The 111,809-nt window shown below is 34.9% G+C and overlaps 3 protein-coding genes across 4 annotated transcripts in view; 2 read left to right on the forward strand and 1 right to left on the reverse strand.

Moving 5' to 3' along the window:
• Positions 1-9,203, forward strand: part of LOC100366282 (cholinesterase-like) — a 9,498-nt gene extending 295 nt beyond the window's left edge. The window contains exons 1-3 of the mRNA XM_078006954.2: positions 1-1,219; positions 6,435-6,613; positions 8,831-9,203. The exon at positions 1-1,219 is cut by the window's left edge and continues 295 nt beyond it. Of these exons, the coding sequence (XP_077863080.1) occupies positions 1-1,219; positions 6,435-6,613; positions 8,831-8,952 (1,520 nt within the window). The 3' untranslated portion in view covers positions 8,953-9,203. The remainder of the gene's footprint in view (positions 1,220-6,434; positions 6,614-8,830) is intronic.
• Positions 9,204-27,714: 18,511 nt separating this feature from the next.
• Positions 27,715-104,805, forward strand: LOC100378942 (mechanosensory protein 2-like). Of its 2 annotated transcripts, none has more exons than XM_006811288.3 (6): positions 27,715-27,889; positions 96,779-96,882; positions 97,600-97,755; positions 98,695-98,954; positions 99,691-99,769; positions 100,557-104,805. In XM_006811288.3, exons 1-6 carry the CDS (start codon positions 27,796-27,798, stop codon positions 100,758-100,760), a joined length of 897 nt encoding a protein of 298 aa, XP_006811351.1. In that variant the 5' UTR covers positions 27,715-27,795; the 3' UTR covers positions 100,761-104,805. The 2 variants fall into 2 exon arrangements, with proteins under 2 accessions (XP_006811351.1, XP_085348334.1); XM_085492208.1 differs by lacking the exon at positions 27,715-27,889 and adding an exon at positions 64,473-64,559.
• Positions 102,345-110,368, reverse strand: LOC100378795 (uncharacterized). The gene is made up of 4 exons (XM_006811287.3): positions 109,300-110,368; positions 108,662-108,867; positions 107,501-107,645; positions 102,345-106,163 (listed from the first exon to the last, which is right to left on the reverse strand). The coding sequence occupies exons 1-4, from the start codon at positions 110,234-110,236 to the stop codon at positions 105,907-105,909; spliced, it is 1,545 nt and encodes a 514-aa protein (XP_006811350.1). The 5' UTR covers positions 110,237-110,368; the 3' UTR covers positions 102,345-105,906.
• Positions 110,369-111,809: the final 1,441 nt, after the last annotated feature.

Raw genomic sequence — 111,809 nt, forward strand, 5'->3', positions numbered from 1 at the left:
GTAATTTCAGCGGGCATGTGTGGTGGGGCTCGTCTGAACAACGCCACAACGAGGACTGTCTGTTTTTAAATATTTGGGCTCCCCATCCCCGGCCCAAAAAAACACCAGTTATTGTATTTATTCATGGAGGTAGTTTTGTGTCGGGTAGTGGCTCCGCTGAAGGACTCCGAGGCCATATCTTGGCAACCGTAGAGTATGTTATCGTGGTCACGATCAACTATCGCCTTGGTGTACTTGGGTTTGCCACTCTGGACATCGATGAGGCGCCGGGGAACATCGGTCTTTATGACCAAACAATGGCCCTGAAGTGGATCAACCAAAACATCGCAGGATTCGGCGGCGATCCCGATTTAGTGACTATAGCCGGACACAGTGCTGGGGCATCCAGCGTTTCCTACCATCTCCTGTCACCAATGTCGGAACACCTTTTCAAGTTCGCAATTTTGCAAAGTGGCACAGCACTGTCGCCGTGGGCTTTATCGCCGAAAGATGATTTGCTGAGCCAAACTATCGGGTTAGCAAAACGAACATCTTGCCCGAGTGCCAAACCGGGAAACCGAACATCGGCTCTGGAGACCATCACTTGTCTAAGAGGCGACATTAATCTGACTCCGCTCATTAGACACTGGGAAAAGAACGCTCATAGCTCGCCGATGGTAGATGGCTTATTTCTCCCCGACACGCCCCACAATTTGCTATCCAGTGGTCGTTTTAAAAACACCTCGATTTTATTAGGATTCAATCAAGACGAAAGCGTCTTAAACTTAATGAGATTCGATGAGTTTTCTCACGACCCCATAACGATTGCGGAACACACTCCAAGTCTTTCTCACGATACGTTCAGGGATCGGATTCAAAGTCTATTTTCCGACTTCGATGACAGACAGGTTGAGACAATCGCATTTCAATACCGCAATTGGTACAGACCTTACGATCCTTACGAGTTTCGAAATTCTTTGGCTAATATGTGGAGTGATTACAGCATTTGCTGTCCCACCCTAGATTTCGTTGCATACTTCACGGCTTCCAAGCAGGACGCGTATGTCTACTATTTTAATCATCGGAACTCACTCAATGCGTGGCCCACGTGGGTCGGCGTGCCTCACGGCGACGAGCTAGCGTTCGTCCTGGGGTTGGCACTAGAAGACGAGATTACCAGCGAAGAAAAAGATCTCAGTCGAAGAATTATGAGATATTGGGGAAACTTTGCTCGCACTGGGTAAGTTATCAAAAATGTGTAATTTTTATACATTACTTCAATTATTTTTCAATATATTTGTGAAAACGTAATGTTATTTAACGTATCGTGATGTAACGTAACAATGATCACGTCTAAGGACACATTATATAACATTTCCGGGGATATGTGAGAAATAGAACATATTTTAAAAATGGGTTAAAACACAGTTATTACAGATATTAGCCCAGAATTGCAAGAAATCTGTTTAGTCACAGAAAACTGTTATATGCTTTAATCAAGATAGATTCCAGGTTTAAGAGGCAGTCGAAAACGTGTCATTAAGCACTAATGTTTGCTTTGGGATTACACACGACCCAGGGTAATGTGTGTGTGTGTGTGTTTGCTAAATGTACTGCGTAAACTCTTGTGAAAAAGATGACATTGGTACACTATAATACTGATCCCTGTGTGTTTTCGTAGTTGTTTACAACAAAATAAACAAAATAACGAACTTGAAAGTAATCTGGACGGAGAATAATTTATATAGCATAACACTTTAGGCTATAATTGGAATACAATACGATATACGTCATCGATTCACTACAGTTGAAATTCTTACTAACACGTGATTTATTGGGAAGGGTGTTTGCCCGTAAATGAAAATGGAAACAAGGTAATCGAATTGATACAGGTATATTATCAACACATTAATATCAAGGGTCATAGCCAGTAACTAAAAAGTGTGACGTCATTGAGAAAGCTAATGAATTGTGATTGATCAGTGAATGTGGTATGTTGATGTAAATTGGTACGGGAAATGTATTTCGGATAACCTCTTACTCACTCCCTTAACACGGGTAGCGATCCCGCATAGACATACACCAGTAACTGTCTGGTTTGCTCAATAATGATTTTTTTTTAATCTTTTGAAAAATACAGGTTTTTTTCTTATTATCAAACCAAGTATACCGATAAAATAATTCTACTGCGACAACACGAACGCGTGCAAAGTTCTCTAGGTAACAATGAAAAGTACGTACTACTATAATGGGTGGGAACAGTGGACATAAATCACGTGACATCGACATCGTTAAAATCGCAAACACGTGTACTGTAAAATTAAAGAGTGGTAGAAATTAATTCCATTGAATAATATTTTAAGAGCTGAGCAGTTTGTATGACCTTCTACCGCCATAAAGTGTTGCATTTCCTTCCCCGTAGAAATGTTCCCTGCCAAAGGCCGGAGCGGTGTATGAATGGTACATACGTTAAAATGTGTCGTTAAATCGTTGTTTGACGTCCGTTTTCATTTTGTTTACGACTCTAAGGGTATCGTATTTACCGATCTGTGCTAGGATGAATGTTGATATCATCAGCGTTACGTGGGTGGTACCGCATTGACGTTCAATCGGCGAGGCCCGTTGCTTTGAGACAGTCTTAGGGTAATTCCCACGCCATGCTGCACGTAAATTTTAGGATCGGTTCACGCTTTGAATCAAGGTGAAAATGCTATTATTTTCAAAATGTTAATTTTCACGAAATATATGGAATGACGACCACGAAGGCAACGAACAAAATAAGTGATTCTATCTTCGTGGTGATCCCCTCACTAAAACGTTGGAGAAAACATTTGTGTGCCCTGCGTACGCTCGAACAACGCCAACGCACTGTGACGTCATTTGCACATTTTAGGCAATCAACATGCGTGAATCTGATAAAAAAATGTCGCTCACTGATCAACACCTTCCCATGATCCACTGCGACACTGTTGCCCCTAAGTTGTTTTATTTACATGAACACGTACATGTATATATGATAATAGAAACAGCGAACAACCCCCCCCCCCCGTTGTTTTATTTTGGACAACGAACAACCGGTTCTTGCCAACTAGTCAACGTAAGCAAGCGCTACTACCTAAACGCCAGTAATTAGAACTATACTATTCATAAAGTAATCATTCTAATCGGTTCGGAAAAGTTAATATCCGGTCAATCCGACAAGTCTCTCCTAAGTTATTTGATATTACTTGAATTCATGTCAGATTAGGAGATGTTATTTGTTTAGGTTCATGTCGTATTTCAAGATGTCCTCATTCTGGGCACTCATTGGTCAGAGAAAATATGACACTAGTTGAGATGCAAAACCAAGTCTCGTGGCTCTCTCACACTCAACGAGATTATGGCGGCCATTGTAGTTGAGATTCAGTCAGAAAATGTGATATAGTAAACTTAGGAAATTCTTAATGTAAAAACTGGAGATTGACCCCGTGCAGCCGGGCGTACGCCGTGTGTTTGATATAAGACCGGATGATACAGACGGATACTGATAGGAAGCAATAAATTGGAGGCAATAAATCTGAATGTGTTCCTTATATTACGCACTCTGTCAAATAGATTTAGAATTGAAATTGTAGATCTTTAGATAGCGTCATATTGCTTGTTTTCATAGACATGACATTTTGCATTAGAAGCGATAATATTTCATGAATGCGATCTTGATTTATCCTTAAAGGGCAACACTCGTAGCACTCCTGAAAAGAAACTCTTTTTGGAGGTAAATGCATAAAATTATACGAAATATAAGTAATAAGCAAACAAAATTAATTGTTTTTTCTTTAATAGAGCCATGCGAGGGGTTTATTGCATGACATTTGTTACAACGAAAGCCTATAATAATATATGTAGGTGTAGGTGCGTGGCGGTCGACACTACGCGAATAATCATCGTATAATATACACGACCCCCTCTAGTGTGCATATTGACACGTCCCTGGCTATTAACAATTGCATGATTCATGATAGGAAGTGTTAGATTAGATTTAACACCTCGTTCGCCGAACCCATTTATGTTAACGAAATTCTTGGCATTTTATTAGCAAATGAATAACGACTAGAGGTTACCATAATACAAATCTACAAGGCAATCAAATACTTCGACCGACCTGTACGTTTACATTATACGTTTCTGACGATGTCAATACCGGACGTCTTTAGCGCGAATAAGGTTGAATCGTAGTTTGTTCTTCATCATCGACTGTGTTTTTTTGTATTCAGTTCCCGTTGCATGCAGTCAAATATAGGTACCGCATTAATTGTCTAGTTAGCGTATTTCACTGAACTCACTAATTACTTCCTCTTGTAATTATGTTTCTATGATTTTCGAGAAATAAAACTAATAAGCGTCAGGAATGTCTGCGAAATTTGATTAGATTTGAAAGCAAAGCCATGCATATTAATTAGTCTAATTTGCATATTAGTGATAGCTGATATTACACGACGCGACTGAATTCAAATTAGACGTGGTGATATCCAAGGAACATATTACAAGGTAAAGTTTCTTTTGAATTACCTGATATATTTTAGTGTTTTTATTAACTTTGTTATGATTCAGATTGATAGTGCCACGTGTTGAATAGTACATTGTCTGAATACCTGATATATTTTTATCTTGGCCGTGTGTCGTGGTGTCTATTTATCTTTCTCGCACTGACTTCTCAGTGTTTTGTAAAGAGCTCGTCAGCTTGTAGTGTTTGGTGGGAATTCGATGGATATGACGTCATTACTACTTTACTGATATCCTGCTAGGGTGTTATCTTGCACAGAAGCCATTCTCTGAGCTGCAACTTCTTGTTAATTTAATTTAATTTGACCAGTGATGTCGTCATCTTCACGAGTAGTGCTTGAATTTGAGGCTCACTTAAGTATGAATACACGTTACCTACAGGGGACGTGTCAATGAGTTAGGATAATAAGTATACTTATGTATAATAAGTATGGGTCCTGTTTTTTTTTTTTTTTTTGTTTTTTTAAGTGCGGTGGTCGTCGCGCCGTGTCCTGTTTGATATGGGACTCATAGCAACGTATACAACGCGTGTAAAATACATTGTTTGTTTACATGAAATTCGAACACGCGCTGCGCAACGACCACCGCCCTTTGATATAAGTATAGTTTAAAAACGCTTTCCCGTTTTTGGTATCTTAACTTACTTTCTGGCTACTTACACGTTTGTGCGTGATTGGATACCCAACACTATCACCTAACTAATCAGACTAATCAGTGTTTTCTCTTCAGTTTCTGCCTTGTATATATGCTTAAACTGATTTGAATTTTCCCAGATATATCCAGATATATCATATGTTATACATGTTATATGTATATAACGTAAATTGACGGAATAGATATTGAGTTATCGTATTTCATACAATATTGCATAACAATCGTTAGTTTGTATGTTGTTCATGGAACTATTTGATGCCCGGCGCTTTTATACATGGAACATCCAATTTGTTATTGTTTACTGCCAAACGAATCCATGTAGTACGGTTAGTCAGCTACCCGGGTTAATGTAAAATTGAAACTCTTATATGCGTAGCAGTATCCCGTAGCTATGACAGCTGCATGTCATTATATTAAACATGACACAGTACTGTTGCATGTGAAATACGGCCTACAATGAAGAAATATAAAACAAAATACTTCAATTAGCCAGTGTGATGTGGCTTTCCAGGGACCTTTGGATCAATATAATATTGTATGTTCAATTGATGTATCTATATGCATAAAGTGGAGGAAAGAACTTACACACTACTGTAGGTTTTAGCGTCTGAGTACATCATCTATTACATCAATTATTTCATCCTCGTTCACAGCTAGTCGTGTTATAATCAATCACTAAATTGGGTAAATGCTTGGTTCAAAGAATAGCGGACTGGTGACCTAAGCGATCTTACTTTGCATGGGGTTATTACTTTTATATAGGGAATACTCTACAGTGTAATTATCGTAGCTTCACGATTTGTGTGTCGCTGTTGATTGAAAAATAAAATTGTTTGCTGATACAATGGGCTCAATCTCGGCCGAAGGGTCTCGACATGTCTTGCTTGCATATTTAATGATATAATATGGGGTGCGATATCCAAGGGTAAGGATGATCAATATTGAGGAAAAAAATTGCACAAAGAAAACGTTTCGAAAAAATCATCTGACGGAAATGACGGGAAAAAATCTTCATACATTTAATATAGGAAAGCTCAAAACAAATGTGGCAAGAATATTCAAAACAACATTTTGCACAGTTTTTCTACCACATCCACCCCTCCCACCCCAAAGTTTCTAATGGTCAACACCTTACAGATTATTCCAAATGGAATATCATTGTGGAATTATTAAAGCTTTAACTTCTTGGGTAAATTTTCATCTTTCAGCTTAGATCATGTATGATAATAATAACAATGTGGCTTATATTTTTGCTACAGTAATCCAAATGTTCCAGATGTCGGCGGTGTGGAATGGCCAAAGTATTCCACAGAAGACCATCTTGTTTTTACTTTGAATCTGAGTGTTTTGCAAGAAACTCCCCACATAGCTACGGATCCAAGAATACCTAAGTGTGCTTTCTGGAAATATCTCGTACCTCGGCTTTCTGTTGAGAAAGGTGAGATATGTCCTATTTGATTCTTATTGTATTTTTGGGTCGGGGTATGAACACAAGTGCTCTGCCATCATTTTCTGTGGGGATGTGATGTAGAATGATTCCAAGGACACTGCAGGATATTTGCTGTATGTTAACAATTGGAACAGATTAATAATTTTAAAGTTTATTTGAAAATTTGGTTTTCCAAGAAAGCCTATTATACATAATACAAGTAATACAAATAAATTATTATAAAATATGCACGATTGCAGTGCAGCCAGCGTTTCAAGTGGAGCAGGATGATTGAGGGATGTGGTGAAACTTATTCAAACTCTCTCTCTATGAATTGTCTTTTAAAACAAGCCAGTCATCAAAGAAATACGCCTTATGCATTCCAATTTACTTTAGCAGACAATCTGAAACGTTGGGATATGCTAATGAGATGCAAATGAACAATATAATCAAAATGTAGAGCGCCCTCTTTAAACAGTAGTTTCCGTTGGCAGATTTCAGTGTAAAGTGTGCCCTCGCCGTTTCTCAACAATTACGCTACATTATTTTATCGTGAATGGTGGAATGTAGACACCTCATTGAGTTGTAGTGTGCACTAATAGTCTACATAGCACTTGAAATATTCTGTTGGTTAGCGATAATCTTTCGTCCCAGAACTTATATTAAATGATAACTGACGTCAGCGTTTTTGCATTGCCCGTCTGCCTACAAATACTGTATGATATTTTATTTTAGCTGGGATTAATTATCGCTGAAAAGGCTTCTAGTGTATTTTGTTTGTTTTCAATGATTGAATGTACTTTTAATTTCACTAAATCAGTATTTTACAGTAGTTTGAGTTTGTATGGCCTTTGTACTGGGGAGGGTTTCCAATCATAATTTTGTCCAAATTCTCTGAAGGAAAGTGCAGACTATAAACAGGACTATTTTATGAATTTGTGATGAAAAGAGAAAACTGACGGTGAAAAGGTTCAGGGCAACATTTGTCAATGTTGGATACTCATTCCTATTTTGATAGAACCACCAATTGCACAAAACATTTCACTTTTCAACTGACATGAAGATATCAACTTATATCAAGATAAAAAATCCAAGAGAAAAATGGGTTTGGTTATATATACTAATAACAATCTCTACGACAAGGGGACTGTGCTGTGACACTATAACTGTCACTAAATCTGTTTCAGTCTGTCTGCTAAATGTACATCTTCATTGGCGGATTTAGAGGGGCCGAGAGGGCCGCGGCCCCCCTTATTTTTAACAACCAACAGGGCTCGCGAAGTTGGCCTTCGTCCATCTTATCGCCCCCCCCCCAATCCAGAATCCTAGATCCGCCCCTGCATCTTAGCTGTGTGACAAATCTCTGCATCTAAAAACTAAAGCAAGGTGCATTTCCGTTAAGTTCATAATTCAAATTGGCATGAGCATATTGACTATCATTAATTCATCCAATCAAATAGCCAGGTTTACGGGGTGGAGGTGTGGCAGCAATATTAGAGTCAGTGGCACTGACGGAGGTGAATTCTGGAGTCATACTGTATACAATCTGCATAGAAAGGTTCTAGCACAGGGAGCCCAGGATCTATAATCAACTGTACGCACTCCCTATGAGCGGGGGGGGGGGTATCGGCTGGTATCTAGTGTTAGAAATAGACAAGGGATTAATGCTCCAGCGAGCTCATATTTTTCAAACTGGAAAAAACAGACGAACAGAGTGAAAAATAAAATCTATAAAAAATACCAGTTTGAAGAATATTAGTTGCTCTTTCAAATTTCGCCAAACCCTTTACCTATATTTTACTTATATCTGCAGAATAAATAAGAAAACTACACAAATTGACTCCATTTATGAATAATTAACGGTTGGCCCGAACGCACGGCACAGTTGGAGGCGTGGCCTGTTCAAAATTTGTCAACAACTAATCATAAGACTGGTTACGAACCACACTGAGGTTACGATTCGGTTAGCTTCGCTCAACTGGTTCGTAACCAGTCTTGTGATTTGCTGATAGTGACTGTGGTGTAGCATATCAAATCGAGGGTTCTGGTTCTGTATAGTATACCACGTGGAAGAGTTCTGGCGTGTACTGGCAGTCCGTATACCACTTTGAAGAGCTTTGATGTTACAGTGATATTCTGTATAACCACTTTGAAGGGTTTTGGTGGGAAGGGTAGTCTTCATAATGGTAACAAATTAAACACTGTCGCACCATTTTTGTTTTTCAGGTACAACAGAGCGTCAGCCTGAGATAACCTGTTTAGCATCGAGTACAGCTATTATGCACTCTGTTCATATATTTGTCATATTATTTGATTTGTCAGTGTGTTTGTTCGTGATCACTAGATAGGTATATTGCATCCTGGGAATTATACGGTTTACGTATATTGTCTAGGTGCGAGCATTTCCATTTGTTGTGAACATATATATCATTTGTCAATTCGCCATGTGAAAAAGGCCAAAAAAGGACAAGTGCGCATGGTGTGTTTTTTTTTAAAAGTAATAACTTATCGGCTACCATAGTGTGATATGAAAGTTTATTTGTCATATTATGGTGTGATGTATCTTTGTTATTTACAGTAAATAAATAAATAAAATGAATGTATCTTGTATCGAACTTTGTTGTGCTGTGTTGTGTTTGTTGTGTAATGTAATGTAATGTGTTGTAGTATGGTTAGGTTTAATAGTTATATCAATGTACATGTACCTTATATCTTATACCGCACAAAGAGGACGCACAATACCATATCTTTCTAAGAGAATGAATATTGTAGTGAATATACTATTTGTAGCTTTCAGTGTCACGTGATGTGTCAAGTACGTCATCAAATCCGCCATGTTGTTCATCCTGGCTCATAACTGCTATCTCTTCAGTACTCGCTAAATATTCATGTGTCTTTCAGTATGTCTTGTACAAAGTTCTATGAAACAATTGACCTAGCCACGTAATCATCACGTGCTAATGTCCAACCCAGTTATATTGTGGTGCACACCGGTAAGCCACCTTTAAACCAGCCAACGTGATGGTTACATCATTAAACGAGTCTACGTATTGTATGTACACGTCATATAACGGAATACCATGCTCACAATAATAAATCTTTAAATGTTCTATTACAAAATATTCGACTTTTTATATACTATATATGACGTCTTTGTTATTTCTATTCAGAAGTCTAGTCTAGTTCTTTGACATTGCAGCTACTCTAAAACTGCTCGATGATAGAAATGGTGTTCGGTATGGATAGGTTTAAAGGGTCGCGGTTGTTATACTGCGTCACGTACATAATACAAGGCGTAACATACTATGCTTATATATACATATTTACAAAAAAATTGAAAGCACTATGTGATAAATGCAGCACTTTAAGTATTAATTCCGAGGAAGATGCCTGTCTGTAGATAACAAGAACGTTTTGAAAATAATATTTATTGTTGTAAGTATCATTTCTTTTACAATTGGTTCAAATGGCAAAGATGTTTTCCTATGTTGTATACGATGAATAAAATGTATATTGAAACCGACAGAGTCTATTTTTATTGTCCAAGGTCAATATTTCACGTATAATAATCATTTGAGTTCCATTGAAACTGTCATTCGCAAAGTTTTGGCTCATTTTGTAAAACATTTAAAACACCTCACCTAAGACATTTAATGTGGGGCGATTCGATCATATAATAGTACAAGAGAACTGGTGATGGTTGTAGAACCATAACTGCCTCAGCTCAAATGTATTGTAATTTTGTAATGTGTAATTTACAATATATCTGCATTAACCTTCACTGTGAAGGACAATATGGGAGTTGAATTAAATGACTGGTAGAAGCAAGTCTGGTCAAATTTTGCGAAATAGTAGTTAGAATTTCCAGATACGCAATCGACACATTGTGGGATATCAAAATATGGATGATAAACAGCAAGTGATATTTCCAGAGATGTAGTTGGAATTGAAGCAAAGGAGTGGCCTATTAATCCATGAAACATACTCACACATATTCGTACATATCATCCTGTCTTATTGTGTGTGGGCAAAGCTGTCATGCATACAATCGGAAAAATATGTTATTACTGTAAATAATTATGAACAATAAAAACTGAAATTTAGAAAAACTATGAAATACTAATAAGGAAAATATGCGATTTGCTGTACAGTTCCCAGAAAATTATTACAAGTCCCAGAAGTACATACGAGTCGTCAAAACGTACAGTTTGGTGACAGTTGGGAATGATACCAAGATTTAAAGCGCGGTGGTCGTCGCGCAGCGCGTGTTCGAATTTCATGTAAATAAACAATGTATTTTAAACGCGTTGTATACGTCGCTATAAGTCCCATGTCGAACAGGACGCGGCACCACGACTGCCGCCCTTTAACAATTCCATGAGAATATCGCAACGTTCTTTTAATACATGAAACAGATGTGCATTGGTCGAATTTTGTATAGTTTCAATAGGCATACAAGCACCTGTATATATTTTGACAATAAACCCCTCATTCACATTCTGCAAATACAAACAAGACATTAAACCTTCTTGATAGTAACAAGTAAGTGTTGTATAAACCCGAATGAAAAGTCTGGAGTCACGGCGAATACTTCTAGCGAGTCACCCCTCTAAAAACGTCATTACTGTGCCAATGACATTGAACTTTGCTCTTCCATAAAGCAGCAGTTTCTATCTTCAAATAATCAAAATAACCTTGATACCCTGGCAAGCATGTCCATTGTTTCACAACGACTGTCCCACGGGATTTTCGTCTTCTCAATTTCTCAAGATAAACGTCCCAAGGTTGTTTTGTTTACTAGAAGGACATGTCTTTTGGCAGAATTTCTTGTATTAATTTCCATTGCACAAACAAGTAGCAAATATTGTTACTGAAGCACAGAATTTGCATGATTTTTTCTCCCCGGCCATTCACACAAACTGCAAACGAAGTCTTTCACCTTTCCAGTTGTTGACACTTTGCAACCGCCTTGATGGATGTATTTTGACCCCGGATTCTGACCTTGCATTCCCGCTAAATTTACTGCCCTTTCATACCAGTTCAATTTCCTTTAATTATTACATCCAAATTTCATGATATTTAATATTTAAAACCAACCTTTATTTCACAGTCGCTTTAGTTTTCACTTTTCTAAAATTATTTTACAGATCCAAAGACTTTTCACTCCCATCATGAAATCTCCCATAGTACTTCCGCAGACACAGTGGCGATCGCCAACATATCTACAAATAACCTCGCTCTCAGGAGCTGAGGAATAAAACGTGTAGCCCTCTATCGATGAAACGCAGTTGGGTTGGCAGCGCATGTGTAGATTTAGGGGAGGCGCGCCACTCCCCCCCCCTTCAGCCCGCAAAAAAATGACAGATCAATTGACAAACCCAGCCCACCTCCAAAGAAACCCCCCCTACAGAATTTCTGAATCCGCAGTGCAGTGTGCCGTAGTTAGGTGAAATATCTTTTCCATCGGTTTGGTAGTAATAGAAGGAAATTGATGTCTTCAATGTTACGGTAACAGTGATTGATGAGATGGGTGGGGCAATCAGATAGGGAATAGCGGGAAGCAGTAGTCGATCTAGTCAGCAACTGAAAGCTGTCACATGTCTGGCTCATTCATCATTATTTAATGAATGAAGTGTAATGGAATGCATTCAATGGAATTGGAGTATAGTGAGGGCAGCAATGCGATGCATATGGGTGAAAGCAATATTGTTATCTTACAGTAATATTTTGACGCTTGAGGGCGCTACTTATGGAGCAAGTATAAACATCGATTCACTCGACAGTATGGCTAAACCACCACGATATTTGCTAATGTTATGGCTAAACCACGCCATGTTATTTGCTAATGTTGGCGTATTAAACGTCCCCACTGTTCGTGTTTAGCGATTAAAGCCATTATCAAGTTCGAGTGTTTATCAAAATCAGTCACAACGTCACAAAGTTGGTAACTGGATTGTTACCATAAAAATGCATTACTAGTATCTGTCAGAATAATGTTAAAATCTCCAAGGAGAATATAATGTTTTTTTTATCTAGTTTAATTTTAAAGAGAACATTAAGTATTGAATTTGTAAATTCGGTAATATTTGTAGCCGGTTTTCTATAAACAACACCGATAATATTCTTTTTACCAATAATAATTTACCAGTGTTTCAGAATGCATGACATCGAAATCTAAACGTTGGGAATTGACTGTGGAATGCATGTATGCACCCACACCACCACAACTGCCATTGTCTCTACATTTTAACTCAAGAGAATAATTTGGTAATTGGACTAGTTCTGGATTATTCAATTGCCAAATCTTAGATAGGGTAATAAATTGAAAGTTAGTGTTGAGACAGTATTGGAATAATAACTTTAATTGACCGTAATTGTTATTAATTAAGCGAATATTAATGTGCGATATGGAGAGACATTTATTATAGTTAGTGTCAAATTTGGTATTAAACTCGGAGGGTGAAATACTATCAATATCAAGTATGTCAAGTTTTTGTTCAAGTTCAAAGTTCATTAGTGACAAGTTATATATATATACATTGTCATGGGACTAAAATTACACACTAAATAATTATATTTATGTCGTCTTCGCTTCGTATGATAACTGACCTTGCATCTTGATCTTTCTTAATATAGATTCTATCATTGTAAGTCCATAAGAACCGATAATTAGTTTTCTTTCTCGCTATGTTGGTCAATGTCAACAGGTGACGTGACGATTTGCACAAGTTTTCGTTTACGTGTATATGGTTTTGCTGGTTATATCCAATGCTGCGTGTTGTAATATTTTTTTTATTTTTTTCTGTTTTCTGTTTTCCCACTTTGCGAAAGGTCGATCTTACAATGATTGGGCGTGGATGGCTATGACAATCCATTTTACGGTCACGGTGTTGTTTGACTCCGGTGCGGTGTGTGATATCAATGTCCACATCAGTGATAGTATGGTGGAGTTTCTGCAAAACGGACAGGGAAACTCCTGGTCTGATGTTTCCGGTATCCCGCTGATCTCGACGTTTACTCGCCGGTGGTACTGGTCAAGCTCACTGACTTCAGATTATAGCTCATTTAACTTGTTACGCAACAACACATTATCACCATTAAGTGTGGCATTTGACTCCTGTAAATTCGTCATGTCGCCTTTGATGTCATCAAAATAAGTGCTCAGAAATGTCACTGTTCGCTGTAATTCTTTTTGTTCAGCCTTTTTATTGCTGCAACATCGTTTCCGATCATCGTGAGTTTGGCGAATATCGTTTGTAACGTTGGTAAATCAATGGAATCTGATGTCTCCTTTGTTTGTGATGCGACCACCGAGCCATCCGATCTTGGTATGATCATGGAACTATAAACCCGCAAACCGCTTACAAATCAATCAATTTTAAAATAATTACAGTTAACTAATGAAAATGATGGAATTCAGATTGAACATGGTAAATCCGTGACATTCAATGACATAAAATACAGGTAATACTCTGTTGCTCGAAATTGGCGATGATTACAGTACGAATATAGGACAACTCAGGGTATAATTATGTCATACGTGTCCCAACCGACCTTTCGTTTGTTTTTTTCCCAGATCGAAAATCAAACAAACCATAGGTAAACACCATGGCAGACATAAAAGTACAATAAAAAACAATGGCGCCGAGACAAAAATACTGATAAATAAGCAACATTCAACGGGAAAAAAAACACATTGCCACTTCTGGCGATCGAAGGGGAACACAGAATTAGTCGGGATATCTCGACAACAAACAGCATACCAAACCCCATGTTTCGCAAAATGTCGCAACATTATTTTTTCGAGGGTTGAAAAAAACAAGAAGTAATCAAAACACAACATTGAAAATGATGAAAACTCACCGAAAAATACGCTAACTCCGACCCGTTGCACGACTTCTGGCACACTGAAGGTCACCCTTGCAGACCGACTTGTTTGCGCATGCGTAGTGAGCGAAATATTTTACTGCGCAGATATGAATTTTTTTTTTCAAGTTTTTCGTTTCCAGCAAAGCGGTTGATATCGGCGTATCGGCGGCAACTAACATGGAGTATGACTAATGTTGTGGAAACAAAAGCGAAAGCACCGTAAGATAAACTAAGACAAAGGTTTTTTTAATCCTCTTAGTTTCGTTGTTCTTCCTGGGGTTTATAGTTCCATGGTATGATTTAAGGTAGAGATGCAGTTTATTTGTGAATTTCAATCAAAAATAGTTTTTTCGTTTTTTATATAGATTTTTATATAAACAACATTCTGTGAAAATTTGACCAATGAATTTTTATTGGAACACCGTTAAAATTGCTGTTTATTTTCTGGTTAAAAATAAAAAAAACACTCACACGTGGCAATGTTTATGTCCAATTGCCTAATTTGCATGAGTAACCAAATAACAGGACCTTTGATTGACAATATGCAAATCGAGATTGTACGGGTCATAGTTCATTCAATTCACGCGCATGTGCAATTATTCTCAAATCAGTTTTCGCTCGCTAGCCAACCAAACATTATATTTCCTCAGCGTTTTTTCCTAATTTTTATCATTACATTATGCGTGGTGTGAAAAGAAAGAGAGGTAGAAAGAAAATTCAGATGATTTCTATGTCGGAAGAGGCAAAAGCTACACTGAAGGCATCAGCCCACCGAACGAAAAACAAAATTGATATGAGCGTCCAAACATGACTTTCCCTGAAGGCATGAATCCGAGTTTTTGATTGACTGAGAGATTTTATTTTTAAATAATTGTTCTCAAAAAATAAACTGAGCATGTGAAGAATAATATAACTGCTCATTGTCGAAACGAAGCTTACCCATTCACGCTAGTCACAATAAACATCATACTCTTGAATAGGCGTCAATGACTACGGTAAAACTTAGACTCTATTTTAGGCATCAGGAATGATTGAAATATCCGAAAATGACGCCAAAATACACCTTAAAAGTCCCATTTTATTTTTTTTCTAAATCCCATCCCGAATTTACGGCAGAATCTGGTCCCTCAAATAAGGGACACGTGAGCTTTGATTCTTACCGGATATATTGCACTGGGTCGGGGAGATACAAACTTTTGTGTATCTTTTGTCCAATGGATACTAGTACCTCTACTACGATCATTCGCAAGTTTTGTTAGGTGGTGCGAGATAGCTTTGTTTGTAACCGGACGAACTCCGTTTAATTCAATGAAGCAAACAACTGACAATGCTAAAATAAATTGCAGAGGTACGCTAAAATTAATTGAAAACAACCAAATAATTTCAATGAAAAATAAATCACAGAGAGAGGTAACTTGATACATTACGGTAACAACTCTTTTGACGCGCTGACCGCTTCTGCGCGTCTGATGTTTTGTTTTCCTTGTCATAATACTTACTGATTGATGATTTTGTTTTGATTTTTGAGTTTTTTAGCCTGCAACTCGACCACGACCTTTGCTTTTTCCGTGAAAATGGGGAAGTTTACGTCAATTTGACGGACATTCCATTTTTTTAAACTAACGAAGCACACTGTTTAGCACTCCTATTTTTTTCATTTGCCGATTTCTATTCAGAAAAATTCGACCGCTCGAAAATGCACCTTAATTTTGCACTATTAAAACATGTCAGATTTCCAACACTAATTATTTAAAACCGGTCGAAATTTTAAAACTTTTACGTTAGGAGCTGGAGCTCTCTTCTTGCAGGCGACCGTCGCCGGTAGTACAACAGCATGTTTTGTACGTACATCCGTGCGCTGATTGTCTGCGTATGTCTTAGAAAATCCCTGAATAAGGCGTTGCTAAAATCGGAAAAATAAAAAAATGCCTCCTTAAAAAACGAACATAATTCAAATATTTCTTTTAACAAATATGTTGCAGTGGGAAAAATGGAATTGGAAACGATGAACAAAACTTCTGTGCCTCGCGTTTCGATTCTAGGATTACGCGATTATTCATTATTGTGCGTTCGCTTCCTGGAGTTGGTACTAAATACTACATAAAAATCATCAAGGATAAATAATTTAATATCCCACTTTGTACTCTTCACGGTAAACCATAGGCTCTGAAATACTCGTAGATTGTTTATTGAAAATACATCGAAGAGAAGCCATGATGTTTTGATCGTGATAAAAGGTCACCTTCCTTCATTGTCTAATTACTCAATTAAAAAGCAAGCCAAATAAACTGCATCTCTAACTTAACGTATTCAGTAATGCCACATTCATCGTACTTCATTGCTGGTGTTCGTAGACCTGATTGTACTTATTACAGATGATGATAATATTCGGTACAGGGAGGTCGAGAGAGGCGGTGTGCACCTTGTCCATTCTACTCAATCACGGATAAACAACTCTAAACAGGTAATGTATACTACCGTATTACCCCGGGCACGCGCCCCTCCCTGGGCAAGCGCCCACCCCCCTGTTTTTACAAAAGTTACATGTTGGGGACATCCTCCGCTAAACGCCCAGGGTGATTTTTAGCCAAGAATGGGGTCAACAATAAAGTTTTATTTGTCAAAAACGAACGCGTTTGATTCATTTAAATAGTGTGTTTGTTACGGTAGTTCTCTTTTTGGAGTGTGTGGTGGCCCTGAAAAGGGCCGTTTTGTTTGTGTTTTTACGTAAAAACTCATTGGAACTTAACGACGTAAGATGAACCACGCAGCATGTTGGCGCACACGTTCCGCTTTCTCTTCATTCGCGATGAATCCAATATTGCAATAATCCATACTTTGGTGAGTGGTTTGAAGCACTTAGCTTTGGTTTCAAAACGTAGCACTTCGCTGACTGAATCCATAACGAAAGAGCATCGCCAGGCGATGGACGCGGGGCTTTTTGGCAACGACCGCAAACGTATCCGTGTCCAGCCATTGCTTGGCCACGTAGAGGTCAAAATACGCGTTCTATTTTTACGCGTTAAGTTTGGCTCTTCCGTTTCACCCCCTCCGGAATGTTCTACTTTCGCAGCCTAATCGCAGGTTTTTGGGATTATTGATAGAGAATAATTTCTTTATTACAAAAATGCTGAAAACCCGTGAGTTTTTGCCTTAGTTATTTGTTTATTGGCGAAAAACTGTGAACTCGGCAAATTTGGTTGCACAACTTCCCTTTATCATCTACACCCAGCGACACCAATGCCAGCTGACTGTGAACGGGAGCTAGCACTTTTGAGCCATCACGTCGTATACTTGCTACTTTCTTTCCATCATTCATCACAGCTATGGCATTACGGTCATGTGGATTATTTTTCTGTCGTTGAAGAAAAAACATTTTGCCGACCTCAAGTCCATTATGATAACCATAATGAGGCATGCCGACGGTGGGAACTTGTTGCAATTATAATTTTGTTGTGTGTGTGGGTACGTGAATAAATCATGTTAATGAGGTCGACCAGAGTTTATTTTCAGTCTGTTTTTATGTATCGCCATTTGGATATGTTTATGTATTCACAATAGTTTGTAAACATTTCACATCAGTAATAAAAGGTTTATTTGTTTCATAACACTGTCTGCTATTCTTCAGTAATTACGATGCGATGTATCAATACGTGCGTGAACAAAATTATGCTAATGAGGTCATCGCCATCTTGGATTGCAAGTGGTAGTTTTTCCCGGCCGTTTCGACTTGCACTGATCACGGTTACTAAGAAAGTAACCGTGCAGTGATTACAATACCTACCATACTTTGTAGCCAATTTCAGTGAGTAATACAACTTCATTCGCTGACATAAAACAAGTTTTATTCTTGAAATTCGACCCTGTGTTTTAGTGTTCCCACAGTTCTCACGAGTGCTCACGTTTATTGAAACCTCGCATAAATCAAGAAATAAGTACGTGTACAAAGTGTACGAAAGCATTCCTTTATTTGACCTTATCATACGATCACAAAAACAACTTTTAAAATTTTTTTTGGGGTGGTCCTCGGGTAAGCGCCCACCCCCAATTTTTCCCGATTTTGTATGTTCAGGCCCCTGGGCGCGTGCCCGGGGTAATACGGTATATTATCGATTGGTGATGTGAGGAAATGGTTTATTTGTATTGTCATTTAGCTTTGCACGTTTGAGTTACCCAAGTACTGGTTTATGAGAGTAACCATATCAATTCAGTGTCAATAAAATTACAATATCCAATAATAACAACTTTAAAGGAACCAAATGTATCAGAAATAATTAAAATACCATTACAAAGACAAAGGACCGACGCAAGAATAGCTATGAACCCAGAGCTATGTAAGGATCTGGTATCATACCATTGTTTCGTTTTAGGTAAAGAACGCCCTCTCCCGCCGTTAACTCAAGTGACATTTAACGGGAAGTTTCAGAAGTACCTGGGCAGCAAGCTAGCATGCTTCACTAACTTGCCAACTTTTTTGGTTTTAACTAGTAAAGCATCTTCGCCAGCCAGGGAACATTTATTCGGCCGAAGCCTCCACATTAACCCTTGGCAGATTTCACCACGATTTACTGTATGTCGCACGCCCTCAAACAATTATAAGATTCACTTCGTCTCATTTGCATCATCGAATCAGAACTCACGAAAGAAACTACACATTACTTGGTAAAATTAAAATGGCAGAATTAAATAAACATGTTGCTAGTTGAACGAGCTTACTGATCATCAAAAGAAAGCGCTTAGTGCTGTATCTGAGGAAAATGACGTCTTGGCACAGGGAGCTCAGGAACTATAATCAACTATCAACTGTAGTACGCAGTCTCTATGAGCGGGGGGGGAGGTATCGGCTGGTATCGAGTGTAAGAAATAGACAAGGGATGAAGGCTCCAGCCAGCTCACATTTTTTAAACTCGAAAAAACAGACGAAAAAAATATAAAATAAAATCTAAAAAAATTACCAGGTTGAAGAATATTAGTTGCTCCTTCGAATTTCGCCAAAGCCTTACCTACATTTTACCGATATCTGCAGAATAAATCAAGAAAACTACACAAATTGACTCCATTTAGGAATTCCTAACGGTTAGTCCGAACGCATGACACCGTTGGAGGCGTGGCCTGTTCAGCATTTGTCAACAACCAATCACAAGACTGGCACAGAGATCAGAGTGGTTTCATCCATATGTCAGGTCCATATGTTTTATTTTCAGCCAGTAGTTAATCATACGTTTGATGCTTGAGATGATAAGTGGATATCTTCCCAGTTCAAGTAAACATGCCAAGTTTGTGGCTTTACAGTTTACTTGTAGTAGGTACTTACACATTTTGTGATGTAATTTTTCCATAGGCAAGGATTGTTTAAACAAGTCTGTTGAGTGCATATTACTCAACAGACTACTACGTACTACAGTTGATTATAGTTCCTGGGCTCCCTGTGGTCTTGGTTGCAAACACAGTCCCTCGATTGTGTTGCAACGAAGACCGAATCGGGCAAGTCTGTTGGGGGGACAATTTGATACTGAATAAGTATCTGGGACTCGTCGTTAAACTTGGTCCCCACGCTAGGTTCGAAATATTTAACTTGGGGTTTCACCTGGAATACTGCCGCAATGGACAGTTCGCGGGTTGACAGAATCATGATCACAGCGATAACACTGAACTCGAACCACTTTATTATCGCAGAATTCTTGAAGGAACCAAACACTAACACAATGTAACACAATGTCCAGTAGCAAGTACAAAACTATGTAGGTTTACAATGTAAAGTTCCACGACACAACTTACAGCAGACGGCTCACTGGTAAACAATAACACAACTCTCGAATTCTACCTTTTTGAATAGGGGGGTCCCCTATTGAGAGTAAAAGCCCGCGAAGAGTCCTGATTGGTCAAACAGCGATCACTCTCACATCATGAATAAATGGAAGAGTAAAACGATATAATCGATGTACTATGTAAAAATACAATAAATGATAATGATATAAATGATATATTATTGATTGCAAATATTCTCAATGTATTATCGATAGTCTCAACGACAAAGTCGATATGTTATCAGTTTCGACAGTTTTGTCAGTTTACTAAAACACAGTTTGCACAAATATTTAGACATGCCCACAAACAATTTTCAAAGCTGGAGTAAGAAGTTTTGTAAACATGACAACGAATATAGACCTTCTGTACTTGACATGGGTGAATCAGCGCAAAGCCTATACGCCGCCATGAGCTCTCCGATCTTCACATTTATGATACAGCAACTCTGATTGGTGGCGCCAGCTCCTTGGCGCGCCCAATCAAATGACTCAAATTAGATGCAGTGAAATATAGCTTTTCCTAGCACGATCACGCACCGTGACGGGTTCGTGAGCCGGATATGAATGGCCGGCTTTAGCGAAACCGTGCGATTCGGACGAATTTCATGTAAATAAACAATGTATTTTACACGCGTTGTATACGTCGCTATGAGTCTTATATCGAACAGGACGCGGCACGACGACCACCGTCCTTTAAATAAGTTTATAAGGTTCTACAGCACTGAAGAGTATGCAAACTGTGTGTGTTGGTCAAATCTGCTTTGTCGAAACCAAAGTTGTCAACGAATTAGAAGGCAAGCTTTAGTAACTTGTTGTCCCGATAATTGTGTGACTAGCTGTAAGTATGCTTTCCCCACGAGTACGTCGGTAATCTTGGCCACTTCAGGCAGTGTGAATAAGCGGCGACAACTTGAATATTTTGCGCTATCATATCTACACCACGCGATATCTTTTGGCCTGGTGTTATCTTTATCTTTATTAAACTGAATAACGACAAACACAAAAATTGAGTATATAATATAATATACATCTTTCTTATCTCTCGCGCCATCTAGCGGTTTAACTGATCACCGAAAAGATCTGTTGTTAGAGGGCGCTACATAGGATCGAAGTATTCTGTCACTGAGTTGATATTTAGTGATCAATTTACGTAATATTTCTGAAGTGTATTTTTAGCATCGTTGCTGGCGTCGCCATTAAATTATTTGTGTCATTCGATCATTGCTGATATACCTATTCCATATACATATGGGTCGAATGCGCGATTATATGATTATAGATTTTTAATGCAATAAACAAATAGTTACTCAAGTCGAGGTCAGTATTCAGTTTTAATGACCCGAAGAGGAAATTATTCATCGAGGCACAGCCGAGGTTCGTTAAAAATGCAATATGGACGAGAACATGCATTCTGATTAAAATCTGATGTAGTGTACGGGCTTTAATAATTTTGGCTATAAATTTATTTTAATTTTATTTTTTATTACTTTTGTTATTAATGCCTTTTTATTTTACATTACTTTGATTTTGATTTCAAAATAAAATAAAATAAATATACAAAAAAACCAAAACTAGGATCTTATTTTAATCAGATTGGAGAACATGCAATTGTTGGTAATGTTGTTTGACACAATATGTGGATGAATGCACTATATTACGATTTATCACAAACTATTCCGTAAATGAAATTCTCAAATACGCATGTGCAAAGTTCTTTTTTCTGGTACGTACAATAATAATCACTGCACATGCGTATTAGTTGGTTGATTTATTACCAAATGAATACTGTTGTGTATCATGGAAATGTAACATTTTTTTTTTTTTAAATTTGATATATCATAATCCGATTTGGTCTACAGTATCGAGTATCCAACAACATCATTGCAAAATTATTGTATGTTTTGGTTCACATTGCAAACTGAATATTGACTGAAACTAAGGTAAATATGTAAATATTCTGAATAATAAATACCATATATCCAACGTATGAGTATGTGACCAACGAGAGTTGAACTACGCCCTCACAATAATGATCTCGGTGACTAGATTTTTATTTTATAATGAGTTTTATTCATCCCGCGTGGCCGCGTTCTAGCCAATTAACGTGACGATCTTGAACATGAGGTATATTTGTCGTTATCGCCTTAGATGTACGGTCCTCAAATACATATTAAAAGTGGTGTATACTGAACTACTGGTATCAATAAATTATAATTACACCTGTACATGAACAGTTTGTGTTTTTTTTTTGTATAATTATATTGATGATTTAGCCAACAAATTCTTCTGGGAAAACAAATGTGTTCGTACGTGATCGCAATACTACATGATACAATATAAAAAAAAATTCTGTAAAAGCGTTAATTTTCACTAGTATTTCGTATTTTTAATGTCTTGTGAATTTCACGAATATTTCAGTGAAACAACGAGTTCTGTTATAATTTTACATGTTTACGTAAATCTTTTTTTGGGGGGGTTCCCTCACGATCAGTGAACATAGTGAATAATTGAAAGCAACATTTTGTGACACTTAAAATAAAGACTATAATACATGTTCACGTGCGTTTTTCCTGTGGCAAAAAATTTAAAACAAATATTGATATAAACTTTCAACAACGGAAAACGAGGTATTATGGGAGAATAGTGCTCCTTTATGTGTGATGCAAATCACGAAACAACGAACTGTTAGAAATATAATATTTGTGGAATGTTGCACCTATATTTTGGCGGGAAAATATTACGATTTCAGCCAATCAACTCTTGAAAAAATATGTTTTCGAAATAAGTTCAATCGATCAAAAAATAACAACGAACTAGTAGAATATAATATTTGTAAAATGTTGCACCAATATTTTTGCTGGACAAATATTACGATTATCACATAATCAACTCTTGAAAAACTAAAATTTGGGTCAAACTTCACTGAAAACAATAGATATTAGAAGAAAAATATACTCTAAATTGTTTATTTCTCACTAAATTTGATTCTGACTTTTTTCGTATAGCTGGAAGTTTATTTATTTTCAAGTTGCAAAGTTTAGTTTTTTAATGTACAATCAGTGTTAACAGAAAGTGAGCCTGGTAATTTGAAGGAAATATACCTTAGAAGCGAATGGCGGCCTCGACCTCGTTCAAAGTCTCGTGACTCTCTCACTCTTAGCGAGATTTCGGCGTCCGATTGTGCCAAAATCTATTATACACAAATGAAGGGTTAGGGTGCAGTGCTTTCAAATACAGTGTTTGGAGACTGACGTTTTTATTATTATTATTATAATTATTATTATTATTATTATTATTATTACTATTATTATTATTTTATTATTATTGTTGTTGTTGTGCCATTTTTAAAGATATTATTTAGCTCGATTTCTAGGGTTGGCCAATTGACTAAATCTTCTTCAATGGCAGTGTTGGTCTTTTCAGCCTCATTTTGGAATGAGTCGCCACGAGATCTGTAAACACACAAACAATAATCCAAGTAGAACACCAGACTCAATACAGCACATCTCAATTGGGCAGCTGGTCCCTCATTTGTGAAGTCTGCAACTTCAAATTTTCTATTCTTGGAACTCAATTTCGATTCCTTGTTTTGCAGTCTCAGGAGAAACTCATCCTATCAAGGGCCGTTACAATATACCACTGAAGTTAACCCATTCTTTGAATCTCGTACTGTATACGTTCACAGCTCCAGTTTAGGAAATTTGTTTTTACGTTGAAAATAAACTTGAACCGAAATATAAATAAAATAATAAAACAATAAAAATATAAATATTTATAAATTTCACAATTACAAAACAAGACATTTCTATTCGCCGATGAAATACTGTGATACTACTGGTATATGATGACGGCCTAATGGCTAAAGACGCATTTGGTTACGCCCGTTATATATATATATATTATAACAAGAAATGGGTTTGGTATTTCGATAGTATAGGAATGTATTTTTTTTATCCCTATCATGGTTGAGATTGAGACGGGTGACTTACCAATCTTCCAGGCAGAGTTCCATTTTTACGAATATCAGTGTTCTGGCCGCAAGGATCTCTGGGAAGGAGAATGATGACGTACGACACCATTTTGTGGGATGGTTTTAGGTAGACCTTGGATATATGCAAATAAACAAAAAATAAAATCGAATGAATGAGAATTATAATAAAAAAACAAATTTAAAATTGTTTCATGCTTGTGTTTGCGCTTTAATTTCATAACAATTTGAATAAATTATTTGTTCATAGCAATTACTAAATTATTGTTCACGGATGTGTATTCGCCTGAACGTGGGCATCACGTTTAGTTGACAGGCACTTTTTGTCTTTTTTGCTTGGTTAGTGCACACTCTGACAAACAGAGAGCGTGTTAGTCGTCAACTACATTGACTGACGGGACAATTCTGCTGTTTACCGACCCTTGTCGGTTTAAATATTGAAAAATGTGCGAATATTTGCATTTCAATTTTTTGCATTGAAGCCGAACGATAAAATGCTGTCATGTAAACGTAGCAAATGTTTAAACGTTATGACCATCACATGCACAAGGTCAAGGATAGATTTAACTACTGATGTATACATATTCGCATCGTCCGCCTGCACGGTGTTGCTCCGTTCGGACATTCCTCCCTCTACAACACCGTGCGGTAATTCTATTCATAACCGTGTATGTCACGTGGTTGCGCGATAGAAAGTTTACCGACCAATAGAAAGCTTTGTTACAATGACTGCCAGTAAGCGCTTGGAGCTTTGCGTTTCCGATGTCTTTGGCGTCATTTCTGCCAATATATGTTGCAGTGACATCACGAGCTTTGAAATATAACACCTAGTCTTCTATAATACTCAGCAGTGGCGACAACACTATTACCACGCTCGATTGTCGAAAGGCCGGTAAAGCATAATAACATAAGGATTTACTATTTCCAGTGCGACAAAAAACGAACACATCAGACTCGGCACTAAGTATAGTTTGAATAGCTTTGGTCTGAATATCTGTGAGTTGCATGATGTATGGACGTCGTCGCTGTATTGCCTCGACATCCAAGCCAAAAAAGCTTCCACTTTGCGCAGCGACATTCATTCTCAGGTCAGGCATTTTCACCGCCTGGCAGAAAACGGTATTTTGGGACGGTTGTTGACACCCCCTGAACAGTGTAACAAGATTATCCCTACATATGCAACATATTTAAATTTGGTTGTTTAGGATTTCTTCAAATTTATGTCTGTGCTGTTTTCTCGATTTTAGCTATTTTCACCGGCTCGCACAGAGCCCATAGAAATACATGGTAGAGTGGTGCGCGTCTCGTGACTTTGCCCGCCTTGAAGATTTTGAGAGCTTTCCAAGCGCGTTGTAGAAAGAAGCAATATGATTGGCTGTTGGTAAACTGATTCTAAACTGTGAGGGAATTGTCACATACACATAGTCCCAATGAAATACTTCAAGGTGATAGTGGAGTGCTTCGCCGGAACATTCACCTTGAAAATTCAAGATGACATATTCGCGTCACGGTTGTTTTCTATTTTGTAATTATTCATTGGTTACACTTTATTTATTGTTTTTAATGTTCGTCGAGCTGATTTGGTTGAATAATTTGCATCGAGGCTATGTTGTTGCCATTTATTTGTAATATATTTGTTGTTGTTTATTTATCTTCCTGACCTCACTGCTGTACTTCAGCGTTGAATCGGCGTTGTTTTCAGTTTGAATAAAAATCATAGCATAAAATAGATGTCTTAAAATTGACCAATATAAGCATTTCAGGACTAATATAAGACATTGTTGTTATTTAAACTATAACTAAACATGGTATTACATTTATGTATGGTGATGATATCGTCGACGAAGCCCCGGGGATTAAGCTACTCTTGTTCATAGCCTTAATTCGATTGTCATAAACTGCCGCGGTACAAATTCGTTAAATCATTTGATGGTTTTTGGTTACGACACTTCCATGATTCGTGCTTCGCGCTCGTGATTTATATACTGTAACAATCACGTGAGCATGGTTGAATTAGTATATAACATAGAAATTGACACAATGAAGCAATCAGTGCTGTGATGCGTAATACAGAGCGACCGAAAGAAATACATGCCGCCAACTCAAAATCACGACTCAGAGTGTCGACTTCCACCTCGATTTAAATGAAAATTTGAAATTCTCTATAATTCCAGACGTCACATATGACTACTATCTGCGTGACTCAAGTCACAACTCTCTATATATGTACTCAAGTCAACAAAATAGCCAATTTAGAAATGTCTTCAAGTTGAGCAGCGCCTTACATGAATGCCAGTATCTTTAATGAGTTTAAAGCGGGGGAATCGTCACCTGCGCATGCGTCAGTTGGCCATAGCGTGTCATTGTTTACAAACAAGCGTCTACCCAAAAGCCTTTGCGTTTTTAGCGTGTGTTGTTATCGTCGCCTGAAACTTAATTACCAAGCTGAAGACTCACCTTTGCAGAAATCCGACAGTTTAGTTTGTTCTTATGTTTTGCTTTTAATAGTCTTTTTCTTTCAATTATTATTATTATTATTATTATTATTATTGTTGTTGTTGTTGATACTAATCGTTACTTGTGTATCTATATAGCTAACTGTTGTTCGTTAACACAGATCTTGGATCAAGGCTTCGCATGGCATACAACGTGGACACTTTCGTTTTTTTTGGCGTTGTTTTTTTTTTCAGAAAAGAAACTATAAATTGCTGTTTCACCAACATTCACTCATTTTTTTTTACTTTTGAAAAACACGTTATTACGCGACTTTGTTCATTTTGCCCGTAAGACGCGGTGGTCGTCCCGCAGCGCGTTTTCGAATTTCCTGTAAATAACAACGTATTTCACACGCTTGGAACACGTCGCTATGAGTTCCATATCGAACACCACCCTTTAATATTTTACCATCATTGTACATCAAAGTTTGGACGGTTTTATACGGTTATATACTAGTATATCTCAGAGCACTAAATATTTTTTAGTGGTCTGAGTATATATAACCTGCATGCAAATAAGTTAATCCAATTAAGTCTAACGCGGATTGCATCCAAGATAGTACAGCACACATTATGCTTCCTACCCCCTTTTCTGTAGGTTCTATGATGGAATTAATGCCATACCCAGACTTATTTTTAAAGACCAGTCTCTTTGAACTCTAACATTACAATTAAAAAAATACCCTGCAATGTATCGGACGCGTTGTGGCTCTTACGACATTCATTCCGACCCTCGCGATCAAAACCGCAATGAGCGCTGCTAACAGAATAGAAAATAACAAATATGTGAAAGAAATTAGATACGTACTCGCCAGTCTGATTTATATTATTCTGTATATAGGGCATTAGTGTCGCAAACGATCGAATCGCATACCTAATGTCGAATAGGATAATGATATGCCGATTTTTCCCCGAGGGAGGACGAGCAATTCACGTGACCTCGTACATGCTACTAATAAACAGTGGCTGTGCTGAGTAGGGAGGGAAAGTTGTGTACGTTTAATCATTCACTCCGATCGGACTTCCTTGTCAATGGAGATGCAAAAAATGACCTCAAAGCAGGAATTCCGTCCTGTTAACCAAGATGACCGTGACGATACTCATGGCGACAGTACGAGACTGACAGGTAAGAGTGATATTATGAACGCCCTTTATGCCGAGGACGAGTGTTGACCACGACGCGGTGCTGGTTGGTGTGCACGTTCGTCAGTGTCATGTTCGTCTTTTGTTTTCCCATCCGTGACCTACTACGTCGCCGCGACAGTGGAAGTACCTTAATTTATATATGACTATCAAGTAAATGGTATATATCTCAAAACTCGTATTATTATTGCTATATCTTACCCGATCTGTAAAAATATAATTTCCCCCAAGCGTCGATGATCATGGCGTATAACTGTAATAGTATTTAGATTCAGCTTGCTCCACGCAATAATAATTATGGGCGATAAATTTAATACTCATATCGGTCGATTCATGTATTGAGTAGAGTGGGTGATTTGAAAGTGTGTAGCTGCCTGCCAGTGAGTGAGTGAGAACGGCTCGTTTGCGTAACCACAGGCATTTGGATATTGCTGTTCGCGTCGCTTAATGTTATGACGGTCTGTTTACAATGGACGCCCGCCTTCCGCTATTTCTTTTTTTAGCTGTTGTGAGTATATGACAGTACATTGTGACGATCTATTGTTCCCGTGGCTCATCGGGTCACAAGATGTGGCGCCAAATTCTAGAGTGCTTAACAACTCGAAACGGATGAATAAGTGCCCGTTACTTTTAAGGCAGCTGCTTCGCATTTCGCGGTCAATATGGCGATTCAGTCGAGTACGGCTGTTTTCTCGAATAACGAAATGTATATTGATGTCGTACGTAGTGGATCTAAACCAGTACTCATAGTGATAATTGGCATGGTTGTAGTACTAGTATAACGGTGCACGTTATGTAGTAAGCTGTGATTTCGAATAAGTAGCTCACTGTATTAAAATATTTTTTTTAATATTCAGATATTTCAAACCTCAATCCTAATTTCACCTAATTGTCAAAGTAAAACCAAATATACAAACCCCCAACTAAAATTACCCATCTAACCCTAATTTATTACCCACAACTGTCAAATATTTTGTACTTAAAAATGGCACCCCTATATCTTGGGCTGATGGTAATCATTAAAGCCACCTTGACTTCATTTTCATCCTTGAAATTTAACATATTTTTAGTTATACATTTGTAGTTAGCTCTAATCATATAGGAATGTAATATTTTATAATATAATATGATTTTGCATGTGTTAAAAATTGTTCAATGCATTATCAGAAATTTGGGGGTTATTTGTAAGGTTCAGAAAAAATATTAATATGTCTATTCATAGCATGTTAAAAATGTTAAAAACATTGTATTTTTTCTTGTTTTTTGTAAGAATTTTAGAAAACGTAAATAAAATTTAAATTGTTTATGAAAAATTTAAATAAAAGCAGAATTTTAATATTTTAAATATTAAAAAGACAATACAGTATAATAATTATATCAAGTATATAGTGGTGGATCACTAATATAAAACCATTCTATTTTAAAGATCATGGTTGCTGGCACTAAACATATGGATAACAAAAATTAATAATATGTTAAATTTTGATGACTATATCAAGGGTTTTACAACCAATATATAAATCCCATACTACTGATAAATAAATTGTTGCTAGGAATTTATTTTCCCTATTTTTTTCTCTGAAGGGATATGCAGTGAAAATAAAATAAAGCGAATATACCTTTTTTCCTGTATTTTACATGCAACTCGTCAAAAACTAGTGAAAATAAACTCCATACAAAACACCCAAAATATCTTTTCAGCGAAAATTAGTTCCAGCTAAAATAAAACATTTCATAGTATGTATAGCGACATAAAAGGGTCCTTTTACAAAATATAATTTCTCTCATATTTTATAATTTTCCCCATATTTGTTTTCATATTTTGATCAAGATCTATGGCCAATGAAAAATTAGATCCATCTGGATCAAAATTAACGAAGAAATTATAGAAAAATATTATGTCATGTAAAGGGGTTAAGGTCAAGTTTTTGGTCTATTTCTTTTATAAAATTGACACACGCACATAGCTTTTTATTAAATTTGTGCTTTTATTTTTGATAAAAACTGAATATTTCTTTTATTTTTTTTTTGAAATAAAAATCAAAAAGTTCTAAAATAGAATAGTGTGAAAAACACGAATTAATAAAAGTTTGTTGGTTTATTCACCCCCCCCCCAAAAAAAAACAGTCAATTTATAAATGGTGGTGAGAGTATAATATATGGGGGGGGGGGGGTGTTTGCTTTTTTTGTTCTGTGTCCTGGGTAGGATTCTGTAATGACTTTCACTGAGTTGATTTTTGTGCAGGTGAAACCTGCCTGATTACAAACATTGCTTTATTAATATGCTTGACTGTTTTGCTTAAGTGTTTTTTTTGAATGTTAATAAGCGTATAGGTATAGGTGATTGGCCTCAGGAAAAAACTTATTGATAAAACACATGCAGAATTATACTTAGTTTTGAAACAAGGAGGCAGCTGCCATTTACTCCCAGAATGCAGCATAATTTAGCTTCCTGTTTAATATAAAAATAATGATGATGTCAGTCTATTTAAAGGGTAAGGTCTTGTCTCTGGGATTGCATTATGTAATCATGGAACACCAGGGTTGTACATGATTATTCTATTGTTTATTTCTATTGCATATCGTACTGTGAATAACTATTATTTATTTTCATATTTTATTCTGTAATTTGGTGATGATCGCTTTTTACATTGCATGTTCTTATTTTATGTTAAGGAAGTTCAAGCCAAATTAAAGATGATGTATGTCATGTTTGTAATATTTTTATTACTATGAGTTGATACCATCAGAATATCGAAAATGAAAACAAATTTGTGTCACCAGATAATTGTTTATGACATATACAGTTGTATGTAAGAGTCTGCAATCTCATTCATTTTTACACTGGTGAGAATATTTATTCATCTCTCGCAATGTTGTATGTAAGTGATATGGGATGAAAAAGTCATATATTATTATTAATATGAAATCTATAACAAATTTGACATATAAGTTAATGAGTTTGCAGGGTGGTACTATTTTGCCATTAATGCATTGCATATATGTGCAGTAACATGCTCAGTAGTGCAAAATTTGAATTTCCTTCCCATAATGCATTGCATACATGTGCAGTAATATGCTCAGTAGTGCAAAATTTGAATTTTCTTCCCATAATGCATTGCATATATGTGCAGTAACATGCTCAGTAGTGCAAAATTTGAATTTCCTTCCCATAATGCATTGCATACATGTGCAGTAATATGCTCAGTAGTGCAAAATTTGAATTTCCTTCCCATAATGCATTGCATACATGTGCAGTAATATGCTCAGTAGTGCAATATTTAAATTTCCTTCCCATAATGCATTGCATATATGTGCAGTAACATGCTCAGTAGTGCAAAATTTGAATTTTCTTCCCATAATGCATTGCATACATGTGCAGTAATATGCTCAGTAGTGCAAAATTTGAATTTTCTTCCCATAATGCATTGCATACATGTGCAGTAACATGCTCAGTAGTGCAACATTTAAATTTCCTTCCCATAATGCATTGCATACATGTGCAGTAACATGCTCAGTAGTGCAAAATTTGAATTTCCTTCCCATAATGCATTGCATACATGTGCAGTAACATGCTCAGTAGTGCAAAATTTGAATTCGATCTAAACAGTTTTAAACATATAGTGTTTGTAACACATGAAACACAGTGTTCATTTTTGCACAGGTTATCACGAGAATATCGCAAAGTATGCATTAAGGTCTGCAGGATTGCTGTACTGCTTTCATACATTTTTGGGTATTCTAGTGATTGCTTCATAATATCAAATTAGTAAAATTAAAATATATCAGTGATAATTATTTGATTCTCAGCCATTGGAAGTGCTGTGAGATTCTTGCAAACTGTGAGACCTTCGGGTGAGAGTTGTCTGTGTGTCTTCCCAACCACATGCACAGCCATTGTGCACAGCCAATGATCGTCTATTTAAATTTTGCAATATTTTCTTTGAAGATTCTGCAATTTGTTCATCATTTGACATTCAAGAATATAAATGTTTAAACTTTATGTCAAAAATGAAACCTGCTTACATAGGGGTCATTGGCTCAAGTTGATAGGTTACACTGGGCACACATAAATCTATGATTTGCCATTGATCTGATCAATGTATGTCGGTTAGCGTGATATATTACGTGACACGATTCAACACCTTCCTAAGACGTTAATGCGATTTTTGCTGTAATGTACGAGGGAACGTGTCATGACTGGAAAAATGCATCATCAAATCAACAGCTGTCACTGGTGCAACTAATCAGGGTCACCCACTTGTTGTTGCTAGGCAACTAAATTGCTACTCTTCGGTTTGAACATAACCTTCTAAATAACCTTCTTTTGTAAAATATGTCACCAATGGATTATAGATTTTGGGTGCCATATTTTGATTCTAAAGTTCATCGCTCAGCTATGATGAAACGAGACAGTGGCATTATAATTATTCGGGGGAAGTGGGGGGGGGGGCATTTTTATCATCTGACAATTACACTCCGCAATATTGTCTAAACATACCAAAAAATGATAAAGGATATGAAGAGGTGACAGTAAAAGGTGTTTGATTTAAACACTTAATTTTGGAGAAAAAATAAGCTTTTTCGCTGTCTCTAATGAAGTACATGGAATGGTTTGCTGAATTTCAACAAGGAATTTATTGACGTCTCCAAACAAGTCTAAGATAGGACTAAGATGTGAATATCTAACAATAGACAAAAAAAAGATGGCATTTCTGTCCGGTGTTGTCGCCATCGTCGTCGTTAATAATTGTTATTGTGTTCACAATAACTTTACTAATTCTATTCCGAACTTCATCAAACTTGGTCACCTTATACATCAGTATAAAGTCTTCCCTGAGTATGAACAACAGATGTCCTGTATGAAAATATCATGCAAAAGTTGAGGAAATCTGATAAAATATTTTGACTGTTTCTACTTGACTGATCGGTGGTGATACACATTAAAAGGTCACTGAAATATGTATTGTTGTATGTGTTCAATGAAGCAAATCATTTATCTTGTAATAATATGTTGGTAATGGGTATCTCCCAAGTCCCATGGAAATACTAGACTGGGTTTCAAAACCAACTCATGGAGTTTTTGCACAGTCTGATACATATTTGCAAACCTACCAATAAAATCTTAACAGAAGATGTCACAAGATGTCTGAAAATCAATATAAGCACTCCTATGAACTGGGTGCCAAACAGATCAAGATCTGAAGCTAATAGAAAATCTGTTTAGTTCAAAGTTATCAAATCAAAAACAATACATAAAAAAATACATAAATAGCAAAACGTTGCATCCACATTTTGAAAAGAAAATTGTACTCAAAAATAGGTGTTCTGTATTTGACAAACAGTTCATTCGATAAATGAACATTCACAGGAATTTGTCTCAGCTATTAGAAAAGAATGATAGAGCTTTTATAATACTAATTTAAAAACTCAATTCAAAAACAAAGATTGCAGTGTTTGAATATGTAGATTCTCAGGAGGCAACAGTACTGTTGACTTCTCTCTCCACTGGACACCAACTAACTATTTAAATTGATTTGCATACAAAACAGGGCTTGCAATATGATAGCTATTCATAGAGGGCAGTTTTTTTACTTTTCATATAATACAGGAGTCACACAATGAATAATGAGACAGTTCATATTTAGTCCCAGTTTGGACGTAGTCCGAAAACGGGGACTTATGATTCGACCTCCGTGTGGTCGTGCATGCGTGCGTGCGTCTGTGCGTGCGTCCAGACCTGTATCTTGGAAATGCCTAGACCAATCACAATCAAACTTCACACATACGTCATACATGATATTACACATATGCACGTCAATTTGTTTCACGATCTGATTCAAGATGGCCGAATGGCGGTCATTTTTGTGCTAAAATCATCAAAATTAAGCATTTCTCGGCTGTTTACAGATGGATTTTGTTCAAACTTGGTATATACATTAGACATTATAGGACCTTGATGCACATTATTTTGTTTTATGATCTGATTCAAGATGGCTGAATGACGGCCATTTTTGTGCTAAAAAATCCTAAAAATCAAGCATTTCTCGGCTGTTTACAGATGGATTTTGTTCAAACTTGGTATATACATTAGACATTATGGGACCTTGATGCAAATAATTTTGTTTTTCAGATAAGATTCAAAATGGCCAACTTGCGGCCATTTTGTTTTAATGAATGTGGTTCTCGTGCCATATCTCTGACTTGCTTTCACTGATTATGTTCAAATTTTAAATATTCATTTCACATCATGTCATAGATAGACAGATATATTGGTTTGACGATCCTATTCAAAATGGCCGAATGGTGGTCATTTTTGTGCAAAAAAATCATCAAATATCAAGCATTTCTGGCATTTATGGATGGATTTCGTTCAAACTTGGTACATACATTATACATTGCGGGTTCCTGATTCACGTCATTTTATTTTTCAGATTGGGTTCAAAATGGCTGACTGGTGGCCATTTTGTTTTAATGATTGGGCTTCTAGAGCCATATCTGTTAAATGCTTTGATTGATTATATTCAAATTTTATATATTCGTTATACATCATGTTATATATATACATGTATTCAAAATGGCTGATTTTGAATGCTGTTCCAGAGCAATATCTCTCAATATGGACAAGTACTTGTTTGACGATCAGATACAAATGTCAATCATTTTAATGTTAAAAAATCATATTCCTGACATGGTTATATTCCAGCTATATTACTATATATCTTAAATTTGATAACTAACAGGGACTGTGCCATGCATGGCTTGTTGTCTCAGGGAATCATTAATTTTTGACAGACACCTGTACAAAGTAATTGGACAAAAGCCAGCTAAGATTTTCTGTTATCTTGCATGTTTTATGAATCTATTTACGTCTAAATGCAGCACTTTTTTTCTGAGATGAGGCATTTGAATATCTGAATTACTTTAAATAAAGCTGCAAATTATGTCCCTTAAAGTAATTAAACAAATAAGGCACCAATGTTTTTGTAAGATATTTAAGGACATTCTATCAAGGACATTCGGTAGACTGATTCCCCACTGTTGTTTGTACCCCAAAACTTGTTTGTATTCAAAATTAATTATGACAATGCATATTCATATTGAAATAAACTATGATAAAGGGAATTATATTATATAACAAAGGGCAAGGTCACCAGAGTTCAACTATGTTTTTGAATGACGGAGGAAAAATTAACATCTAAAATTGCAATATGTATGACTACAATGTATGGTATGAAATAAAAACTACATTTAATTATCACCGACGTCTAATTTTTTGAGGTCAAATGTCAGTGATTTTGGGAAAATAAATTACAAACAGTTTGATTATTCAATTAAAATGTAAATTTCTTTGCAGATTTAATTTTCTTTTACTAACAACTATAATATTTACACCAGATTAATTTGCAGTTTAGGGGCAAGGTTATTTGAATTTTATTTTTAGAGCATTAATGTTTTTGCAGTCTGTGCACGTTCCTTTCGCTTTCTGGCTTAGTAATCAGACATACTCCTCCATTCAGTTTTAGTCAACATATATGTACTAGGTCCATTCTCATTATGGCATATACAAATGTAGTATACCTACATGCCTTGTTGGTATTTTGTTGTAGTTTATATGCACGCTCTACTTGCATTCTGACTTTAAATAGTCAACGTGCGTGGTCTGATCACATGATGTCTCATTTGCATTCTGTCATAGTCAACATGCATGCTCTTCTTGCATTCTGTTGTTTTTGACATGCGTGCTCCCATTCTGCCATACTGTAAAATGCTTTATTTTAGCTGTAATTCATTTTCACTAAAAAGACATTTTGGGTGTTTTGTGTGGAATTTATTTTCATTACTTTTTGACTAGTTGAATGTAAAATATAGGAAAACAGATATATTCATAGATTTCATTTTCACTGAATCACTCCTTCAGCGAATAAAGTGAAAATCAATTCCAAGCGAAAATAAAGTATTTTAAAGTAATCAACTTTGTGCTCCGCTCGCATTCTATTGTGTCTGACATACATGCTCGGATTGCATTCTGCCGTACCAGTAGTTGACGTACATTCTCCTCTCGTATTCTGGCGTAGTCAACTTTGTGCTCATCTCGCATTCTACTGTATCTGACATGCGTGCTCGTCTCGTATAACTGGCATAGTCGCCTGCAAGCTCAGATCTGACAATATTTGAATGCAGTTTTCAATATTTTGATTCACGAAGTTTGACAGATGAAATTGAATACAGTGTGCACAAATGACTCAAATTTATAAATGCTGCATCAAAATGGTATTAATATTAGCATATCAAATGTTTTCATTATGTTAAAATGTATAAATCTAGTCTCTGAATTATTAATTTATTTCACCCACTAAAAATACAGGAATAATAAAATTTAATAAAAATAATCTGAAAAATTCATATATACATGTATATATATATGCAAGAATGCCACAAGGTCCAACAAACTGGGATGCACAAACAGAATATTCTATAAAACAATTTTTGAATGAAAAGGTGACTTGTACTACACTGTATTTATTAAATCTTATCTGTGGTAGAAAATAAAACAAAAATTTTGTCATTTTGTTTTTCGCAAAATCGATGCACATGCCTGTTTGTTTGTATTTATTTTACAACAATAATTAAAATTGTTTTTAATTTGATTTTGATATGAGATATACATGTATATTGATATAAATCCTAATATTGTCAAATTCAAGTTTACGTTACACCCCAAAACGGTTTGCGCACGAATGCGAAACGCCATATCTTTGACTTCCAGGAAAATTGTCTATTATATACAATGGGCAATTCTCTCCAATAATGCTTTGGCTATACAATGTATTTGGCTCAAACTACCTTAAAAGATGGACTTTTTAAAAAAATATGATGTATGTGACTGAAAATTACACAAAAATAGCATCTAATCCAAATTTCATTTGTATAGAAACATGCATGAAACCTATATTTATGTAAAAAGGTAGGAAATCTTTGGTATGTTTTTTTAATATCTCTTTCAGATATCGCACTACATGAATATAATTTGTCTTCCTGTGAACTGAATCAATTAAGATGAAAGGAGATCTGTTCGACCAAAATTCAGGAAATCCATTTAATAATAATATCCTTAGTATTGAATTGTTAATGTTGCCCCGAAGACAGTGTCATTGTGATAATTATGCCGAATTCCTCACGTATTGAGATGGATCAGACTCGAAATAAAACAGCGGATATAGCTTTGTGATAATCAGTAGTGTTCAGAGTCAGTTAATGCAGTCGTCAAGTTTCCATGACAATACAGCTTACACTGAAAATAATAGAAGCAATATCCTCTTGGAAGTATGAAATGAAACCGTAAATATTAGTAGATTGACTGGACTACGTAGGAAGCCATTTTAGATTCATCGATGTTGTATCATTACTTATAGTGTACTGAAATCCCGCTGTCTTGCTCTAAAAGGCAGTCGGTAGAATGAACAATTTAATACTTTTTAATTCCCGATTCAACAATACAGGCATTTCAGCATAAAACATGTATATATACTACGATATCTGTTATATAGAACTAGTAAATTTGTTTCAGGTACTGTAAATGCATTAATTATTCACTGGGTTTTATTTTCGTTATTTTTGCTGTTAAAGCGAGCCAGTCGTAACCTGTGCATGCGTCAAATGAACATAGCGTGTCAGTGTTCACAAACAATCGTCTACCCATGAGCCTTTGTGTTTCTGGCGTGTGTTGTCATCGCTTGCGACTCAATTCCCACACGTGCACAGGTGACACCCCTCCCACTTTGAATAAAATAAATCTACGAGGACATGTAAAAATAACAATAAAACTCATTGTTTCCTTGACAAATTCATAAAATTAAAATGTCAAATTGAATCTCAGTGAAAATAAATTATTTCACAGTATTTATTTTTATTGACCACTTTCGTTTTTAATGTAGGCCTAGAAAAAAAATAACACTACAGTGAAAATAGCATGTTTTAAACATATTTTTGGCTATCAATATTAGAATAATTTTTACCTGGATCTACATTATTAAAGAGTATTATTATACATCTACCGGGGTATCACTGTAACATAAATTTTGTGGTATTTTACGGGGTATTTTCATCTTAGCATATTTGAAAATGCGAATTCCAAATATGGAATGATTACGCGCGTAAGCGTCCTCTAATAATAAAAACAAACATGGCTGCCACCAGAGTTTGACCGGATTCAACACAAAGAAGTTCGCTGATTCTGTTCTAAACATTTTGGATTTCAGCATTCCCATGATGTATCCTTGGAAGGAAAAGATGTATAATAATAAGGTTTTATACCTCAAAGTACGCACTCAGTATGTCATCACATTGACCTCCGCTGCTCGTCGGTTGATACTCCTGCTGTACTGTCTTCGTGCAAACTTTGAGGTATCTTCGTAATAACCTCATATTTTTAGTACATGTATCATCAGGAAGGTATATTAGTTTTGCTACACATTCCTCTACAATTATCTGTTCAATTAAAAAAATGTTGGTAAATTCTTCTTATGTTAAAGTAGCATTGTCATTGTGAAGTTTACGTTCAAGTTTCACGTAAACGAACAGTTTATTTTATCACACATTGTTATATCCGTTGTATGGGACCCATATTGAATACAATGCCTCTGCACAACTGTGACGCTTTAAGTATATTTATTATCGACTGAAAGCAAAATTTTATTTGGCAAACTTGTAAAAACATCAGCAGAGCTTCACAACCGCTGCGTCAACATTCTTTAATATTAGCGAGTTGAAAACACTGTATCAACATTACAACTCGCATGTTAAGCACACTGCTGCATAAACCTAATTTGCATATGAAATAATTCCATTCTAACTCCAATTGATACATTATACTCAGACAATACAAAACTTCCGCTCAACACGATACATAAAAAACACATGTTTATAAAAATAGGTTCACTGCATTCATATATCTTCAGTGTGGTGTCATAAATTCTAATACATACATTTTTTTCAGTTGTTGTCATGGAAACAAAAATATTCCTACTTCATATATACCTTATCAGATATGCATGTCAGATTAACCAAATAGTGCACTGGCAACAAATATATAAGTCATGTTAATTTACAATATTACATAATTTGATGTAGGAGAATGTAACTTATTCTGTGTTTACTGTAATTCATCAACCAGTAATAGACAGGGACATACATGAAAATGATTTATGCTTTAGTAATGTGCAATGAATCCACTACAGTCATTCTCGTAAATATTTATTAGCTCCGCTGTTGACTTCGTTGGGCAGAGCTAGTCTCATTACTGATTGTCCGTCATCGTGGTCCACGTCAAGTTTTTAAATTTTATATAATATGATTTCAGAAAATATAACATTTTCTGTGTGTACCTTAGTTCATTAAGTAGTATTAATGAACTGGGACACCCATGAAAATGATTTTAATATGCTTTTGTAATGTGCAATGAATCCACTACAGTGGTTTTCGTAAATATTGATTAGCTTCGCTATTGACTTCGGCAAGCAGAGCTACATGTAGTCTTATTACTGATTGTCCCTCATCGTAGTCTGCGTCAAGTTTTTAAATTTTTGACATCTTCATGAAAAGTGCATGTCTGATTGGTTTTAAATCTTGTGTGAACTTCTCTCGCAGATTTGTTCATTTCTCAACGATATCTTCAATTCTCTAATATTGATGAACATTTTGAACATTTTTTGTAAAAAATGCTATTTTCGATTTTTTTCTTGAAAACAGCTAGCCAAATCGCATCCGTATTTCATATGTACGATAAGTTCAATTTTCTAATTTTGTAAATACTTCTTTTTTTACAACTGTTTGCTTATACAGCAGTGCTATACCAGCTGACAGACTTCTTGTAGACTTTTATAGTAGAGGTGGGTTTGGGCATTCATTGTTGTTTTGTCCAATTTGTTATCTGGCCTCTATATTATTATTTTGAATTTTTTTTTATTGATGTTTAATTGTGCAGCTTTATTATATTTTTTCAGGAGATCTCTTTATAGTGTTAATGTAAAAAACAAAACATTTCAAAGGAGCGATACAAATATTGAGGATGTACCTAGTACTTGTTTTTGAAGTAAAATTCATGCTAATTTTTTGGATAGAAGAATTGTTTTAAACCATATCAAAATATATATTTCATGAAAGCTCATAATTCACTCGAAATAAAAATCGATGTTATGTTAAATATAACCTTCATTTAGTCATGTGACTGCTACACGTCTTTTGATGCGATCATCTTTGCTGCATGCAATAACCTCATAATAATAATAATATTTGATTGTACAGTATCTTTAGAAATAACATTTCTATTAGTTATATCCCTTTACTTGTGCTTGATAAATGATAAATTTGTCTACACTTTATTGCATTATCATTCAAAACGACACATTTTTGTGAAGATTGATTTAAAAAAATAAAACATTTTTCTAAACGTAAGATTTAGTGCAAATAAATCCAGGAAACCACTGTAGCAATTATAACCAGTACAATAGACAAGTTTCAAGTTACGCCGTTACTTTAGAAATTTGCACGCTCTGGTGTAAAAAGTGTTCCAATTTCATCAATGTAAGACGTTAATTTTGCCATGTAAACTTTTGATAGCCCGAACACCAGAAACCAAGGAAACCAATAAACAAATAGCACCACCTAGAAATCAACCCCTCCCCCTCCCCTCAATGTTGCACTGAAACCACCTGGTGACGCTATAACTTGATACTTGTCTGTTCTTGGGACGGGCATCTGGGCATTTTCACTGCCTGGCAACCATCACCGGTGAAAACTCTCAGAAACTCTCAAACGGTACTTTGCAATGGTTGTTAAGACTCCCCTGAACAGTGTAACAAGATTACTACTGCGTGTCCAACATATATGAATTTGGTTGTCCAGGATAACTTCAAAGTTCAATTCGTGCTGTATTCTCGAATTTAGCTATTTTCACTGACTCTTCGACCGACGTTCCATACCAGCTCGTGCAGACCCCATAGAAATACATGGTAGAGTGATGCGCGTCGTAGCAACGTGGAATGTCTTGTGACGTAGCTCCGCCCCTAAAGGTTATCTGAAATTATGCAAATTAAGATTGTTGTAAGATTTCTCCCATCAGCAATGCTGCTGCCCTCAAAAGCTGACGTGACATGCCATTGACTGTGACACAAGCTATTTATACTAATTCACTAGCACGTCATTGATGCGACATAAAATCTACATTGATATCGTGATCATGAAAAACATCATACTATAGAATTTGCAATTTGATAAAATAAAATTCACATTTAATAAATAAAATAAGTGTAAAAACAAACGAAATCAGCGGCCACAATATTTTCTTTTGTGTCTCGAAGTTACCTACTGTCTCATAGTCATTATTTTACGACCTCTCTCTCCAGCGGCCAACAAACTGATTTTTTTAAATTTCCTATTTTGACTCAAAAATCACTACAATATCAGTTGTGTTAGAGGGTACACGGTTGTTTCACTCCTGCTATATCAACATTCATTTCATAACTAATTTGCATATTGATTAAATTTACATATTTATGAACAAATGGAATAGAAAGGTTAGGTGTTATTGGGCAAACTTTGCATCTAGATTGCCAGATTTGTTGCTATTTTGAGCACACATTGTTGTAGTTGATTGATTGTTATATCTACCATACTGTTCCCTCAGATGGTTCAATGGTGTATAATGAAGTTGTTATATTTTGGGATATTTTTGCCCATACTATTAGTTAAAAGGAGACAAATGTCTGTCCTTGTCATTGTTGTTATCGTTGTCTCTGTTTTAAAGTCTGTTTCTTGTGGTAAAAATAACTCAAGTTATTTTTATGCAATCATGAGTGTGTGATACATGTATAATATTAATGGGTATGGAAGTTCATTTGGAATATGATTCGTTTGTTTTGGTATTAAAGATACTTGTGGGAATGTAATTTAACCTTTTCACCACCAATTCACCTAATAGTCATGTTTATAGTCTGCACTTTCCTTCAAGAGATTGGGACCAAAATAGCCCAAATTTTTATTAAAATCTGAAAATTTATGCAAATTTAGTTGGCTCCAAAATTCGGGTTCATTTCGAGAAATATTGAAAAATATATATAAAAAAAAACAGTAGAGAAATTTGAGCGAGAAAGTATGGTGGTGAAAAGTTTTTTGTTTTTGCATTGTTGCAATAAGAATAAATAACTTGCATACAGTTGTGAAATAAATGTATGATGATTTTCAAACTTTGAAATCAATCACTATAAAATATCAATTAGCATGTAACATTTTCAAGCACAAATTGGGATAAAAGTAAAATATCTATGTAATATAAAATAAATTCTGTCCTGTATTTTCTCTGAAGTCTATTGCTTAGATGTATTTCTGTACTATTTGGGAACTTTATATGCTATTCATATTGCATTATTCTATTCAGTAACTCTTTGTTTCGGGCCACCACATTTTGTAGGTAGGTAACAGAAGCCAATAGTGAAATATGTGTCAAAGGTTTTTCGTTTCAGTGCGATGGGTCTTTTTAATAAAGTGAACATCTTATTATATCTTACACAATCTATGGACGTTTGCGTTATATAATGGATTTAATTTATTTAATTTATTCCCTGGATGCCAGTTTTCTGAGTACTATTGAGTTTAAATATTCATCATCATTAAGTATGTCAGATTGAAAAAAAAAACAATTAGCGAGTGTTACAAGATAAAATCATTTCTATAAATAGTAAGGAGTAGTTTGATCAATCACGTAATTTGGATCGAGCTGCTCAGTCTTCATGTTCAGCGAAATTAAAACTGTTTATTTTACCTACAGATCCCACAACTGCCACCATTGCAATGTATTTAGATCGATTAATATACACTCACGATGTCAGTAAAATTCTAGTTTGAATGTAATTCCATGATGATTAATAATAGGCTAGTTTCGTTTAAGCCCTGCAGACGGGAATTTGATTGATGCACGACACATGTCTCTAGTATCTGTTCTGTATATTATGGGATGGCGATGTACAATAAATAACCAGCATTGGGATACATGCAGCACAATTATTATTAAATCTTTGAATGTCCACATTTTGTGCTACATTTATAAGTATTTTTTTGTAATTTGTTATTGATTTTGAACAAAGGAGACATAATCACCTACAGGTCATGATCACTAGGATAGAATAGAATAGAATAGAATAGAATAGAATAGAATAGAATAGAATAGAATAGAATAGAATAGAATACTGTAAAAGGGTTAATTATTCATTGGGGTTTTAATTTTGACTGACTGGAAAATGTGCTAAATTAAAACCAGTGAATATGTAAAATTCAGCATAGAACACATTATCTAAATGATAAAACCGTGAATTTAAAACACACTGAAATGGTAAATCAGCGAAATTTAAACTCAGTGAAAATTAGTCAATTTACAGTAGAATAGAATAGAATAGAATAGAATAGAATAGAATAGAATAGAATAGAATAGAATAGAATAGAATAGAATAGAATACTGTAAAAGGGTTAATTATTCATTGGGGTTTTAATTTTGACTGACTGGAAAATGCGCTAAATTAAAACCCAGTGAATATGTAAAATTCAGCATAGAACACATTATCTAAATGATAAAACCGTGAATTTAAAACACACTGAAATGGTAAATCAGCGAAATTTAAACCCAGTGAAAATTATTCAATTTACAGTATAATAGTCTAGAATAGAATAGAATAGAATAGAATAGAATAGAATAGAATAGAATAGAATAGAAATTCCTTTTTTGGTATACATGTATAAATGATAAAAAATATTTTATTAAAAGCACTTAAAATCACGATAGAAATTTGATGTAATAAAACGTATAGTAGCAATGAATTATACACTGTATACAATTTACATGTACTGTAAAATCATTTATTTTGACTGATTTTGACTTTTAAATTTACAAATTTGACAGGGAAACAATGAGTTCTATTGTTATGTTAATTTTGCAGATCTTGCTTACTTACAAGTACATGTATCAACAAAAATAGCGATATTAAAAACCAGTGAATTATTAATGTGTTTAAAGTATTTACTCTGAAAAAAAACAAAACTGTTTTTGTATTTCAAAAGCAGTATGGATGTAGTTAATTAATCCTATAAGAAGTTTTAATTTTAAATTGCTAATCATTGTCAGTATATAAATTTTTCTTTACCAGATGAGGAACTATATGCATGTAAATGAGAAATCATAGAATATATGAGTTTTCGTTCGTCTGTGTGTACCGGTAGTTTACATTGAGTGATAAAATGAACTTTGACCTCAAGTAAGGTATATGAAGAGCATTTTTTTCCATGGATTTCACTTTTTGATCTAGTATATCATTAACTGCAATATTACAATATTTATTTTGTAAAAAGTGACAAAACTTGACTTTTCGCTCAAATATTTCAGTTTCAGTTTATTACAAAATATTAATTCTTTTTTTAATAGTAGGTTATATCAAGTGGCAAATTTGAAAAATTAGGGTACATGTACATGTATCTCTGTTTCGTTCCATTGAAACAACACTCTTACATTTCACGGTTATGGTCATTTTGAATTTTGAAAATTATAAAAATTTATGTGTATTCGCACTCAAAATCCTTGTACTGGAATAATCCCAATATTTTATTTCCTTGGCTTTTAAAAGTGTTACCTCACCAAATAAATAGTTTTGTCGCATACACAAACAATTAATTATGAAAACTGTCATTTGTTGGTTTTTAATTTGCTATTTTAAATAAAATCTGCTTAATTAATCCACGTCAACTTCAAGTAATTGTTTCCCTGTCAAGTTCAAGAACTTAAAACCCATCGAAATTGCTCAAAGCATGAAAACAGCGAGATTAAATGCTGTGAAAATAAATGGTTTTACAAAACACATGTAAATGAATAATAACATATTTATCAAAATATTTTTTTAAAGTACAGTTTTATTCAGGATTTTTGAATCTAGTAAATAAACAAACAAACAAACAAACAAATAAACAAGCAAACGAACGAACGAACGAACGAACGAACGAACAAATTAATAAATAAATAAATAAATAAATAAATCCTTGTATAAATAATTCCCTGTAATATGGATTATAGAGATTATTCTTGTGATCTTTGTATTGCCGATAATACCCTGCTCTCATACCTTACCATCTGATGTGCGTGTACTCCATGTTTTCATATGACCTTTGACCCCAGCTGTTATTTTACTCTTCCATTCACATGGTACTGAATTCATTGATCATCTCACCAGTGTTATTAATAGAACAGATGTGTATTAATAAGTCCTCTATTCAGAGATCCATAGTGGAGCTCAGCCATATGTTTACATTGTCGGTAAAAGATTCTCATTAAATTTCCTAAATGATTTACTCTTGTTGCCATGGAAAAAGGGAGGTTCACACATTTTCAATTCAAGAGGGTGGTAATTGTTGTTATGCTACACACAATATTGATGATGATTGCAACATACTGTGTTAAATGTTCACTGCTGGAAATGTTTCATGATTTCAGGATTTATGGCTTTCTTGAAGACATTGTTTGTTTATGCAATATATTTAAATTGTTTTTAAGTTCCAGAAAACACATTAAAGTTAAATTTATTTAATTTTGAATTTAAATGACAGCCATAAAACATATAAATTATTGACTGCTGACTTTGGTTACCTTTTCTAAATGAACCTGCATAATTGTTTCATATTTATATAAAAAATGTTGATCAAAAACCGTAAAAAATGGGATTTTATGTCTCCTAGATCCAAAAATACATTTAAGTGTTACACTAATATTTCAGCAAGACAAATTATTTATAGAATAAGTACTTATACAATCATAGCTTGATTTTGTATTCATATTTATTACATGTAATTATGTTGAGTATAATCAATAATTTTTTTTATTTATTAGATATATATAAATCTTTTTACTTTGTGATAAAAACACGTATTTCAATGAACTGGTTTGTACATGACGCAAGTGTTTATATATTATCCAAAATTTAAACCTGAGTATTTATAAAATATTTTTCACGCAATTTGGCAGTGCAATGATTTGATATTTCTGTACAGTTTTATGTCTACTTAGTGTCAGTTGTAACATTATGGATTTAAACTGATCACGTTATATGGCAGCGGGACTTTGTTTCCATGGAAACACACATATGAAGACCTCATCTTTTCAATACGTTTTATTGCTTAAATGCATAGGATTCACCTCACGTCAGGCCTTGGTTTTATTGCTTACTTGCTTATATGGGTGGTATAGTGGTTACCCAGCCAAAATATGATGTGTGGTTACCCAGCCAAAATATGATGTGTGGTTACCCAGCCAAAATATGGTGTGTGGTTACCCAGCCAAAATATGGTGTGTGGTTACCCAGCCAAAATATGGTGTGTGGTTACCCAGCCAAAATATGGTGTGTGGTTACCCAGCCAAATATATTTTGTGGGTATCCATTCAAAATTTTGTGTGGGTAAACCCAGGTAAAATATGGTCTGTGGGTAACCAGCAAAATATATATCTTGTGGGTACCCATTCTAAATGTTTTGTGTGGGTATAACCCAGCCAAAAATATGATGTGTGGGTATACAGCCAAAATGTGTTATTTGGGACCCAGCCAAAATATATTTGCATGTACATTTGTACCCATCAGTCTAAATATTTTGTGCTGGTACCCAGCCAAAATAACATGTTGTCTCGGTAACATGTTAATGCACCCAAGGTCTCTATGGCTGGATTTTATAAAAGTATTTCCATTACAAGCGTCTGTGTTTCGAGTATTAAAATAAATGACCTTTTACATGATAATTGTTACGAGAATATGCGTACACCTAGTTTTTATGTACATTCAGTTTCCATGTAATAGACTCTATCTTTCATTATTGTTTTATAGCTAGGTTGAACAGGAATGCAAATACATTTTTATGACAATTCACTTTCTTTTTGAGCTCCGCTCTCGGAGCTTATCATATGAGTGATTGTCCTTTGTCATCTGGCGTCCGAAGTTCATCACCTGTGTCAACTTTTTACAGTTGAAAACTACAATTCTTATTGCTTTGATACTTTGTGTACATGTGTGTACCTTGGGAAGACCTCTCTCAGATTTGTTCATTTCGTGATGATATCTTCAATTCTCTAACTTTGATGAATGTTTTTGTCATTTTCTGTAAAATGTGATATTTTCAACTTCTTGTTGAAAACCGCATGTCTAATTGCTTTGACATTATATATATATATACCGGTAGGTACTACAGGTAGACCTCTCTCAAATTCACTAATTTTGATGAATATTTTTGTCATTTTTGGTAAAAAGGGATATTTTCGACTTATTGTTATTAATATTGCATATTAAGTCTGATTGCTTTAATACTATATGCATATAGGAATCTCAGGTAGACGTCTCTCAAATTTGTTCATTTTGTGATGATATCTTCAATTATCTAATTTTGATGAATATTTTTGTAATTTTTGTTAAAAAGTGATATTTTCAAATTCTTGTTGAAAACAAGTCTGATTGCTGTAATACTATACATATTATTTATTTTCTAATAATATCTTCAGTTTTTTAATTGAAATGTGCATTGCTAATAGCAGAGCAATCTCAGCCGATAGGCTGCTTGCTGTTAAATCTGGTATGATAAATTGAAAAGTTATTTTATCATGTAATTGAATGCAATTTGAAAAATTAATTTAACACATGTTTGTGAGTGTGTAGCCAGGATATGTCACTTGTATGATGCACAATGAAATTAAAACATTAAAAACACAAACAATCACCACACCCCCACCCCACCCCCCATCCCAATCCAACCCATCAAGCAACCAAATATGGATATGGCTGGTGTATGGAGATAGCTACATGAATCCAAGGTCCTTTGGTGGAAGCACTTCAACACCACCACAGGCATCTTTCACTGCTTTAAAAAGCATTGATAATGGAAACCAGGCGTATGCATGACGTCCCAGAATACAAATAGGTTTAATATGCAAAACTTGGAATTTAATGGAATTTTATTCAGAGTAATGTATGAAAATAAATTAAAGAAATAAACTCCTGAAGCGTGATGAGACAGACACCAATGATGTAAAACTATCATTTCAATCACCTGTCATCTTTGCCATCATCCATCAGTATTTCCTTTAAAGTGATTTTATTGATACTGTATTACCTGACATATGTAAAATACTCATTTTATGTTGTTTTTTTGTACTCCCGTGTGTGAAGCATACAAATACAAGTCTTTGAGTTTAATCGAGTGGATCTACATGTATGTGTGTAATTTCCGCTGATATCACAAGAACCACTGGGATCTCAATGGAATTTGATACCTTGTTTCTCTGGGGTGTTGCACAGACCTGTTTTATTTAATCGTTTTTGGTTGAAATATGTGCATATTAATTACCCAATTTGCATAATATTTTTAATCTGTTCTACTGATATCCCAAGAATCAGATTCTAATGGAAGTTGATACATAGTTGCTCTGGGGTGTTGCACATAGCTGTTTAGTTTTCGGTTGGAGTCTATGCATAATAATTGCAGAATCATTTTTAGTTGTTCTACTAATTATAAATATCCCAAAAACCTCTCATTGGATTCAATGGAACTTGGTACATACATGTAGTTGCACTAGAATATTGCGCAGACCTGTTTAGTTTTTGGTTGGAGTCTATGCATAATAATTGCAGAATCATTTTTCGCTGTTCCATTGAAAATTGTAATATAGGTGTTGGAAAACTTTGCTAGTGCTATTTTCTAGATAAGTCCCTATTCATGTAAGTCAGTTCAAAAAAGCACTTTAACTTTGTGTCTTGATTGATTTTAGGTAAGCCTGAAGCAGCGATCTGAAATACGTTAATTGACGAACAGATGATTTATAGCTGATCGGCTTTTTAAAACTATCTAATTAACAATTCCAGAAATGCGTTCTTATTTACACTTTGTTTTATAATTAGTTCACTGATAATAGTTTCCATGCTGTGACTTATTTTAATGAGGCTGTGTAAGTGTTATTCTATCTTACTCCATGGTCATAATGAGATCTTTAAAATATTAATCGTTTCTTTTTATTTGTTCAAATTCCCGGGGGGTGAGGGATTATTCTATATTCTTTAAATTTGTTAGTCCTTTTAGTGTATGTGTGTCTGTCCATACATATTTCAGATATACTAGTACATAGACAAATTACATTAAAACTTCACACATCTTACATACATATTTGCATACATTTTTTTCATGGTCCAATTCAAGATGGCTGAATTCATGGTGACCATTTTCGTGTTTAAAAATTCTGAAGCAAATATGTTAGTTTGATAAAACGATTTGACTGGAAACTCTTCTTTTTGACTTTTGACAATGGGGGCCTTGTGGTTAGCTTGTCTGTATGTACTGTTGTACATGTTTGAACATTTGCATAATATTTAGCTAATTGTTTGTTGTTTGATTCAATTCTCTCAGCTTTCTTTGATTATTTTTGAATCATATGTAATTGTTATATAAACCTTTGTAGTTGCTGTGTAATATCCAACGTACTGCTTTCTCCAGTGATGTTATGCTATAATAATCTATTTTTGCCTTCCTTGTAATGTTAATATGAAAGACAAAAGTAGTGTGTGTGTGTGTGGGGGGGGGGGGGGAAGGGGGGTTGATGGCAACTAATAAAACTGTTGATCAAAAAAAAAACAGATTTTGGCAGCATACAAACTTCCAGCTAGTGTCTTCTGCCGGAAAAGTGAGAACTAAATATTCTACAGGTATTACCCAGAATCCTCAGGGGTTGTGTGTACCTGGTAGGTGATACCATTATTTTACGGGGGGGGGGGGGGGGGCAAGTAAACCCATCTTCGTCCAACAATCAAGGGTAGTAATTGTAATGACAACATAATCTGTTGATGTGTGAAGGATTACTTGAATAAGCCTAATCCAAACAATGAACAACTTGTTTATACCCTGCACAAGTAGAATCTCTTGCCATCAAGTTCAATTGGTTTTTATTCTCATGTAAAAATCTCATGAAATCATGAAGAAATTGTGCTCCAAATCTGTTAGAATTACTGAGTTGATATGCATTCAATTTCCTCATAGATCGCTAAAGAAATAGGCATCTGTCAGTCTTCCAAATTGTCAATGCTTATCTTATTAAAGGTCACTAGCTATAAATCCCCTGAGAATACATGTACCCGGGTTACAATATCCACAAATTTCAAAATGGCTTCCCAATTAAATTATTCTTGAATTGTGGTTATTCATTTTTTTTTTATATTCAGAAATGTTTGCATAATTGTTTTAGTCATTTGTTCAAAATATAATTTTTTAAAAACACAACAAAATGTTTTCTGTTATGATAATTAAAACATTTAATATTTTGAAGCATTTTTTACAAATTTTTGCAAGAATATGGGTCTTTCACAAAATATCAAACTAAAATCAAATGTTAGTGTTCTTTCTTTTAAAATTTATTAACCGAAATGTACTTACAAATGTATTTATTTACCATTTATTTTATTTATTTAATAATTTATGTAAACTCTTTCTAGTTATTTTCAAAATATTGTCTTATTAACAAACAGGAACAATAAAGTTCATTATTTTAATGTTATTATCTAACATGCATATTAACAGGAAATACGGTAGATTAAAGAGGTTCTCTAATTTTTTTTTTTTTTGATTATTGTCTTAGTGTTATATTCCCCTCTTGCGACAGTTTTGAAATCAATATATGTCAAAATGAATACTTTTTGAGTATCAATTCAGAAATTAATTCAAGTGAATAAATTCTAAAGTGGAAGACTTAAAGATATAACCTTGGGGATAGTATCTTAACAGACTCGGTAATATGCATCTATGAGAGGTATTAGTGTATCCCTTGTGCTTACAGACACAATCTCCTTGGTACCGTAAGATCTGTATTAGAAGCTGCATTCCTCATTTTTTTTAACCACTGAGAACTAAAACTTCACCATCTCTGTGTAGATGCTCTAATAGAAGTCGCATCCCCTCTGTTGCATTGTACCTTTTTAAGAAAATCCACAATTTCTAATACCCAATTACAGTACAGCATTCAGCTATTAAACCAGTTTTCTACAGGCTCTGGGAGGCAGTTGCCTAGCAACACTGAGCAGTGCATCCTCATCCTGCGTCATTCTGAGTGTTTTGATGAAATACTGCCAGTTAATAATAGATGCCTGAGCCGACATGATCAAAGATTGTGGCTGATAAAATGCAAAGCTGGCCATGTGATCAGTCAAAGTAACATGTTTTGTTCCTTAATTTGTCACATCGATCCACAAAGTACATTGTCACATTCATTACCATTAAAAGAATTCGAAGAGCATAAATTTATTTTGTACAAACATCTAATTAATTCATTTAACATCACATAAAATAGCAGTTATATTTCCCATCAGCACTATTTCTATTAATTTTCTATAATTTTTTTTTATTAATTTATGACTAGGTGAGCATAACTTTCCATCTCGATCAACATTTTTCGAAAAAATATGAAACAATTTCATATATTCATTTAATGATAGTGACAGTAGTTGGCATTGACGGTCAAGGTCAAAGGTCACTCATTTTCGCTTCTGTCTGATTTTTGTAATTTAACCAACGATGAAACTGTCACAGATGTATTTTTGTGATTTATTGAACAAATAGTATGGTCAGCTATTTTTGTTGTTGCTACACAACAAATTTAGGTACAGAGCTTACATGTCAGTGACAGATTCCGCAATCTCCCCGCTTCCCAGCAGACACACAAATACATTAACATCCCACAACAAAATTTGATTTATCAAAAAGCACAAAAATCAACATTTGGGAAAGTGTTACATGAATAAATGGCACACTGTTGTCTTAGATGTCATGTATCAAAGGTAGATAAAAGGTAAGGGCGTGAGTTAACAGTCATTAAAATCATGTGACCACTGATAGCATACGACTGCTGTTAGTGTACAGCTGCTGGTAGCATGTGGACACTAGTATACGGTTGCTGGTAGCGTATGACCACTGGTATTATACAACCTCTGGTAGTGTACGGCCACTGCAGGTAGCACACTACCCACCGCTGACAGCGTATGACCTCTGGTATCATACAACCTCTGGTAGTGTACGGCCACTGCAGATAGCACACTACCCACCGCTGACAGCGTATGACCACTGGTATCATACAACCTCTGGTAGTGTACAGCCACTGCAGGTAGTACACTACCCACCGCTGACAGCGTATGACCACTGGTATCATACAACCTCTGGTAGTGTACGGCCACTGCAGGTAGCACACTACCCACCGCTGACAGCGTATGACCACTGGTATCATACAACCTCTGGTAGTGTACGGCCACTGCAGGTAGCACACTACCCACCGCTGACAGCGTATGACCACTGGTATCATACAACCTCTGGTAGTGTACGGCCACTGCAGGTAGCACACTACCCACCGCTGACAGCGTATGACCACTGGTATCATACAACCACTGGTAGTGTACAGCCACTGCAGGTAGCACACTACCCACCGCTGACAGCGTATGACCACTGGTATCATACAACCTCTGGTAGTGTACGGCCACTGCAGGTAGTACACTACCCACCGCTGACAGCGTATGACCACTGGTATCATACAACCTCTGGTAGTGTACAGCCACTGCAGGTAGTACACTACCCACCGCTGACAGCGTATGACCACTGGTATCATACAACCTCTGGTAGTGTACAGCCACTGCAGGTAGTACACTACCCACCGCTGACAGCGTATGACCACTGGTATCATACAACCTCTGGTAGTGTACAGCCACTGCAGGTAGTACACTACCCACCGCTGACAGCGTATGACCACTGGTATCATACAACCTCTGGTAGTGTACGGCCACTGCAGGTAGCACACTACCCACCGCTGACAGCGTATGACCACTGGTATCATACAACCTCTGGTAGTGTACAGCCACTGCAGGTAGTACACTACCCACCGCTGACAGCGTATGACCACTGGTATCATACAACCTCTGGTAGTGTACAGCCACTGCAGGTAGTACACTACCCACCGCTGACAGCGTATGACCACTGGTATCATACAACCTCTGGTAGTGTACAGCCACTGCAGGTAGTACACTACCCACCGCTGACAGCGTATGACCACTGGTATCATACAACCTCTGGTAGTGTACAGCCACTGCAGGTAGTACACTACCCACCGCTGACAGCGTATGACCACTGGTATCATACAACCTCTGGTAGTGTACAGCCACTGCAGGTAGTACACTACCCACCGCTGACAGCGTATGACCACTGGTATCATACAACCTCTGGTAGTGTACAGCCACTGCAGGTAGTACACTACCCACCGCTGACAGCGTATGACCACTGGTATCATACAACCTCTGGTAGTGTACAGCCACTGCAGGTAGTACACTACCCACCGCTGACAGCGTATGACCACTGCTAGCAATATGACTACTGCTAACTTCCAACATCTTGTACCTTTGACAAAACGTGGTAGACAAGGAGATCAAACCACTGGTTTATTTTTAATCCAATGACAGTGTCTTTACTGTTTGCACTCTTTCCAATCAGGGTCCTATGATTAATAGAAGTGGCAACATTTTTAAAATTAAATATGTACCACTAATCATTTCCTGAACAACAAAAAAACACAACACAATTCCGAACATGATGTGTGAAATTGAAAACTACTGAAAATGAGAGAAACTGTCACCTTTGATAATATTAATAAATACTTTTCAAGTTTGAAAATGCAGGTTGAAAATATTGGCTTTAGCACAAAAATAATCAAAGACCTAGAGGGTCTCGTGCCACTTATCTTTCAAGGGAAATGACCAGGCAAAGGTCGAATATGTCTGGTGTATAAATCAAAAGTCGATGGACAAATTATGAATTATGTATTCTCAACTGAAAGCGTGTAAGTTATTCTGTAGTTATTTAGTGTGTCAAAAAAACCTTGTGTATGCACTAGTTTTGAACTCGATAGCAAATATTTTTTTCTGGTGTTTAATTTATTGTTATCTATGGTAGACACAATATTATTGATATGTTATCTGTCAAGTTCATGTCTAACTCTTTTTCAAACTTGACTTGTACATCATATAAGTCCTTAAGCATGTACCTGCTTGGCCAAACTGCAAACGAAAATCTAAAGTACAATGTAGGTTTATGTGTTTCGGAGGGGTTGGATCCCACCTCCTTGTCAAAAGTGTTTGTTCTTGTCTTGCTTAATAGTCAAATTTGTATCTTCTCTTAATGTTAGGATTCAGTTGTTTGCATCTAAGGATGTTTAAGGATCAAAAATCGTTTCAAAATGTCCTTGTTTGCAACGTAACACTAAATTCAGATGAACTTTACCCTCTTTCGAAAATAGCTGGTTAATAATTGCTAAAAAGTACATGTAATACAAACTGAAACTTCTCATATCCCCATATACATTGTTTTTAAAATTATTGTGTAAACCATAGCCTTGGGTGTGTGAAAAGGAACTAATGGCGACCAGACAGTATGCAAATCACCCTAAATGATGGTGCATCAGGTCAAAGTACTTCGTAAAGTTTCTGTTTTCAGTGATATGAATATATGGAATTATTTTATTTTTCTGTTGTATATAACCATGGATATATGTAGATATTGTAGTTACTAGTGGGCAAGATTAAAATCTAATTCCCAACTAACAGTTGATAAGAAGACATGTTTTAAACAGCCACGCCAGTCTTCAGAATTTCAGAGTTCCTTCAAATAAAAGTGTAAATTCAAACGGTTAGTGACAATATGCGTTTTCCAGGCGTAATGTGTTAGCGCCAAGGATCAGCATGTCGGGTAATGTTTGTGTACATATTGGGCAATGGGATTTCCCATAATGCACTGCAGTCCAGGAGATTATTCAGGCATTGGCAGGGCCTTTTTTTGATCTTAAGAATGTTTTATTATACTGTAAACTATTTTAACCTTTTCACCACCAAACTTGCTTCCCCAAATTTGTCTGCACTTTTTTCTTATACTCTTAAATATTTCTGGAAATGAACCCTTATTTTGGAGCCAACAAAAACATTTGAATAAATTTTTATTTTTCACTCAAAAAATTTGGCTATTTTTGTCCCAATCTTCTGAAGGAAAGTGCAGACTATAAACGGGACTATTTTGTGTTGAAAAGAGGGAACTGGGGTGAAAAGGCGTACATACAAGCATTATGATCTGAAGCATGATTTTTTTTAGGCATTTACCCATAATGCAATGTATGAAGCATTGAAAAACGTTTGCACGCAGTTGTATTCGATCTACTAAGGATTATTAAGCCTTGTATGTATTGTAAAGTACATTGTGCTCATCGATTTTGGATAGACCGTCAATGAAGGAATTCATACTTCAATTGACGTACATTGTACATGTATGTAACGACATGCTGTGTGCGATTCGATTCAACTATAGATTCACTACAACAAAAACAAAAATTCTGTCACTCTCTATTTACATGCAAATTGTCATACACCTATTCGATGTCAATTTCAGTTCCTCATTTTCTCAAACATTGTATAAGATACGAGCAATCATTTTGTCTTGCAGTCAAAGTCCTCTCTGTCTTGTTTTTTTTTTAACTGTTTTTTGTTTTGCCTTGATTCAATTCAATTCAATTCGTTTATTTAAAGTCAGTTTGAAATACCTAGCCAAAGGCTAATATCACTGACTACTAAAAATTACATCAAACAAAAGCAAAAATTTACAATCATCAAACACAGAGAAAAACAACAGTAAGATTTCACAAATAATCAATTAAGTATCTTAAAATGATGGTGACCACAATGACACCATTTGCTTAAAAGAATACAAATCTTTGCACTCCTTCATTCGATTAGGAAGCGAGTTCCACATTTTAGCACCATAATAAGACAATGACTCCAGTCCATAGCATTTAGTCCTTGGTCGTTTTAACTGTAATTGATGAGAATTTCTTAAATTGTACATTACATTTTTCTCCTTGTATAAATCCCACATAAAAGATGGGGAGAGTTTGTTCACACTTTTATAAACTTCAACAAGTATGTCACAATTCCTGGACATCTCTTGTGTTTGTAGTTCAGAACGTTCAAATAAATTGTAGACATCTAGATTTCATTGTAACCATGCCCTGTATATCAAGAAAGTTCCTGATACAAAGACTCAATTATTGGTCTCTTCTGTATCTTTACTCTATATGCATTATATAACTTCCCCTTCTTGAACAATTGAAGTTGCAATATGATACAGATGATTGGTTCCCTGAGGGGATGTGCAAACATATAAATTCAAACGAATACTGTAAAATGACCAATTTTCATTAGGTTTAAATTTTGCGGATTTATCATTTCAGGCATAATCAGTGGGTTTTAAATTCACAGTTTTATCATTTAGATAATGTGTTCTATGCTAAATTTCACATACATGTATTCACTGAGTTAATTTAGCGCATTTTCCAGTCAGCGAAATAAGCAAAATTAAAACCCAGTGAATAATTAACCATTTTACAGTATAGCATTTTTTGGCCATACCATGATTACTCACATGTTGGTAACTATTTGAATGACTGAAATTTTTTGTCATAAATGGTGCAAAATATATAATTTTGTCTACATTTTTTCAAAAATGTTGAATAAGATCTATAGGTAATGGGAAATTTTATCTATTTGATCCAGAAAAAACATGGCATAATGCATCAAAATTTAGGCAGGGAAATTTATAATTATGGTGTTTTTTTTAATTTATGTTAAAATTGTCATGTGCATGTATCTGACAAGCACTTAAACATATCCTCTGGTACTGAACTTACTTCTTTTTTACATAAATGTCTTTACTCTTACCTCAATAGAGAGAGAAAGACAATCTCCAATGTTACATTGACACTAATTGATGAGATGGACAATAGAGGGAAGCAGTTGAAAGTTAGTCTGTCTAGTCAGCTACTCAGCAGCTTACAGATATTTAAGCTCATTTAAGTCAAATATTTAAAAGCTCACTTGGTTTTGCCTTTATGTGATAAAAGTGTAGTCTGCCACTTTCCCTGTACTAGTTGTATGTACCGCATTGCTTTGGGTTACAGGTTTCCAGAGAATTTCCCGCAATATAGAATTTTAGGGATTTTTACCTGAGTGGCAGACACAGGATAACAGAGATATTACCAGCCCACCCTGGTACATGTATAATGTGTATAAATTAACATTTTTTTCTGACCATGTCACTATTAAAATAAAGCTGTTGTATTTCTGGCTCATCCATTAAATCTGTTGTATTTCTGGCTCATCCATTAAAGCTGTTGTATTTCTGGCTCATCCATTAAATCTGTTGTATTTCTGGCGCAGCCATTAAAGCTGTTGTATTTCTGGCTCATGCATTAAAGCTGTTGTATTTCTGGCTCATCCATTAAAGCTGTTGTATTTCTGGCTCATCCATTAAAACTGTTGTATTTCTGGCTCATCTATTAAAACTGTTGTATTTCTGACTCACCTATAAATCTGTTGTATTTCTGGCTAATCCATTAAAGCTGTTGTATTTCTGGCTCATCCATTAAAGCTGTTGTATTTCTGGCTCATCCATTAAATCTGTTGTATTTCTAGCTCATCCATTAAATCTGTTGTATTTCTGGCTCATCTATTAAAACTGTTGTATTTCTGGCTCATCTATTAAAACTGTTGTATTTCTGGCTCATCCATTAAAACTGTTGTATTTCTGGCTCATCCATTAAATCTGTTGTATTTCTGGCTCATCTATTAAAACTGTTGTATTTCTGGCTCATCCATTAAATCTGTTGTATTTCTGGCTCATCCATTAAAGCTGTTGTATTTCTGGCTCATCTATTAAAACTGTTGTATTTCTGACTCACTTATAAATCTGTTGTATTTCTGGCTCATCCATTAAATCTGTTGTATTTCTGGCTCACCCATTAAAACTGTTGTATTTCTGGCGCATCCATTAAAGCTGTTGTATTTCTGGCTCATCTATTAAAACTGTTGTATTTCTGACTCACCTATAAATCTGTTGTATTTCTGGCTCATCCATTAAATCTGTTGTATTTCTGGCTCATCTATTAAAACTGTTGTATTTCTGGCTCATCCATTAAATCTGTTGTATTTCTGGCTCATCTATTAAAGCTGTTGTATTTCTGGCTCATCCATTAAAACTGTTGTATTTCTGGCTCATCCATTAAAGCTGCTGTATTTCTGGTTAATCCATCATTATTGAATGAATGAAGTATAGTGGAATTTATTCTATTGAATGGTAGTATAGTGAAGACCAGACTGACTGACCAGAACATTGTTGCTGTCTTGTATAAGAGTACATAGACCATACTACATTGTTTTTGAGATACTGGTGCTCCAATGTATTGTAGCAGTATTTCAAAGGTCAAAGCCATGAAGGGTCAACATAGAAGTGTGGCTACAGTGATTATCTCCTAACTATGCTAACAGCTGGCCATAATTCCTTGCAGCTGGTCATTTAGTGGTGATTTAAATTTCATGGCTTCAGAGTGAATGTCATTGTGTTGGAACGTTTTGGCTCATCCTCAGTCTGGATTATTAGGGGTCCAAACCTATTGCACATATTGTTATTGTTTCGATTTTCCTCAGCTGCTTTGCTTTTTCTCTTAATCACGCTGTACGAGATGCTGTAAATTTGTTTCCTTGAATTCAAACAAAAGTTCAGTATAGTTTGCAAGATTACTATCGTTCATCCTTGATTGATAAAATAAAGATAACATTGTTTCGACTTCTTCTTACAAACTGCAAGTCTATATCTTAGGTGTGCTCATTTCATCTTCAATTCTTTAATTTTGGCGACTATTTTTGCAATATTTTGGGGGAGGTTATATTTGTGACTTCATCTTGACAACTTGTATTCTGAATGCATTAAATAATATTTGTATGAAAGTACATCACAGATTTGTGAAAGAAATTATATAACTGTCAACAAAGAGATACAATACATAAAGGAGAAAAACATAAAATGTATCTGTTTGCAATTTTCAGACCATTATTCCATGATAAACAAAACTAGGATGAGCAAGTGCATGAATATTCAGTGAGACGAGAAACAAAACAATTCCTGTGGGGTCTCTAACCTTAAAAATATCACTTTTTCTGCTCTTAGACTAGTATAGTGCCCTCTTGATGTTCAAATGGGAAATGAAGCAAAGCCTTATGAAGGAACTATAAAAATATTCTCTGTTAACATTGATCATTTCTTTAAATAAATGATGATATAGGTGCTTAATTTCAAAAATAATTGTCATGAAACTGCAGAGCTATAATAGTACAATACTGCCTTGGTCTTCATAACATCTAAATATCAAAAAATAGTTCTCATGCAGAATTTTTTTTATTATTTATAATTGAAAATCATTAGATGTAAAGCAAAAAACACATATGGACTCAGGATAGGCTGCAGCCAATGCATGTTGTGGTCTTTCTTACATTAATAAAATATATATAAATATATATATAAATGTCTGATACTAAGTTGGAAAAAATGAAGAAATATTTTGTGCTTCATTACAAAAAAAAAATGTGTAAAGATGTTTATAATTAATCCTCAATTGAAGGCAGTTTAAAACAAGGACTTACGATTCAGTTTATGTGCATGCAAGCGTCCAGTCCAGCGTGATATCTCAAACACCCTGTAGGACAAATTCTCTGCAAACCTCACCATATCTTTTAATGTTTCATACACAGTATCTGCACATGCTGTGATTTTGCCAAAGATGGTCGACTGGCAGCCATTTTAGTTATAAAAATGAACCAAAATCAGGTATTTTGTTATCTCCAGAACCAGATCTCGGGCATGTGTTGTTTAATTTTTTTCCAAACTTTGTAGAAGGCTTAACCATTATATGCGCACATTGCTTTGTAAATTTAACTCAAAATGGCTGACTGATGATATATATCTTGTATATGCTTTGAGCAATTTACTTCAAACTTTATACAATGTACATGGTCAGTACATCATGGTGTAAATAATTGCAAATAATAGTTTTGTCATTCGAGCAAAGATAGAAGACTTTTGATCATTTCAGTTGGTCGTATGTCCCATGTACAGCAATGAATATACAGACGTGGAACAAATGCCCACATTTTTCTGCATTTTTTCTGATATTCTTCAATATTTCTGGAAATGAACTCCAATTTTGAAGCCAACAGACAAAATTTGAGTCAATTCTCAGTTCTTACTAAAAAATATTGGCTATTTTTGTCCCAATCAATTTTGTGAATTTGTGATGAAAAGATGAATCACCATTGTCAATTTTTTTGCACCGTCTACAGAATGACTGTGTACAGTCTACTCCTCTCCCATATGTTGATAGGAATTGACAGATCAGAGTTTGTCAGGTCGAATTTCAATGTAGTGCTGCTTTCCTTACATTAATTGGATGAATGAAATATGAATATGCATTCACAGCATTCACATGTCTGTTACAATGATTGGTCTATAAATGTTTATAAATTTATGACTATAATTATGGATAAGTTTTAAAAAACCATAACAAATTATGGGTTAAGCGCCCTCTAGAGGTGTATTCTTCAGTTGAAAAATTTTAACAACCTTGTTTCTGTGTTGTAATTCCGGTCGAATAAATACAATTTTTGATTTACGTCCACCTTTTGATGTACTTTTAATTGAGTAAGTGATCTTTTTGAAATTTAAAAAGACTGTAGGATGAAATTATTAGAAGTGCAATTCTTTGTGAAACTATTTTTATTGAAAGACAAGAAGTTGAGATTGAAGACTGAATGTATCTACAGAAAGAGGCTTTCAGTCGCCATCTTTGATACAACTGTATCTCCTGTTTGGATACAATGTATTATTATCCAAAATGGACCGTATCAGCCACCATCTTGGATGTTATTATTCAGAATGAGGCTATAATGGTCATCATCTTGGATATTATTTTTCAGAATGAGGCTATAATGGCCACCATCTTGGATATTATTATGAGGCTGTATGGGCCACCATCTTGAATATTATTATTCAGAATGAGGCTATAATGGTCACCATCTTGGATATTATTATTCAGAATGAGGCTATAATGGCCACCATCTTGGATATTATTATGAGGCTGTATGGGCCACCATCTTGAATATTATTATTCAGAATGAGGCTATAATGGCCACCATCTTGGATGTTATTATTCAGAATGAGGCTATAATGGTCATCATCTTGGATATTATTTTTCAGAATGAGGCTATAATGGCCACCATCTTGGATATTATTATGAGGCTGTATGGGCCACCATCTTGAATATTATTATTCAGAATGAGGCTATAATGGTCACCATCTTGGATATTATTATTCAGAATGAGGCTATAATGGCCACCATCTTGGATATTATTATGAGGCTGTATGGGCCACCATCTTGAATATTATTATTCAGAATGAGGCTATAATGGCCACCATCTTGGATATTATTATGAGGCTGTATGGGCCACCATCTTGAATATTATTATTCAGAATGAGGCTATAATGGTCATCATCTTGGATATTATTTTTCAGAATGAGGCTATAATGGCCACCATCTTGGATATTATTATGAGGCTGTATGGGCCACCATCTTGAATATTATTATTCAGAATGAGGCTATAATGGTCACCATCTTGGATATTATTATTCAGAATGAGGCTATAATGGTCACCATCTTGGATATTATTATTCAGAATGAGGCTATAATGGCCACCATCTTGAATATTATTATGAGGCTGTATGGGTTACCATCTTGAATATTATTATTCAGAATGAGGCTATAATAGTCACCATCTTGGATCCTAAAATAAGGCTACGTGTTGTATAGGTGTAGCATGAAATATTCCTAACAGTTTGAATAACATTATAATTAATACCTCCAGTAGGTCAGACACTGCATGTTTGTTTGGGATGCTTTGTTTATTTAATAAATAATATTGTTATATTTGCTTGGTATCTTTTCAGCACCAGTCCCTCAAAATAGAACTGATTTACACAATGTCTCTGGTACGTATATTTCATTTGAACTAAGTGTGTGAGTCGGTCTTCACCTCACGAACCACATGTACGTACTTCATGTCTGTAAATAATGAATTCCACATTAATTGTCTCGTACATTTCATTTTAAATTATTAAAAAAAAATCAAGGGTCGAGTTTCACTTCACTTTTTTTAGCTCCGCTGTCGACTTTGTCGAGCGGAGCTTATCATATGAGTGATTGTCCGTCGTCGTCCGTGTCAATGTTTTACTTTTTCGACTTCTTCTTGAAAACTACAAGCCTGAATGCTTTGATACTTGGTGTATATGTACCTTGGGTAGACCTCTCTTAGGTTTGTTCATTTCATGTTGATATCTTCAATTCTCTAATTTTGGTGAATATTTTTGTCATTTTTGGTAAAAAGTGATATTTTCGACTTCTTGTTAAAAACCGCAAGTGCAATTGCTTTGATATTACATATATAGGTACTAAATGTGGACCTCTCTCAGATTTGTTCATTTTGTAATGATATCTTTAATTCTCTAATTTTGGTGAATATTTTTTGTCATTTTTGGTAAAAAGTAATATTTTCGACTTCTTGTTAACAACCGCAAGTGCAATTGCTTTGATATTACATATATAGGTACTACATGTGGACCTCTCTCAGAATTGTTCATTTTGTAATGATATCTTCAATTCTCTAATTTTGGTGAATATTTTTGTAATTTTTGGTAAAAAGTGATATTTTCGACTTCTTGTTAAAAACCACAAGTCCGATTGCTTTGATATTACATATATAGGTACTACATGTGGACCTCTCTCAGATTTGTTCATTTTGTGATGATGTCTTCAATTCTCTAATTTTCGTGAATATTTTTGTAATTATTGGTAAAAAGTGATATTTTTGACTTCTTGTTAAAAACCAATAGTTCAATTGCTTTGATATTACATATTTAGATACTACATGTAGACCTTTCTCAGATTTGTTCATTTTGTGATGATGTCTTCAATTCTCTAATTTTTGTGAATATTTTTGTAATTATTGGTAAAAAGTGATATTTTCGACTTCTTGTTAAAAACCAATAGTTCAATTGCTTTGATATTACATATTTAGATACTACATGTAGACCTTTCTCAGATTTGTTCATTTCGTGATGATATCTTGGATTCTATAATTTTGGTGAATATTTTTGTCATATTTGGTAAAAAGTGATATTTTCGACTTCTTGTTAAAAACCAAAAGTTCAATTGCTTTGATATTACATATATAGATACTACATGTAGACCTTTCTCAGATTTGTTCATTTCGTGATGATATCTTCAATTCTCTAATTTTGGTGAATATTTTAGTCATTTTTGGTAGAAAGTGATATTTTCGACTTCTTGTTAAAAACTGTAAGTTTGATTGCTTTGATACTATACTTATTGTTCATTTTCTGATGATGTCTTCAGTTCTTTAATTGAAATGTGCATTTCTAACAGCGGAGCTATCTCAGCCGATAGGCTGCTTGTTTTCAGTTAAAATCTATGGTAATGATATTAAAAATAATCCAGATTGAGTATCACATTTCTGTCGTTATATAATTACATTTGATTGTATTTTCATGGCTTTATTTCTAATATATTCAAATTAGAAACGCCAATGTTTTTGAATGGTTGGAAATAAAGCATCTTTAATCTTAAAACATTTATATTAAAATATTTTAATGCCCTGTGATCAAGATGTGGAAAGAGTTCCTTTTGTACCCCCCATCCTTTACCCTACCCCTACCCTCATGCACTCCCCATTTAATTGTACATGCCCCCCCCCCCCCCAGGACATCTACAGTTATCTAGAGGGGGCATATACAAATGAATTTGGTAACTGGGAGTGAGTGTTAGGGTTAGGGATGAAGGGTACAAAAGGAACTCTTGCTCAAGATGTTGTCTATGGGGATTCCATGTTGTAAAATTTTGTCTATGGGGAATCTGTGATGTGAGATTTTTTGCTCCCATGTGTGCGAAGCAAAAATTTCTCAGCAGATTTCGAGACTTTATGGGAAATTTGTTTTTTTTAGACATTGTCTTCTGTCTGTCTTCAGTTCTTTCATGCATTATTTGTGCTTGGGAAGTTATTTTTCTTATCAGGAATCCATCTTATGAGACTTCTACAATGTATGTTGTTTATTGGGAATCCATGCTGTGAGACATTGACAATTGGGCTATTTTATATTTACTTAAGAAGTTATTTTCTATGGGGAATCTATCCTATGAGGCTTTATTAAAAACCATTATCCATCCTATTACTAGAGGGCAGACTGCTTTTCATCATCATACATGTACCTGAGGGATTACCTCTTCCCTTTTGCATTACTAGTATAAACTGAGAAGTATGTGTCTAAAAAAAACAGATCCAAGACATTTAAAATTTGACCTGTAATACATGTTAGTTAAATAATTAACTGTAAAAAGTGAACATAATGCCTTATTTGAAAAGAATCAAGGTCAATGGAACTACAATAAATTATTAACCTTATTAATCAACTAAGGTCTTATTCTTAATTGGTTGAATTTTGACCTTTGACCTTATTTATGGTGAGAAAAGAAGCTGGTATTGTTGTTTAGCAGTTGCCTGTTTAGCTGACAGGGTACAGCCTCTTATAATACCCCCGGTTGCTTGCGATGTACACAATGCCTGCAGGTAGGACTACTTCATTTTACTGTTTTTCTGTGACACGATTGTTTCAAATGACTATTTTGGTTATTGTGAAGGCTAATTGGTATGTGATAAATTATAGTTTAAATGTTCATGTATGGTAGTGTGATGGAGCTTTTGATAAACATCAACCATCAACTTCTAGTCAAATTTTCCGTTTATCCGCCCCCTACATCACCCCTGAATAGATACATGTGACTATGAATATTAACAGCAATGAATTCATATCAGAATTATGATCATAATTGTCCATGTAATGAGTTTTTGTTCACATAGACTTGGAGCGTTTATTCGCCTCCTACATCACCTCTGATTAGTTGTATGTGACTATAAATATAACAGCAATAAATTTATGCTAGAATTATGATCATAATTGTCCATGTATTGAGTTTTTGTTCACATAGACTTGGAGCGTTTATTCGCCTCCTACATCACCTCTGATTAGTTATATGTGACTATAAATATAACAGCAATAAATTTATGCTAGAATTATGATCATAATCGTCCATGTATTGAGTTTTTGTTCACATAGACTTGGAGCGTTTATTCGCCTCCTACATCACCTCTGATTAGTTGTATGCGACTATAAATATAACAGCAATAAATTTATGCTAGAATTATGATCGTAATTGTCCATGTATTGAGTTTTTGTTCACATAGACTTGGAGCCTTTAAGTTCAAGTTTTACCACCTAGCTCTGTTCATACATGTAAGATTATGTATAGGTAATAGTGGTTAGTCTATATATCATGAGAATGACGTTGTCATCGTAGCGCTCTGTCATAAATGAAGGTTACAGAACATCACACGTTTCTATAAGCAAAAAGTCCCTGGAGTATCTGTGAGATAGCCCTCTGTATCATGTTAATTCTCTTGACACAGAGCTTCAATAAATAATTCATGTTTGGTTTTGAAGCTTTTAGTAGTATGAATGACACTTGCGAGGATTTAAGTGTTTGTATGTATTTTATTTCAATAAGGCTGAAGAAATAAAATAAATATGAAAAAAATGAGACTCTGCAACTAGTGCACACGATGAAAATCGATATGGAGTTGTGAATGTGATGTTAGATGATCACTTAATCGATGGACAAACGTTCAGTGTGCATATGTTTAACCTTTTCACCACCAGACTTTCTCGCCCAAATTATTCTGCACTTTTTTTTTATATTCTTTCATATTTTTTGAAAATGAATCCTAATTTTGGAGCCAACAGACAAAATTTAAGTCGATTTTCAGTTTTTACTCAAAAAATTTGGCTATTTTGGTCCCAATCAAGAATATTTTGTGAATTTGTGATGTAAAGAGGGAACTGAAGGGTAGTGAAAAAGTGGTTAGTATCTTGGCTGGTTTGATAATTTGCTTATTCGCAAACCATGTTACTGTGCACGTGCATTGTGCGTTATTGAATATGAGGATTATCTCCCTCATTTCTGTGTATTCATGCACTACAACCTTCAAAAGATGTCTACAGCATTATGGGATACCTTCGGTTAAATTATAGTGATCTGTCCACCATCGAACTCAAAAGATCTTCATCTCATAATATCGTACATGACATATCAAAAATGAAAATTCATATTTTACAATAAATTGCTCTCAACATTAGCTTCATTACAGTGTAGCCTGTCACTACAAAAGACTTGAATTTGTGAAGAACATTATTGCAGCAGCTCTGATTTCAAGATTTTTTTTTTCTCAATATACTTGTGTACTGGTACCATTTCTTGAAGTGTTCTTGAATGAGTTATTAGTGTAATGTGAATCCTCAATGGAAGTGGACAGTTGAGTAAACATGATATTGTGATTTATCTTCCAAGCTATGACCCATTTTTGTAGATGTGTTGATGAGATTTCCAGATTGGATTTGTGTGGTTGGAGTAATGTTTGTTAATTGTTTACTCTTACAGTAAACTCCATTTTAAATTGTTGAAGAACATTATTGCATCAACTCTGATTAGTTTTTCCCCCAAAGTCTTTTTTCAACATACTTGTATTCCACCCTTTGCTGTAAAGTTCATGAATGAGTTGTTAGTGATAATTTGAAGTGAATATTTTATTTTTTACTCTGGTTATCGCATAAGTCAGTTAAGACTTGTGTTTTTTGTCATAATTTGAAAAAAATGGAAAAAAATTCAGTTTTCATGAAAGATTATGATGAAAGCAAAAAGATGCATTCCCATATCGAAACTAACAATGCCTTCAAGGTGTTCATAGCAATCAAGGGATGATCTAAAACTGATACAACACCATTATTAGTTTTTTGCACCATTTTTGCAGTCCTCGATTAATGAATAAAAAATTGGACGAATGCAAAACACGCATTGAGACAAAAGGGGTATTAGCGTTTCCCAACCCGGTGTTGAGGGACTGTGAACGAGTTAATGTTATATTGGAGAGACTCACTTGATATAAGGTCACCACCAAGCAAAATGTGTAGGATTATTTCAAACCCAGAGGAACCATTTGTTTACTAGCATATATATTTCTGCAAGATGAATTAAACTAAAATTTAAGGGTCTACAGTCCCAGTATATTCAACGTATGTATCAATGTGATGAGCCAAACAAAACAAAACAAAACAATAAAATGGAATTTTATTTGAAAAAGAAGTCGCCGATCATAACATTTAGTCGTTAAATATCCATAAACAGGAATATAACTTTGCAATAATATGTAATGTCATTTTATGAGAGATACCCATTATAAATATCTTTTAAAAACAAAAAGTTACCAAGGAACTATGCAGCAATCGTAGTATAAACTTGAGTTTTGAAATTTTTAATGTTAACCTAAAAATACTTTATGAATTCGTTATGGTATTCATAGCGAATGCAAATCAGTGATAGCCACCCTTATATGCAAGCCAAAAAAATGGAGGGGGGGGGGAGGGATAACAATTTTTGGAGTAAGTGATAAAATATTATCTGGTTGTGAACTCACTGAATGCCAAAGGTTATTTGTAAGAATAATAGTTTTCATATGTATATGTTGTCAAAATCTCTGTGTATGATGAATTACTCTCACCATATAAATCATTGTAAAAAAAAAAGATAGAATGATGATAATTGTATTTCCTTGTAAGAATACAGATAATTTCTTGGAATATCGTTTGATGACTCAATTTTTTTTTTTTTTTATTTCTGGTGGCATAAACTCGATCATATTATTTAAAGTATTACCGGTAAAAAAGTTTCACTAAATTTATCATTTTGGCAAAAAGTAAATCCTTAATCGATACCCTGTTTTTTTCCATTCCTGAAAAGCATACAGTGCACGCAAGACCAATATCTGTACTTTACCCATGTATCACCACCAGTTCCCTTTTTTCATCAGAAATTCACAAAATAGTCTTGTTCATAGTCTGCACTTTACTTCAAAAGATTGAAAAAAAAAAAGGTAAATTTCTTGAGCCAAACCTGAAAATAACCCAAAATTTTGTATGTTACAGTGTAGCTCCAAAATTAGTGCTCATTTCAGGGTTATTACAAGTTATTCACATTGCTTTTGACACTGCCTGGGTTGACTGATATTAGTTTGTGTCTACAGGGCTCTGTCATTTCCTAACCTTGGCAGCTATATACATGTAACTAGCTTCACCCACTTGGTTAATTATAGTTAATCAAAACTATTCAATTCTACAAAAGCAGCAATGTAAGAATTTTTTTTTTTTAATGAACGCATTTAAACTTCATGATGAATATGTATCATAACAAGTTCAAATCCGTAATCACTAATGTGTGGTCCATTTCAATTTATATCCATATACTTATATATATAGGGTATGTTTTTTTTTCACGTAGTTACAAAAGCTTTAGCACAAATTATATGAATATGCACAGCTTGTTGAGTGATTTAAAAGCGATTTAAAAAAAGAAAGTCCCCTGGTCTTGAAGTTAATTCAAATAAATGTTCATAGTACAGTTTGTCTGAGGTGTGCATGTCCATAGGCAATCACTGTGGTGTACAAAGTGATATGTGTTGATCACTGAATACTTAGGGTACTTTGTAGTCCCGGGAGGCTTTCTAAAAAGTCTGTTTATTTAGCATTTTAATACTCTGTTTTTAAATGAGGTTGTTTCATGATTCAGTGATACTGAGTCTGCTGCACAGGTTTTACCATGATAAATTATCAGAATTGTTCTCTTTGATAAAAGAAATGTTAAAATGTAAATTATTATTTTTATTAGCACTCTCCTCAATCTTTGTCTTGGTCTGCCAGAAATCCATTTGAGTGCATTCCAGTCCAAAATTCAGTGCAAATATTTTCACATTTTGTGAAATATTTTCTATATTTCATCACCATATTGAACTCCACGGACAAGTTCACATACTGCTTTTTGTTTTTGATCAAAAGGTTTTTCACTTTCATGTGGCAAGGAGCAGACTATACGAAATAATTTTGTAGATGGTGCCAAAACTTAATGATGGTGCTCAAAGGGTTAACCCATCAATTCTTCTTATTAGCGGCATATGCATTATATCATGATGTCCCACCAAAGTGTTGTCATGTTAATTTATATTCATTTCATATAATATATAATTTATACATAGTACCAGTAACAGCTCAAATTCTCAGGTCAAAGGTTAGCAGCGAATTACATAACCCATTATTAGATTATTTATCAATTAATTAATTACTGACAAATAGTGTATGTGACTTGCTATTGGTCGTTGGGTGCCAAGTCCCAGTAAACAACTCTGTTATGCTTTCATACACACACTTTCTATAACAAATACCAGCATAGTTTTCAGTCACCACAATATATATTACAGTTCATGTTATATTCTATGAGGGACAATGAGATTAACACAGTTTATTTATTATTAATTGCAAGACAAGAAATATTGTTGATATCCTTATTCTTGTTAAAAAGTAGGCAATTACATCCTATAGTTTTACTGTCACTGATCCGACTGTCCATACCTGTTTCTCTAAAATGCTGTGACAGATTACATTCAAACATTCAAACTTCAAAACACACGAAACATCAAAGAAACCAGAAAGCTATCAAATTCAAATTTTTGTTTAATCTGCCATTTTCAGTTACACCAACGGCACTACATTTTACATATCAATACACTCAGGTGCATTTGCAGTACACGTGCATTTGTTTCAGATTCAATTAAGATGGCCGAATAGTGGTCATTTTTCTACAAAACAATCATAAAATCAAGCTTTTCTACAATTGCAGAACCAGATCTGATTCATGCATGGACATACATGTATAAAATTCAAAATTGGTATGTTCATTATCCAAAAAAATTAAAATTATATTCGCTTTGTTTGCGCACTTTTGCTCAGAAATCGATTATATCTTTGATAAATATTGATAATATAATATAAAATGCAATAATTCAAATTATTCATTCATCTTCAACTTAGATATCTTATCAGTCAGTGTTTTTTTTTTATCCATTTATTCATAAAGACATTAAACAAATTGTGATAACATCTACATCATACCTAAATGGAACTGAACTGAACTCAAATAAAAGATTTCTCCCTATTCTGATTAGTTTCTGTGTATATGATGGTGTTTACCCCAACTTAGAATACCAGTGTATAGACTACTTGGTGACTATAGAGAAAGTATTTTGTTATAATGAATAAAAGGTACACCTGCTGCACTTGGGTTTACCTGCTATTGAAATGTTAATACATATCGCTGGTTTTTAGTCCCCGTTGAGACGCAGTCCGAAAACAGTGACTTATGGATTGACCTCTGTGTGCATGTTATATGTTAGACATGCCTGGACTGATTACAGCATACATCATCACACATACATCATATATAATATTATACATATGCACATCAATTTGTTTCATGATGTGATTCAAGATGGCCGAATGATGGCAATTTTTGTGCTGAAAAATAATAAAAATCAAGCCTTTCTGGCATTCTGAAATCAGATATCGGCTGTTCACAGATGGATTTTGTTCAAACTTGGGACATACATTAGACAATATGAGACTTTGAGGCATGGCAACATGCTTTGACTGATTATAATGTTCAAATTTTATATATTCATTATACATCATGTCATAGATATACAAATGTGTTAAAAAATGATTTTTCAGAGCAATATCTCTGAATAAGTACTTGTTTAATGATCAAATACAAGATGACTGAATGTCAATTATTTTAATGTTTAAAAAAAATCATAATCAAGCATCAGCTTCTGGACTCATATCTCTGACATGTTATTTACTACATTGTATAATCAAGACTATATATTTTAAATTTGATAACTAACAGGGACTATGCCATTCATGGCTTGTTTGTTTATAATTTATTTCCTCACAGAATAAAAATCAAATCACCAGTGTGATATGCACAGTTGAGTTTGTATCCATTCCTGAATTTATATTAATTATTTAATAGCTACAGTACAAATGTATATTTTCAGCAGGTAAGTTTTTGGATTATCACAGGATAAAAAAAACATTCTGTTTCTTTTTTAGCCAAAGGTTGAATTCAATGGTTTTTTAGCTTCGCTGTCGACTTTGTCGAGCGGAGCTTATCATCTGAGTGATTGTCCGTCGTCCGTCCGTTGTTTTACTTTTTCGACTTCTTCTTGAAAACTACAAGCCTGAATGCTTTGATACTTGGTGTATATGTATCTTGGGTAGACCTCTCTTAGATTTGTTCATTTCATGATGATATCTTCAATTCTCTAAATTTGGTGAATATTTTTGTAATTTTTGGTAAAAAGTGATATTTTCGACTTCTTGTTGAAAACCGCAAGTCCAATTGCTTTGATACATTATACATATAGGTACTACATGTGGACCTCTCTCAGATTTATTCATTTTCTAATGATATCTTCTGTTCTTTAATTGCCATGTGCATTGCTAACAGCGGAGCTATCTCAGCCGACAGGCTGCTTGTTTATCACTACTGGTCTGTTTTTAAAAGTAATTGGTAATCAATGCATTTTTGACATTGCCCAAAAACTAACCAGTGTCTCAGATTCAGCCCAGGTAGAAGTTGTATGTTTCTAGGGGTGATTTTGCAAGATTGCCAATGAGTTTTGCGCACACCAGACGTTGGTGGCACTGTTGCTAGTACTGGAAGCACTTCCGACCTGATATTTGTGTAATGGTGTGTTAGGAAAAATTATGGTAAAAAACCAAAATAAACAATTGTTTTGATTTTTGCGCCACAAATTTTCACTAGAAAACTCCCCTGGACATGCATTCTTGGGAAACTGAGCAAATTATTATAAATTATATTTTTCATCAAATTATCTTCTAATGTTCTTGTATGTTTGTTTAGGTCTCAGCTGTTTGTATCCTCATATAAAAATATTAAAGATGGCTGTCGCAACATAGATTTTTGAATTTTTTAGTTAAGAAAGTCAGAAGTCAATGAAATGTTTATAAAAAAATGATTCAAGAAAACAATGAACTGGGTCCACTTAAATGACAAAATAAGCAATAAAACTGCATGCTTGAACTAAATGTCGCAAGGAGTATTGACCTTGTTTAAATAATTATTCAAATATTGGAAATTACAATGTCCACATGTAATGACTTCTCCCTGAATATACATTGTACATGTATATGCCTAACTGGCGCATAGTCACCTGGTTGATTATCACTAAATATAATGACCTCTTCATGACTATATACACCCTGACTGTAGTTACTGGTTGATTATCACTGAATATAATGACCTTTTCATGACTATATACATCCTGACTATAGTCACCTGGTTGATTATCACTAAATATAATGACCTCTTCATGCCTAACCATGTATATACACCCTGACTATAGTCACCTGGTTGATTATCACTAAATATAATGACCTCTTCATGACTATATACACCCTGACTATAGTCACCTGGTCGATTATTATATGTGAAGCACAAACCAAACTCAAATAAGGTAACATTTACTTGATCTGCCCACCAAATATAGATGAGGAGAAATTCAGATATTACTGCATGAATAACTTACAGCCTGTTTAGAGTCTGAGCGCGATTAAAAGGCACAAAAACTAATATGCTGTTCATAATCAGCTAACCAGATTGGTTGTCATGACAATGGGTTCTTATATCAGTACCATAATCTCATGTGCGGATCCTTTTACATTTCGTTTACAGGAAAGTGCATTGATAGTACACATTCCCTCTAAAACAACAGCCTGCCAACCCTACGATCTAGAATAGACTCTCCTAAGTTTAAATTACTGTCTTTTACCCCAATCCTCAATGAGATAATACACACTAGTCTCTTCGCTGTATAGCACTGCGGGGGAAAAAAAGTTCAATATTTGCTCATTTATTGGAGTGACTGAAAAATGTCTGAGTCCGACCAAGAAGTTGTTGTTCGCACTGAAGGCTCTAACATAGAGATGAAACCAGCCTATAACACTCATGAATATCAGTCAAAGTACGCTCAGGGTAGGTAAACGTAGCATTGTCATACACACGCCTTGTTGTAAACGGATTTCTTCACTAACGCTTGTTATAGGATAACATGATCCAACAACTGATGTACAAATCCTTCATCAAGTCAATGTGTTTTTGTTTTGCTTTTAATCTCCCAAAAATTCTGATTCCCAAAACCAGGCATGATATTCATTTCATTATTTTAAGACAACGATACGGGATAATTATTTTAAAATGAAAGCTTTCTGAATGCTGCTGAGATAAATGGTTATTAATATTTTAAAACGCTGTATTTCCAATTTTACATCCGTCTGTGTTGTATTTATGAATATAATATTTCAAATATTATATATCAACATTTTTTGTTTTGTTTACTTGTTTTTTAGCAATAGAAATTACAAATGGGCCCTAGGTACATGCAATCTTTTCAAGCAAACTGTTTCATGTCATTGTATCTTAGCATTTGCTTGAATTACAATACTTTTGTTAGTCCCATGGGTGCATATTGACGATAAACACTTTTTATTGACTTGTAAGAAATATGATACTGAAAGAAAAAATATTCACAGTAAAAATCTATTCTCATATTTATTATCAAGTAGAGATACAGCTTACAATATTATATGTACAACAAAGAGGTTCTAAAACTAATATTATTTATTTATTTATTATTATTTTTATTATTATTATTATAATAATATTAGTCTGTTTTCGATTCCTAAAATGCTTGTACCTGGCAATAAAACATAGTAAAAAGGTGATCCAAAATTTGTATTGCTTTCTTTAAATTTTGTGTATTTTTACTGCAATATTAGCGTATTTTTTTAGCAATGACCTAAATTCCACATCCTAAGGGAGTTACAGGATAATGTAATCCGTTTATACAAACATTATATGCTGTATAGTTTACAATCAAAGCATTGCATTTTTGTCGACATCTAAATGTAATTAGGAATGGCCTTACTGTAACATACTTTATTTTAACTTGGATTTATTTTCCTAAAAAATCTTTTTTGGTGTTTTGTATAAGGTTTATTTTCACTAATTTTTGTTGAATGTAGAATGTAGGGAAAATACCGGTAGGTATATTCACTGGATTTTATTTTTACTGAGTATTTCACACTAGTGTAATATGCAGGCCCCCTTAATCTTTTGAAAACCAAAGACAATGACAATGAAAAAATTTGTTAATTTTGTTCAAAATTAATAAAGGATTTCTAGAAAAATCCATAAATGTTTGGCACTAAAGTTGTGGCAGGAAAAGTGAAGGCGTTCAAATATTTAAAAAGGGAACCAGTCAATCGGGGGATTGTATCAGGGATTTCTGGGATACCGTTTTTTATGTTATTGCGCAGTTAATCTGTCTTTTGTCTAAATTTGCAGTGAGATCAGTCTATGTTGATTCATCTATAAACCCTCTGTCCATCCATTGTCATTTCTTGGACATGCCTTGATTGCTTTTGTTCGTTTGTCCCAAAAAATATCAAAAATCAACATTGGAAAATTTCCTCAACCCTTTCTCATTCATGCCTTGACTGATTTCATTCAAACCTCATTCATGGTGGATTACTAAAGTAGACACAAAAACAAGACGTAATTCTTGTCCAGCATGTCTCTCAGTCAAGTCTACGCTGATTTAAGGAGGAGGTAGTGTTTTCCCCACTTAAAATTACTCAAAAATCAACACTAAAGTAGGATTTCATAAGTTTTTCATTAACTGATGATTCACACAGCAATGAAATACCACTATGCAAGAAATGTGAAGGCAGAACAGTCAAACAACGAATACTGTACGGTTTGAGCTTAACTCAAAAAAGCATTTAACAAGCTTTACGTTTGCTCGCTTTCAAAACTGACACATACTGTAAAATTGACTATTAAATTTCACTGGGTTTAAATTTCGCTGATTAACCATTTCAGGCATATTCAGTGGGTTTTAAATTCAAGGTTATAATTTAGATAATGTGTTCTATGCTAAATTTTACATATTCACCAGGTTTTAATTTAGCACATTTTCCAGTCAGCGAAATAAGCTAAATTAATACCCAGTGAATAATTAACCCCTTTACAGTTAATAAATTGTGTGAGTAATCTGCCTAAATGTGCCTTAACTTAGTAACTTGTGTACGGTAATAACCACAAACAACAAGTTACAAGTTCATATGAACAGGCAAAGTAGGCTAAGTTACACCTGAACTGTACTCCATTGCACTGCACTGCACTGCACTTGCAGTGACAATTAAGTATGCTACTGTCAACTAAAAAGTATTCCTTCCTTGTATCTCTATGTAATGTAATATTTTGTGTTCTATGTCTATATTTATTGAAACGAAATGAGAATATTGTTTAAATAAAAAAAAATAAAAAAAAATAAAAAATATCTGCTCATTGAATTTATTAACATACACTGTACCCGGTGCATGGCAGGAAAAGTTTACATTACAGCGAATACTGATATCAAATTTGTAACCCAAATATCATATTTTTAACCTTAATGCGTAATAATCGTTTTTATTGAAATATGTCACTTTTAAAACCTGATATTAATTATAATGACATGCTTGAGGGACGATCGGTATAGTATTCAATATAAAATTGTTCATTTATGGCGTAACTATCTATCAATCAATCGTCAGCTGTGAGTAATTAATTGGCTCGCTAAACAACGCTCTAATGAGGTTGCTGTCTAGGTTCCCTCTGCTTCACAACCATTTAAAGTTGAATGACTTTTTAAATTCAATCATTTAAGTTATAAGTACGTTCCTTTCATATTTACCAGCTCAGGGGATGAAGACTATAAACACCAAACCATGTGGGAATGAGCGACATGGTTGCCATGCCAACAGGGTTGCCATGCATGCCAACATCTTGTCATGGTGTACTCACTGAATGTAGTGTGTGGGCATTTTAATCACTGAAATAATCAGCAGTGCCTTTGTAAAAGTAAAATGTTGTATTTGGACGATTACATCCTGCGATTTAATTTGTTTATTTTGATTCATTTTGCCTGATATGTTGAATGAATGAATAAATAAATTAATTAATTAATTAATTAATTAATTAATTAATAAATAATTAAACAATGTTTGTTGTTGATATATCTATTATAAACAAAGTGAATAAATTTCTATTTCCATAATTGATGTTTTTTGCTTTGTATTGGTCTGGAATAAAAAAAAACCACTGTGGTACATACATTGACCAAACTAGTCTACCTGTATGCTACATATACCGTAAGTACACTGTGGTACATACATTGACCAAACTAGTCTACCTGTATGCTACATATACCCTAAGTACACTGTGGTACATACATTGACCAAACTAGCCTACCTGTATGCTACATATACCGTAAGTACACTGTGGTACATACATTGACCAAACTAGTCTACCTGTATGCTACATATACCGTAAGTACACTGTGGTACATACATTGACCAAACTAGTCTACCTGTATGCTACATATACCCTAAGTACACTGTGGTACATACATTGACCAAACTAGTCTACCTGTATGCTACATATACCGTAAGTACACTGTGGTACATACATTGACCAAACTAGTCTACCTGTATGCTACATATACCCTAAGTACACTGTGGTACATACATTGACCAAACTAGTCTACCTGTATGCTACATATACCGTAAGTACACTGTGGTACATACATTGACCAAACTAGTCTACCTGTATGCTACATATACCCTAAGTACACTGTGGTACATACATTGACCAAACTAGTCTACCTGTATGCTACATATACCCTAAGTACACTGTGGTACATACATTGACCAAACTAGTCTACCTGTATGCTACATATACCGTAAGTACACTGTGGTACATACATTGACCAAACTAGTCTACCTGTATGCTACATATACCCTAAGTACACTGTGGTACATACATTGACCAAACTAGCCTACCTGTATGCTACATATACCCTAAGTACACTGTGGTACATACATTGACCAAACTAGCCTACCTGTATGCTACATATACCCTAAGTACTAGCACAACTAAGATTTATTTAGCGTTCTGCTGGTTAAAAGTTAGCTTACATGTAGTTTGCTTATTATGCAGAGTAATCCGTCTGAACATGTCTCAAAATAGGTATACATGTATACTTCGAGGAATAAGTTGAAATTATTGATAACAATCATACCTGTACTCACTTTGAATATCTTATGAGAAGACACAGTCAGCTGATAGTCACCTTTAATGTTTACGTTCAGACTTTACTGTAAATCAACTGTGGCAAACTACTGTAAAATACTTTATGTTTAATAGCTGGAATTCATTTTGCCTTGAACAAATTTTTTGCTGTTTGGTATAAAGTTTATTTTCACTGATTTTTAATAAGTTAAATGTAAAATATAGGAAAATGCATATTTTCAATGGATTTTATTTTCACCGATTCATCCCTTCAGTGAAAATAAATTCAAAATGAAAATAAATAGCTTTACAGTAATGGAAGCCTGTCATGATATATTTACATTTATGGGAATTAGCTTGATTATAATAAGCTAGCATTAAAAATACTAATTAGACAATGCAGTAATTTACATATATATATATATACCAATTATAGTCAATCAATCAAATAGTCAATCAGCTCATCTTATAATAGCATCACCATGGCAACGACACCGGTGATACAATGAACTCTTAAATTGTCACTGATACATGTATGAGTAATTTGATATTCCTGAAAATTTACCCCCCCCCCCCCCAAAAAAAAAAAAAAAAAAAAAAAAAACACAGTAAAATAGCGTTTGTCAAGACTATGAGATCTTACTAAATATAATTGACAATAAAGCGTGGATTGGTGACAAATAAAATGTGGACAAGAAGGTTTTTCACTGATTTATTGTAGTAGTTTACTTTAAGGCACTTGCTAAACAAATAGAAAGATATATAAATACTGTAAATAAATAAAATAACATGTATGTATGCATGCCACTTTAGTTTTTGCTCATTAACCATCTATTTGACTGATCAAACATCTTCTTAAATAATTACAGCCTAATTCTTATAAGATTTATTCTATTTTCAAATTAAAATTTTTGTAGTAACACTAAATTATCAAATCTGGATTATCTTTCTGCATAAGCCTTTGCTAAGTGGAATTTCCGTTTTAAATTGTAAATTCTAAGAAAATTTGTTTTTCTTAAGCAATCTGATAATTGTCACCTGGTATTACTTGTTTGTAAAGCTGGTTGATAAGAGTGATGTAATTAGCTAGAATTATCCACAAACTGAAGGCGAGTGGATAATCCTCGGGGGCAGAGCTACGTCACAAGACGTTCCACGTTGCTAAGGCGCCTCCACTGTACATGCATTTGTATGGGCTCTGTGCGCGCTGCTGTGGAAAGCCGGTCGAGCCAGTGAAAAATTGGGAAAACAACACAAACTCAACTTTGAAGTAATCACGCAGGGCTAATCTCGTTAATACACTGTTCAGGGGAGTCTCAACAACCATCCCAAAGTATTGTTTTCTGCGAGTTTTTGGCCTTTGTTTTCACTGCGAGGGTTGCCAGGCGGTGAAAATGCCCGGATTTCTAAAGAGTTGACTAAGAAATCATAATTTTACAAATCACATGCTCCTTTATGCTTAATAATCAACCCTTTGACTGCCAGATATTTTTCCCACCAAAATTCAGTGCAAATATTTTCACATTTTGTGAAATTTTCATGAAATTTTATCAACATTTTGGTCCATACAAACTGTTTCAGATATGGCTTTTAGTTTTTGAGCAAAAGGTTTGTCAATTCTTATCAACATTTCATGCGAGATGGAGCAGACTGTACACATGCAGTCATTTTGTAGAGGGTGCCAAAAGTTAAAAATGGTGGTTAAAGGTTTCAGGCGTAATTTCTTTTAATGCACTTTGGTTGAATGCACATTCGCAGTTACAGCCACTGACAGATATCAATAACCAACAAAAAATATTACTCGTCTGTTGATATATTTTTGAAATATATATTTATATTATGTATTATTAAAGGGCGGGAGTCGTCGTGCCGCGTCCTGTTCGATATGGGACTCAAAGCGACGTATACAACGCGTGTAAATTACATTGTGTATTCACATTAAATTCGAACACGCGTTGCGCGACGACCACCACGCTTTAAGTTAGAGACATCTGGGTTAATTGTTATTCATTCTTAAATTTGCATATTGCTGCAATAACAACGGCACCGCTGTATAATTTTATTTATTTGCCAAATTTTATTTTCACTCATCAAGTGGAAATAGCGGAAACAAATATCATTCCCGAAAAATTATGTAATCAAGCTTGATTATCACATGGGTATCTCCAGAGTTTGTTTGGTTTGCTATCTTGTGAAATAGAGTATATATCCAATCATACATTCTTGTTGCTTTCAATTAATTGTCATTTCATTGACGTCTATCCAGGATATTTTAATTTCCGTAGTGATCTTCTTTTACCAGACATAATTTAATCAGCTTTAGTTTTGTGCAAAACACATTTTGTATCAGTAAACATGTCTATGCATGAGATATATTCTAAGGTAGTTTCCGCCAAAATTTTACACTACTGAGCCTGTTACTGCACATACATGTATATGCAATGCATTATGGGAGAAAACTTCTAATTTTTTTCTATTTTCGGTATCCTGATGGCATCAGCTCGTAATATTACGAAAATATATTACAAAAATGACATAAAACACACATTGAGTCATAGGGAAAGTTTTCCCGACTTTCATGAAATTGTGTTCTTGTGAGCAGTCAAATATTAAATTGAGCGATGTAAATTGTGAATGGTTTGCTGTTGACTTTGTCGAGCGGAGCTTGTCATATGAGTGATTGTCCGTCGTCGTCGTCGTCCATGTCAATGTTTTACTTTTTTGACTTCTTCTTGAAAACTACAAGCCTGAATGCTTTGATACTTGGTGTATATGTACCTTGGGTAGACCTCTTATAGGTTTGTTCATTTCATGATGATATCTTCAATTCTCTGATTTTTGGTGAATATTTTTGTCATTTTTGGTAAAAAGTTATATTTTCGACTTTTTGTAAAAAACCGCAAGTCCAATTGCTTTGAGATTAGATATATAGGTACTACATGTGGACCTCTCTCAGATTTGTTCATTTTGTAATGATATCTTAAACTCTCTAATTTTGTTGAATATTTTTGTCATTTTTGGTAAAAAGTGGTATTTTCGACTTCTTGTTAAAAAACGCAAGTCCAATTGCTTTGATATAATGTTTATAGGTACTACCGGGTACCGGTACGTGTGGACCTCTTTCAGATTTGTTAATTTCGTGGTGATATCTTCAATTATCTAGTTTTGATGATTATTTTTGTCTTTTTTGGTGCATTGATACTATACATATTGTTCATTTTCTAATGATCTCTTCTGTTCTTTAATTGAAATGTGCATTGCTAACAGCGGAGCTATCTCAGCTGACAGGCTGCTTGTTAAAGATTTGCCGCAAAGCTTGTGTTTTCGCAACTTTACGTAAGAACTGATATTACCTTGAATAGAGTTGGCCTACACATAGAAGGTTTTTGAGCGCATGAAACAGATTAAAATGTGGACAGCATACACATGTACAATAAAAACAGTTTCAATGTGGGTTACTTTACTGTGGCCTTTCAGAGATTAGTTTTGAATTGAATCCAAAGAAAGTTTACTGCCTATTAAAACAATATTATTTCAATCTTAGTTATAGGTCTATTCCTTCCTATTTAATTTATTTGTTTTTCAGAATAGACTGTTTTCATGAATAAAGAACATTACATTATGAAAAATATAATGCACATGCAGTGCCATTTGACCAATAATTATTTTGGGGGTTACATCAAATACCCTTGAAGAACATTCTAGATTTACTAGTTGTTGTTGTAACTGAATTTGTAGCCAACTGTAATTTGTAGGATTTCTAGTGCTTTTGTATTATGATAATAATTAAATAAGGGAGTGTTGTTTAAAGGGTGGTGTTTGCCACGTCCTGTTTGATATGGGAGTCACAAGACATGGGAAATACATTGTTTGTTTACAAGTAATTTGAAAAAAATGCTAAGTGACGTCACTGCCCTTTATCCTTTTTAGTGTCATAATTTAGGTGAAATATTTTTTTCACATTTCTTGGCATGGTTTTTTTTATTTTGGAACCAGACATAGCTTCCCATTTGATTTGATAGTTGATTTTGATATTCTGAGTTTTGATCAGATTAGATCTACTACTAGAAAATTGAAAATGTTGATTAATTAATATGTTGTAAGTTTCACAGTGTACATGCTGTGAATGAATACTCTAGAATATATTGTACGTTGTGATGCGTTTCCTTTTAATATCAACCCTGAAAATCTTTTCAGGAAAGAAAAAAAAAGAAAATTTTGAAATCCTTAAAATCAATCAGATTCTCACTACATTGTACCTGTACAATTGTTTCTTTTCAAATTGAACCAAAAATTAAGGTACAAAAAAAAATTACACACTTGTTAAAGCTTCCTTATTCAATCTTTTTCCAACTTTATTTTTATTTTAATGGTAAATAAGGTGATTTTTCGGTCACTTTTTGTGTATTGTGTGTAATTTAATACTCAATGTCAATGTCAATACTCAATGTCAAATTGCCAACCTTTCAGGGCAAGTGATGGTGTTGAAATACCATTACCAGTACTTCATCAAAATTGACCTTCATCAAATGTGTATAGCACATTATTACATGTAAGTGTGAAAATATGCCAAAACTACTTTCGCATTTGAAAATTCCTGCACGATGTTTGGATGACCTGTGGGTTGTCCTGTTTCTATATTCAATTTCCTGCATATTGTGGGATATATCACAGTCTATAAAAACGTAATAATGAAAAATGATAATGCCTAGGCATTTATATAAGACCAAATAGTGCTCATTATTATGCCTAGGCACTAGGAAGCACACTGCCTTAGCTGCTCAAGGTGCATCAGAGATATAAGCTTGCACACACATGTAGCAATCACTACCCTACCCTAGCAGGTATTTATTTACTCGTGGGTAGTGAGAAGCACAAGTTAGAGTAAAAGTACCTTTCCCAAGGACACAACATTCAAAACAACAACCCTCTGATTGCGAGTCCGATAGCTATAGGACCACGATACATGTACCTATGTTCAAATATGACTAATTTAACCATTATTTTCCTGACAAATTGTATATCTTTTTGTATTTTTTGATAATTTTGGATCAAATGAACATAATTTGTTATCGTCTACAGGTCTTAATAATTTTTTGTGTGAAAAATATGGCAACATTTATATCCTAGGTTTCTTTCATGGAAGACGCAAGTTAAATTTATTTTAATTTTTGAGCGACAAAGTCTATATTTGTCACCATTTACAAAATAAATTTGCATAATTTGTTTCCATATTTTTACAAAGATTTTGGTCAAGATCTGTATCCAATGAGAAATTATGCCCATTTGGTCCAAAATTAACAAAAAATTTGTAGAAAAATACAAATAAATATGCAAAATGTTCCAACAGAGATTTGGCGGGAAAAATATGTTTTCCTGATTGTATCCACAGTGTGCAGTTTACACATGCATACTATGTAGCAAAATTATTAAATCACTCTCATAAACTCGCTTCAGTGCTTTTAGGAGAGCTATTTGTCACTCTCTGGCCATTTTCAAAAGGCAAGGTCTGATTGCCAATCAAAACATATATGCATGTTTTTCTCATTAGCAGTAAGGTATTCCTGTCGTCAAGCTCACACCGAGTTGTCGATTATTATGTATGATTGCTATTTTTGTTCAGCAATTCATCGAAAAATAAGCACAAATTTTTAAAAATATAATGCAAATATGAAAACATTTATTTCAGCTTATGACACTGAGCAATATTTTGAATTATAATAAAAATTTTTCCTAGAATCAAGGCAAAAACAGTGATATTAATATTTTAAAAGGTGTCATTTTAAAAGGGAATTATTTAGTTTCTTGACAAATTGTCAGGTGACCCAGGGTTACTCCAACCCAGGAGCCAATCAGTGAATACTCGATGGAGCTTTTTACAGTACGTAGTAAGTTATTATTCTGTAGCCATGTAGTGTTTCAGTGATCCCAGACTATGATTAACTGTTTAGTCTCGCTCTGGGACTTTCAGGTTCATCAAAAAACAATTACCAATAATGAACAGTGCTTCTCTTGCCTGAATGAAATGTTAGTTGTCATGGCAACATTGGATAAGAAAATCTATTTTTGTAACTTTTGCATATTGGTTTATAATAAATAAATGAAAAAAAAATATTTTTGTTTATAAAATAATTAAAACCTGTAAAAGATTATAAAAATGTCTAATTGATTGGTTTCATTTCAGGTGATTTTATTCTTCTTGCGAAGATGAAGAGAGTAAATGTTTATAAATAATTAAAAAGAGTTTCACATGCTACTGATCTTGCTTCAATTAAAGAAGCAGTCACGTAGGACGTATTTTTATTTTAAACTGGTTGTATATCGCAGGGGACTTGTAACAAATATGACATTTTGAGATGAGAAAACTTAGTCACATGAAAAATAAGGCTATATTTCACATGTGTGAGACTGGCTTATAGATTTCTGAAAATATTCCTATTCTAGTTCTTGTAAGCAAACCACAAAATATGTTGTCTAATAATAAATCTATGGTATATGCAAATGAACAATACATTTGAATGAAATATAAATCTTGTAAGATACTATATTTGCAAATGAGCAAGGAATTTGAACAAATCATAAATCTTGTAAGATACCATATATGCAAATGAACAAGAAACTTGAATGAATTATAAATCTTGTAAGAAACCGTATATGCAAATGAGCAAGGAATTTTAACGAATCATAAATCTTGTAAGAAATATATGCAAATGAGGAAGACGTGTATGAATCATAAATATTATAAGAAATCATTATGCAAAGTAATTTATGCAAAATAAATATCTTATGCACTCTTAAAGTGATGAAACATTGAAAATAAAGAATTAAATATTTCCAATCGATTATACGATTTGATCCTGTGTCACGTTTCCAGCGTGTTTCTGCAGGTATGACATGATTAAGGCTTTGATAATGTAAAAGCAGATACATAATAACATTCAATTGTTACTTCATTAAATGCAATTGGGATCTCTTGTAGTTGGAAAGCACTAACACATTTCTTGTCTCATGCAATCATGTCTATTTCTCGATGCAATTTACGTAACTCACATGTCAAAAAGAACACACCAATACCCTCACCTGTATCAGAATCATCAAATTAATTCGCTATATGTCTTTGCATAATTGGACCATGTTTAAATTGTGATGATTTTTTTTATGAGCTCATTTGCATATCTATTTTTAGATCTCATTTCCAATCATACACCATGTTGTTTCATTCTATAATAATGATAATCTATGATAATGATCAATAAAAGTATGTATGATCAGGATTTTCTAAAAAAAAATGCATTAACGCAAACTCTCCTCCGCAAAACAGGAAAATAAATTTACCTTTTCCGTTATTATTAGAACCATAATATAATTCAATAAAAACATCACCATGCAGTTCTAATTCAATATTAAAGTATTTTTTTACATAAAATAAATTTACTTGAATCATTATTAAATTTACTTTTTGTTCCTAGTTTTTTTTCTTGTTTTCGCTGAAAATTATGTACTGTATATAATTGACAAATTTATGTCTCTGTATACGCATAAATCTTATTCAGTGGAATGTTGATATCTACATGAAATTTTACATATGAATATTTTAACACTGATCATCAAAATTTTTCCCGCCTAGAATTTGGTGTAAAATTTTGCCTGTTTTTATGTATTTTTATTAATTTTTTTTTTTTTTTTTTTGGATCAAATGGACATCTGCTACAAATCTTAATCGAAATTCAGACATAATTTTCAATAAATGTATGTCATTGAATAAAATTGAGATGTGTATATGTCTTGAAGATTTCATTATCATCTGTTTGGCATCTTGCAATGGACATACGCACTCATATAATTTAAGTATTGAAACTTTTATAATTGTGCACAATAACGGCAAACATTATTACAATTGTATATGTAAATCAATAAGGCCAAATAAAAAAATTATTGTGGTTCCTCCAACATGCTTTGCAGAAATAGGGTAGGTACGTTTAGATAGGACGTTATAATTGTTCTATATAATATATAATTTTTTTTTGGTAAAAACTGAGTTGAGTTTGTTTTTTACAAATATTAGTGTCAGAAATCATGCCTAAATTTATTTTTGCTTATCAGTATCCCTCATTTTTTCAAAGTTTTTATTATCTATAAAAACCATATTTAAATTTGGCTTGTTTTTAAAAATGAACAAAAAAGCTGAGGCTTGGTAGTAAAAATTGGGGAAAACATGTACGTTAAGTTATAGAAACCACACAATTTGTTAAAAGGTCACCTAAGGTCTGTTGGCAGAAATTATTAAGATATATTGAATAATTAATTAATTGAATAATTAATTAATTTGGTTATTCCCACAAATGAACGACCGAGCTTGTCAATAATTGTCGCGTTCATACGATGTATATTCTTGTGTTCAACATAAATAGAAGAACGAACGCTTAACGACTCGGCCAAGTCATCTGTTAGTGACAGGTTTTTTATAACTGCCAAGTTGTTATCAGTGTATATCAATCAGTTGACTATCAATACACATAAAAAGCATCAAATCACATCACGTGAGTTATGCACCGCTAATACAATTAAGTAAACTGCTTCAATATTTATTAATTTCGCGAGTCGGCGAAAGCATATGCGCCGGGTGAAAGGTATTTTCTAACATGATGCGAAGTTGTTATATCAATCAATCAGTTCAACATTGCTACATGTACCTATAAAAAATACTAAATCTCATTAGCTCGTGCAGTTACTTCAGGAGTAATGCAAGGCGTATGTGCCGGGTGACAGATATTTTATAACATGACAAGTTGTTATATCAATCAATCAGTTCAACATTGCTACCTATAAAAAATACCAAATCCCATTAACTCAGTTACTCGCAAATAAATTGATGTACCGGTAAACTGCTTTTATTAGTATTCTTTACAGAAAAATTTCAAGAGTCGCAGAACATGTACCGGTATATGCAAACCAGATCTCTCAAACTGAATACCATGTTTTCTGAAACAGCGCTGACTGTACTTCGATTTATACTGCTGAGTATATGGTTTAACCTGTGAATCGAACCGATAACCTCCATGAAGGGAAATGAACCCGATAATCTCTGTTTCATTGATCGGGTCTGGGAAAATGTAAAGTTTTGAAAATGTAAGGTTTTTTGGTCAAGAGTTATGGAATTTATTTTCTGTGAGCAAACTATCAAAACCGTTTTCTGAAATTGATAATTAAACAATTTATAGTAATTTCCATCAATAAAGAGCTAAACACACAAATTTCTGTTTCCTAATTCGAAAATTACAAAGGTGTTGCTACAGCAATATTCATTGCAATCAGTTACATTTGCATGTACATCTATAAACGCCCAGAAACAAGCACGTTGTAATCAGGTTTTCGGTCGTCGCGAACGGCAGTTTATAAACACAGCACAGTTCAACAAGAAAAATATTCAAATATAAAAATAAAAGTACCATTTTTATGACAATATTAAAATTCAAATAAATTAAAGTAAAAGTCTCGCATTGATTTTAGATAAGAAGTTGACTAGAAATTTTGTTTTCAGGGTCGAAATTTAACCCATGTTCTATTAATTCTGGTGACAGACATGTGGAATCTATTTTCGCAATGTTATACTTCAAACATTATAGCTGGCTTGTATTGCAATCTTAGCTGATTATAATAATAGATTGGCTGCTATTATTGGGATTTAATCTACTCAAAAAGTAATTAAAGTTTATTAGTGTCTACTGTAGCTGCATATTGAAACAATTTGGTTAATATAAATTAATCTTCAACAGATTGCCTGCTGATTCTGTTTTTCTCCCATTCATTTTGACTATGTGTCGAGGTTTTCAGTCGGCAATGTGTTCAAATTAATAGTTAAAGTGATACACATACCATTGCATCATGGTTAAAGTCAAGAGAGATGTTAGGTCATCCTGTGAAAACATCACATCCTGGTATGTGTAATGACCTCAAAGGTCGCTCATCCTGGTATGTGTAATGACCTCAAAGGTCACTCTTCCTGGTACATGTATGTATACTGACCTCAAAGGTCACTCCTCCTGGCATGTGTAATGACCTCAAAGGTCACTCCTTCTGGCATGTGTAATGACCTCAAAGGTCACCCATCCTGGTATGTGTAACTACCTCAAAGGTCACCCATCCTGGTATGTAATGACCTCAAAGGTTGCTCATCCTGGTATGTTCTATGATCTCTGTATTCATGACTAAGAGGTCACACATCCTGGTATCTTTGTCTTCAAATTTCACTCATATTGGTATGTATTCTTGACCTCAAGGTCACACATCCTGGTACTTATTCTTGACCCAAAAGTTTGCCCATCTTGGTAATTTCTAAATTACTGTAAAGCCATACTGATTTTCTTTTGAGAGAAGACGTGTAGTTTTATGTAAAATATTTATAAATTTCAAATGACAATTGAAAACAGCTTGATGTTCTGTGCCAAACAATAATGGTACTGCTTGACCCTCATTCTTTTAAATTTATCTCAGCAAACGAATCACTAATACAGTGTGAATTTTAACCAATTTTAAGATAAATGTTTTATAAATGTCCATAAAACAAATTCACGCCTTTATGAAACCCAGTGTAAGCTAAAATAATATTTTAATTTACACGGGGAGTAGGAATTCAAAACAGTACATGTACATTGTAGTAGTATTGTCTGGAGTGAACTTACCAAAACACGACAAAAATTGTAATTAATGTGGCTTCAACTCTAATTCACAATACCCTGCCTCCTTGTTTTGAAAACGTTATCCATTCCCGGGAATAATTTTTATTTCCAGAAAATGTTATTATTGTATTTTTATAATGTGATGGTCAATGCAGTCTATTCATGTTCTATATTTATCTGTGCGTTGTGTATGCAACATACTATAAAAATACAGACACCATTCCTTATTAAATTTTGATATATAATCATTTAGTTTTGTGAAAATATGAATGCTGGGAATGAAGTATGCACAATATAGATATATTTTGTTATTGCTGTGTAAATATAGCCTCCAGGTATCTCTGATGAAAGGCACAAAGTTGTGGGTTGCCATGACAATCTCGTCATGTTGTCAATTTCTTATTTGTAGTATATGTTTTATAGTCATTTGACGTTGGAATTTTTTTTTTAATTATTAAAAGTGAATTAGATTTAGAATAAAAAATTTCAGCCTCTATTATATTATTGATGTCTTTGATGTTATATCTGTAACTTGCAACAGTGAGACCACATCAATATTTTGTGGGGGTGTTGATTTCATCACTGGAGAGAAAACTCAGTATTTATCACCTATAAGTTGTGAAAATATGCTGCGCACACAAACAGACATCACGTCGGCACCACAAGGGATGCTGTATTCATCAAAAAATATATCCCAGTCAAATATAGATCAGGTGTATTTCCTGCAAAATCACTTTTATTTTGTTGGAATCAAATTTTTCGCAAATGTCACAAGTCAGGGAACGTCTTTTAATTTCAAGGAGTAACAGTAACTTTCATGAAATGTTTTTTTACTATACGGTAATTGTAATGATTTGATTTACAAAAGTCACAGTGACAAGCTGTTTGCCAATGTTAGGTGAATTTTTATTATCATAATGTTATTTTTTTCAAAATTTTTATCCTGTGTGGAAATATTGTGTTTATTTGATCTAAAGTGTTGAACCATAATTTTAACGTCAAAAGCAAAGCTACATACAAGATTGTTCCTGATTGGCTACCCAACCCTAATAGTCAGACCAATCAGAGAGCAGCTTGTTTGTTGGAAGGTTTTTTCAACATATTAAATTCTGTCTTGTGTATACATGTGTGTTTTGAATGAAATTTTGATGGAAAATGCTGTTTTCACATATGTAGGTGACTTGATATTCGATAACTCTGTTTTGTCATCTCTAGTTGTAATGTTCGTTTGTAATCAATATTAGTACATGTAGTATTACAATTTATATAGCAAACTCTTATAGTATCCATTTTAATAAGGACTGAGGTTGTGAATTCAAGACTTGAGTTATTATAATAGTCTATACAGAAATGAAAACAGCTGTTCTTCTTGACAGGGTAACGATCGTTGGTATTCATAATCTGTACATGACTTTGTCTATATCGCTATGCCCGACAAACTGACCTTTGACATTCTAGGGTATCTAGTCTCACTCTGTGTAAAGCATAATTATGCACTTATTAATTTTAGTCAACAAATTATCTAAATTCTTTTTTTACAGTGACCACTTGCACCAAATAAATATACATTTACATCATCGTGCCAATTTTTTCTTTGCTCAAAGACTTCTCTAAAACAAGCGAAAACTCATTACTGTGCATATTTTTGTGTGTGACAGGAATGCACATTTAACTTTGAGTATATATACCATATTTGGTCTTTGTAAATAGCAGAGGTGTGTATTGAGTCAAAATATTAAAGTCATATTTTAATGCTCCAGAAGTGTTCATTTACATGTGCTTTTATTGGGGATGCACTTCACATAGAAAGTACCTATTCACAATTACCGTGTGAGTAAATATAGTGCCAGTAATGTTCTATCATATGTTGAAAAAAAACCACGAATACTGTGTATTTTTATCTGTTTCTACTCCGCTAGACAGGAATGCAGTAGACGATAACGATGATTTTATTCCATTTTTAGTATGCACTTCCATGGACTGTAGACTGGTGAAATAGAATGCATCTGACAATCCAATTAAAAAACAGCAATTTTCTTAAATTAAGCGTCTCTTGTCTGACAGTGCCGGGCGTACAAGTTACAGGTTTCTAATTGGGTATCCCATGGTGTGAATGTTGATTTCATGTGTCATGACAAATTACGGCTTGTTATTCAGTGGTACGTGTATTAGCTGATGGGTTCTGACTTAAGCTCCCACTGTTTTAGGGATATTATTCTTTTATCTATGGTTGGCAAATAAAACATTGTTTTTCTTAGCCGAATACCTTAAAGCGCAGGGGTCAACACCTGTGCAAGAATTGAGACCTAAACGACGATAACAGCACACACCTAAAACCCAAAGGCTCATGGGTAGATGCTTATTCGTAACAATGACGCGCGCTATGACCATTTGCCGCATACATAGGTGACGACTGTTTTAATATCCGTGTCTTCAACCACAGAAAGAAGATAGCATTTATAAAAAATGATAATGTTTATGTAGCAAATATTATACTATAATATGCAATTTATATTCGTTATCACTAATTTACCCTTTGAGCTGCAAATTCACCATCACAAAAACAAATTAAAAAATGTTTTTTAGATTTTTTTAAAAATTCCGATCAAAACCTATACCCAGTCAAAAGTATGTACACTCTGTTCAAAATTAATATAAAAAAACTGCCAAAAAAAAGACAAAATTCATCACTTATTATAAAAACTTCAAAAGTCAAATATATTTTGTATGTAGTTAGCCTCCATTAAAACTCATGATTTTTACCATATGGCTTTATTTTAGGCTGTAAAGATAAAAAAATATGGTAACCAAACTACTTTTCATACAAAAATATTTCAGAAATGTATAAAAAAGGTTCTTATGGTGAAAATAGTTTGTCATAACTTGTTGAAGTACATATATTGATAAAACTATGTAGTGAAGGCAGTTATCAAATTGACAAATTGTGTATTTCATGTAGGATCGTTTATCCAACAAACACACCCATGCCCCACAATCTCCACTCCATCCTATTTCCATACCTCTATACACAACTGAAATCACACTGAAAAAACACATCAACTTTGATAGGTTGAATGCTCGTAAACACCCCTGAGTGTTAACAACACGTGATTTGAATGGAGGTTGTCGTCAAACCTTTGGCGACTGATTAACTCTATTAAAAATTCAAATCTCGATGAATCTTGCATTATCCTCGTACAGTACCTTTTAAAAGTTAAATTCTTACATCTAGACTGATGTATTAGTGTTGTAGATCTTTGTGGCGTGCAGTTTGCAAACAAAGACTTTTAATCATAATCTGAAGATCGTTTTAATCCTGTGTAGCTCATGCTCGGAAATGGCCGTGCCAACAACTCTTGTAATTTCTAAAACCATCGACCAATCAAATTTTTTTTTAAAAACTGTGACATGTCAAACAGCACCTAGACAGCTGGACATGTCAAACAGCACCTTGACAGCTGGATATGTCAAACAGCACCTAGACAGCTGGACATGTCAAACGGCACCTAGACAGCTGGACATGTCAAACGGCACCTAGACAGCTGGACATGTCAAACGGCACCTAGACAGCTGGACATGTCAAACAGCACCTAGACAGCTGGACATGTCAAACAGCATCTAGACAGCTGGACATGTCAAACAGCACCTAGACAGCTGTACATGTCAAACAGCATCTAGACAGCTGGACATGTCAAACAGCACCTAGACCACTGGACATGTCAAACAGCACCTAGACCGCTGTACATGTCAAACAGCACCTAGACAGCTGGACATGTCAAACAGCACCTAGACCACTGGACATGTCAAACAGCACCTAGACAGCTGGACATGTCAAACAGCACCTAGACGGCTGGACATGTCAAACAGCACCTAGACCACTGGACATGTCAAACAGCACCTAGACCGCTGTACATGTCAAACAGCACCTAGACAGCTGGACATGTCAAACAGCACCTAGACAACTGGACATGTCAAACAGCGCCTAGACCACTGGACATGTCAAACAGCACCTAGACAGCTGGACATGTCAAACAACACCTAGACAGCTGTACATGTCAAACAGCACCTAGACAGCTGGACATGTCAAACAGCACCTAGACCGCTGGACATGTCAAACAGCACCTAGACCGCTGGACATGTCAAACAGCACCAAGACAGCTGGACATGTCAAACAGCACCTAGACAGCTGGACATGTCAAACAGCACCTAGACAGCTGGACATGTCAAACAGCACCTAGACAGCTGGACATGTCAAACAGCACCTAGACTGCTGGACATGTCAACAGCACCTAGACCGCTGGACATGTCAAACAGCACCTAGACCGCTGGACATGTCAAACAGCACCTAGACCGCTGGACATGTCAAACAGCACCTAGACGGCTGGACATGTCAAACAGCACCTAGACCACTGGACATGTCAAACAGCACCTAGACCGCTGTACATGTCAAACAGCACCTAGACAGCTGGACATGTCAAACAGCACCTAGACAACTGGACATGTCAAACAGCGCCTAGACCACTGGACATGTCAAACAGCACCTAGACAGCTGGACATGTCAAACAACACCTAGACAGCTGTACATGTCAAACAGCACCTATACAGCTGGACATGTCAAACAGCACCTAGACCGCTGGACATGTCAAACAGCACCTAGACCGCTGGACATGTCAAACAGCACCAAGACAGCTGGACATGTCAAACAGCACCTAGACAGCTGGACATGTCAAACAGCACCTAGACAGCTGGACATGTCAAACAGCACCTAGACAGCTGGACATGTCAAACAGCACCTAGACCGCTGGACATGTCAAACAGCACCTAGACCGCTGGACATGTCAAACAGCACCTAGACCGCTGGACATGTCAAACAGCACCTAGACCGCTGTACATGTCAAACAGCACCTAGACCACTGTACATGTCAAACAGCACCTAGACAGCTGGACATGTCAAACAGCACTTGTCAAACTGCCAACAAAAACAACCTTCATATATGTATCCACAAGAAAATCTGTCAAATGAAGTGAAAACCAGATATGTGTGTTGTTTTCACAGCTCTCCTGTTCACATCTACCAATCAATGCAAAACAGGGAATTCAATCACTAAGGCTCAGTGGTGTTGTACATTGCATGGTAATTAAATTGTTCCGCATTTTAAACTCTAAATGAGTTAACAGATTATCGCACAGCAATGTAGGTTGTCAAGGGTCATTGTTTTACTTTCCAATAACGACACGCTGATATATTAATCTTCAAATGATAGACTTATTTATTTATAGGATGGTAACGACCCGTTGTTAGGGTCAGAATATATAACCTCTTTCACAGATTTTTATATTTCTGCCACATTTTTATTTATTTTTCTAGTATTTCTTTGTTAAAAGCATTAATTCCTGTTGCCTTGATAAAATTTAATTTAATTAGCTAATTTTGTAGCTTTTACCTGGTCACCTCTCTATCTGTTTAAGACAGGCACATTTTGATTTGACAGGCTAATTTAACCTATTCATGTATGTTTGCTCAAATGCACTGAACATTTGTTATCGCTTGCTATTTGTTTATTTATCTGGATATGATTTGATAATCTCTGATATGAGATTGTGCATAAACAAATATTTGTATAGTGTGTCAAAAAATGGAATGGGATTGGTATGCATCAGAGGTAATACCGGTAGTTTACCTGTGTAACAACTAATTTATGTTACACATACCAAAGGTACATACTGATACATGTATTATGTTTGCATTTGACAGACAAAGTAATGTGAAATATTTGGTTGTATGCTGTCAATTATGACTATGAATAGAAAGGTGATATGAACCTTACTGTCCTCTCCCTTGTGGTTCAACTCAAAATCCTTGTCGTCGTAATCTTGCTGTTGAGAAAATTGTCAGGTGACTGACTGACACTGCACTGATGCATAGGGCATATATACGGTCCTACTATTTAACGCCCGGACACGCGAGGGAGTGTCCGGGCACGCGCGGAGGCGAACAGGGGGGAATACCTAACGCGCGGGGCAGCGGCAGCAATCCTTGTACTGTATAATATTCGTTTATGCTCAAAATTTGAACCGGAGTGGCGAATTCGAGCAGCTAACCACACTTTTTATGATCGACGCCCGGGCATTCCGGCGAGTCGAGTCCGCCATGTTGTTTACTAATTTTGGTTAGCGTTTAACAATAGGACAATACCATTCGATCCATGGGGGTGACGGTACGGTAAATATCGTTTTAGTTGACTTGTACTTATTTTTAATAAAAATATTTTCTAAAAGGGCGGTTTGTTTACTATACATGGTTTACAGTGGGCGCAAACAAAGAGAGACTTTCTTAGCGGCACTGTTTTGAAAACGATTTGCTACATTTTGCGACAATCTCACTTTTTCTTGCAACACTCGATTATCGACAAATTATGTTTGGTCTCGATACGTATTATGGCTGAGTGGTTGTCTGTTTTCACATTGTAACATTATAACACAACCACGAAGCTCTTGGATGCTAGCCCTGAATACAGTGCTGTGTGTACGGGAGCGCGTTTGGTTGATAGACGACCCCACCACAGCCCGGCGTACCTCCATAGACTGTACGCAGGACTACCTAGATCCATGATACGATACAATATAGCACAACAATGAGAAACATGCTTTTTTCACATGAGGTAAATAATTTCCGCGTAACTACGGGAGTCTCGCCACACTTGCACAAACTTTTCCTGTCCTTGTCCTTCGACAATGTCGGCACATTCGTAGGACTGTCACCCCCATGGATCGAATGGTATTGTCCTATTGTTAAACGCTAACCAAAATTAGTAAACAACATGGCGGACTCGACTCGCCGGAATGCCCGGGCGTCGATCATAAAAAGTGTGGATAGCTGCTCGAATTCGCCACTCCGGTTCAAATTTTGAGCATAAACGAATATTATACAGTACAAGGATTGCTGCCGCTGCCCCGCGCGTTAGGTATTCCCCCCTGTTCGCCTCCGCGCGTGCCCGGACACTCCCTCGCGTGTCCGGGCGTTAAATAGTAGGACCCCATATATATACATGTATATCCCGGGAAGATACAGGATATTCTCCAGGATAAAAGACCCCACTTGTACATGGTTCTGATTCCCTGAGTTGGAATAACAAAACAAAATCTATGACAAATCCTGATTAGTCTTTAATTTCAAATATTAATTTTCACGCTATTTCTGTAATTTACTCTCAACTGACATATATGTATTTGTGGTGCATTGTGGGTCTAAAACCAACTAGCCTCATTCATGTTGACTGCAAATATCACTTTTTGAATACCAAGTCAACTTTTGTTATGTTTAAAAAAATAAATCTGCATTATTTTTTTCAGATTTTCAAACAAAGGGAAATTGTGTCCATTTTGTCCAAAATTAAAAAAAAAATTACAGAAAATACTGCAAAATGTAGTGGGAAACTACATGCTATAAAAAAAATAATGGTTAAATGCTACAGAAATGTACTGTCAACCATTTAATTTTCACCACTACACAATTTCACAATTTTAGGATTTTATGGAATTTGTGAAGACAACATTTTGTGAAAGTCACTGACTGACACTCCATGTTGTATGACCCCAGAGAAATTTTCACTACTACAAATATTCAAACTCTCAATATTTATGAAAATTTGTTTCTCATGAAATTTCTTGTGAAATTAAATAAAAGATTCACAGTATGTCAGGAACAGTTTAGAAATGTTCAAGCAGACAGTGTAGTAGGATGCAGTAAAAATAAATAAATAAATATGAATGAATAAATAAATAAATAAATAAATAAATATGTGTGATATAATTACGTGTTATTAGCCCTATATAAGCATAGTTATTTTGAAGATATGTTGAAATCTGGTACTTAAAAGAACTTTCTTCTCTGCTACCTAAATCCATAAAAACCTATTTATGACGCAGACACTGTAGTACAATGAAAAATATATTTATTGCCAATAAGGGGGGGGGGCTCACCGAATCCCACCTAAGCTGCACTAAAGCAACGAATAACTAACAGAGAAATGCGAAAAAGCGGTGAGCCCCCCAAAAAACGTATCAGAATAGTAAAATGTATAAACAAAAGTATAACATCAACACTGTATAAAAATGGGTTAAAATTAGTAAATGAGATGTCCTGGTAGATGTAGCATGACTACAACTTTTTACTTTTTCGACTTCTTCTTGAAAAAAAATATGTAAACCAATTATCTTTCCACATATTGTGATCAATGAGAAACTTTAAAGTCATTAACAACATATTTACAACAGTTGTGTCATCCAAATAATTTTGCAGTAGTCTTGTTTGAATAATAAACTTCCCCAAGTTTCATAACAAACCTCTGAAAAGCCAACCATGAATGGATTAAAAAAACTGTTACTGTACACGCACATTGTCCACATATGACCCATTCCATGCACTGAATAACGTTCTATGGTTATGTAAGACATTTATAACCATCTTGTAGTTGTGACTAACACTACAGTATTACACACAAAATTAAAATGCTTTGGAATACTTTATTTTTGCTTGGATTTAATTTTTGCTGAAGGAATGATTCAGTGAAAATAAAATCCAGCAAATATACCTTTTTTCCTATTTTTTACATTCAACTCGCCAAAAATCAGAGAAAATAAATTCCATATAACACACCTAAAAAGTCTTTTCAGCTAAAATTTATTTTATTTCTACAATAAATTAAACTTAACATGAAGTGCCACAGTCTTCATGCATTGCTCGTTTGAAGTTCCTGTATACAAGCAATGCGTTTTGCTCACCTTATGTGGGACACACCCATTTTAAGCATGACATTGGTGCCAAGACTAACTTGTGAATGTTTAATCAAATGTGTTTTATTAGGACCATAAACTCTGTGTATACCCAAATGATTTCACAATACGTTATTTTCACATTGAAAAAAAAAAAAGTATTTCACAGTATTAAGATGTGTTTATTGTTTTTTTATAGGTGAGAGGGAGTCTAGCATTGGTGTATGTGGTCATATTCTTGTTGCAGTTTCATGGATAGTCTTTGTTTTAACACTACCTATTTCAGTATGGTTTTGTATAAAGGTCAGTGGATATCTTTGCCAATCATACCCATTTTATAGTGACTCAACTCTTTTGTGACATCAGAATGACGTAGACGGGTATGAGTGAACAAATCTGATTGGTTGCTCATCATGTAGAATAGAGCGACTATCTAAGAAAATCGATGGCAGACCAAGATTCAAATCAATATCAACACTTTGAACAGCGTTTCTTACACCCGTTTATGTCGGAGAAGCACTACACCGTCCTCTGACTAATGGCTCAAAGCTTTAATAATGCTAATACAATGACATGTACATTTACTAAAGATCACATGGTACAACAGATTAAACATGTCTGCCGCTGTCACTATTTTTCTTTTACCCACTATATTGCGAGTGTATTTTTAAACTAATTATTCGCTGGGTTTCATTTTTTGCTATTTTCGCTGATAATGAAATTTAAATTAGATCCATGTGCGCAACAGAACTTATTATTTCACTGCAAAAACTGTTAATGTAAATTTCCAGTGAATTGTTTAAATATCAAAATAATGAAATTAAGGGTTGGACCATTAGAAACTCTCAGTGGGGTGATAGCAGAATTTTGTTTTCGTGCCCTAGTTTTTTCCATGATGAATTAGGTGTGCACATTTTTTTTTTTAATCCCCCCCCCTCCTAGCATTTCTAATGATCAATCCTTAAGTACTCATCTCATCCAATTTGGTCACATAATTATTATACGTTGTCATTCTACTAGGTCGTACAAGAGTATGAACGAGCTGTTATATTTCGTCTTGGGTGCCTTCTACATGGCGGAGCAAAGGGGCCAGGTATCTTCTTCATACTACCCTGCATTGATGCATACCAAAAAGTTGATCTAAGAACAGTCACATTTGATGTCCCTCCTCAAGAGGTAAGCTACTCTACCTGTGCACAAAATGGTTTCATCCGCCTAATTATATTCTCTAAATGTGCGAATCGTGGTGTATCAACGGTCATACGATAATTATAAAATAAAATTCTTATGAACTTGATTAGAACAGAATGTAAGGTAGGCCTTACTACACATTAAATAACACTAATTACATGATATGACCCTGATAATATGACCCTGGCCCTAGCCTTTGTTTCTAGGATCCCAAATTCCCTCAAATTCCGTATCAAGGACCCAATTGGGTCTTGCATTACTTTAAGGACCTCCAAATGATATGTTTACTAGCTGTTACAACATTTCTCAATTTTTACTGAATCACAAGTGGAAATTTGACAAAAATGAAGCAGTATACATCGTATATCAAAGTTGTGTTAATAGGAAAATGAATTACTTGTATTGGGAAATACCTAACAGCCTTTTATTTTGAGAAAGCGCCCTCTACTGGCAGACTACAGCAATTCTTTCTTTTATTACTTGGTGGCAGTTTCTCTCAGGTGTAAAATTGTAGTGATTCTATATCATTTTCACAGGCACCAAATTTCATGATAAATGTAACTGTTCCCTGTTCCTTTTAGCATCAAAGGTAACTTTCGTCCTTCAAGGTTTTTTAATTTTTCTCTTATTTTTTCAATTTTTTTTATCAAGACCTGTAGCTATTTGAAAATTATATTTGATTGGTTCAAAATTAACACACACAAAAAATAGTGTATAGTGTATATACAAATAGTGTTGACCAGAAGAAAAACTAAAGCATTCAAAAGAAGAAAGAACCATACAGAAATGCTCACAGTTTTTCCTGACTTCTGGCTTGTTAATACTCCAAATATTAATCAACAATGTAGACTAACAATTATTCTGTTTAACTCCAAAGTCAATGTCCAAACAGTGCATCAATGGGGATTATACACTTAATTGCAGATTCTTAGTAGAGACAGTGTTACCGTTGCCGTGGATGCCGTGGTGTATTACCGAATCACAAACCCTACAATATCTATCACTAATGTGGAAGACGCTCAGCGTTCCACTCGTCTTTTGGCACAAACCACACTGCGCAATGTTCTCGGTACGAAGACGTTACAGGAGTTACTGGCAGACCGTGAAAGCGTCAGTTTCCAGATGCAATCTGCTTTAGATGAGGCGACAGATTTATGGGGTATTAAAGTAGAACGTGTTGAAATGTAAGTATGTCATTTGAAGTCTATTTGCATTGGCCTCTAGAGGTCATACATCCTGGCATTCCGTGACCTCTAGAGGTCATACAACCGAGCATGTTCTTTAAATTGGTAAATAATATTTTCTAAAGCCTCCCTGATGACACTTGCACGACTTTTGGCCACAATTTTGGCAAGTCGTGCCATTTTGCGGCACGAACTGGGAGGCTCCCACACTGTTCATGACGAGTTTACGAAGTGTTCACGAATAGTTCATCAGGGTCCAAATTGACACAAACTGGCACAACGAGTTCATGCATGGTTTGTGCATAGTTTACGTACTTCCTACATTGGCATGACAAGTTTGCACAATTGGATGTGAGCTGTTCGTGAACTATTCGTGGCAGGTCATGGCATGGCGCGCAATAGCACGCATCGTCTCGCATTGTCCTCACGAGTTCACAAACAGTTTGCGCATAGTTCATGACCCGATCGGGAAATTTTGTCAGGACCAAAATTTTGAGCATTTCAAAATTCATGTCCCAACGTGGCACACTTCACACCAGTTTACGACTAGTTTGTGCACTGGCATGACTCGAGTCATACCATGCGTGCCACAGAATCGTGCAAGTGTCTAGGTGGCTTAAATTTCAGTTTTTTGTCTTGACCAATGAAATCTTTGGCATTGTAACTTTCATAAATGTACTCGTACATACATGATGTGGTAATCAATTGTAAATTGTATAATTTTATTGCCTTGCAGGAAAGATGTTCGTTTACCTGTGCAGTTACAACGTGCCATGGCCGCTGAAGCTGAAGCTTCCAGAGAAGCAAAGGCTAAGGTACTTTTCATCTTTTCACACAGCAATGTATTCGTAAATGTTGTCTTCATACCTTTACTGTCATTTTGAGTTTAATTCAATTTTTGATAATTTTAATATTTTTGATTCATTTAATACTGGACCAAAATCCAAATGAGTACTGTAAACCTCTCGAATTTGTGATAGTCGGAAATTCTGAAATTTTGTAGAAAATTTCTTAGCGACTTTCATCGAATTTTGTATTCATATCCATGAAGACAAAATTCAATGAAAGTCGCTAAGAAATTACAAATCTCAAATACTCCTAGCAATGACAATCAAATGGCTTACAGTATATATGAGAAAAAATGTAAGGGTGTATATTTCATGTGAGTAGCAACTACATGTGAGTTGCTTGTTCATTTCAAGATTTTTAACTGTTATTATCATTAATGTGTTTACTCACACAGACATTATTTTGGGTTTAGTATTATGAGATTATAAAAAAATTGGGGGGAAAATGGAGCAAATTCATCAGCACACTTCAAGACCCAGCTTTGTTGTACTACACACGTTCGAATTTCATGTAAAAAGGGGGTGGCAGAAAAATTGTTGTCCTTCGCTTAGATTTGTGTTTTTTTCAATGATGTATTCGTTGCAATTTTTTTTATTTTCTTCTGTGTGTAATATTTTTTTCCTAAGAAATGGCTGTGCAGAAATTTCTATCTGTTCTATCTGCCATCACCCCTCCCCCAAATTTCAAATTACCCCTAGCAGTTTAAATGCGAGTACTGTCTAATATACTTTATGTTTTACTTCTCCTCTCTAGGTGATAGCTGCTGAGGGAGAACGGAATGCATCGCGTGCATTGAAAGAGGCCGCCGACGTGCTTTCCCAGGCCCCTAGTGCATTACAGTTGCGCTACCTGCAAACCTTAAATATGATATCGGCCGAGAAGAATTCCACAATTGTGTTTCCGTTGCCAATTGATTTGTTGAACGGTTTCATACAGAGAGATGGAACGAAACTGTAACGTTTTTTTTCTTCAATATTAAAACAGAGGTCCTGTATGAAAGCTGATAATGATGTTATGACCTCTCTGGTCTTGACAACTGATTGGTGTCTTGTTATTTGTTTACTAAGGGTTTTGAGGAATACAAGAATATAAACAACAACTGTAGTTGCTGGATACGAGAGAATCACAGGCTTCGAAAGCAAACACTGTCAGTATATATATCAGCAAAGGGTTAAACAGAAATTAACTCTTTGATGTTAACTATTCAGCACAAACGATTGGATTTTGAATTTCTTATTTTTATAGCTCAATATTACGTTGAGATACCCTTACTTCATCATGAAATGGGTATAGCACATAATTAAGCGTGAAAATACCCAAAAAAATACTTTCGCATTTCAATGTTTTTACATTCAATTTCACGCATAATGCAGGATCATGTGGTGAATAGAAAATGGTCTACTGAGGTAAGCCATCACTTGATCTTTCAAGCGTGGTATTAGACAGCAGCCATTGGTTGCTAGGTAACTCGTGCATAATCTGAATTGTTTTGTAAATTTATCCTATTTAAAAACGGTCGCATTGTAACTATGGGCACAGTTTTCTCCTTGGATACTTTTTTTTTGTTTTTAAACTAAAACAATTTAGACAAAATTAGCGTAGTAAGATGCACATATTTCAACGTATGACTTAAAGCGAGAGGGTCGTCACCTGCGCACGTGTGGGAATTGAGTCCCAAACGACGATAACACACACTAAAAACGCAAAGGCTGATGGGTAGATGCTTGTTTGTAAACAGTGACATGCTATGGCCATCTGACGCATGCGCAGATGACGACTCACTCCCTCGCATATCATTCATGACATGCAGTCTTTTTCCCCATTAGATGAGGTCATGCTGGTATATTCAGCACGTTTCTATTTTCAAAATACTGAAAGCGTTCATTCACCATTGGTCATAAGAAATAATATAGTGCTCTCCATGAAAATACTGTATTTGCTCTATTAGTAGTGCACTTGCTTACGTATTTTACAGAGAAGCTTCTATGGTCAAAATAAGTAATATTTTAACGATTCAGTTTACAACAATTATGGCTTTTGGTTTATATGCACTTCTGTTGAAAATGTGCTTTTAATAGAGCAAGTACTGTACCCCACATTCATAAACAGTTGGATTACGACCGCTTTTAACTCGGCCATCTTTACTTGTTTTACACCTGGAGTATATTCAAGTATACATTACTCCTGACATTCAAAAAACTGCTGATAAAAATTATATATATTGCATTAACTTTTATGTGTAGTCAAATTAAAAAAATAGAAAGGAGAGTAATTTTGTTTTTGTAAGTTATTCCAATTTAGTAGTATAATATCTTACTAGAAGTCGTGGAATATAGTAGAATTTATAATTGGAGATGCATCTTCTAGCTATTGGAGAATCTACACATATAAATTTTTGATGCTCAATTTTGATTCTTCTAATATTTCTTGCACCTATATTTGAGATTTTTATTTAACTTTCAGAAAATATATTTTATTCAGGTACTGCAGATGTATATTGTAAAAGAGGTCACGTTTCATTCGAATGAATTGATGCGTTACTTAAAGCTTTCGCTGTTCTTTATTCCAATACCTTATTTGATACTAAGATATGTCAGCAAAATAAAGAAAGACACAATCTTCATATAGAAACATTTTTCATAAAGGCAATATCACAAAATCTGGAAAGCTAATTTTTGATTTTCTTAAAATTGTACCAATATAGAGCTCACATCTGTATGCACATTGTGTACCATTATGTATCCTAAATTTTATAATACAAAATCATACTTGGTTTTCATTCACCTCAAGCAAAACTTATTGTCAAACATTGAAAGTCCTTATTGTTCTCATCACTTTTACTGAAATGTTAGTAGGTTGTCACTGCAGGAATTATCATTTTATAGGGGTAGATTTTGGCTTCAGTATAGTAGTAAAAATTTTATTTTCTATGTACCGTACTTGACCGCGTTAGCGCCCATGCCCCACTTTTGCGCAATTTTTATATTTGGGGTCACATTCGGCAAAGCGCCCACCCCTTCAAAATGCAACTAATTTAAACATTGGTCTTGCGTAACGAATCTTGGTAATCGTTTTTATATGATACAGTGTGGATATCGACCGCTGTGAACATGTTGTGAATGCGTAGAACACAATAACCGTGTAAACTACGCTTCGACAATGACCTGTTAATACAAGTAAAATGCAATAAATATTTCATGCCATATTCAGTTTACCTCTCAAAAATGGCTAATTACTAGTTTTTTTGAAAAACCATGTCGTTTATTCGCTGAAATCGAATTCAACAGATCATGCTTCGACATTGATTATTCACTTCCGAATTGCGTTACCGGAAAGTCTTCAGTACAACACAGCATTCTGATTAGTTAATAACCAACTTGACCCATTAGGTCAAAGGACGCTGCTGTAGGTCAAATCTGCAATTGCATCATGGCGGAAAGTGATTTTCATCGAGAGTTTGTCCAACAACTTCGTCAGTGGAAATAATATGACAATTTTGACTTCGACTGTGTTCCAACAGACTCAAATGTTTTTAATTCCGTAAATTATGGTGGCACGTAATTAATATTGTAATAAAATGTGCGTATTTTTTGTGATCATTTCTGTTTCTTCATTGTGAAAATCAATGACGACGCAACTAATTTAGTAATTTGATTTTCCCTCAAAGACGTAATCTGTCACTTGATGAATCAAAATTTTCATTTGCACTCTTTTTCGAGGGGGGTGCTTGGGTAAGCGCCCACCCCTACAAAATCGTGATTTTCTGAGTTGAGGCCCCTGGGCGCTAACGCGGTCGAGTACGGTACATTTATCTTGATATAGAGGCTTCCTCTACCTAGTGTCTTGATATAGACTTCCTCTACCTAGCGTCTTGATATAGAGACTTCCTCTATCTAGCGTCTTGATATAGAGACTTCCTCTATCTAGCGTCTTGATATAGAGACTTCCTCTACCTTGTGTCTTGATATAGAGACTTCCTCTACCTAGTGTCTTGATATAGACTTCCTCTATCTAGCGTCTTGATATAGAGACTTCCTCTATCTAGCGTCTTGATATAGAGACTTCCTCTATCTAGCGTCTTGATATAGAGACTTCCTCTATCTAGAGACTTCCTCTATCTAGTGTCTTGATATAGAGACTTCCTCTATCTAGCGTCTTGATATAGAGACTTCCTCTACCTAGTGTCTTGATATAGACTTCCTCTATCTAGCGTCTTGATATAGAGACTTCCTCTATCTAGCGTCTTGATAAAGAGTCTTCTTTTATCTAGTGTCTTCATTTAGAGACTTCCTCTACCTAGCGTCTTGATATAGAGACTTCCTCTACTGAGCGTCTTGATATAGAGGCTTCCTCTACCTAGTATCTTGACATAGAGGTATGCTTTTAAAGAATCTTGTCCAATACACGTAGCCACCTCTTTATAGTTATGATTTAAGCACTGGTCGATTGTGCCCTTTGAGGCTGTTTTCATATCAGTTGAAAGACTATGTATTCAAAACATTGTATTTTCACTTTAATTTTTGGGCAACATTTAATGTATTTCACTGTTATAGGGACTGAATAAAAAAAAATGTCATTTGTTATGTAATTGTTATTAATTATAGATTGTTAAATGATGTGATTTTATACCGAGTGAAGTCATTGCGTATTTATGTGAAGGATAATCCAATTCTGTTTCCAGAATACGGAATATTCTGGTATTCACTCAATGGGAAATAAAAAAAAAAAGTTTTTATTTTGTAAATAGTTTTTACATGGAAATTTAACATATCTCTGTGACTTGTATAACTGCATGTAAATTATAATATAGGATTTAGAATGCTTTCACAAAATGGCTATCATGCTGTATTCTTTTAAGTCAACAGCTGGTAATAGCCAATTAAATGCATTCTTGTTACGACTAATGTAAGTCAAATGCTGCCATGGCAACATCATGTAATGTATTCATTATTGTAATAAGGGTTATTATATATGGATGTTAATAAAAGAAATCTTCTTTAAATCTTGCATTTCAGATTTTGTGGTAATTTTCACCGACTATTAAAAGTTCACGACTCCTTGTGCATCTTTTTGACATGCCCGTAACGAATTGAAAGGAAAGTCATAATAAGGGTAAAATGTTTGTTGTCCGTCGTTGTAAATAGTTTTGACATTGTGAATATAAAAGTGAGATCATTTAACTTAAATTAACGGCATTCATAACTTCTGTTTCTTTGTTGCTTTACATAATGAACACTCTACATTAATTACACTTGCTTGTGAATTCCTTTAAAGATTCATTATAACTCCCATATTTCTTTTCTACATTCTAAGACCTGATAAGATTTTTTGTGGAAATCCACTAAAATCTAAATCTGGAAATCTATTTATTGTGGTCAGTTTGGTCATCAATTCTTTCACATGTATACATTTGTTCAACATATTGTTGTAGCAAGTGCAGTAATGTGGGATGCATTGTCTGTGTAGGTATCTATATTAATGAATGTCTGTGTATGCATGCATGCATGTCTGTTCAATAAATATTTCAAGACCCAATCATTAGATTTCAATGATGTTTTGTGATAATGTGTAGACCTGTTATAGTTTCAGTGGAAATCTGTGCATGTAGATATAATTGTGTTCTACACTGCCTGAAAACACTCCCAAATGAAATGCAATTCGTTTTTTGGAAAAAAACATCGAGTGACAGGCCAATTGGCCTTTATTGGTTGGTATTACAAACTTCAATGCTGGAGATATTGCAGATCTATATTAGTCTTTTGGCTCCTTGTTAATAAGGCTAGTTTTCAAATATATCCTATTTCATCTTAATGCATTGCCAAGAATCTCAGCCTATGAGAGTTCATCCCAAGCTTTCTTTGATTCTACCTACTGATGCCGAGATCAAGTATTATCACATGTCACCTTGTCGGGCAGTAATGATAGAAGTCATTATTTGACAATTCTAGGGAGTCAAAATGAGAATACTCAGTTCATTCAAGATCACCAATATGGCACATATAACAACATATTTTTTTGAACAATATACTCTCTTGGATGAAAATTTCATACCGTATGTTAACATGACTGTGTGAAACCTATTCATAAACTATCCAAGACCTCATCAGATAAGTTCTAAAATGTATTCCTTTTCTGCTTCCTCAAATATATTCAAACATTCAGTCACTTCATCACTGGATGCTGTACCTTGGTCGATTTGGTCAAAAATGCGGTTCAGTTTGTTTCGTCCAATTTTTTCAATTGTGTCCTCATTAGCAGTTTCCAGGAATTCAATGAGAGTTAGTTTGTCGTCATGGAGACTAGAAGTGTTCTGGAATACCTTCTTGTTTGATACTTTGACGGCAAATGTCAAACGTGCTCCTGGAGGAGAGAGATAAACAGGTAAAAAGAACATTTAGTGATATACACTGAAGGAATCCGAGTTTATCTTTCATTGTCAGATTCCTTGTAATCTAGTAGTTTATGTAAGTTTCGATACTATAAATAAAATATAAAAGAGCACAAAATGGGAGATACCTTATGTGTATATACTGTAAAATGATTAATTATTCACTGGGTTTAAATTTCGCTGATTTAGCATTTCAGGCATATTTCCAGTCAGTGAAATGAGCAAAATTAAAACCCAGTGAATAATTAATCATTTTACAGTATAGACCAACAGTGCATAGACCTGATCAGTTTTGGGTTAAAATCTGTGCAAATAATTTGCATAATAATTAGAAAATTGTCACTTTTCTAACAATATCTAATCACATAGATGCTCTGTGATATTGTGGAGACTTATCATTCACCAATATACTGGGGAATCTTGCTAAAATATGGACTTACCATTCACCAATATACTACAGGACCTTCCTAAATGTGAACCCATCATTCTCAAATATACTAGGGGATCTTGCTAAATGTGGATTTTTACCATTCACCAACATACTATCTTCATAGTATCTTCCTGGAATGTGAACTTGTCATTCACCAATAGACTAGGGGATGACACATCATTTTCAAATATACCTGGAAATCTTACTAAATGTGGACTTACCATTCACCAATATACTGGGGGGTCTTGTTGAACTGTGAACTTATCATTCACAAGTATACTGGGGAATCTTGCTAAAATATGGACTTACCATTAACCAACATACTAGAAGGTCTTGTTGGAATGTGAATTATCATTCACCAATATACTAAGGGACCTTTCTAAATGTGAACTCGTCATTCTCATATATACTATGGGATCTTGCTGAAATGTGAACTCGTCATTCATGAATATACTAGGGGATCTTTAATGTGGACTTGTATCATTCACAAATATACAAGAAGACCTTCCTAAATGTGAACTTATCATTCACCAATATACTAGGGGGTCTTGCTGAAATGTGAACTTACCATTCATCAATGTACTAGGAAACCTTCCTAAATGTGAACTTATCATTCACCAATATACTAGGGGGTTTTGCTGAACTGTGAACTTGTCATTATACTAGGGAACCTTCCTAAATGTGAACTTATCATTCACCAATATACTAGGGGGTTTTGCTGAAATGTGAACTTATCATTCACCAATATACTAGAAGGTCTTGCTGGGGACTTTTCTAAATGTGGACTTGTATCATTCACCAATATACTAGAGGACCTTCCTAAATGTGAACTTATCATTCGTGAATATACTAGGGGGTTTTGCTGAAATGTGAACTTACCATTTACCAATATACTAGGGGGTCTTGCTGAGTGTGGAATTAGACAGTTGAATATTACAATTCTTCCAAATTTGGGCTTGACTGCCAACACTGGCTCAAGTTCATCAGAATCATCAAAAAATATTGTCTCACCGTAGTACTCGATCTGAATGTATAATAGAAAAACAAATTAATTTGGTACTACAACGTCAGCAAATCTGTTGTTACATCAAGCACTATGAGTTACATCACCTCATTACAAGAACTATTTACTACTTTACGAATCGCCTCACGAATATTGACTTGTATCGTGCGAGGACCGACGTGACTGCACATTCTCCTTGCAATAACTATATTCTAACATTTTCACCAATCAGATCACAGGTCACCCATGCTAGAATTAATCACCATATAAATTGGACAATATGTAAATATCAAACGTCATCAGAACAGACTTATAGCCAGTCATGCGTGTCTGTATGCTATTTTTGATATCGTAATCTATACAAATACTATTAATAACACTATCAGTGTGAGGCTGATATCGGCCTGATGGTAAAACTTATAATTGACAAAAGTATCTCAAGAGACTTTAATCATGTTTGAAGCAAGTTATAAAATAACTAAATCGGCTCATGTTTTGCGACTTCAAAATATTGTATAGAGTTCATTCCCTAACCTATATATTTTTTTACCAAACTGCGAAAAAACAAGAAATGGAGAAAATCTCAAAAATGCGAATATTTCATTGAAGTAGCTGCAGGGTTGTCATCTTCAATATGGCAGAGCGTAAGCCGAGCTGTGTGTGTGTGTGTGTGTGTGTCATTTTCTTACTAATATTTGTAAATTTCCTGACACGTAGATTCCCTCGGCTAATATTGCAATATTGGATGTGCTGTATTTGTGTGTTATTTATTTGTCTGATTGGACAGTTTCTAAACGAGGCTGACTTCAAGTAGAGGACACAATTTTTGATGTGAACCAAAGATATTCAGATTCAAGTAATCGTTTTTTGTAGAAAAGGTAAAGCCGGTTGATAAGTGAGCGTCTATTTCACTATTATGTCATCTAGGAGTGGGTTTGGCATTTTTTTTTTGCACCTCGAATTTTTAAATGGATAATTTCTTACTTTAATGAAAATTCCCAAGCAAAAAATCCACTCAAAATATAGAAGTTCCATACCTTCCAGTCTTTATTCAAATACAGCAGAAAGGTAAATTCATCATTTCCATGCGCACAGTCCTTGTGTATTTGACTATAGTCAGATGTGCGGATCAAATTACATGACACATCGTATGGACTGTAGTCAGCGTCACCAGTAACGTATTTAATCAGCTGTTTACCAACGAGCCACAAATGCGACTTCACAAATGACGCGATATTGTAACCTGCCAAATATAATATTATCATAATAATATTTACAACATATATTGAATTTCTGATTACATATTTTCTCATTTTCAAAGATTGTTTTTTTTAATTAGGTTCCAAATTGACACCAATCTAAAAATGATATCATCATGAGATCTAATTAATATTAATAAGTTAGTTTCTAATGTATGCGCATTATTGGTGTAGACAATGTTGAGCTCTTGAGCCTATCACTATTGAATGTTTGAATTTGAATAAAAGTTGACGATCAACATTTACAGACTTTTATGAATATAATTATAAACACAGATGCAGCTATCTGTCAATAGAATCTCATGTATTAATAAAAAATAAAAATATATTTTCTTGAGAATTTCTTAAATGACCATAATGTAAAACAATGACCACTTTGATGGGTCTCATTTAAGTAAGTAATCACTGTTGCCTACCTGACACCCAGTATACATTGTCAGTATTTTCTTCTGGGATCACTTCATGGTAGGTAGCATTTTTTAGTATAAACTGAGCAGCAGAATGAATATCTTCATCATGGAAGACTCCGTCAAAGACGTAAACATCCCCAAGATCTCCAACTTGTACATGATTTGAGAGGAAATCTTTCGCATTCACATTCGGGGGCTCTTCTGAGCTGGTCAAGGGAAACCAGTAATGATTTGCTGTTATTATTTTCTTCAATGCATCTTTTTCATCCAACAGCACCTTCTCTGCCGCTTGACTAACTTTCTGGGATGCGGTTGCCATAACTACCAGCATCTTATTTCCAACATTGCTGTTAATTGCAGGGGGTTTTATAGCAAATTTTGAACCACAGGATGCCAGAACCACACGGCCAGGTTTGACATGGACCACTCGTTCTACCTCAGTGTGGTTACCATGACTACTGTAAAACGTTAACTCACCATACCAGTTTTTCTTCCACGACTCTGTTAGGCATACAAACGCTAGATAATCATTATCGTCAATGCAGCTTTGTAGAAACACCTGGTCCGTTCGCCAAGAGGCAATAGTCTTTACATACCTAGGGTACATCTTATTTGTTTCACCGAGCGAGGTGAGCAGTTTGCGAATCTCTCTCCAAGTGCCGGTCTCTTTAAACAGCTGTATCGGAAAGTCGACGGTCCAAGGCGAGTTGCTGTAGTTTGTTCGAATTCCTGGCCTTTCATCAGAGCTTAGCAGTAGGTCTTTGTGTAAAAAGTAATTACCATGGTCTATGCTGAAATTCCACCATAAATAATTCGATATATATCTATTTAGTGACGGCAAGATGAAACTGATTACAGCGGAGTCCACGACTTCAATTCGAAGCGGAACTGGCGCCACCACACCCAAGAGACAACTAATCCAAATCCAGGAGAATACAATCATTTCCCCCAGAAATATACGGCACCTTATTTAGAAATCAAATCCACTAAGAGCCCGGGGAAATCAGAAAAAGTCGAACCCTTGCGAAAACATTGTTTCAAGCTCAGACAATATTAGTTGTCTAAGTTTCAAGTCAACAACATGACAACTAATATGCTTCCTGGTTGAATGACCTAATGGAACAAGTTTGTCGATGGTGGCGCCAAGTACAACTAACTTCTTACGTATCTGCCGTTATTCTAGTTATAGTCCTTGTACAATTATAATTTCATGAAAACAATGAAATGATGCTGATTTGAATACACACGAGGGTATCGCCCTTTCACCCGTTGTCCGATTGATAAGGAAAGAATTTACGACCTGTGAACTGACGCGTGGAGCCGAGAACAGCCACTGGTGGCGCTGTATACAATAAAGGCCTGTTGATGCTTTCTCCTGCTGATTTGATGCTTTCCTTCGCGTGGCTCAAGTATATTTGAGTGTAAAACGCAGAAACGGCTGTTAAATTTGGTGACCAGTTTAGTATGATAGAAAACGTTTACAGTCTTCAAATAATCACAATAGACAGAGTGGGGGGGTCAAGACCGAATATACGTGATTTCGGCGTTTCATACTAAATGCTTTCTATTAATAATTTCCCGTTAAAATAATATTCATGTCGACGTCATAACCTCGGGCTCTTTTTTTCGTATTCCACAACGCATGCGTCATCACAGTGAGGTCAATGGAAGTTTACGTTTCATGCAACGCAACACTCAGCACCGTCAATGAGGTTCACCACATTGATGGTGCTGAACGCTGTGTTCGTATTTGAAGCCCACACGTAAGCGACGCTACCAGATATGTACAACAGCTAACAAGCCACACCAACCCAGCAACTGCTGAGGATTTGTACACACTCCCATGTCACACGCTATAATGTACAATTACAATAATACATTGCAACAACATTATTACCAATAAATTGATTAACATGATAACAAGCAATAACGGCCACAAAATTAAAAAAAATGTTTCAATGCCAGAGAAAATCATTTCAAAAAAACTACCAGCTAAATAAACTATTTTTTTATTACTAGTATTCTTTTCAATTTTAGCGCTTCCATTTTGTTACTTCCTCAGTTTTTCATCTTTAATGTAATTTTCTTTTTCTGAGTCAATATCTAAATAAGAATACGATTATGCAATAAAGATTATTATTTATTACAATCCTGGTTTCCCAATAACAAGATAGTGTGTACGACGTAGCCAGATATGCACGCGAGTGGCGCCCTCGCCGACCGAACGGCAGTTGGGACTGGCGCACCGCGGAGGGCGCAACTTACGCGACCTTGTCAATACTGATGTATTATTCGTACATTAGCCTAACAGTCTTGTGGGTGTAAACGTGTTTATTTAAACCCCCATATTACAATGTTAGTTTTACGATGTAGTTATTCTCGGGGGGCGGACATTCAGGGCTAATCTTGTTACACTGTTTGGATAGTCTCGATAACTATCCCAAACTACCGTTTTCTGAGAGTTTTGTTTTCACCGTGATGGTTGCCAGGTGGTGAAAATGCCCGGATGTCCGCCC

Source organism: Saccoglossus kowalevskii, chromosome 17 (assembly GCF_978046115.1).
Source record: "Saccoglossus kowalevskii chromosome 17, keSacKowa6.1, whole genome shotgun sequence".
Classification (NCBI taxonomy): Eukaryota; Metazoa; Hemichordata; class Enteropneusta; family Harrimaniidae; genus Saccoglossus; species Saccoglossus kowalevskii.

Coding starts and splice junctions, on each gene's coding strand:
- LOC100378942 (XM_006811288.3), top strand. CDS start 27,796: ATGGAGATGCAAAAAATGACCTCAAAGCAGGAATTCCGTCCTGTTAAC. Junction 96,883..97,599: donor CAGTATGGTTTTGTATAAAG/GTCAGTGGATAT, acceptor TCATTCTACTAG/GTCGTACAAGAGTATGAACG. Junction 98,955..99,690: donor AAAGTAGAACGTGTTGAAAT/GTAAGTATGTCA, acceptor ATTGCCTTGCAG/GAAAGATGTTCGTTTACCTG.
- LOC100378795 (XM_006811287.3), bottom strand. CDS start 110,236: ATGATTGTATTCTCCTGGATTTGGATTAGTTGTCTCTTGGGTGTGGTG. Junction 108,868..109,299: donor CAATGTATACTGGGTGTCAG/GTAGGCAACAGT, acceptor TATATTTGGCAG/GTTACAATATCGCGTCATTT. Junction 107,646..108,661: donor ATTTGAATAAAGACTGGAAG/GTATGGAACTTC, acceptor TTATACATTCAG/ATCGAGTACTACGGTGAGAC.